The sequence below is a fragment of the Nyctibius grandis genome, chromosome 3, assembly GCF_013368605.1.
Source record: "Nyctibius grandis isolate bNycGra1 chromosome 3, bNycGra1.pri, whole genome shotgun sequence".
Lineage (NCBI taxonomy): Eukaryota > Metazoa > Chordata > Aves > Nyctibiiformes > Nyctibiidae > Nyctibius > Nyctibius grandis.
This window is the reverse complement of record NC_090660.1, coordinates 2,629,914-2,774,092: the sequence shown is the minus strand read 5'-3', so window position 1 is coordinate 2,774,092 and position 144,179 is coordinate 2,629,914. Positions and strand designations below refer to the sequence as shown.

Sequence of the window (144,179 nt, the reverse complement as noted above, 5' to 3'; positions counted from 1 at the left end):
GCCTTCTTTTTATCCTCTGTCTCCAGGACCCCCTTTCCTCTTTGCTATGTTGAAATGTTGCTGTGTGATGTTATGTATGTTTAATATCTTCCTCCCCCCAAAATCCTAGTCTGCCAATTTTTTTTCTTCCAGTTTGTTTTCAAAATGCAAATTTATTTTCTAACCTCTAACTTATTGAAGGAGGACACAAAATAGATTGGTGAATTAATTCTCTTTAAAAAGTTCAAATCTACTTTTTTAGGTCCTTCAAAGTCCATGCTGACAGGTGCCACTCATGAGGAGTCTGACCTACGAGGACCCTTCGAGGGTCTGACCTACAAGGAACGGCTGAGGGAGCTGGGGTTGTTTAGCCTGGAGAAGAGGAGGCTCAGAGGTGACCTTATTACAGTCTACAACTACCTGAAGGGAGGTTGTAGTGAAGTGGGAGTCGGCCTCTTCTCCCGGGCAACTAGCAATAGGACAAGAGGACACAGCCTCAAGCTTCGCCAGGGGAGGTTCAGGTTGGACATTAGGAAGAATTTCTTTTCAGAAAGGGTCATTAGCCATTGGAAGGGGCTGCCCAGGGAGGTGGTGGAGTCACCATCTCTGGAGGTGTTTAAGAAAAGACTGGACATGGCACTTAGTGCCATGGTCTAGTTGACAGGGTGGTGTCAGGGCAATGGTTGGACTCGATGATCCCAGAGGGCTCTTCCAACCTGGTTGATTCTGTGATTCTGTGAAAAGTCAGAATCTGAAAGACTGGAAAGGACTGGCAGCCACAGCTTCGTTTTCAAAATTCAGAGTAAATTAAATGTTCCTTGAAGAAAGTGAAAGAAACATACCCTGAAGTATGTGAAGCTCCATATTATTAAAAGATTTATTCTATCACATGTTCATATAGATATAAATAAAACTACTGGGGAAAGGGAGAGAAACCGGGAAGCATAAGCTTAAATGTTTTGGTTGCAGTAGGCAGAGAAAGATGGAAATTACTTCAGTAACATACTCAGGAAAGTCACAAGTTATTGTAGATTGTGGATTAAAAGAAGGAAAAGGGAAGGTAGTATAGTATGGTTAAGGTAGCTGTTCCTGCAAGAATGCTTCCAAAAATTCAGCTAAAAATGAATACATTCATCTTCTTTTGACAAGAGATAAGGAAATTGAAGAACTGAGGTTGGCAACAGCTGCAAATTGTTTCGTGCAAGAACTTGGGAGAGCTTCTGAACTTCAAAAAATGGTAGAAGATGGAAAGAAAATAAGATGGAGCATTAGCATCCAGTCTTATTATCTTGAAGGCAACCATCCTTCCATGCGTTAGCAATCCCTGATATCACTGTGATAACATACTGTTTCTCAAGTGACTCAAACAATTCTAAAACCAAGTTTTTTTCTTTTCACAATGAGTTATGGCTCTGAACTAATTTTTCAAATTCAAGTTGCAGACTGCGCAGCCTACTTATCTTCTTTGAAAGGATTTTTGCTCCTTTCCTTCTTTTCCTTTTTAGTATATAAATCAGCTGGGCTTAATTAACAAATAAGAAGCATTTGTCTTAAGCTTCTATTTGCATTATCACCCCCCTCTCTCGTTCTTGAATCCTAAAAGCAGGTAGGTAGTTAATTTTCCTGTCCAGTTCTTCACAGATGGGCCTACACACATCATGCAGAGACCCTAATGTGTTATGTACAGCATCAGTGACAGAAAAACACGAAGACTAGTACCAAAGCTATCTCTCTCACTCCACAGATGTTCCTGCACAATATCTGTGGTTTGGATGTTTATCAGTCCCCACCTAGAGATTCAGGATCCAGTGAGTAAAAAGTCAGAGCAAAGTCAGCCTAGAAAGCCAAAGCTTTTTTTTTTTGCTTTGCAACCAAAACTTTAAAACTAATTAAATTCACATGATTTTCTGCAAAGTGGGCCCAAGTTAATTCAAAACATTTGTGAACCCTAACAATGCTTTTCATGAACACAGTTAAATTTGTTAAACGTAAGAGCAGGCAAGTTTCACATGATTTGTTAGCAAAAGTATGGCCTAATCTCAAATACTACATCATGGTTCACATAACAGCAGTGACAGTAAGAGGCATAAACCATCAGGATTTCACTGTAATGTGAAACTCCTCAGAGTTTCCCCATTTTTACAAACAAACTCACACTTACGAGCAAATCTTTAAGTTCTGCTCTTTCCTTGATCTTCAACCACATCTTCTTTTTATCTATCTCCTCGGTTTCAGCACAACAAAAGGTGTTTACTCCTGGAAACCTCACAAGTCTTACTTCTTGAGGTTTCTAGACCAGCCTAAAAATTTTAGCATTTTAGACCATTTAGAGAAGCATCCTTATCAAAACTGAATAGATAGCTGACAGTTCTTGCAAGTTAGCTTTGGTTAATTTGTTTTCCCAGATTTTTTCTTGTTGTTGAATCTGGGAGTATTTCCCAGTCCCGTTTTAGGTACTACTCCAAGGGCGAAGCTTAAAAGTTACCACTAGATCCAGTTGTTCAAAATACACACATGTATCTATTGTGCTACCAAAATGTACTTTTGCATATGCAAGATACATGTAGGTGTTTCGTACAGAAATACTGGCAGGAGTGATTTTAAAAATTAATCTATTACTGTGATTTCTGTACCACACCTTGATAATTTCTCATGGTGGTGTTCAGTGACTGGTGAAGATGCTGTGCAGGGGCAGTTTCTCATGCCTTGAGAACAGCAGGTTGTTTTGCAACCTGAATGTTCTTCATAAATGCACACACATGCACATACTTATACATATATATACATGTATGTATTTGATTTTTTAAAAAATTTCAAAATATGCAGATTTTCCCTAGTTTTATCATAAGGCACTTCTCTGGATTCCTCTGGCGTTTTTTATCTCCAGCTTTGATTCCCATAAACTTTTCTACCAAATGCTTGAGTCATCATCACTCATCATCACTCAGCTCACAGTTCTGATTATCATTCACGCACAAAGCCATGGCAAAAGTCAAAACAAAACGTAACTTTAATCCTTAACTGTTGATAAACAAACGAAAGGGCACAGTATATTACACAACTGCAACTACATGTTCAAAGGGCAAATAAACCATTTTGTTTCTGTTAAGCTGTTTTTACTGTTAAGTGAATACTGACTGTTGTGTGAACAGGAATGAATGACATAGTCCAGCAAGGCCAAACGCTGGGGTGGTGATCACAGCTCGCAAAGCACTAGTGTAATTCAAACAACTCCTCTCACCAGCTCTCCTTGAAAACACTCTACTTCTGAACCCATTTATGGTTTCTTGCATACACCAAATGTCTTCAACGGGAGGTTCATGTTGATTGAGGCCTAAGATACATAAGTATTTCTTTTACAGGAGTTCCTGAATAAATTTCATCTTCCCTATCAGAGTCTGCTTGCTCTTCCCTAATCCCTTCATCTTTCTGGCTGAGCTGTTAGGGTGGCTACATGGTCAATTGTAGAGGCAGCTGATCTAATTGAAGAATAAACTTTCTTTTTTGGTCCCTTCTCCAGTTTACTCATGTTTCCCATATGGCCATACAAGTACCTGTTCCAGCTTACTGAAGGGGACAAGTGAGATGTGAACAGAGAACCAAGAAAGAGGCAGCAGAACAACCTTAGAGTGATCACCAAATGTCTAATCACAGTTCAATGATGCAGATTATCTGAATACTTCTTTTCAAGGAACAATAGTTGTGGAAGTGTGTCAAATGTGGCACACTCAAAAATACAGTAGACTGTAGTTTGCAGCTGGAGGTTGGGTTTTTATAAGAGTTTTTGTATTGCTTACTATGAATAGCTCATGACATTTCCCAAAGATCATTTCTAACCCAAACGGGAAATTTTACAGTCAACTGAGAAAGCTTAGGTCTTGGGAAATGATGCTGTTATTTCTTGAAAAACTGAGTGTTTCTTATAGAGTCAGTTGTCAAAAAAAGTGACTTGAATTAGAAACCTCTTGTCAGTTCTATTTATGGGTCCCAGATGGGTTCCAATGCACTGCAGTAACATTTGATCTGTTCGGATAGAGCTGTTCGGCATTAAGCAGCCTTGTTGTTACAACTTGTAAAGAAACCATCAGGCCTTACTTGGCTTGACAGAACATACCTGATGGGACCTGGAGACTTAACAAACAAAATAGTTGTGGTGGAAAAGCTCTGCAAATGGAGTCTTGGAGACCATGCATGCGGCTTATACAACTCAGCAGCAGCGAAGATAATGGCTCCAGCATTTGAGCTATATACAAATATTTGAGGGGGCAATTACACGTGACTGTAAATTGCTTTAAATCCTTTATCTGGTGTTCAGGATGAGTCTATGCCTTCATGAAGGCACAGAGCGACTTCATAACCTAGAGGCACCATCTAAGGAACGGCCAAAGAAATGTGGAGACTTCACCAGATCCTTGCAAAACGAGTATGTTGCACTTTGAAATGTTCCCACATTTAGTTGTTTAACACAACGTCCAGAAACAACAATGATGTGCTAGGAGATAATTGCTTATGATTAGCCTGGAGAAGAGAAATTCAGTGTTTGCTGGCTTATACATATAGAACTAAGGCACATGAAGTTTTCTTATTCCACATACGCCATTGTCTTTAATGCATCAATATTTTCAAAAAATATCAAACCAAACACATTTCTCTGAATTACGACCAACACTTAAAATTGCACGTGAATCAAAGTGAATTTGATCTTATTGATAGATTAAATCTCATAACAATAATGCTGTTTAGAAGAATTAATGTTGAGTCTTCTTTCAAGCTGTCTTCAACTTAGGTCCCTTAGCTCCTGAATTAGTACCCTAATTTTCAGAAGAATTGATCATTTGAGTCTCTTACTTTGCTGCCCAAATATAGATTTCCATCAAAAAACTTTTAAGCTTTCTTTATAAGTTACAAAGCTAATGAGAAAGCTGAGTATACATAATTCTGACTAGAAATTAAATCTGTCATTTTAAAGATTCCTCAATTTCCTATTTACTTTTGCCAGAGTTATAACAGAAACATTCACAGGAGAATTGTATAGGACTTTAACAGAATTTTTAACATGCTTTGCCACTTTGCTGCAGAGAGAGAGGAGCATGGGGTGGAGGGGGAGGAAGTCAATTCCTACTGCTGATGCAGAGAGGTGATTGAGACCTCATGCCAACCTCGGAGCAGGGGTGAGGTGGGACAAGGGAGCAGGGTTCGGCAGGGCTATACTGAGAGGCACTGTGTGAGAGGAGGCACAAATGCATATTTTTGTAGAGCTTGATCTTTAATGAGGGAAAATTATATACAATAAGCCGCTTTTACTTATAATATGATTTGCCTTGTGTTTCTAGAACTATTCTTAATATCTTATGCAAATATAAAAGCAAAGAATGTTTTAACTTCCTTTTCAAATCCTCAAAGTTATGCAGGATAATAAAAGATTGTGTGTTTAATGGCATGTGCAGTTGATGCCTTTGTCAAGATAGAAGATGTCTTTCTCTCCCACAGATAGAAATTTCAGCACTTGGAACAAGGTTAGTGTTACAGTAGGCTACTCAAAAATACTCAATAAAGAATAAAGCCTTCATCTGTGGCTTTTTTAACTTAGCAGAAGTCATGCGAAGAACAAACCTCTGCATAGAACAGAGACCAAACAATTTGTCACAAAAGAAGTTATTCCTAAACATCTGAACGATATCTTCAGTATCAGCCATCAAAGGATTTGGTATGTTTTTAAAATTCTCAAAGAAATATTGGGTCACCCTGCAGCGTTTTCTTCTGTCTGCCTCAGGGGCTGTTGCTAACAGCTTTTACACAAGGCTGTGTGTTCATTTATTCATTTTCAGTGTTACGTTTCCTCAACGATAATGATATATCATGCTGAAATAATATGAATGGCAGATGTCAAGACCATTGAAAATAGTGATATGATAACGTTCCTGAGAAACAAAAGTGAAGTAGCTGGAGAGTTTGAAATCTAACTATTTTTTATTTCAGTCTAGACCTTTGAATTGAGATCGCTATTCAAAGTAGAAGTCAAAGCAATTTGAGTAAAGACCAGATTTTTTCAGTTATTCAAAACTAAGTGGTACTTTACACCACTGCTAAACCTCACTGATTATGTGGATAGGCGCCTTCAGCACACAGAATCACAGAATCGACCAGGTTGGAAGAGACCTCTGGGATCATCGAGTCCAACCGTTGCCCCGACACCACCATGGCAACTAGACCATGGCACTAAGTGCCATGTCCAGGCTTTTCTTAAACACCTCCAGAGATGGTGACTCCACCACCTCCCTGGGCAGCCCTTTCCCATGTCTAATGACCCTTTCTGAGAAGAAATTCTTCCTAATGTCCAACCTGAACCTCCCCTGGTGAAGCTGAACCTCCCCTGGCGAAGCTAAGAGTGACAGAATCCAAACCTGGTCCTTGAGCAGGTAGCTTCCCACAAGGTTTGTGTGCCAGGTTCACTTACCCAGTCACACAAATAACCCCAAGCTCATGTTAGTATCAGATGCTTTCACAAGGCAATATCCAGTCCCATTGTTTTAATGTAAATATATTCATATAAACAGTGGTATTTAAAATGCATAGCACATTTTTTTTTCCTTTTTCTAAAGTTTAAAGATTAAACAAAGCCAGCGTCTGTTTTATCACGTTCCCAGACTTTGTGCTTTCAGAGATAACATATTGTACACAGTCTTGTCCTTTTGCCAGACAATACAACTCTGTGATAACAACAAAGCTGGGAACTCCGCCAGGCTTTCTGAGCCACAGACGTTGCCCCTCTCTGCTAATACTTGGGATGGTGGTTCCCATAGCCCTGAAATAAAAAATCTGAGAGAAATAGTGCTATTTTTTCCATAAGGATAGACAAAATTAGGAATTAACACAGACTCTGGATCTTGCAAGTGACACAAATAGGGCACTTTTACCATACATGTTTGGGAAAAGAAAAGCTCCAAGGCAAACTGATAATGAAGCTCTCATCTCTGAGCACGATGATCCTCTCTCTTTCTCACTAGCACTGATTACAGGGGTCCACTGCCCCAAACAAGGTGGCAATAGTGGATCATCTGATCACAGAGCATCTCGGGTTGGAAAGGTCTCACATCCATCCTCCTGCCCACAGCAGGCTCATCTCTGAGATCAGATTGGGTTGCTCCAGGCTCTGTCCAGTCATGTCTGGAAAATCTCCAAGGTCAGAGACCATGCAGCCTCTCTGAGCAACTTGCTCCACTGCATGTTTCTCCTCTTGCGGAAAAGTGTTTCCTTATATCCACTCTGAAGCTCTCTCATTGTAGCTTATGCCTGTTGTCTTGCATTCTCCTGCCCTGCACCACTGTGAGGACCCTGGCCCCATCTACTCCGTGACATCCCCACAGGCCCTGGGGAGGCTGCTGTCACATCCCCTGAGGCCATGTCTTCCTCAGGCTGAACCAGTCCTGGTTCCTCAGCCTCTCCTCACAGGGAAAGTCCTCCAGCCCCTTCCATCCTGCAGACCCTTCAGGGTCTTTTCCACAGAGTTGCTCCCCAAGCAGGCAGTCTCCAGCCTGTGACATTGCAAGGGGTTTGTGTATGCCAGGGGTAGGACTTGCCACCTCTCCCTGCTGACTTTCACAAGATTCCTGTCAATCCACTTTCTGGCCTGTCCACATGGTGCAGGGCCATGCTGAGGTGGAGGATGCTCATAACAGAAGGAACAAGAGAAGCCAACACCAATAGAGAGCAGAAGGACCTTCAGGGCAAGCATGACAGCATCCTGCCTAGATGCTGAGCTCCACATCCAGTCCGGCATCTGAGATACAGGAAGGTACAGAATGCTAAAATTTGTCTTGTAGACCCCTCTCAATCAAAGACTGAAACTCAAGATATAAAGCCAAAATACCACTGCTCAGACAGGTGAGATGGCAGCAGGGCTACAGTGTGCCCTGCAGGAGTTGTCAGCGTTGAGCACTGGCCGCATTCAGACCTGGTCAGACCCATTCAGACCCCCAGGAGATAGAGGAGCCAATTGGTGCTGTTCTGCAGGGGATCTGCACGCGCTCTGGGAAGACATAGATAAAATCATGCAACCAGTGCAGATTTAGAGCTCAGTGTATGAGAGAGATCAAAGGGATGCTGGGAACATTCAAAGACCTATGCAAATATCCAAATCTTTAGTTAATTTGAAATATTCACTTGGAGAAAACATCTGGAAACTGACATCAGTGCCCTGTTCCCAATAAATTATTAGCTAGGCAGAAAAAAAAATAAAAATCAGTGGCTATTTTTTGAATGTGTGCAGTAAAAGCACCACTGGCAGGTTCCAGGGAGATATTTTGGAAGAAAGGAGGGGTTCATGACTTGTTCAGAGCCAGAACTTGTGTTAGCACAGCTGTCCTGATTGTGCTTTCCTGTGTATGTGGAGTCTCATCCCTTTCCAGATACAATGATGACTTGTTTGTGCTTTATTTATTTTGTAATCACAGATTTCCAAATACATACCATAAAGATGAGCAAGTCATGTAAACATCCCGCTAGGCTCAAAATTGAAAACATGAAAATAAAACAAATATAGACGATGGGATATAATCCTTCTTGTCTTCAATAACAATTCCAATGTCATCTGTTCATGTCAAGATAAGGCTAATTTGATCTTATCACCAATTGGATCAACGCTTCATGCACCAAAATGTTTGTATGCATATTTATGTTTGTATTTATCTAATTTCCATACTTTGTTCATGGCATTGTACCTAGCTTTATTCAGTAATTAAGTCACTAGTTAGTATTATTAGTCCATTAGCCATTTAGTGAAGGAAATACTTCTCAAAGAGAAAGTTGCTGTGAAAGCTCTGATACATAATTATTTTAATGTAAATTTGTGTTATATAAGTTTTTATGTATAATATTATGTGTATTTATAAATACATTGTATTGCTATAAAATATAATTATTATATACATTCTAATACAGGATAAGCATAAAGCTTTTTTAAGTTAAGTGTTTCTGTACAAATACTACACAAAATTGCTTATTCTTAATTAAAAATTAAACTCTGGACATTCAGATGGATGAGAACATGTAGAGTTAGATTAGCCTGGATTTTTTTCAGAGTTTTGGAAAGGATGTAAAGTAACAAACAACACCCTAAAGACTATGGTCCCGTTACCATATGTAATTTAGCAATCTAGATTTACATTTTCAGAGCCCACCCAGGCATACGTATGCTTTTGAAAATCTGGCTAAACACCTGAATTTCACCAAAAATTTGGACTACTACATCACTTCTATTTTCAAAGCTCTTGCAAGATTCTAAACTATTTATGGGCAGATTTTCAAAAGCCATTTAAATGGTTATGGATGCCCAGGAAGCGTCTAATCAGAGTTTGAGAAGCATTTAAATGGATCATGCACCCAACACCCTTTCAAAACACAACCTTCAAGGGTATTTTTTAAAAAGATACAAAGACAGCTCTGCCTGGGATTGGGCAGAAACTTACCCTGAGCAAGACAGCCTATTTCTGCTGAAGCACCTGGCACCTGGCACAGTGGGATAGGAGGCTCTATGCAGAATTATTACTAGTTTGAGTCAGTAGGTCAAAGGCTGTATTTCTGTCAAGCACGCAGAAGAAAGAGTCTGCAGAAGATCTGCCTGAATTTTTTTAAATGGACCAACAAGAAGCTATGAAGTGCTCTATCTAGTGCGATGATAGCCATGATGGACACTTTACTGTGCCATGCAGACTCTATCTTTGTGACTTTTATTATTACTATTATTGTTATTATTATTATTTCACTGTACTGGCAGAAGTAAGGAATTAAGAGATATAAAAGAAAAGGTAGCAGGAGAGCGCTGGGAGCCTTGCTTCTGCTCCCCATCAATGCACCAAAGCCCAGAAAGGACAGATCACATAAAAGGAACTGCTTTAGGAAGCTCAGAGAGGTGGGCAGTGTGCTCCTTCCCCCATGGGAGACAGATCCTAAACAGCACTAGTTAGCCAGCCCTTAGTAGCTGCTGGCACTACTATCCTGAGCTGCACTCCAAAGGCATTAGTCCTTCTGACTGATGTGAACCTCCCAATGCAATGTCTTGCCCTCAGCATGGTATGAAGTTATTCAAGGGCCTATTCATCTGTTTTCCATTGTTTTCTGTTTATGTAACAACTAATTAATGAACAGCTTGTAAAGGCTCAGATGAGACTTAAAGCTCTTTCCAAGAGGCAGAAGCTTCTCCCAAGAAAAATCCACGTTACTATTTTATAAATTGTTCTGCAGAGATGGCAACTGCTCTCTGAAGGCTGAGCTGTACAGGGCCGACAGCAGAAACACTGAGGGCTCCCTAAAGGTTTTCTAGAGGGGTTTCCACTCTCCCCATCTATCGCATAACATTTATTTATTTTACCATCAGAGCTGGTTACATGCCTTGCAATCCAAGTAGCTTTGGGATTCCCTGTCAGCTGGGATAGGATGGACAGAAACATCCCTTGCACAGAAGCTTCTAGTGGTCACCTGGCCCACCTGAGAAAATCAAAGCAGGACAATTGGGGAAAAATAAGTAACTGCTGCTTTGTCTTATTTCCCAGTCAATCAGGGAGACGAGGAAGATTTCAGGAAATTGCATAACATTTTTACGTAATGCTTTGCAACACCTTTTCCTTGATGTTATATAGATCCTGTCGTACTGTTTGGTCTATTGGATGCTCAAGGCTGAAAATAGCCATGTACCGGAGGATGCTGCCAGATCTGTTGAATAGATCTTAGTATATAACTATGAGAGAATATAGTACAAAATGCCTGCTGTCCCATATTATCGTTCCCCAAGACATGAAAGACTTCATTTTTTTCCAGAAAAAGGACTACTCTGTTTAGGAGAAGGTTGGGAGGGATGATATAAATCATATATTAAGCTAGAAAGTACTTTCATCTTTTTCACAAGAAAATGTTACTTAACAAAGAGCTTTGGTAAGGCCTGAGGGCCCACATGTGTGCTGAAATGGGGCTCCTGGGTCCATCGGCAGAGGGCATGGGTGGATGTCCCAGGTGAGGCTGGTCAGGGCCTTAGGACATGTTAGAGTCCTGATAGTTTTCTCACAGCTTATGGTATTTCCATTTCAAGTTAATAGCTAAGCTCAGCTAAGAAGCTTATAATATAAAGACTTTATCAAACAGTTTGACTGATAATTTCAGTTGTTCCTCACAGAATTCATTGTTTTTATTGCTTTTGATCTTCTCAGTCATTTTGGCAGGTTTTCTCTCTTAGAATAATCAGATCTTCCCCTCACCCCTCAGAGGCCAGCAGCTTATTTTGCACTTTCATTTTCACTTTTCTGTGCTGCAGTTGCCAGAACATCTTATGCCTTGGTACTCTGAGGCAGCAGTGTTGAAAATTATGACTTCAGCTGACACTGCACACAGATTTGAGGTCTGATCTCCATGTTCTCTTGAGAAGAGAGTTGGTGAGCCATATTTTTTTTTATTTTACATAACTGCCTATATGTATATCCCATCTTTTTCAGAAATCTGAAATGAATAAGCACCACTCGGTGGCCAGAGCTTTCCCTGGAGCTGTAAAGACCCCAGCTCAGTCTCCCTCTAACTGATTCAGAGAGCAGAGGACTTCTGTTTTCCACATCCTTGCTTAGCAGTCATAACTCCTCAGCCATTCCAGCTGGAGAGGTCTTTCCAAGCGAACTAACCTGCACATTTCTGCTAACAGTTTCAGGCCAATTAAGTGATTTTCCAAAAGAAAGCCATTTTAGCTGGAAGTGCCAACTATCTGTCATCTCTGTTCGTTTCATTACTAGAATTTTTTAACCATTCAACAGATACAGAATCAGCAATTTATAAAGTCTGTGGAAAGACTCTGGAAAGCAACGTCAGCAAGGCAATGCATAATACACCAATCCATAAGGATGAAATGAAACACGTTAAATTTGAAAAGAACATCCTAGCAGCCATGAAAGGGCAGCTGCGTTTCAAAAGTGCCCTGAAAGATGAAAGGGGCTGAACGAGAGCTAGGAAAATGTAATCAACAGATTCGGCAACGTGGAAGTCCTGTTACATCATTCTCTTTGGCTGTTCACAGTCTGTGACAGATGAGACTTCATGGGAAACTATTAAAAAAGTTAATAAAGTCAACATAAGGAACGTTAACATGATGATCAAACTAATTTTTTAGTTTATTAATGCCATCCCACTGCTATTAATGACAAGTCGTCCAAGTACCTTCAGTCATTTATTTGTGGTTTTATCCTTCCTACAGACAGTTTTTATATCTCCACTTAATCATTACTAAGTCAACGGTATAAACTCATTCCTTTTAATATGCTTCATCAACCAACCTCTCCAATCTTCAGTGACTGCGTGAGACTAGAATGGGGGGAGGAAAACTGTTTTCCTGTCCCAAAGGAATGTGAAAATCTCCCCATCCTAATTTGGAATGGGAAACCAAAATCTCAGCAGAAATACTAATGATGAAATCGCTCTTAATTGTTTTGACGTGTTTCTATTTTGCAAATATAAACAGCAACAATCAATTAGAATGTTTAAACCAAAACTTCAGTTGAAAGTTATCTGCATGGTCTTTTCCTGTATTTGAACATTAAACAAACAGTTGTTGAAACTGACCTTTTCCTACAGGAAATTGAGTTCAACGGATCAGCAGTTCCAAATGAAAAAAATCTTTACTCTGGTCAACATTTACACTCTAAATGAAACCTCCTTTCTTGGAGGTATGCTGATGTAGAGAAGCAGACATAAAATGACATCAGGAAACAGTGTCAGCGTGGCTCCCACTAGTATTGAATGGACTGTGAAGTCTGAGCTGATAATTTTGGCATTCAGGATTAATTGAAATGGGGTTTGTCGCAATATAAACGATGCGACTTTCCTCAAAGACTTTCAGCACAACTTCTAGTTCCTAACAAACCTTGAAAATCATTGTCACTCTAAATACGAAGGCTGTAGAAAGTAATCATAGGAGTCAAATAAAGCCATTGAAATGTGTTTAAAGGTCTGGAGAAAACACAACTCCCTGATTCCTGGAAATGCAGCAAGAAGTTTTGCTACCCAAGACAGAGAAGAGTCGGCCTCTTCTCCCAGGCAACTAGCGATAGGACAAGAGGACACAGCCTCAAGCTTGGCCAGGGGAGGTTCAGGTTGGACATTAGGAAGAATTTCTTCTCAGAAAGGGTCATTAGCCATTGGAAGGGGCTGCCCAGGGAGGTGGTGGAGTCCCCATCTCTGGAGGTGTTTAAGAAAAGACTGGACATGGCACTTAGTGCCATGGTCTAGTTGCCATGGTGGTGTCAGGGCAATGGTTGGACTCGATGATCCCAGAGGTCTCTTCCAACCTGGTTGATTCTGTGATTCTGTGATTCTGTGAAATGTCAGTTGTCCCAAGCTTCACTTGCTTGAAATTTTGAACTGTGTCAGTACCCAGATGAGTGCATGTTAAGTGATTCATGGAGGAGGCAGTCAGTGGTTAGCTTTACTTCGAAAAACTCTCAGATGCATGGGATTAACTAATGTAACACACTGGTTTAATCCAGCTCCACAAATCATACATTCCCATATTTTAACAGCTTGCTCTGATTTATTATTGCAAACAGAGCAAAGTCCAAAATAGTACATACGAACTGTATATGTGAACATGTATTTAAACATATTTCAGGCTTTAAAAGGGCTAGCCACACAAAGCAGGGAACAGCTAGGAGCCATAATAATCAGCAGAGAGAGTTCAAACTTTAAAATGTGAGGAATCACAGAATCAACCAGGTTGGAAGAGACCTCAGGGATCATCGAGTCCAACCGTTGCCCTGACACCACCCTGTCAACTAGACCATGGCACTAAGTGCCATGTCCAGGCTTTTCTTAAACACACCCAGAGATGGTGACTCCACCACCTCCCTGGGCAGCCCCTTCCAATGGCTAATGACCCTTGCTGAGAAGAAATTCTTCCTAATGTCCAACCTGAACCTCCCCTGGCAAAGCTTGAGGCTGTGTCCTCTTGTCCTATCGCTAGTTGCCCGGGAGAAGAGGCCAACTCCCACTTCACTACAACCTCCCTTCAGGTAGTTGTAGACTGCACTAAGGTCACCTCTGAGCCTCCTCTTCTCCAGGCTAAACACCCCCAGCTCCCTCAGCTGTTCCTCATAGGTCAGACCCTCCAGACCCTTCACCAGCTTGGTTGCCCTCCTCTGGACTCGCTCCAACACCTCAACATCTTTCCTGAGGTGCAGGGCCCAGAACTGGACACAGTACTCAAGGTGTGGCCTCACCAGTGTACAGAGTACAAGTCCAAGTACCTTTCATCTAAGACCTTAAAAATGCTGACGAGTTCTCTGAACCTACTGTTGTTGATTTTTCAGTACATCTTGATCGTTGGGGAATGGCAAGAGGCCCGGAGGGAAGTAATATGCTAATATATAAAGGAGCTAAAAAACTAGAAAAGCTGATCTAGTTAAATGAGTGGACAATCTGGTTAGGTGATGTGAGCCACAGTTACCTGTTTCTAGTGGATTCTGGCAAGTGAAAAGATTTTTCTTTTTTAAAAAGGGTACATGAAATGTTATATATGCATAGAAATAAAAAAGGAAATTTGTACTTAGAAGAAGGACTCTGTTAACAGCAATTAATGAAATCGAAGCCATGAATCAGAAAAGGTATTTTGAGGCCATGACTATTGATTATCTGAATACAAGTTCCCAGTGTGATATTGTTGTTAAAAAAGCAAAATGTGATATTTGATACACACGAGGGAAATACTGAGTAGGAACAGACAGCTTCTGATCCCTTTATTACCTCTAAACAAATTTAATTAGTACTGAAAATCATGTTGATTAACTGGAATGGCTCTGAAGAGACACAAGAATGCTCGCAGGTTAAGGAAACCTGCCTCTTAGAGAAAGAATCAAAAGCACTTTGAGTGAAGAAGCAGAGTATACTGAGGAACAGTATGATCAGCCTAAATCAGAGTAAAGTGAGCATAAATTCAATAGTGTGAAGCTCTGCAGCCAAGCACTGACAAAAGCCCTGTGTCTGGAAGCTTGACAAGTTCAGGATTTTTATTTCATTTTTTCCAAGAGTATAATTAACTAGGAGGGCAGTCTACTGTGATCTGTTCTGTGTTGTCCATCACTGAACATTTTTAAATTAATTTTGGGCTTTTTTCTAAAATATATGCCATGGCTAAAAAAAGGAATTAACACTGTGAATCCTATAACCAAAGACAGATGTGTAGAAAAAAAAAACAAAACTGCAAATTAAAACCAACAGAAAAATATGGTAAATAGACACCCTGACTTTTTCCCTTCTTAAAAATCCCACGAGGGTCAAACTTTCTCCACAGAAAACCAGAAACCATATCCTTTGAAGCAAGTCCCCAATATACTCAGGAGGGTCTCTGTCCCAATTGCTGAACGTCTCCTTCACAGAATCACAGAATGTTTAGGGTTGGAAGGGACCTCTGGAGATCATCTAGTCCAACCCCCTGCTAAAGCAGGTTCACCTGGAGCACGTTGCACAGGGTTGCGTCCAGGCGGGTTTTGAATATCTCCAGAGAAGGAGACTCCCCCCGCTCCCTGGGCAGCCTGTTCCAGTGCTCTGCCACCCTCAAAGTAAAGAAGTTCCTCCTCATATTCAGATGGAACTTCCCATGTTTCAGCTTGTGCCCATTGCCCCTTGTCCTCTCACTGCGCACCACTGAGAAGAGTCTGGTCCCCTCCTCTTGACACCCACCCCTAAGGTATTTGTAAGTGTTGATAAGATCCCCTCTCAGTCTTCTCCAAGCTGAACAGACCCAGCTCTCTCAGCCTCTCCTCATAAGAAAGGTGCTCCAGTCCTTTGATCATCTTTGTAGCCTTTTGCTGTACTCTCTCCAGTAATTCCTTATCTTTCTTGAACTGGGGGGCCCAGAACTGGACAGGTCAGCAGATGGGCACCTCAGTGCCCCTCAACAGAGAGTCACCCACCACGAGCACCCGTCGATTCTTTTTATGGTACCCACTGTCTGCTGCTAGTATGTTTACATCTTGTGGATCTTGCTCATGGGTATCTATAGCTGTTAAAGCTTCATAGTAGGCCCCACACTTCAAGAAAGATGTTGAGGTGCTGGAGCGAGTACAGAGGAGGGTGACCAAGCTGGTGAAAGGTCTGGAGGGTCTGACCTACGAGGAACGGCTGAGGGAGCTGGGGCTGTTTAGCCTGGAGAAGAGGAGGCTCAGAGGTGACCTTATTGCAGTCTACAACTACCTGAAGGGAGGTTGTAGTGAAGTGGGAGTCGGCCTCTTCTCCCAGGCAACTAGCAACAGGACAAGAGGACACAGCCTCAAGCTTCACCAGGGGAGGTTCAGGTTGGACATTAGGAAGAATTTCTTCTCAGCAAGGGTCATTAGACATTGGAAGGGGCTGCCCAGGGAGGTGGTAGGGTCACCATCTCTGGATGTGTTTAAGAGTGGACATGGCACTTAGTGCCATGGTCTAGTTGACAGGGTGGTGTCAGGGCAATGGTTGGACTTGATGATCCCAGAGGTCTCTTCCAACCTGGTTGATTCTGTGATTCTGTGATACCTGGTTTTGGTTGTGATACTGGAGGGTGGAGACTGAAGCGGAGTCTTGCTTTTGTGGGTCACCAGGCTCCAAGGAGCCTCTTTCTTAGTGGTGTCTTCTAAGGGGGCATGGTGCTGATACCACCTATCTATCCCTGCCTCAGCTCCTCTAATACTGCACAGCCTTCTAACTGTTTCCTTCAACTCAGCCACAGACCACATCACAGACCACCAACCCATGCACACCTTCAGCAGACACTTACCTTTTCACCGGGGGAAGGGCTGGGGCACCGCCTGTACTGAAGTCTCTTTCCTTATGGGCTCCATTTAGGTGAAAGCATCAGGCTTCCCAGGGGCCTTCTCTGCAGAAACGCTGGGTTTGGCTCTGAGGCGAGTGCACACCGTTGTGGCGGGGGCCTGAAGCGCCTGCCTGGGGTGTGGGCCCAGGGGCAGCCTGCAGGGCCCGCCCTGCCCGCGCGCACCGCCGCGCGCCTGTTTTCCCGCTCGGGCCGCTCGCGCTCCCCAGGGCCCCTCAGATTCCCGCCGTGCCGCCGGCCCCGCGCCTGATTCGCTGACGGGAACTTCCGGGTCCGGGCGGGCCCGAGGCTGCCGCGCGGGGGGGACGGACCCAGCCGGCCTCACCCTCGGCCTCGGCCTCACCCTCACCCTCACCCTCACCCTCACCCTCACCCGGGGCTCCCCTCAGTCGCTGCAGCCGCTTCGTTGACGTGAGCTTCTCAGGTAGCACCACAAATTGCAGTATAAAACACCAACAACAGTCAAATACTGAAAAGTTCGATGAGAAGTTGTGACTTTTGCCCCAACCTGACTGGCTTTTCCGCAGGGCCTTGACAGCACGATCTTGAGAGAAATACACAGATGCACAGAGGGTTGTGTTGGAGCCTCAAAATACCCACCAGGACAGCCCTACTCATCATTTTGTTACTCTTCAAAGACTGTAAGTTTTTGCTGAGGGAAAGATGCCAACTGATGTAAACCAAGTGATATTTCCTGCTTGAAACCCAATAATTTAAAAATAATTGAATTTTAAGAAAACTTATCTATAAATATCGTAGGTTAATGCATTTACTAGCTGAAAGGAACTGCTACCACCATGTCATACAAATTCCTTCGTGACAAGGACCAAAACATTTTATTTCCCGTTCAAGAATCAGTGCAGTCACTTGCATCAAGCCACTTAATACAAAGTACCCAGTTCTGTTGTAATGAGAATATGTTTGTGGGCTATGAGTGACTTTTTTTCATTGTCTCGTGCATATATCTATGGAAAATGTACCCACTGAGGCTGAAGGCACTTATACAAGGATCCTGTTCTCCTTTATACAACATATCTCTGCTTCTTACAAGGTCTTTGTTCTGAATGGCCCCAAATGCTCAGAGCAAAACTCAGGCTGATGCTAATGAAGGAATGCTGATTTCATGTCAGGAGGGCTCTGTACTGCCAGCCACCTTGCAGAGCACAAATTAATACTAAAAGATCCTAAAGCTCCAATTCAGTGAACCTGCAGTTAGATTTCTGAGCCAAGATGCCTAATACCTGCCATTTGCATGTTTCATTAACATCAAACTATTTGTTGAGGAAACATTTTCCTACTGATTGTAGGATCACTGAACAAATGTAGATAGAATAAGGCAGAACCAGCGAAAACCTACCTCAAGTGTTTAGTGAAATGAGGGAAACATGAAGAATATGCCTCTGAGCTCTCTTGCTGTCTTCATTTTAAAACTTTTGCCTCATTCTCTCTGCTTTTTTTGAAACCTAATTAATTTCTATAGCATAATTCTTTCTGATTCATCACCCAATCTCATTTTCCTCTTCTGATTTACAATAGCATGTCAGGGAGATTCATTCTAGCTTCATTTCCAACTTGAAGGCTAGCTATGATTAATTCTAAAATGTCTGTGCCTTTTTTTCCTGAAGTTGTCCAGTTTCCTCATTTGATAAAAGCTGATCTTTTTTTTTCTTTTTAAAAATATCGACTCGTTTGCCTCAAAAGCAGTCAGATGAGCGCTCACAATTAATTGGACTGCCACTTAAGCAACAACAGCAGCCTGAAGTATAAATATATGGTGGCAACACTCAGCTTTGCCAGCATCAGTCAGAAGCTTTGAGCCAAATCTATGGGTGATTAGAACTTCAAGTCTCTGATCTTATTCCTCACTCTGTCATTTATGTTCTTTTATTTTCCTAATCCACTGATTACAAAATTTTTTGCAAGCAAAGTATAAAATAGCTAGTGAAGTTGTTCATATAGCTGGTATCATAAGTGTCATTACAGAAGGCTGAAAGCCATCTGTTAAAGCAAGTGAAAAATCAAAACAAAACAATGGAATCAAGAAAAGACTGCACAGTACTGGTGGGAATTCTTTGGGGGAAAAAATGAGCTCCCATGGCATAACCTCTACCATTAATGCAACTAAAAATAAATCTGTAATTCTGAAAACATTAATTAACAATGTCATATAATTTTACATCTTTCCTCTGTTTCTACATTAACTTGGTCAAAAGAAAACTTTTTTAAAAACTCTAGATTTAGTTTTTATGAATGCTGGTAAGTATATTGCATTATATATACTTATCACTCTCTACACCTACCTGAGAGGAGGTCCTTTCCAACCAAAATGATTCTATGATGATGAGTAGCATTGCTGCAGTTGTACATGTTGCAAGGGCTTGCAGATGTTGTGCTACCATTTGTAAGTGAAGCCGTTTGCTTTCCAAGAACCAGGGAGAGATGTGGGCTCCTCTGGGTATGATCAGATATACTCAAGTGGGCAGCCACACTGAGTTTTTCAGAGTATTAATTAAAAGTCACCACTGCCATGTATGTTGGCTTGCTCTTCCAGAACAGAAGTCTCTGGGATTTAAGTATTTGTTTATCAACATTACATTGTTGCTGTTACCAGGGCTGGAGTGCCTTACCATCCAAGTGCTCCCAGCTAGACAATAATTTTGCAGGGTATTGAATACTGTTTCCTCACAGTGTTCATAGAAACTGAGGTCTAAAGAATTAATTTCAAATTGCACAGGTATCTGTGGTGGTGCAGCAGACATGTTTCTAACGTCATAGGTTAGTGTCACAGCTACTGAAATTTTCCCTCTTCTCCATAATTGCACATTCCATTATTCCTACTCAGATCAGTTCTGCAACCATTGAGCTTTCAGTTTGTGCCTGGATGCATGCTCAGCTGGAAGGTGCATGACAGAATCCTGCTCGACCTTTCTGAATGATGGAAGGGTCATCCAAATAACACCTAGTAGTAGCTAAAATGCTTCTTCTCACTTACAATACAAAGACCACTTACCTACAACTGAAGGAGTAATAGAGAATAATAGTATTCATGCTCCAAAGGCATTGCAAGAAGCTGTAATTTTTTTTCCTCTCATCCCCTCCATGATTTTTTTTTAGTAAGTGCCTAGAAAGGAGGCAGCACTCAGCTAAATTGCAGGCTCCAAAATCTTTCCATACAGTTGCATTACATCTATACAATACCAACAACATTTTTACATGCCAACTGTTAGGAAAGTTTGCAAGTGTCACCCGAAAGCAGTAATTTAAACAAAGATCCTATTTATACTTTCAAGTGCCTTTTCTTTATACTCTCTCTTATTTAATTTTTTGTGCTTTATGATATACTCTTCTGATGAAGCCTGATCCACCCTCAAGCCTGTAGGTTTGGTGAAGCGATTAGGTACTATGCAGAGTTACACTGTTTGGATGTTGTAGTAGGTCTGATTACATGCTCACTGATCTGCAGTGGGACTGACATATAGATGATTCATGTAGATTATTGTTTCATTTCTAGCCCACCTAATAAGTCAGCCTCTGTGGAGACATATGCAAACAGTAAGAAAAATACTCCACATCCTTTTTAAGGGTCCCTGCTGGGAAACAAAGGTTTTCTCTGCTCAAGACAACTCTTGTAACATGAATAAATTCACGCAATCCTAGTGGAAATGTGCAACTAAGAAAAGAGGCCAGCCTGTGCAGGAAATGTTATCAAACTGAAACCAACAGAGTTCACCCTGTCTTTGGTCTTTCCTCATGTTGATTTAAAGGGAACCACAAGTGCAGTGCTTTAATTCCCAGAAGTTTCGAGGGAGCCAGGCAAATGGAAAGGGAAGTGCACAACAGAGCCTTTTGTTTGCTGTTTAACACTCCATTTGTCAGGTGCATCCCAAGAAGCAATAAGCAAAAACAATGGGCTTTCCAGTCCATTGTGAATAACACTTTTTATACAGAATGAATAACAATTTTTGGCCTATATTCTGATCTTAAAAAAGCTAATGCTGTGCTACTCAGTTACCCACAGAAGTAGTTCTCAGCTTCTGTTTTAGAAAGATATTACAGAATTATACTCTATCATACGCTTATTTCAGGAGTGCTACACTTCTCCCTGAGGTGCCTGGTATCAAACAGCCTACTGCAAAGCACATTTACAGTACCTTTCATTCAAAGAGAACAGAACATTTTACAAACATTAGTTCAATCCTACGATTTGGACAGTTACCAACAACATCCAATATTTTAATCCTCCAGAGCCTCTTCCTTGCAAAGCCTGTGACTATTATTAGTGGCTCATCCTCACTTCTCAAAGAAGGAAATAAAATTACAGTTGGCAATGCCACGTGAGCCGGAGATTTTACACTCTCCTGTACAAAGTAAATTATTAATGGCAGCTGAGACATCTTCAAACAGGCGATGCTTTCTTTCCTCCTTTTCAGAACAAGGACTGATAATTGTGTTGGGATTTGGTCCTTTGCCTTGTCCATGGGTAAGTAACATGGCTTTCTAAATAACATGCCTCTCTGCACGTGGAATAAGAATCAGTTCCTGTGCATGGAAACATGTTCAGTAAAGATAGTGATAAATATATTCCCGGAACACAGACAAAACTGGGAAAACTTGTTGCTTCCTACATGGGCTAGGAGGTAGGTACCAAAGAAGCTCATCAACTGGAGGCAAAAGGAAGGATAATCTGGGGAGGTGTGGGGAAAGTACAAAGGGAGGAACAGGCATGTGTTTAAGAAGGAACACAGAGTGATCTGACATCCTAGGAAAGAAAGGAAGAGCAAGCTCAACAGCAATACTCTTTCCCACCCTCATATCTCGCCTTTCCAAACCACACAGTTTTGCTTAACACAGCTTTTTATTTCCTTTTCCTCCTACCTGCTCCTTGCAGTTTGATCCCCAGTACTTCCTATGTATCTTTTCATTCTAGCCCTCTTTTCCATTGCTCACCTGCCTCACTCCATTCCATTTACACATCCAGGCACCCATCTTCACTCAGATGCCAGTCAGCTCTTGTTACACATAAACCTCAGTGAGGCTGGTCTCACCATACTGACCCCATAGGGAGGGAGCCAATGGCTTCGGGACCCTGGGTGTTCATGGCCTCGTTTAAGGTCTTCATAGTATGAAAATGAGATAGACAAGGCTTAGCATGCAATTTAAGTGTACCCTTAAGTCTTGCAACTGTTACTCTACCTACTTTTTCACTGAGCTTTCTGTCACCTCCATAAAACACTTACAAACAGTATTCAAGGACTGGCTGCCTGATTGTTCATCCACTCTTACACAACGAACTTTTTTTACTTCTGTATTAAAAAGGCTTTATCACTTTCCCTTGAAAGGATCTCACCTAAAGGAATTTCACCAGCTTTAAAGAGAGGGTTTTTTAAAAGAAAGGTTCATATGTGACAACAGCCATTCTGTGCTTTAGAAAAGCATTTACAGTATTGTTGACCTCAAGTTTCAGACTATCAATCATATGCAAAACCTTAGAAAATGTGACTCAAAAATAAAATTAATTTGTCATTCTTGCAATCTGTCATTCTCATTTGCCTGCTTCAGAGCTCATAGGCTAGGGTAAGACCAAACAGGTAAGCTTTTTCTTTGGAGCAGCAGCAGCAGAAAGCATTCGAGACTTTTTGTTTCCAGGGACTATTAGGTTCTCATACATTCATATAAGATCAGTAAATCATTAGTTTAGATGTATAAAAAATAACAAGGACTGGGAACTCTGCCCTTTCCTGTTACTGTAATGTTTTTCCTTTCTCCTACTTGTATGTGAAGTACCCAATAAACCAAGAGGTGACTTTCATCAAACTAGGGAAAACATTATCTTAGCTATATTTAGCCATCTTGAATGCACGAGGAACCCCATCACCCCTCAAAGACTGCAGTGTTAGGGTGTTCCTTTTCCTTCTAGTTTTCCTCAAAGCAATCTTACAGCCACCTTAAAATTATAAAAGGCAAACTTTTCATACTTAAGTTTTTCTTTCCAAGCTGATTCCTAATACTTTTCCACTCCTTTCTCCCTTTTATCCCTGTCTGCTCTGCACTGCTTGGGATGGCTTCCTTTCTTCCCAGCATCACAAGTATTTTGCTCCCATACAGGGCACATAGACCTTCACTGTTCACAGAAGGAAAGAAAGAGGCAATATTTTCAGAAGGAGCTTCTTGTGGGTCACCCAAGACTCAGGACTGCAAACACTCTGTGTGCAAAGAGCTTTCCATACACTGCTGAAATCTCAGCCAGGTAGTTCAAGCAATCTGCAGAAATGGTTGTACAAATAATAAATATCTGAAAAGTAGATCACCTGTGTCTTATTCACTGGTTTATGAAAGATGGTTTTTGCTATTAAATAAAGGTTTTTCTAAACAGAATAAAGAAAACAGAGAGCATGAACATAGTGTCAGAATAATCATTCAGGGCACTCAGTCTTTTAATGGCTGTGCTTTGTGCTGGTCCAGCTAAAACAAACAAGCCAGAAGAAGGAAATATGTGGAAATATTCAGTTAAAAATTACTGTAGAGATACCTTCCTACCCAAATATTGATTGGTACATGTAAAATTCTCAATTCACAAATTCTCAGTCTAGTTAAAAAAAAAACATATTATTCACATAAGAATGCCAGAACTTGTTTTCAACCAACTCTTCTACATAGTTATCAAAAAATGGCACCTCAAAAGTGCTAATATGAACTTTTAGAAAGTATAAGTACTGAAACAATATTTTCCTGAATGTTCTTAAGTATGTGTGTACCTTTCTGAAGTTCTTGTATGACGTACCAATCCATTAGGTCATCACACATAGGAGGTAATTTCAAACAGAAAATTCTGCTTAGGATTTCATTTTCATTCTGAACTGGAGCAAAAAAAAAATGAAGAAAAGTTTCAAGAAAAAAGTTATTCAGATTGATTGAATTACTTTGTTCCATTCTCATTTTTCCTTATTTTAAGCAATGTTGTAATCTGTTAAAAAAGTGTGAAGTGAAAGTCAGTTCAGTACAAAAAGAAAAAAAAAAATCTTTTTATATGGTTGGAAGCTGTTTTTTTCCTAAATAAAATGTTATCACACTGATATGGAAAACTTTTTTCAGAGGACCAACAGAATACTTCTGAGCAGAAAAACAGTCGATCAGAAATATTTTGATTGCTGCAGAGCTCCACCAAACCAGCTCACCCCTTAGTCAGCTTCTATGGGAACAGTGAGTTGGGTATCGTGTTGTTTGGCTCTTTTGGAACACAGGATGGAACCACCCATACTTGCTCTAACAATTAAAAACTGGTCCTGATAAGAAAGGCAATACATTTCTCCTGAGAGAAACTGCATAGAACTGAGATAAAATTTCTCAAAGAGAAATAGGAAAAAAAAAAAAAATTTAATAAGAGAAAAGTGCCAATAGCATGGCAGTATAATTAAGGATGAAAGCCTACAGGAAAGAAATGACCTGAAAAAAGAACCAATATGCAAATATTTGTTACTCACATGTCTATCTGGACTGCAAAATTTCTTAGCAAATTACACACCTGATCTTTCAGATATGTACTGCATGGTCTTAATTTTACATGGACGTGCAAATTTTTTTGGAATGATTCAGAAGTGATGCCTGATTTGATTCCATACTTTTTCCAAAAACATCAAGTATTTGGTCATTTAATGTGTGTGTCATCTATCACCTCATCTATATGTATCTTATCCATATGCAGGACACTATCCTCTCTATATAGGTATCAAAGAAATTTAAAACATTTTCTTGATACAATCAATTACAAAAATCAGAGGACTTATCTGATCTGATTTTCCAGTTTGCTAAATACCTACTCTAGTTTTCATCCTCTTTTCTCTAAGATTTTACAAAAAAAATTAAAGTAATCCTTAATTGCTTTCATTATGGTATCTTTCCCGGCCCCAAACTCAAGTTTCAAGCATTATTATTCCTGCAGTAGATTTTTTCTCTAGACTTAGAAGGCATAGGAAGTCTCAGATGAAATCTTAAACAGGCTCCTGTATGTCCAACTACCTGCAACTGCCTATATCTATTTGAAGCAATATTTAGATCTGCCAGAAAAACAATGCTACTAATGAGCCCCCACTGGATTTTTCCTCTATCACCAGCACTGTTGTGACAAAACAACATTACTTTTATAAACCATATCATCTGGCAACAACACCAAGTATTTTATTACTATAACATTGAACATTTTAATACATTCAGACTTTGCTGGTGAAAATGTGATACAGCATACAGCATCTGCAAGAGAAATAGGGATGTTACCAGGAGGCAATAACTTCTTAATCTCTACAGCCAGGTCTGCCAAGGGTACCCTGGAGCACTGCAAGGCACCAAGACAACACCCATACTAGTGAGTTGGTTGGAGCTGCATGTAAAAAGTGTGTCTGATAAGGCAAGGTTTTAGCAACTCATACCAGAGCTGAGGAGTGACAGGGAAGTATTTATTTAATTTACTTCTGTCCTGGGTTGAAGCCAGCCTTAAAGAACTTCTCATGTAACTTGAGACTTCGGCTGCGTCTGCCCAGCTCTAACTAGATGAATCCAGTAGCAGCTAGAAAACAGAAGCAATAGATGAACTTTGCAAAGTCAGCAACAGATATATAACAATTTCCTTATACATTTGAAGTGGGAGACCAGAAGGTGATAGAAACCCCAAGTGACACTGCTGATAGGCCTTTTATATGGAGAAAATCAGAGACATTGTCCTGGAACTATGTAGTTAGTGAGGCAATTTGCAGTTTTCACTTTCCTACCTTTCTAGAGGAAAAAAGGCTAGAGAAGTTCTCCCGTCTGTTCCACCAGCTAGTGCTGCCCAACCATTGCTACCCAGATATGATGGTGTACACACCTCATCTGGGAGGTCAAGGCCCAAGATGACTCACATGTGCTAGGCTGTTACTATTTCCATTTAAACTCGTCATTACTGAGGCTCTGCAGCTTATTGATAAAAATTTTCCCTACTATTAGTAAGGGAACTCAGGAACCATAAATCAGTTTAGAACAGCCTATCTGTTGCTTACACCAGTTTTAGATCTCTTTGTTCAGGTCAATATGTTCCAGTGTTTTATTTTGCATCGTTCAGTTGATTTTGTGACACACGCACACACATACCTCCCCTCAAAAGAAGCAAAAACTATTGGAGGAAAAAGAGGCTTTGTTTCTTTAATTTCATGGGAACCCCCACAGTTTCTAGTTCCCAAAACAAAATGAGAGTGTGACAGCCATTGTTGTGCGTTAGTATTCTTGCTGGAGTGTAAATCCCAAGGGAGTGAATTGCCCTATTCCAGGAGAACCTGGAATAGCAGTGGAAATGGCTGCTTTTTTTCTCACATCTTTCAAAAGCCTGCCCGTACTGTGGTAACTACTGGAAAGGATCTTTTCTACTTTCTTAGTATCTTTCTCTTTGGTATTGCAGTAATAATGGTGAAGCCTTTTCTGTCAGTGTTGAGTACCCTCCCCTATGATGAGGGACATAATATGAATTATGTACACAGTCCTTTACCACCTCAGAAGATAAATCAGTGTTCTCAACCTGTAGCTTTGGTCTTCTCACCTCTGTATCCACAGAAACCCAAGACAAACAAGTAGCTCATGTGGTTGACACCAAAACAATAAATATTGCAGTGGCTTCGTTCCCTGTTGTAACTGGTCCTCACATGATGTTAACATTCAACTTGTGTTGCCAAATTCAAGAAGAGGCTTTTTTAAGCTTGAAGTATTGGCTTATCTGCTCGTAGTCTTTGCGTTGATTTTTGTGGATGACTCAGATGATGCTACTTTAGTGGTGACATCTGCATGCAATTTAAAGGGGTACATGCAGTGATCACTTGACAGAAATTAAGCTGTAATTTGCTCACTTGTAGATCAAAAAGTTTGTAAGTCACTTGACTTGACTTCTAGATAAGAGTGAGTTTCAAGAAGAGAGAGTTTCATTATTAAGAACCTGAAAAGGTCATAATACTAAATCTGTAAAAAACGTAGAAATAGAAATCATGTAATTTCATCAATTGACAATAACAATAGACCATTTAACTCCAATTTAGTTCTCTTCCCCAAATTCTTCAGCATTTAAAAAGAGAAAAAACAACCACAAAGTTACATAGCTCATTCTTAAGGGTCGTGCTAAATGTTTCATTTTCAGGCAATTGAAATAATCATTTATTGTTCTAGAAAACTATTTTTCAGCCTGGGAATGATTGATTGTTTTCTAAACTGGATCACTACTATTATGATTAGTCGAATAACTTCTATCCAAAAATGCAGCAAGTTCACTTTTTCCAATGAGCACATACACTGAGATGATCTTTATACATTTTGAAACAGCTCTATTCAAGCCAGCAGAGTGGTAGCAAAATAAAACTAATGCAAGTCAAAGCCCTCAGACCTTAGCTACCTTACCAAAATTAATGTGGATTTCCCTCTTTCCTCCCCGCTGCAACCTTTTCTTCAGATAGGTACAGTATTAGTCACATGTGAGGCCACTGAGTACCACAGATCTTCCCTCACTACCTGAGTGACTGACACCATACCAACAGTAACTGTTTATAGTTCCTAGCCCCAGACCACCTGCCTTTAGAGAATGCTGGATGTTTTCCATCAGCTTTACCACAGAATCAACCAGGTTGGAAGAGACCTCTGGGATCATCAAGTCCAACCATTGCCCTGACACCACAATGTCAACTAGACCAGGGCACTAAGTGCCATGTCCAGTCTTTTCTTAAACACCTCCAGAGATGGTGACTCCACCACCTCCCTGGGCAGCCCCTTCCAATGTCTAATGACCCTTTCTGAGAAGAAATTCTTCCTAATGTCCAACCTGAACCTCCCCTGGCGAAGCTTAAGGCTGTGTCCTCTTGTCCTATTGCTAGTTGCCCGGGAGAAGAGGCCGACTCCCACTTCACTACAACCTCCCTTCAGGTAGTTGTAGACTGCACATCTAGTTAAACTCTTATTCTCCTTAAGCTGACAACCTGAATTCATTTGCATCACTCATCTTCTAAGTCTTTTTAATCAAAACCTGTTTTGGACATTCCATTATTTCATTTGGAAACCACAACAGTTTTACCTGTCTTTAATTTCTGGGTAGTTCTATGTAGATGCTGAAATAACATTAATTCTAGTTTTCTGGAAATTTCCCAACACTTCAAGAATTCTGTGGATGAGTCCTGTGCACTCACAGAAGCTTTCATAAGCCAACATCAATATAAGTTACAAATCCGATCTTTGGGAATGATCATTCTTTAAGCTTTGTTTCTCTTTTTTCTGGTTTTCAATTTTATTTTAAAATAAGTTTGTGTTATGTTGGGTTTTCTTAAAAGGAACTTAGAGCAATTTTTATCTAGGAAAATGAACTATAACAAGACATTTCTTGTCTAAAGTTATCCATCCAGTTCTAAGGCAGGCAAGTGCTTAAATATAGGAAAGGAAACCAAGTAAGTAAAAGAAAGAACAGAGGAAAATACGAAGGACAACACTATTACATATTTTGAAACCAAAGAAAACACCCATGCTGACAGCAACAAATTAATACAGCTTACATGAGGCTTCTCTAGTTAAGATGAGCACATGAAAAACAAGGCATCTACTGATTGTAAATCAATTTAGAAATTTCTCTTTTTTATTAAGAAACATTTCCCTACAGGTGTGAAAAGACCTGTCAGTTTGTATCAGTGGGACCATAAATAATGACTCATCTACAGTGTCTGACCTTTACAAGTCCCTGCTCCCAGTTCAGTTTACTAAAACCAAAGAAAGCTACATCAGCTGAGGTAATAACACTCAATTCTTTTAGTGCATCATTCTGACCTGGCAAACCATACTCATATAAATAAGATTTACTGAAGAAAACAATCCAACCAGGAAGACCTCCGTGACTATGCCTTACATGATCAGACCCTATAAGGACTCTCTGCTTAGAGTGATTCTGCCTTGGTTTTACAGCCTGCAGTTTAAGCTAATGTCAAGACAAAGTCCTCAGAAAGGATGCCAGGGAGCTGCTAGGCAGCTGATTTTCTCGTATTCAAATGAAACCATTTACAGGAACAGGAAAGAGACACAAAAAAGCCAGCATGGAGGATAAACATGGAGCCAGGTTTTCCAATTGCAAGTTTCTTCTGAATTGCCTGGCACTGAGCCACAGAAGATGAAGTCTTCTAAAGAGTCCTTAAACAGGATCCATCAAACAAATGCAATGCTCAGAAGTACTAGCTACTTTTGAAAATTCTAGGTGTTAATTGCTGCAGTGATGGCCTTGTGATTTCAATTTGTTCCAATGTCCGCTTTGAAGATGTCTTTTCACCACGACAGACTTCTGTTTTTGAATGCCACATTTAATTATTGGGGGACGGGGGTTAATTTCCAATATTCACACTTTAAATTCAATCAAGGTCTTTGGATGTAACATCAAGACTAACACAGACCGTGGTTATCACTAACTGATTTTTTAGTTGGGAATCTGGTCTAAAATCAAAAGGTAGCAAATAGATAGTCAGTATTTATCATTTGAGAGCAAGTAATGCAGTAAACCAAGTATCTGGTATCCTAAATATAGAGAAATCTGCAATCTTAAATTGCAGATTTTATACCAAAGAGAAGCTGTGGAGCAGAATAACTGACACAAAACTGCTCAGCTGTAGAAAAAACAAAATCATTATCTCTTGGCCTTGAGGGATACAGCAGCAGTAAGGTTACCATCTACTCTTCCCTGCAATAAAACACATGCAACTCTTGAAATCATCAGCTACTTGTGTATGTGGCACAGCTATAATTTTTCAGGATTTATGATGGCTTAATTCAGTCATTAATCCTGTAATAATTTTACCATTACTTGTTAATGAAAAAAGTATCTGTCGTGGAAAAATCTGAAGCCTGCATAGAGGAGCCCATAGATTTTTCACCAGTTCGATCCCTTCTTTTCTAAGAAATGACAACATGTCAGAGGTAATCTAGCAGCTCAGTGACTCAGACAGCAGCCCAGAGTACAAACTGTTCTGGTTTGAAGAGTTACATAAAGATTGCAAAGGATATATTTTTTTTCTCTATTCATCCACCTCATCCATCCGCTTCAGTGATTAAAATATAACGTACAGCACAGTGACACGAGAAAACGTGCGAAATTGTAACTCCTTGTTAAAGCCCTGATGAACTTTGCATAGGCAATGAAGAAGCACACACAACTACATCAGCTAAGTCACCACTTGTAGAACTTCTCCCTTTCTGTAAGCCTCTCACAGCTTAATTTCATGGGTTACTGAAAGTCTCATCATCTTGCAAGACTGAACCACAAGATCTAGTTTTTCTTGTTCTGTTTAGTGGAAAAGGGACAGAAAGACAGTTGATTTCCCTCTTTTTCCATTTCAAAGTTTTCTATATATATAATTTTGATTCAATATTATGATGTAAACACAGTCAGCTGAACAAACCAAATCCTTCACATCCCAAACAGCCTACAAACTAGAAACAGGTGAAACACGAGAGGTGTCTGAGACACTGGAGACCCTCTGAGACCCTTGAGACATAATCACTGGCAAATTACTCCTTACAAACATTTCCTCATTATATTAGTGAGACAAAAAAAAAGAAGCCAGCTTGGTTCCCATGTGTGCAATCAATAGGCAGCACATACCCCTCAGATTATTAATTTGTTAACAGCACAGCACTGGTACCCTAATGTGACGCAATTTATTTGCTTAGTGTGTCCATACCATATATCCACTTACCCAACACACGGAGCTCTGAATTACGTTCACTGTACAAGTTGGCCATTGAAGGCAAGGATGTATTTGGATTAAAATATATTGTACTCCAAAGCCATTCTGAAAGAGAAATCTTTAGATTTCAGTAGATATGAGGCAAAATATCATGCTTTGCTTTGGGATTTCCTAGGCTTTACGTCTTAGAGCTTTCATTTTTGTTATATTTTGTGGATCACTGGAAGGTGTATTTCTCTAGCCAGGATTGCAAGTGTTTCAAATTGCATAAAAACACAAATGTAACTTGAGGACTCCAATTGGATGATCTCCAGTTTGGCCCCTCTCTTGTTAAGACTGCAGTTTCCACTTGATAAAAGCATTCTTCAAAATACTTTTCTGTTTTCCACGCTACCAAGCTAAATAAATTTAAGTAAGACTGTTAACACTAGCGGAGAAAGCCACCGGTCCTAAAGCCTATGATAGAGACCTGAGCACATTCAGGCAGAGCACTAGTCAAAACAAGAGCTGTTCAAAACACAGCATTGTTATTTGGGACAGGTCATCAACAGTTGCAAATCATGGCCATCCTTGGAAGTAATTTACATCAACTAAGAGCCTGGTTGGAAGCATTGACCAGTTTGTGTTTAAAACCTTTCCATCTGCCTTTGGGTTATGAAGCAAAGCACAAACTCTAAGCAGCAAAGTACCCTCTTCTCCACATTTTAAGCTTCTGATATCGATGACCTTCACTGGCTTCCATCCAGAAACACAGCTCAGGATGTGTTCATGCAAAACACAGCTCTCATTTGTCAATCACAGTTTCAATGCTCAGGACTATTAACAATAAATGATACCCAGTTTATGGCAGAAAACTGAGAATTTGCAAACAAGATGCGTGTTGAAGGTTAGAAGAGTTAGAAATAAAACCTGGGTACTTTCTGACACAAGATCCTCTTCATCTTGGTGTTCAGTTACTTAACATCTGTAAAGCAATTTGAGATGCTAAGACTGCAAAAAAAAAGCTATTACTATTTTTATCATTACTATTAACTTTGACCTTTTCTTTCATTTTCCTTCTCTGGCTATTTGTGTCCTTTAATTGTCTCTGTCTTTCATGTCTTTGTCTTCTTAGGACTGTAACATCTTCAGGATAGGAACCATTACTTAATGCACTGCAGGTTCATTGCCATATTAAAATCAACTTCTAATGTGGCCATGCTTTTGTTTTGCCAGGCCCCTAAGACAAGTTTCAAGCTGCAAGCAGGAGAGAAATTGTACTTATTTTCATAGCCAGGCTTCTATACTTTCACTCATAGATTTGCTGACAATCAAGCCACCAAGCAATTCTCATCACAGAATCCAAAGGCTAAATTAATCCATTAATCCAGCAGGAAGACAGTGTTTCTAATTTTAAAGACTGGAAATTTGGAACAGTAAACATTAAATGCAATATGTCTGGTCAAATCCTTGAAGAGGAGAGGATATGTAGTTTAGACAGGACATACACTTGGATTCAAATAGAAGGTGCTACTCAGAAAAAGAAGATTCCTCCTATGCCAATTTAATTTCTATACTAATCTTAAGTAGTAATAATCACCTAAGATGAAGATATACAGACAATCTTCCATTCTCTTCAGTGAACAATAAGAAGGCCTCAAAATAGTCTTGCTTTGAGTGTGTCATGTCTTGATACAGACATGACTTCATATACTGCTCGAAGGAGGCTAATCAGGTTTCCACTACAGCACAGAAGCTAAATCAGGTTGGAGCCACTACAGACTCTAAGGATATCGTGGAGCATCCACATTTAGTGTAAATTCAGTCCTCACCTACAACAAAGTAATCACTTTATGGTGTCACAGTTCTACTGGAAGAAGGAAAAAGTGAAAAAGGATTGAAAGTGCAGTCATATGGAATCATGCCACCTAGGAAGAAACATGATGGAAACCTCTAGCTGAAAGTATATGCTTTTTTACTGTAAGAAAGTGAATTGAATGTTTTCTTATACAGTCTGCTCCTCACATAACCCAGAATAGGTCAGCTTGTTCTGAGGTCTGGGCCAAATTCTTAGCATGTAATTTGGTCTTTTGCATAGTCATCTCTGCTGGTCGTCTCCTATAAAATAAACTCAACACAAAGGGAAAACCCTCTTGCCTCCAGTTAGTATTTGCTTTCACTAGTTCTTGCAACACAATTTCACCTTCTATTTTGCAAGGAGCTTCGTTTTGTACTTAAGGAAAAATAGAGACAGAATACATATTTGCATGGTATTGCTTTGCTTACAGCAGTAAAAACTATAATTATAATTCACTATCACACATTACAGCAGGAATATAGTCATTTCATTATTCCATATCAGGTGATGCCCAGTTAAGAATTATTTCACTCAGGCTATGATTTTAAACATGGTTTTAGTTCAGGAGACTTTGTTCTTGTACGCATAGTTGTTGAAACAGAACAACAGCACGACAAATGCTTATCTTTGCAGTATTTGTGCGAGAGAACAATGGTCTTGGAGGTAATGCACTATCTGTCAAACTTGGTTATCCCCCGGGGAGCAATAAAATAAGCAAGCAGTTGTTTGAGTTTGATGAGGGAGATAATGCATTGAAATAGGAGTTGTTTGTTTCCTTACTTCCCTTACTCCATTAGGACATAAACTTCCCCCTTGTAGTAAACTGGCACAGGCACCTGTGGGTAGCCCAACACCAAGTGCAAGTCCGGCTTCTTGAGGAGACCACACTATCAGACATAAGGAAGAACTGAGTATTTCAGATAAAGATTAAATAAAACGGTATGTTGCTATCCTTATCTGTAGGAGAACTATAGTTAAGACCCCGAATAAAGCTGAAGTGATTCATTTTTACCGGAGGTTTAATCCCTTTAGGATTAGATTTCATACTGAGACAGGGGCCTTATTTCTTTTCTTTGTGCTACAAGAAAACAAGTAAGTTTGTTATTAGCCTCTGTAAGTATTGATTTTCTTTTCTTTTTACTTGTTTCCTTACAGCCACAGAGCTGTCCTTTCCATTTTAATGAAACCTGTTGGAAATTTTATTGTGGCAATACCCTGTTGTACCGTTACATATAAGAATTTTTTTGGTGCTTTTGTTCTGAACCTCCTGGGATTTATAGGTCAGCTAGAAACATTCGCTGTGCAATCTCCACATTCCCTAAAGTGACTGAATAACTATGGGATACTGTCTGTGCATGTGCTGGAGGTAAGTGCGTTCAGAAACTCTGGAAGGTTTACAATGGACACATATATGAGCATGTTTCCTTTTTGGAACAAAAATAAAGAACTCGAGTAGACTCAAGTTCAGAGGGATCAGAAATCACCCCTTTTCATCCACATATCCAGAACCATATATTAACCATGCAATAAAGGCTTAAGTATTTTGTTACAAGAAAGTTCTTCAGTCATTTAAAAATACTTTTGTCAGTTAGGTTGGGGGAATCTAAAGCAGAATTTGTCCCATTCAGGATCACAGAGTCATCGTGAGACTTTTGTATAATCTTCCTGCAAGCTACTGAGCCAAGCTCTTACTTCATTTACATTGTAAGCTTCTATAAATGGCAATATTTCCCCTTTCTTCTTTAATATCTGGTTTAGGCCAAACCAGGACAATATCTGTTTCCATTGCTTTTACATTGTTGCCATATGGTCTCATGTTCTCTAATGAGATGGCAGGTACTACGTTCTTTATTGCCTCTATAAGCGAATAGGTTTGATCTGGATTTCTATTGGTGTCCTTAACTCAGGCTGTTTCCATTCCTTTTCTTCTAATCACACAGAATCAACCAGGTTGGAAGAGACCTCTGGGATCATCGAGTCCAACCATTGCCCTGACACCACCATGTCAACTAGACCAGGGCACTAAGTGCCATGTCCAGTCTTTTCTTAAACCCCTCCAGAGATGGTGACTCCACCACCTCCCTGGGCAGCCCCTTCCAATGTCTAATAACCCTTTCTGAAAAGAAATTCTTCCTAATGTCTGACATTAGGAACATCTGACAATGTTCTTTGAATGTATATTTACTATATTAATGTCATCTCTTAGAACCATACACTTGCAAAAACCCTGTGATTTTTAATGGCTGATACAATCAGATGTTTTTCATTCCTACAATGTCTTGAAGGTACTAATGCTTTAGATCTTTTTCCAAGCTTCACCCTGTACAATGCTGAGTGTGTTTTAATAGATGCTAAATAACAGAATGTTATTAAAGTAAGATGGATGTGAGATAACTCATCACTTCACAGAACTGACATTTAAGATGGATCTTACTCTAAACTGATAATATGATTCCTGCATTCAGCCTTTGACCGTGAATTCTAAAATGAAATTAACCCAGTGTACAAATAAAGATATTTTTTCCTGTTTCTGGAAACTCAGCATGAGATTTGTAAATAAGAATGCAATATTTCCTCTCCCCATGTGAGTGCTAAGAACTATGAATATACTCAGGCTCTCCAGTTCCACGTAAAATGAACAGAACGCAAAGCCATACATCGTGCTTGGATCCATGTACTCACCAGCCACTCAAAAGCTCTCCAGAACATAATACTTAAAGGCATGTGTTGCTCTTTGCAGACTCTGTGACACAATTACAGTTGATCTTTACAGCAGTTTTGCTGTCCCCACGGAGCAGTCTGAGTACAGGATTTAAAGCTCAGCTTTACAGCTACTTCCGCTCGACTACGAACTGAAAAATAAGACAGATGTTCTGTAGCGTTTTCCAAAAGAGAATGGGTTCCAAAACAAAGATACTATAAACTCCCTGAGAACAGTGAAATACAGTCAAATTACATTTGGATCCAGATTTTCCATTACAAATCCCATAGGAAATTAGTTTGCAGATGGGAAGTAAATGTCTCAATGAGATGTGATCTAAGTGGTCCAGCGAGAGGTTCTTATGAAAAAAAATAACAAATATTTTATTGCTTTTCTCTTCATTCCTATGTTTCTCTCTCGCATACATTCAAAGACATACTCTAATTCATCAAGCAACCACTACTTTACAGGGATGTTTTCATTACTATTGCACAGAACAAATGCCATATTTTTTTATTAACATGATACCTTCTGCACACACCAAATAATTTGTTAATCATTTAATGAACCAAAATCCAGATACAAAAAAGATTTCATTTCAAAGATCACTCCATTGCTGCCTTCACAGATTCAGAGAAATCATCTTTTGTCATAGAAGTCACCGTGCACACTCATTCATAGTAGTCAGCCAAGTCATATGCTAGAACCCCTAGTATCAAGAACCTGCCAGTTGCATCAGGATTATTGTAAGTGGAAGACCTCAGACCGCTGCAAAGAACTACTTTATTAAGTAGTGTCTTTTAACAGCTCTTGCTCATGAATACTCTAACTTACTTTGGTTTGATATCACCAGTGATACGAGTGGCAACACCTTCTCTTTTCTCAACTGTAGTCTTCAAGTTTCTAATTTCTCAAACCAGAAGCTCAGCTTCAGTAGTCAACCCTTGTATTACATCTCCAAACTTTGCAAACAAGGACTCCAACCCCACGATCTGTCTCCACTCTCCTACCATACACAGCATTTCAAAAGGGCTGAATATCAACCCATTACGTAGGCCACCGATGGCATGTATCACCCTACCATCTGCATAAGAAAAGCCATCCTGCTAGGGGATGGGGTAGGACGCTGTTTCCCTTGAAGTCAATAACTGTGCATGAGGATTACATAAGATAAACACTGTTGATCAGGCCAAAGGTCCATCTGCTGATCCCTCACAGGACCCATAAAGTCCTAAGGAAAGTAGAAGAAATAAAGTAAGTGTAGAGCATAGTCCTACAAGCTCGTCCCAGATTCCGGCAATCACTGTCTTGGTGACAATCAGACGCTTTGCATCAGACTAGAGTATTTAATAATCTTTTATGAACCTGCCTTCTATAAATTTGTCTATTTGCCTCTCTGATTTTCATTTTTTCTGAGTAGTGGTAACAGATTGAAGCCATGAGGTTATTATGACATGTAGCAACTCAGAGCTAGCAAATTGAAGTGGCTAATCCGAGGTTACTCAGTTTTTCATCAGATGAGCTACTGATTGGTCTTCTGACATCTCTGCTAAATCAACATTTCAACAAGTTGTTAAACTACTGCCCAGTCTTTCTTCATCACTTAGCTTCTCTTGACTATTGCAGCAATTTCTTACAGACTAAATATGCACAGGAGAGTATTTGGTGCATATTCATTTTTGGCAGGATAGAGCAAGCATATGTTTTTCCATGTAATTATAATTCAAGCACCATCCTAGGGATGAAACAAAGATATATTCATGACCTTTCCAAGGAAAAAAGTGAGGTCAAGCAGATACCGATAAAGAATGCATCTCAGAAGCTATGTAAGACCTGACACATCCTTACTGGAGAAAAACCATTGCCTTGTTTTAATGCAAGAGGAAGAGAGCATGTGGGAGACTATAACAGGGACTAATCCATCTGTAAATAGCTTACTATACTCACAATCCCCTACACAGGATTTGTCTGACGCAGGAAAAAGTCATACTCTGTGTCAAGCGAAATAGATTTTTCCAAAGTCCAAATAAAATTTGGATTATATGTCTTTCGTGATGTAGAAGCTGACAACGTCGTTGCACTTGTCAGGAAAAGGCTTGCATCCTGAAACTCTTCCTTAAAGTTCTTAGACTTAAAAGTTCTGCAGCAGATCCCAAACTGTGAATACCAGAATTCTGGACCACACACAGGTATAAAGTGCTGAAGATGGATTTCTCAACGGTCTACTAATATGCTGTGAAGAACTGGCACACGAACAAACAGAATCACAGAATGTTAGGGATTGGAAGGGACCTCGAAAGATCATCTAGTCCAATCCCAAACCTACAAAATTCTTCGGCATGCATCAGAAAGGGGCATATTTTAGCCTAAAGCCTAATGGAAAACCAGGATGTATGCCCTGTAAGATTTCCATTTTAATTTTTGACAGAAGTGACTAATATTTTTTCCCTGTATCAGTTTGCAACATAAACGTGGATATTAGCAGTTGCATGTACAGCAGTGCAAAATATCCATTAAGGTGCCCATCACAGTCATTGTAACTGTTGTTGTCTGTACATAACACTTATCATTAGTTAGTTATTAGCTTGACTTAAGTTGTCATACCTTTACTGATTCCCAGAAGAGCACATTGGCAAAGACACATATCACAGGGTTCTTATACGTTGGAAAGAAGCAAATGTTTCATTAAAACCGTCATTCGGTCCTACTTAAATATTACCATTTTTTTTAAATTATGAAGTTTGTATCACTGATTGTGAACAGTCCAAGGGATGTTTTATGTTCCTTACATAACTGTCTGAATCTATACAGCCACCTAGTAAAATACAACTGGTCTCACTTGGTGGACCACCTCAGTAGACAGGCCTACCAAAATCACAGTGTGGTCTTTGGGTAAGCGGAGCAGAAGCCAGATGAGTGCCGCAGTTATTAGAAACATAAAGTCAGCAAGACTAAATTGCCTGGAGTTTATATGCAAAATTAAAAACTAATTAACAAGAGGAAGTGTAACTAGAACATAAAGAACGCGTCTGTATTCAAGATGGAATGAAAGCATTGGAAGGAGTAGAACAGGGGAAGGATTTGCAAAGTGGAAAGATTAGTTGGAATATGCAATAAACACTCAAGGGAAGGTGATCCTGGGAACAGGGCACCAGAGCTGGGCTCAGGAGGCTGGATTCCACCATTAGCCTTAAAGGACCCTAGTTTGAGGAAGCACAGAGTGTCCCAACTCTGCGAAGCTGGCCAATTTAATAGAAAATCACAGACCACAGGGGTTGATTCTGGAAGGTCCCTCTTTGGTTATGGGAACAAAATATACCCAAGTTACAGTTCTGAATTAATTTAATTAGAATCGCTTCCTAGCTCTGCTTCATGTGCCTCTTTCCCAAGAGATATATTCATTTATTTCCAAAGGGGTCCTGAGAGAAGCAACAACGTCAACAGCAGGACTGCAAAGCAAATAATTCACTGAGCTATCCAATCCAACCCTCTACAGTCTAATACTTTTCTTTTAACTACTGCCAAGTTTGCATCTTTAATATTCAGGAGGAGTTTTTTCCCCCATAGCTACTCTGTGAGGAACAAACATTATTTACTATATAACTTTTACATTCAGAAAAAAAAAACAAAGGCATATTTCATCACCACTAAGCTTTACTTCAGGTTGCTCAGTTGAATCGGTAGAATTACAGCAGAATAAAACTGGACTATCTTGATGATGAATCAGACTCCCAGTTTCTGGAAATTTCAGGTTACTTGTGGCCTGTGAAATGGCAGCCGCTTACAAAATCACTGTAGCAATCAATTTTTTGATCTTGGTTTTGATGGTGATCTTGATCACCATTTACAGCATGAAGAGGTTTATAAGAAAGTTCACAAGGAAATTTAGGAAAGTTTAAGATTAATGAGAAATGAGGATCACGTAGATTAGGTTATGTAAGCAAGCCTGTGACTAGTCAATAAAGAATTGATTCTCACAATCCATGACCAAAAAAATCAGGTTTTTTACTGAGAACTTTTGAAAATGGTGAAGAAAAAGCTCAAAAGGAAAGTCAATATCTGATCCACAGTCATACAGGGTTGTGTTTCTGTAAAGTAGTAAGGATGTTACCTTTCTAAACATTGCTTCACTTACCAGAACATCAGCATAAATATCTTGGTGAATTTGGGGATCTGTTTAAGCCAACACACTCCAGCAACATAAATATTAAATCATCAAAACCTTTCATCAACAAAAATATGTATTTTTTTTAAATTGAAAAAAATTAAGCCAGAAAAGTCATAGAAACTTGGCAGAGACGTAGAGAGCACGCAGCATTTCCTCACTAGTCCTTACCAATGCACCAAGGGATGTTTTGCTTACTTTGAGGTTGTCCTCTTGGGAAGAAGCCCCAAATTGTTTTCTCTTCTTGCCCGCCTTTGACCTTGCACTTCAGCAGCTCTTTTCCTCCTGTGGCCTTCACCCATGATATCCTTCTTGAATATGATGGCAGCCCTCTCAGCCTTTGTCTTGCTCCTCGTCGTTGTCTTCTGTCAACTCTTTTCTGAACCTCTTATATCTCATGGAAATATAGTTTCCCAGTTGTTCCTGCATGCAAATAAACCCACAACTTAAAGTAATTAAGCAATGTCAAGTAGCTGCTTAGCAAGCCTGTCACTTCTTTTCTGGGCTAAGAATTGCCTGGAATCAACCACTGTTCCAATTCTAGGAAAGATTTTGAACCAGTTATTTTCTTTCCGTTTGAATCTCTGCCTGTTTTCTTCTGAGACTCTGTTGTAAGATAGAATTAATTTGCAATTACAAAACGAGCCAGATTCTTGGTCCCAGATGTCATTTTCTTAGCGATGGAAAGAGGCTTTGGGGGAAAGGTAGCAAGCTCCACGTAGCAGAAAATAACCACTAACTCTCACTATATTGAGTTAGGCTGGCTGATATCTCTCAGATGTGTTGATCAGGTGGACAGAGTTTCAAATGAGCCAGAACTGGTCAAGAATTTGCACCACATATGGCGAATAGATTGAAATGAACATGTTTTTGAAAAAGTCAAATTTTTTTCTATGTGGTTTCCAAACTAAAGTTTTGAAACTTGATTTGAAGCTTGTTAAAGTTGAAAGTAAAATGAGGATTAAAATGAAACTCCTTGCAGAAAATAAAACTATTTGATTTTGGCCACACAAAACACATAACCAAACAAGCTTTGGATGAAATGAATGGGTTGGGTTTTTTTACTTCACCACTAGTTTTGGTCAAGCAAAACATTTTAATGCAGAAAATAATAATTAAGTAGAAAACGAAACGAACATCCTTAGTACATATGTCATTCTTCTTTTACAGAGAGCAATTTTCAGCTGGCAGCTAGAATGAAAAGAAAGGTTTACAACACAAATATAGCAGTTGTTTTATTTTGAGCATATGATCTTTATTTAAACTGTTACATAGGAATAGCTTTATAGAATAAGATTTCTGAGTAGAATTTTTTCACTTTCCTCCTATGTCTGTTGCAAGCTTTGATGTTCATCCTTTAGTTCCCGCACTCTTTATGGGACGAAGAATTATTAATGTACAAAATTATACTCTGAAAGGCACCTCACTCAACATGACACCTTTATATTTATTTGTAGGATATCACTTGCACAAACTGAAGTGAGAGCGGGGAGTATACAGTGAACACAAGTCATCAAGAATAAGAATTATAAAAGAGGAAAAATAAAGAGTCTGGCATATGAAAGTTTCTTCCTTACTCCTTGGTGTATTTATAATCAACCAATTTCCTCTTGCATTTTCCAGCCCTGTAAAATAAGACCCAGAGTTTGTTTGTAAGCCATACAATCCCAAGTAGCCATACTTAAAGGCATTTTATAAACTATTTTATAAAGTGGCATGATAATTTCTCCGTGGGGATAGTCACTGGACACATGAATTGTTCCTTTGCAGGACAATACTTCCAGTTCTTGATAATGATGGTTTTGACCAGCTTCCAGGAAAAGCTGCCACTTGGTCACATGCATGTTCAGTTCCTTTGCCAGTGATCTTCATCCAAGTCACAGGGTTCACAGATGAATGTCCTCGAATGTCCTGCACAAAAACTCAAGAGATACCATCATGGTACATACACTTACAGTTTTGCAAAACTTAAGTTTACCAACCAGCTTTACCCATGGGAAAGTAACTTTACCCCTTTTGCAGCTAAGGGGTCCGTTTGCCCAGGGACTCTCCTGTTTCTGGAAGCTGCCTGTGAATGCCATGATGATGAGGCCTGATGGAAGTAGAGAGCTTTGCACCAGCAACACCAATGGCCAAGCTCAGCAGTGACTTTCAGCAGCAGCAGCAGGCATCTCTTTGTTCACAGAGGCATTGCCTCTGTCTCAGTATCTCACAGGTTCCATTTCAGCAGATCTGAAATCTTTACGTTCGAGTTTCTCTTTGTCCTCCTCAGTTTTTTTGGAAGAAGGAAATGGAGAAAAAGAAAGCCCAGAGGAACAACTTACACCAGGATATCACTTCTCTTGCTGCACCATACTACCAGTGTTATCATGGCACATGTCAACGTGACTGGGATCAAGATCAGAGTTATGAGAATTTCATCTGGTGGATCTTCCCAGTGAACCTTTTCTGAAGTACAGTTTGAAAAGAATTGTTTATGAATTCCAGTGATAAAGCCCTCTGCGAGGGGGTTTGGCCAAAAGCAACTCGCGTTGTTGGCTTCACGTTCTGTGCACTGGGTAAAGTTGTCGTAATACCTACGAGAAGAGGAAAGTGAAGAGTTTAAACAGAACGCTTAGAGAAATCTACATAAGGTGCCATATAGAGTCTAGAAGAGTGAGTCTATCACATAGATATTCTGCTGAAGGACCTTTAATGGAAGCTGTGGGTACCAAATACTACACAGCGAGCCAGAAGGAGAACTAACTCACACATACTCACACAACTGAGGAATTTCATGTGAAATCCTGAGATTCTGGATGGACAGTGGCCAAAATCTTTGGGTTTTTGGGTGCTGTTACTACAGCCAGAACCTCCAAATGCCACTTAAATAGAATTAGAAGCCCCTCGCTGGAGACACCTATAGTATCTTAAAAACCACAGACACCAATGTCCAAAGAACAGGACATTTTGAGCAAAATGTGGATAATTCATGCCTCATCTGTCATTGGACATGATGTTGGGGTGACAATGATGATGTGATGCTGGGACCGAGCCACAACATTACTGTGCAACAATTTCAGGTCTGTTGCACCCTCAGGCAGTAAGAAGATACTGGGAAAATAAACAAACAGTAAGTTAGCTTTTGACAATCTTTATCTTTTTCCCAACTCCAGCAAATGCGCAGCAGGAAAACAAAAATCATTCCTAATTACACATATTGACAATGCTCATGAAAGATTGGGAACCCCTTGTAATGCCTAACAGTCGATTTCAACACAGCCATGTGCTGAAATTTACCTGTCCAGGGATAACTTAGGAGAATTGGCTACGCCTTAGGGAAAAAAAAAGGAAACAATAAACCTAAATGAGTAATCGGATGGGTTTTGTGGTGTTATCAAGTTCAGGAAGCCAGTGGAGTACAGGGGAGGAGACTGGAAATTAAGAAGATTTAGAGTATCTGGTCAGTACGTGAATAGGGAAAGAAATAAGGAAGCTGAATTATTGTCTGTTGCGTTTTAAAATATTTCTTTCAGTCCTGAGTGACTCAATAAACTCACTTCAAAGGGAAATTAAAAATAGAAAGGAGAGAGCAAGAAGCCACATGACGCCTCAAGGGACAGCACTCTGCACTATCATCTGAAGGCCCTACCCTCCCTTTCAGTACGTATAAATACGGTAACTCCTGATGAATGACTCGTTCTGAGACCTGGGGGTGCTGATCGACAGCCGGTAAACGTGAGCCAGCAGTGTGCCCAGGTGGCCAAGAAGGCCAATGGCATCCTGGCCTCTATTAGGAATAGTGTAGCCAGCCGGTCTAGGGAAGTGATCGTCCCTCTGTACTCGGCACCGGTGAGGCCGCACCTTGAATCCTGTGTCCAGTTCTGGGCCCCGCACTTCAAGAAAGATGTTGAGGTGTTGGAGCGAGTCCAGAGGAGGGCGACCAAACTGGTGAAGGGTCTGGAGGGTCTGACCTACGAGGAACGGCTGAGGGAGCTGGGGGTGTTTAGCCTGGAGAAGAGGAGGCTCAGAGGTGACCTTATTGCAGTCTACAACTACCTGAAGGGAGGTTGTAGTAAAGTGGGAGTCGGCCTCTTCTCCCAGGCAACTAGCGATAGGACAAGAGGACACAGCCTCAAGCTTCACCAGGGGAGGTTCAGGTTGGACATTAGGAAGCATTTCTTCTCAGCAAGGGTCATTAGCCATTGGAAGGGGCTGCCCAGGGAGGTGGTGGAGTCACCATCTCTGGATGTGTTTAAGAAAAGACTGGACATGGCACTTAGTGCCATGGTCTAGTTGACAGGGTGGTGTCAGGGCAAAGGTTGGACTTGATGATCCCAGAGGTCTCTTCCAACCTGATTGATTCTGTAATTCTGTGATTCTGTGATCTGACAAGTCCACACCCAGATGCTCTGGCATGCAGATGCATGTATGCACAATGTATGTATATTTTAAGCAAAGCAACTAGAAAGGAAGCTTTTGTGACAACGTCAGCAGCCACAAGGAAACAACAGGAAATAAGCTAAAAATAAAATACAAATATTAGCTGTTTTGTTATTTTAATAGTGTCATTCTTCCATGCGACCTGGTAGCATCCATTCTTTATGTCCTTGGACTAAATTAGGAAGCTGAAGATGTCTAGCTGAATATGGGAGAGACAGTCCCAGAGGACCTGAAGAATAATACATCTAAAGGCAAGGACTACAATGCACAGACAGCGGAGCGAGCATCCAGCTGCCCAGACAGGTCAGTGCTCTGTCTAGCACAGACACCAGGCAGGGCTCCAGAAAGCGTCAGGCTCTGGGCCAGCCCTGCTCTGGGCCATGCTCTGGTGAGCAAGCTTGTCCCATCAACGGCTGCTTCAGCTCCCCACTGCCACAGCCACCTCAGTTCGCCCATCTGTTCATGCAGAGTAACAAAAACAACAGTAAACCCTGGTGACCTGAGCAGACTTCACATAAAAGCACCCTAAACTGACAGGTTTCATGATATAAAACCTTTTTTTTTTTCTTCTGGGTGTAAAATCCTACAGAAAGTTCACTGTTCTTCCAAGAATTCTGTAGATTGTTTTCAAAAATATTACATGGTGCAACCAAGAACATTTCCCACTTATTTTGCATTTCAAGTACAATATGGCTAGAAAAGTCTGGCTAAATGTTGCCAAAAGGCTAGATAAAAATAGTTAGGGAGTTATATTGTATTTGAAAGACTGAATGCCTAAGAGCCAAAATAGAATAAAAATGTTATCGTACTAGTTTGAATTCCTTACAATTTCCCCTTAATACCCTCTGTCCAAACAAGCTACCTGCACTATAACTGTTTTTTCACACAATTATGAGAAAGTAGATAAGAAAAAATCTCAGCTATTTGAGAATTACATGTCTGCCAGCAAAGCTCAATTCACTTAAATATTTAGGTAATTTAGTGTTTATGCATTGCAACAGAAAGTGCACATTAAAAAGAAATCCTCTGCATGGAGATATTTCATTCCAATTCGATTCTCCTATGCTTAATTCTCTTATGCCTTATATAATTCTCTTTATTCAAAGGGTAGAATAGGAAACCTTTTCATTCTGTGCAATAAAATGACTGTCATCACAAAGACACCCTGGCCTCTGACTGGAGGTACTTCAACACAAATGCATAAAAATTTACACCTTGTGAAAGGAAAGAATGAGAAATGACATTTTCTACTTATTCATGGAACAAGTGGTTGGACAGTAGTGCAGTAGCACAAGCTCCTTCACCTCTCAGGTTATAAGGAGGTGTGGGCAGGTTGTTATTCTCTGTGCTGAGTCACATTTTCATCTCTTTCAGGCTAGCCACAAGGACCCTACTTAGTTAACACTCAGAAAAGGTATATTCACTGGGAGCCAGCTCACAAGCTTTGTGATCAGTGGGCTGTAAAATTAATGTCTCTGTGAGTTTCAACTCAGTTCAGTAGCCAGTAACAAAACCCAAAAACTAAGCATAGTCCGAGCACCAAAATTCATATAAAGATATGCTTTCCCCTGACACGCTCAGGAGAATCATTCTAAGCTTTACTGAGGAACCAACTACTTGGTCATACTGTGTATTATTGAAAATACTTTCAGAGAACATGAAAAATACTTAATTCCTCTTTGGAGCAATCTCTGAGCTGTAACACGTTCATCTTGAAAGACAATTTCCAATATTCTAGAACAATACTTCATTTTCAGAGCACAAACACTTTTTCTCTTTTACTTTATGTTTCCACTAAAATAGATAATAACAACTGTGTGGTTAGTTTTTATAAAAACTGTGGAAAATTTTATTTTGTTGAGTTTTTTTCCCCATGAGAAAATGTCGGTTTATATATTTACCTACAACCAAGAACATGAGTACCAAGAGTACATCCATTAAGAGTTCATTTTTGTTATTTTGAGTCCACTAAGTATTCAGAAAATATGGGGAAAATTCTGTTTAGCATAAACGAATCTTGATGTAAATCAGGTAATAGATACTAGAGGGTCACTCACTCCTCTTACTCTACAATCCTGGCCAGGACCCTAGAGGCACTGTTCCAGGATACTACAAGTTATAGGGTGTATTTTAATAAAGATGTTTTAAAACTCTTTTTCTTTTTTCCCAGATGGTTCAACCAAGAAATTTCTTTATACATAGTCATATATTAAATTACAATTCAAAGTGAATGATCATCCCTGCAACCTCCACCCAGTCCGGAATGAGAAATGCTGAAATCATAATAATTATAAATATCATATGATGAGAAAGGCTCTTCTTACAGCATTTCCAGATGAAGTGGAGGCAGGAAGTACCAAAAAACCTCACAAAAAAAAAAAGAAAGAAAAAAAAAGCCTATTCTTGTGTGATATGCAGCCAGATTTTATAGAATTTAAGGGTGTAACAGTCTGGATGAACTTCAAATGAGGATCCAAACCTTGAGATTATTATCTCCTGAGGTTTCACCACCACGTTAAAAGGAAAGCTTTAGTTTTATAACCAGCTATGAACCTAAAAATACAGTGGAATATTGCTGAGCTTTTTTCATTCAACATCTCTCCAAAGAGATTTGTGGCTGTACCTCACCATTCCTTTAATCACGTACCTTCTGCCAAGACTGTTATTCTCACAGACACACTTCCACCTCCCTAATCAGATCAGATCTGCTGTTGTGCATCTCCAATATAGAATTCAACCAGAAGAAAATAATGCATTACAAAACATAAGGAAAGAAATGAAGAGGGGTGGGGGTGAAGGCAAAAAAAACCCTTCCTGGTTTAATGACAACATTATGAAGTACAGTTTACTCTCATGCCATTAAATAATGGGCATTGTGACAGATTTACTCACTTGGGTTGAAAATAATAAATACATTCTGGTGTCCTTTGAAATAATTACAGACCTCCACCCTTGGCTTCACATCAACAGCTGTCTGGAAAATGAAAAATGGTTGAATAAACCTAACTGAAAACCCTAAAATGCACAACTATGACTAAATTGTTGTTAATTTCTTAAAGATACAGGAAGAAAATGTAAATAAAAAGGGTAATTGTAGATGTAAGCTGTAGTTTATATACCTAATACCCATCTCCAATGAGCAGCAGAAACTACTACATTAAGCAAATGTAGAACAAGGAGGGAAATGTAGCGTGACACCAGGTACTGTGTTATAAAGATCAAAAATTTCGTAGCACTGGAATTTTACCAAGCCAAAGCTTCTACTAGCAAGTGGGCTTTGCCTTCCACTCAGATCTGTCAGCACCTCACAATTCCCACCTCTCCAGCCGAGAGAGAAACAGAGACAGGGGGAACGCACCGTGGAGGGCACAGGGAAATGCAGAGTCCAAGAGCAGCACATGGAGCTGGCATCCTGCAATCCAAACACTGACGTGCTCTGCAATGTCTGGCTTGAAAAGGTTCATTCACGTATTGTATCTTCCAGATAAAAGTTTGTTTGGCTCCTTAGAGATGATTACAACATCGCCGTGTCTCTCTGCTCGGTGCAGTGATCTGGCTCAAGAGCTGTGGCTTTTATATAGTTTGTCCAAACCATTATTTACTGTGTATTGCATGAACAATGAATGATGTCAGGACACGTTACTTAATCATGAACTCATCAGGGACAAAGACTACAATAAAGAAGGCTGAACTTCTCCAAAGAAATCCTTCTTGATTTGAAGAAATACGTGCTATTTTAGTGGTGAACATGAATTCTCCTGGAAGTTGCCAAGTTGAGGTGAATCCCTTCACCAGTCTGACACAACAGGTATTAGGCTGCTGTGTTAATTAACACACACATCAGCCACTTTGCATTTCTGCCTTAAAATGGTACATTTTTTCATCGTTAAGAGTAGGGTCACCTGTGACTCGCTGCTTTTAAATCACCACTGCTCAGTTTCTAAAGTTGACTTGAATTACAGCTTTGATGGCAGAGCAGCTGATAGAGACCACAGTCACCACCGCAGCTCCTGAGACACAGCAAAGTTGCTCGTTAACAAGTTCCTTGGTAAACAGATGTCCCCGGGTCTGCAGTGCAAACAGGACTGAGAATTTGGTACTATTTAGGAAGTCTGATGCCTGCTCCCTGCCCTGTTTCAACATCAGCAGCTATTGTAGCAACGCTGACATTTGATGGAAAACAGAGAGGATGGCAAGGGGGGAAGAAGGGACATTTGTTATTCACTGAAAGATGAAAGAAATCAGAGTGATTTTTAAAACAGACTTTCATGCTGTGAGCTGAAAAAGACACCTCCAATTCCCAAACCTTGAGAAAGCTTAACCACAAAAAGGTATTTGTAAAGAGAATGAGACTGTACGTGGAGGAGAAAGAGGATTAATTAAAATTGTACCTTTTTACTATATTGTAACTTTCATTTTAGAAAAATATGATATTACAGCTAAAGAAGATAACAGTAATTCTGATGTATTTTCTCACTTTTCCTCTTTCTTCTGTCTTGTGTGAAGGGTCGTTTGGGACATATTTGTTTGTTTAATATTTTCTGCTTGATTTTATTTTATGAGTAGAGCTTAAGTGTGTAGTGTGAGTCTGGAGGAGTCCGTAGGAGATCTACAGCATTTCTTTAGAGACAGATTTTTAAAACTAGTGAAATCCCTAAAGACAGTCACTAAAAGCCCTTGAAATCACATGTGTTATTTGTAATTTCAGCTACAATCATTCCAAAAGTATTTGGCAATTCAGGTCATATAACCAAAAAGCAAGGTGGTTGGGAGGGTCTGACCTACGAGGAATGGCTGAGGGAGCTGGGGGTGTTCAGCCTGGAGAAGAGGAGGCTCAGAGGTGACCTTAGTGCAGTCTACAACTACCTGAAGGGAGGTCGTAGTGAAGTGGGAGTCGGCCTCTTCTCCCGGGCAACTAGCGATAGGACAAGAGGACACAGCCTCAAGCTTCGCCAGGGGAGGTTCAGGTTGGACATTAGGAAGAATTTCTTCTCAGCAAGGGTCATTAGACATTGGAAGGGGCTGCCCAGGGTGGTGGTGGAGTCACCATCTCTTGATGTGTTTAAGAAAAGACTGGCCATGGCACTTAGTGCCATAGTCTAGTTGACATGGTGGTGTCAGGGCAACGGTTGGACTCGATGATCCCAGAGGTCTCTTCCAACCTGATTGATTCTGTGATTCTGTTTAACTTGGCACAGATGACAAGGTTTCTGCACTCTGCTGTATTACTCCTCCTCCAGCACCACGATGTGCACTCTTCATGAATCGGTTTCTGACCCATCATGCTGTACAGCATGACGCTGGAGCACCAGAAGGAACTGTGGCAGTTTGCCCTGCAGATGCTCATGAAGAAGAGGTGTTGCCAACCCCATCTGCATGTGCTCATCAGTTACGACATCTCTGTTCCTTATTTGTCCCTCTGTAAAATGAGGCTGAAGTAGCATTGTCCAACCTCACAAAAATACTGTATAATAAAAGACAATACAGTCTCTGATAACTACCTTAACAGGGGCCACATGTCATATACAAATAGTTGGCACCCAGATTAGATGTCCAAAAACTTCCCAAGTATATAATAACCCCTGTACTATTTGATTGATTACCTTATAAGTGTTAAAATTAAGCCCACAGTAGCTGTATCTGTTTCTCCTTCTCAAACCTCTTTCACAGAATCACAGAATCACAGAATCAACCAGGTTGGAAGAGACCTCAGGGATCATCGAGTCCAACCATTGCCCTGACACCACCCTGTCAACTAGACCATGGCACTAAGTGCCATGTCCAGGCTTTTCTTAAACACATCCAGAGATGGTGACTCCACCACCTCCCTGGGCAGCCCCTTCCAATGGCTAATGACCCTTTCTGAGAAGAAATTCTTCCTTATGTCCAACCTGAACCTCCCCGGGCGAAGCTTGAGGCTGCGTCCTCTTGTCCTATCGCTAGTTGCCTGGGAGAAGAGGCCGACTCCCACTTCACTACAACCTCCCTTCAGGTAGTTGTAGACTGCACTAAGGTCACCTCTGAGCCTCCTCTTCTCCAGGCTAAACACCCCCAGCTCCCTCAGCCCTTCCTCGTAGGTCAGACCCTCCAGACCCTTCACCAGCTTGGTCGCCCTCTTCTGGACTCGCTCCAACACCTCAACATCTTTCTTGAAGTGCGGGGCCCAGAACTGGACTAGCCCTACTATTAAACCAAACGTACCAATCCTACTATTATCAATGCATTTCAAAATGTAGATTAAAAACTAGATGAATATGGATATTAACTGCTTTACTGGCAAACTAATGTGGGAGTGGTTACTGCGAAGCTGCAGCAATGTTTGCTAAACTTAGGTCTAATGAAACGTAGAGTTCCCGTAGGAACAGAGTTCCTCCTCCAGCCAAATCCCTGAACACACTGAAAAATCCTAACCCTCAAATTCAGCAATAGGAAAAACAAAATTACAGCTAAACCACAGACCTAGAATGGAATTCCTCAACAGCAATGTTTTATTGCTATTTAAATCATCACTTCCAGACCCAGAGAAAGGAGGTGGTGTTCTAGCAGGAATGGCAGTAAAACAGTCTCCCTGTAAACAGCCCACATAATGTTGTCAAAAACCTCCTACCTTCAATACCAATCAAGTGGCAAGGGACTGAACTGTATTAATCTGGCCAAGCAGCAAGATAATCATTTCTCACTAATTATTCCCTGGAAAGAACTTAGGTAACTCTAACACGGCAGCTTTCCTGGTAACTATAATTACACAACATGAGTCCATAACCTTTTTTCCTATGGCAAATAAATCACAAATAAAAAGATGCTTTTTCAGTCTGTAGATCAGTAAACCAATGCAGTGCAACACAATTATACCACAGTAACTTTCAATTAGCCAGCCTGAATATTAGCAACATGCACCTCAGAACAAGCCCATGTATCTCACACAGAATCACAGAATCAACCAGGTTGGAAGAGACCTCTGGGATCATCGAGTCCAACCATTGCCCTGACACCACCCTGTCAACTAGACCAGGGCACTAAGTGCCATGTCCAGGCTTTTCTTAAACACATCCAGAGATGGTGACTCCACCACCTCCCTGGGCAGCCCCATCTCATTTTTGCAGCCAGCTTTGCTCAGCTCCATTCTCCCGTGGAGTGGACTGGTACGGTTCCCAGTCTAACTCAGTTTAAAGGAAGGCAGTTCAGCTGACATTATGCTGCAGCTGGTGCTGGAGCTTTTGTGTGGACACGGCCACTGCAAGACTCCTTTTCTTCCAAAACTCAAAGCACAGGTCCCTACTCAACTCCAAAAGCAATAACTCATATGAGTGAGAAGAAAACTTGTTTGCTCTCATTTGAAGAACGGGGATCTCATTTGCAGAACTGCAGCCAACAGTGAACATCACAACTTATCAGTAAATGTATTTTCATGCTTCTGCAAAGTGAGTTACGTTTTCAGCACTATTTGGAAATGAAGACTAGCAAGACCCACGTCATCTAGACAAATGGTAAGTGCCCTTGTTGATCAAGTCCTATCCCATTCATATTCAAACCAATATCACTGAAAGTCTCAGGAATGCCATAGCAACATTTGTACAGGATTACTGAGCTTCCTTGTTCCAAGATTTCTGTTGCCCCTCCAGCTTCTTTCAAGAAAACAAAGCTGAATGTAAATGAATCCAACAACCCAGGAAAGGGGACTTGACGTGTTCCTTGATATCTTCAAGTAAGCAGAGGCAGAAATAACAAAATTAAAGGACCCTGAACAATGCCCGTGAAGGCTAAACTTTGAGTTCTTATTGTTACAAAATAGTCGTTTTCCTTCCTGGAGTATTCTGACTGCACAAAGCACTATCTGTGTGTAGAAAACCTCAGTTGTGTCAAGTTCACAAACTGGCTGGTGACACTGCATCCTCAAATACCACCCCCCAATCACAACTGAACTCTTACATTTGTCACTTATCCCCTGCTCAGCGTTGCTCTTTACCTCCCAGTTCAACTGCCATAACAGGTGCCTGTGGACTTTCCATGCAAACACAGGTATTTGCTTGCACACAGTCAGTAGAAAAAAAAAAACACAACCTAACAGAGGGTTGAAAGGAGAAATTGTAGAAAAGCACAAGAGAGCTCGGCAGTTCGGAGAATTTAATTGTATTAAACATCCCAAATGAGGACAGTTACCTTGATACAAGGGCATTATACTGAACAATTCAATACTGGTCAGCAGTGATTCTTCTTTGAGAAAAACAAGCAAAAAACACACTTCCCCCCCAAATCAGCCTAATTAATTCATACTAGAGTATTACTTTGAAGCAGAATGGGTCTGAATGCTACATTTTGTAAAAGCACTAAGTACTTCCAAACCTGTGTGACATAACATTGTTTTGAGGAAAAGAAATATTTCATAAGGACAGTTCTCTCAAAAAAATAACGTTCTAGCTGTATTTTGCTGTCCCTATAATGGGAAAATTTTATCAGTAGAAAATATCTTCAGTGCATGCAAGCAATAAATTTTCAGTTTAGCAGCAAGGACATTACACAGAATCGTAATTTTATTTGAGGTATCACATGCTGCAATTTTGTTAGACACATCTCTAATGAAGCCAATACATAGAACAAGTTACAGGGAACAATTGTGCTATGGATCAAATTTCAAGCTTTCTGTCAAGTTTCTAAACTAGTGAAACCCACAGAATCACAGAATCAATCAGGTTGGAAGAGACCTCTGGGATCATCGAGTCCAACCGTTGCCCTGACACCACCATGGCAACTAGACCATGGCACTAAGTGCCATGTCCAGTCTTTTCTTAAACACCTCCAGAGATGGTGACTCCACCACCTCCCTGGGCAGCCCCTTCCAATGGCTAATGACCCTTGCTGAGAAGAAATTCTTCCTAATGTCCAACCTGAACCTCCCCTGGCGAAGCTTGAGGCTGTCTCCTCTTGTCCTATCCCTTCATCTTCTTGGGCTTCTCATGATAGGAGACAGTATGTTTCTGGGGCAAGAATTCAAACACATCACATGTTTTTGTGTCACTATACTCATTTGTATTCAAAAATTTAATCTAAAATTTTAATCTTTGTACTAGAACACATGAAGGGAAGCAGGAAGTACTCCAAAATTCAGATCTAAATGATCAGACCATCTTTTGATTTCTAGTAAATACTTCTCAGTGCTGAAAAGTTCTTCACAGATGCATGATCTCTGCTGCCTCATCTGCTTTTTCTCTATGACAATCAGCTATTTCTCTATCCACTTCAGATTATCTCACAATATGTCAAGGTGAAGACAAAACCAGACTAAGATCTGTTATATATTCTTTCCCACCAGCTTTGTCTCTGCCTTCAGTTTCATTAGGAAAACTATTGGCATTTTCTAGCGCACATTCTACAAAAAAAGCAAGCTAGTCAAGAATTACACTCAAATATGCCACTGTCAGCGATGGAGAAACATGCAACCAATATGCTATTCTTGTATCTACCCAAGCTCAGCTCCTTCCCAAAAGTATTACCAACAGTCACCACTGGTTTGCACAATCTTCCCTCCAGTCAGCCCAAGTGCAAATGCACTTTGTGCATGCAAATATTCAGGTTATTCACTAGCATCAGTCATCTGTTGACGCAAGTCTGCTTTCTCCCAAACATATGGCCTATGAGGAACGGCTGAGGGAGGTGGGGTTGTTTAGCCTGGAGAAGAGGAGGCTCAGAGGTGACCTTAGTGCAGTCTACAACTACCTGAAGGGAGGCTGTAGTGGAGTGGGAGTCGGCCTCTTCTCCCGGGCAACTAGCGATAGGACAAGAGGACACAGCCTCAAGCTTCGCCAGGGGAGGTTCAGGTTGGACATTAGGAAGAATTTCTTCTCAGCAAGGGTCATTAGACATTGGAAGGGGCTGCCCAGGGAGGTGGTGGAGTCACCATCCCTGGATGTGTTTAAGAAAAGAGTGGACATTGCCCTTAGTGCCATGGTCTAGTTGACAGGGTGGTGTCAGGACAACGGTTGGACTCGATGATCCCAGAGGTCTGTTCCAACCTGGTTGATTCTGTGATTCTATATCAGATGCTTTGTTCATTCACCTTGTAAAGTTCGCTATGAACAACAGTTTGACACCACTTTTCTGAAAATATTCCAACTCCATGCTAAAACCATTATTCCACCACTGCTTCCAAAATTAAATGCTCACACAGCTTCAGTCCCATCCTCCAACACTTGGGGAGGAGCCAGAGTCAGGACGGAAGAGCCAGTCCCCAGCCCAGAGCTGCTCTGAGTTAGTAATTTGGAGCTCACTCTGTATCATCTCAGCAGCTCAAGGCTTTTATTTCCATCTAGATGAACCAACCTGACACGCAAGCAGAGAAGGGAAAGAAATCACAGAAGAGCTCTCCTCATTCATTCCAGCTTACATCTACAAACAACTCCTTCGGATTCCATTTTTAAAGGGATATTGAAGTGTCATCTACTGAGTGAAAGCTGCTATTAGATTCCACTTAGTCCAAAGTAGCACAAGCCTTTTATAACACGACAGCATCATTTCTTAAAGTGGAAACAGGGAGAAGAATATCTGATGATATCCAGCTGTGAAACAGAAATCACACGTCAACCAGGCTCACACTTTGAGAACCACCCACTGCAGCATGTGCACAGAGAGAAAAATAAATAAAATAAAAAACAATTAATCTGCTTCTAAGTTGAACTTTCCATCACAATTTCCATACCCCTTCTTAGTTAATTTTTATGAGCACACCAAGAACGTAGATTTTTTTCTGATTATTTATGGAAAATGAGTTTTATATGCGCTGATAAAATTCCCGTAGTTACAAAATCCATTTGCTTTGGGAGGAGAGTGGCAGTTGTTTTCTGCTCCAAGCAGAACACAAATAATGAGAGTCAAAAATCAGGCAACTACTTACAGATCTGAAACTTCAGATCGTGTCAACTACTAGTTAACAAACAAGTTTTGCAGTTTTGAATAATACCAAACATACTCTTTAAAATTGCAATCTGTCCACGGACAGTTCACAAACTGAAAGCTGTTATGGGGTCATTAATTTTTAAGCACTGTGACTAGCCAAGGAGCGGTTTTACTTTTTGAGCCTTTATCTAATTACTCTTTGGATGATGAAAACACTGCCTTATTTTCACACTGACGGTAAAAAAACTATGTTTTTCTGTGCACAGCAACAGTCAAAAGCAGAAACAATCTTACATTTTTGTACCTACTTTTTCATAAGTAGTAACACTAATACCTTATACCTGTATATTACATGTCAGCCTAGATATGTTTTAGGTATATATACACTCCTCAGCAATATGATGCAAAAATCCATGATACATTACAGTGCAATGTAATAAATTATATATAACATAGACCATCTTAAGATCATTCTGATTCTTAAGCTACCTTCCTGTAGATAAAAATCAGACTCGGGTCCTCAGGTGACTGACGTCTTTAAGAGTGCAGAACATGCATTTGTTGTCTCGGATATACTTTCCAACACTGAATTATATACTGTTTTGCAAGGGTAAACAAACAGCAATGCCAGAGCCCTGTCAATTAACCATGTAAACTACTTTTTTTAAAGTATCATTATATAATAAATTTCTGTAATTGAAACAAGACCCTGAACACAGAACAAATGGGTAGTATTAATTCATACCTCGTCGTGCTGTCAACAGTTAACCACATGACTAATACCATATGTATCTTGAAGCAAGAAAATCTATTTTTTGTCTCTGCTGAGTTAATCTGGGTTATTATATGTCCGTGGTTGATTTTTGTTTAGAAAACAAGAATGTAGAAACTGTCTTGCAAACCAAAACAGAAGAACCGCAAAAGTTTTTATTAAGTATTCATTTTCATAACACATTTATCTTCTTTTGCATTTTCACCACCTCTAAAAATATCCTGTCTGTGATATTTGCATTGCATAATTGATACCAGTTTATTAGGATTATCATATTCTTATATCTTCAACTATTGGTTGTTTAACTGGGTAAAGTAAGCACTGACCCACTGATCCCACCTTGTGGGTGCAAGCTACCAGCCATTAGCCCAATGCATCTGCTGTGGTACACATCAACCTGACTCACAGCACCCTTGCTAAAATATTGTAACTGGTGTCTTCTGGTGACCTTAACTTCACCAGTGTCAAAAACTCTTCCAGAACTTTAAGAAGCAATTAGAGATATTTACATTGGTGACCTTTTAGCAAATGCCAGATTTCACTCTTTTTTTGAAAACGACGACTCATGACAAATAAATGTAACAGATGTCAAAACTTGTTGAAAAAAGCAGTTGAAAAACTGAAATCTGATGTTAAAAATCGAAGAGCTTTCAGCTACTGGTAATAAAAAGGTCATTTTTTTTTCCTACTTAGTAGCAGGCTCAGAAAATCCCTCTCTTTTCTCACACTGGTAAGAACTTTCCTAAAGATTTGCAAAATCATCTGTAAATTGAATAACAGGAAGGTTTGAGCTCTTAAAAACCTTGAAGTGATAGAGAATGGGCTGCAAAAGCACACTATTTTGGTGTGATACAGTCATCACCATGTCCTCAATGGCAGCCCTACAGTCTCCAGTGGTTTAATAAGAAAGAAACAGTTATCCTTGATTAAGAACAAACTCCAGTCGTCTTCTCTTCTCCCCATTCCTCAGCAATGGTATCCCTGAGTCGAGGTTTTTGTAGACTGCAGTTACAAGATGTGTTGTAAAAAACAAACAAAATTGTTTTGTTTCACCAAATCTGAGCTCTTGGAAGTTGGTGTATTTAATCCAACAGCCTCCCAAAAGATTGGCCCATTTCTCCTTATCCTGTTCACTCAACCCATTTACGAGTTTCAAGGAAGCTCTTCAAAGCAAGGTTTTCTTTGTAAAAAGAAAGATTTTTCAGTGTCTAAAACAAAACCCCAAGAAATCTCATCAGATGAAAAGCTGATAAGGCTTTGCTAGTTTGTAGCATAGCTATTTCTACAATATGCTGCAGAATAAAGTGATGGCTTTGCATTTATAAGCAAAATGGTCTGCGGGTCTTCACATAACTCATAAATGCCAGTGTCCTTAATACATCGTTAAAATTCAGAAGTCATACTTAGAATAATTGATTAAAAATTCAATGTTCATTAATGTTTTTCACCACCTTTCTGTATCGGGTAAGGTGGCCACAGCAGACACAGATTTAGGAACTGCATTCAGTTATAATTATTAGATAATATTATTATATTTCAGCCTCTGCATCTATCAGGAGGAAAGCAATTATGCAGTAATGGTGTATTCTTGTCTCGTGTGGAATCCTGGTCTCCGAATTCAAACTAACCACTTTATTCACATTTATCAGGACATACTCTTATCTACACAATATAAACCAAAGCTAATATATTTCATATGAAAGTAATGAAGATTCACCTGAAATGCTGTTCCTCTTAACAATATTCTAATATAGCCTCGTTCAGGGACAAGCTGTGTCTTTGCATTAACTTCTCAGCAGCTTCATGGCTAGAACTGCTGATCCCAAACACCAGGTGAACGTACACATTTTCAACACAGCCCTGAATCTGGCAACCTAGTCAGATTTTATAAACTGTAGGGTTCTTTTCCTTTCCAATTTTTTAAATAATAGATGTCAAACATTATTATTTCTGCAATGAAAAATTACTATTGTCAGCTACCAGCATGATGGCAACACAACTACTCAAACGTGACATTCTTTACTTGCTCACATCTAACTGATTTATAAGCTGCTTTTCTTTACTTTTGAAAAGAAAGGCATGAGTCACAGAAGGAAAATAATAGATTCTTGGGGGTAATTAGTACCAGCCTGGTTTTGCCACCACTGCCATGACCTCTAGGAGTTTTTAGAAGGATTTTTAAATACAAAATTATTGTAAGTTCTGATATTCGAAGAGATGAAAGAAATGCACAGGTACAAAGGATGAAATATCAGTGTTCTCTGCGTTTCACTGAGAGTTTAAAAAGCAGCAGCAACTGTATCTGTATGGAAAGCCCAAAGGAAGAGCACCCTATTAAAGAAGTCAAAAATGCTAGCATCTACCATAGCAATCTCCGGTTTTATTTCTACGAAATCTGGGCTGACAAAACTGGGAGGGGTTACACCAGGCTAAATAAGGAATTTTGGTTCCCTTCCCAGTAAATATTCAGAGAAAAAAGAGAATTGCTCTTCAGACACATACAGAACGTTACTTAAAAACATTACAGAATATAATTTGGAGAGCAGGCAACAACACACTGAGCTTTTCTTGTCATTTGCAGCACTTTACCATGACTTTGTCCAAGATAAAGATTGCCAAAGTACTAGTCTGTCTACCAGGCTATAAATCTTAACACAAATATAGACACACACCCCCCTACACGGCACAGCTGAGGAAGAGTGGGACTCCCTTTAATCAGTATTATTCTGGATCTGAAATCACATGTGTGCTGGCCACTCAAAGGTTCAGTTTCAGGCAGCCCCAGTTTGTCTTTTGTGCAAGAAAATCACATGCAAAAATCCACAATTGAGGCTTTTCTGATAATGTTGAAAAAAAATAAGCCAAATGTGTCTGCTTTCTAATTATGAGACATGTTACTGGGGGAAAGAATTAGCTCACATGAACCAGTGCCTCACCTTAGCTGCAAAACAAACCCAGTGGTTTCCCTGAGATTTTTCACAGTACATTCCTCTTCTACAGATGTTTTGACATTAGCAGCTGGATGCAATCACTGCTCAGCATCTAGAGCAGACTTCCTGCAGCAGTCAATGGGGAAAGATGAAAAAAACTTACACAACTGACCAAGAAAATGGTCGGTTTGGAAGACTCTTACATACACACTCAGCCAGCAGAAGTTATTTGGTCCAAGCTTTATGAATTGAGGGCATATAATTTCACCTTGGATTGCACATGTTCCTTCCACAGCTATTTTCCCATTGATCTTAATGTCATCTGGCTTTCTTTTCTTAAATATTTTACTATGTTTCTTTGAAAACCAGGCACTTTTATGATTAGTTTAGGTTAGTTGGGCCAAATTGTAACAGGCAAAACTCCCACTGACTTTAAAATTGAGCAACAGCTCTAGGATTATTTTTCCAGAAGATTAGATCAAATTTGGCTCTAGTCATGCACATCTTTTTTCCTTCATTCCGTTTTCAAATCTTCAACATCTGTACAGAACATGGGTGGACCTCCTTCATCATTTTCAATGAGATGGAAGCCTAGTGCTTCTGTTTATAGGATTCATTTTTGATGTAAAGGTTTCTGGGAAAACTACACCAAGGCTGTACAGAAAATAAAATGATTGTTCAGCTTGGGGACAGACCTTGGACCATGCTCACAGCGAATTCCACCAGGTACATACACACAGATGCAACGAATCACCTTCAGACATAGAGTAAAGACAACTTTTGCCCTCTCCTATTCTGCTAAGGACTCAAATTTACAACTTTGGAAAAATCAGAATTGCTACTCTGCTAGAACTCTCTTCCAAAACACAAATTGCTATTTCACCCTCAGCCTCTCGATCCACAGTTACTCCTTGGCTGGCAAACACAGAATGATTGGCTGGGAGCTACCACGGTAGCAGGTATGTGACTTTATACACTTGTGAGATGACTGTTGCAACAGTAATATTGGCTTGAATTAGCAGCATGGCTCACGTTGAAATAGATGACACCTGACTAAATCAAATATAACAATCAAATCCTACAAGTGTGCAGCAACAGAGGTGTATAAAACATGTAGGTATCAATTTCTCTTCGGTGAAAGGAATATCTTTGAAGGCAGATCACTTTCTGGGCTCATTGGTGAGCTCTACCCAAGAGACAGAAGGATGCTCTCCACACTGGATGTTTCACTGTCCAGAATAATGCAGTCTCCTGCCCTCATTTTGATTTCCTGATACACTTGCCTGAGTGACAGAGCAACAGGGTCGTATTCTTTAGTGGCATCTGCTGCCCAGTGCCCCTGACACACAACGTGCATCTTCTGCCCAAAACAGGATCCTTCTGGCAGCCGAATAAATTAAGCATCAACTCTTAACATTTCAATCAAAGCAAGGAGATGGCCTATGACTAAGTATCTATGTTATGGTCAACTTTGCTCTTCCAGTAGCGATCCCTTGATTATTTCTCTTATTCTTACAACCTAAGAATTTTTATTGCAGAAAAACTGCAAGACCAAATCAATGATAAGGAGATCCACATACTTCTAAACAAAGGAGGCTCTTGGTAGTATGCCAACAAAAAGAGTACGTGAATATCAGAGAGCAATGTCGTTACGCCTATTGCTACCACTGAAAATACTTAATTTCTAGATATAATGATGTAATAAAATCAGGAAAGCTGACTGGCTTGTGCTACAGTATAGTTCAGTTCAGACAAGTTTTTTTTTAAGTGCTGCCTTTGAATGGAATTACTGGATGCTCTTGTGAAAAAAAAAGTAGTGTGACTCTTTGTCTATAAGGAATGCAACAGAGGATTAACCAATAACAAAGATTAAAGTTAGAATCATAGAATGTCCTGAGTTGGAAGGGACGCACACGGATCATCGAGTCCAACTCCTGTCCCAGCATAGGACAGCCCCAGAATTCATACCAGGTGTCTGAGGGCATTGTCCAAATGCTTCTTGAATGCTGTCAGGCTTGGTGCCATGACTGCTTCCCTGGGGAGCCGGTTCCAGTGCTCCACCACCCTCTGGGTGAAGAACCTTTTCCTAATATCCAACCTAAACCTCCCCTGGCATATCTTCCTGCCATTCCCTCGAGTTCTGTCACTGGTCACCAGGGTGAAGAGGCCAGCGCCTACTCCTCCACTTCCCCTTGGGAGGAAGCTGTAGACCACCATGAGGTCTCCCCTCAGTCTTCTCTTCTCCAGGCTGTACAGACCTTGTGACTTCAGCTGCTCCTCGTACGGCTTCCCCCCTAAACCCTTCACCATCTTTGTGGCTCTCTTCTGGACACTCTCCAGTATCTTCACATCCTTCTTATACTGTGGCGCCCAAAACCGCACACAGTACTCAAGGTGAGGCCGCACCAGTGCAGAGTAGAGCGGGACAATCACCTCCCTCGACCAGCTAGCAATACTGTGCTTGATGCACCCCAGGACACGGTGAATCTAACGAGACTTGATATCATATACTAAGTAAAACTTTCTCATTAATCAAAGCTCTTTCCATATGTCTCTTTTTTGGTACACATTGGTACTAAAGCTTTTTGCACTGACATGCCATATAGATCTGTATTTCTTACCTCTATAGTGTTTGCTCTCATAGTAGTCAATCAACCAGAAATGCATACATGGAGTCCAAAACACATTCTTATGGATTCTTCAAATTAATCTTTTGGGACTTTTGTGTGAGCAGATACCACATGCTTCCTTATAATCACTATATTTCATTCATTGATGTTTAATGACTGAATGTTTTATCAAACTTTGTTTAAAACATTTTGATGAAAAAAAAAATTAAAAATCATGGTAGCCCTTGTGTTAAAAACAAATGGAACTTGAAAACTAACTATAAAAAAGTAACTGCCATTCACAGAGGGCAGTTGCAAAAGTTTTGGCCCAGTATCTTAATCAACCAAGTGAGGCAAACAAATAACTTTTGCTTAAGTATGCAAATAGCATAGTAAATGGTGAAGCAGTAGTAGAAGCTGTAGGTGTAGTTACAGAGACTGATTTGGATGACTTACAAATGTGGTCTTATCTAAATCATATGCATTTTAATACTGGTGAATGCAAAATGAGAGATCCAGAAACAAATAATGTATGTCACACAAGTCACTCTGAGAAGGACTTAAAATGCTTGTAGCGCATGTCCTCCTGGAATTACTAGGTAGCTAGGAGTGTTAATGCAATACACAAATATTTTGGCAGAATATAAATGCTGAATACCCAGTAGGATTAGTGAAAAAAATAGAAAGTGTGTATATAATGCTACAAAAACTCCTGCTGGGTGAAACATTCAATTCCAGAGTGGAATCTACTCTTCAAAAGCTGCCAAAACTTGTAAAGAGGTCAAGGAGTCTGAAATACATGCATTGTCATGACAGGCTTTAAAAGATGGAACTTAATTCATCAAAAAAAAAAAAGGAAAAAAAAAAAAGGAGATTGAGAGGTGACTTAAAAGCGACTTGCTTGTATTTAATTGGGAAAAAAAGATTTTTGACAACAGAATGAATTTTACTGTATCAAGGAAATATGTAAGTAAGCATAATCACTGGGAACTGGAGTCAGCCAAACTGAGGAGAAATAAGACATATTTTCCTCTGACTGTGAACACTGAACCCTTTGGAACAACCTGTGTACAGATGTAAAGGATTAATACTAATTTGATATATTTTAAATGAAGAGTTGATGCCTTCCCATAAGATACTCACTCCTACAGGATTTAAAATAATGACTACTGGACAGATTGGAACGGGCTGGCCAGGGAGGTGGTGGAGTCACCATCTCTGGAGGTGTTTAAGAAAAGCCTGGACATGGCACTTAGTGCCATGGTCTAGTTGACAGGGTGGTGTCAGTGCAACGGTTGGACTCGGTGATCCCAGAGGTCTCTTCCAACCTGATTGATTCTGTGATTCTGTGATTGTGTGGCCTGTATTATTCAACAGTGCAGACCAGATGGCCATAGTCATCAGTCTGGCCTCAAAATTACTGAAATGCTAGTAAATACCCTCAGAAATGTTTGGAAAATGGGGACGCAGAAGAGAGAGGTGATACCAGGAGCAGGCCAAAAGCTTAACGAGCCACTGAGAACCAGCACCAGCACGTTTTGGCTCCATATTTCCATAGGGGTTAGGGCTGGGAGAGACTTGGAGATTTGTTTAGAGATTGTTTATTCTAGCTAAATTGTTTCCAGGATCTAGTTAGAAGTATTTGGAAAACCCTTTCATTAGCTAAGAATAGAAAGTGATCTACGCAACTACAATAAGCAACATTTTTTCAGTCATGTCATGTAAGACAGCTCGGGGTACTCCCATCTTCATCTGGTCTCTTGCTTAAGGGATTAGTCATACCTGGCCTCTCGACTACAGTCCCATTGTAACCAGACCAGGATTTATCACAGCACAGTGAAAAAAATCTGACTGTTAATAAAGGGTTCAGGTTTGTCGACAGTAGTAGATTTTACATATTTAGCTGCTGTTGCTAAATGTTAAGAATATAATACAGAAATCTAAGTTATTATATATATTACACACATAAAATACGAAATTATATAATTTATATATAAAAGTGTGCATATATATATATAAAAAATAACAGAAATATTACACATTAAGAGTAAAAAGCTTTCTGTAATTTCCAGTCTTCTGGCAAACAAAGAGTCCATTTGCTTTTGTGAACTCCCCACATAGCTTTCACCCACACTTCAGTCTCCGCTTGTTCACTTGCCATGGACCATAATTTCCTGTCATTTAAACCACCCAGTCACATTTTCATCTTCAGGGCTCCCTCTGAACAGCCTAAAAGCATCAGCAAAACTGTGAACAGCTGATCCCCCCCTCTTCTGTCAATGAATGTCTCCAGCTGTTTTCTGTAGGTTTTACCTTTCTTGTAAGGTATTTCTGGTTGTCCTTCATATTCCAGTGTCCAAGCAGGAACCACTGAAACCCATGGTGTCTAAATGACTTAAAATATCTTAAAATCCCACTTCTTGGATCCCTCATCATATTTAAGCTTTCAAATACCTTAGGACAATCTGACCCAGACTATTTGTATCCTAACTTCTGTATGAATCCTCACAGAAAAATGAGAAAACTGATAGGGAAATTTTCTCCTGATAGTGCTTTTGTAAAACTTTACCTGATATTTTACGGTTTATATGTGATCTTTACACATTTCCAGCAAGATCAAGATCAGCTGTGGAGGCTAAAACTCTTCTATTGGTTTCCAATACCAGCTGCCACACTGAAGAGCCTCATCTGTTTCAGAAAAGGCTGCCTTTTAAAGAACACCAGTTTGTTAAGAATAAAGTTAAGAAATAAGTAACAGAGCTGTCAGAAAATCTTACAGTATAATTAAGTTACAGCAAACTGAAGTCACTGAAATCTCTCCCACAACTGTTTGGCCAAAGAGTGAAGCAATGAAGATAATTACTATTTACAATCCCATAATGAAGGCCAGCCATTTACCACGAACAGTTAAAGCTCCTCCATAGACAGAATTTGGAAAAGAAGCAGATTTCCATACATGGTTACATTTTGATACAAGATACAAAGCCAAATTTTGCAAGATCTTTGTAAGTGAAAAGCACTGTGCAGAAATTACTGTGTAAAGAAGCAGTTTCCTTCATACCAAACTCACAGTTTTAACCCACTGTCTGATCCAGGTTGACCAATTTTTACTGCTGGAGGCTAGATGTAAAACTGGGGTAAACTAATACTACCAGGTGTAAATATCTGAATTTTGAGTGACTATGGCTAGAATTACCTGTTCTTTTCACAGAATCACAGAATCAACCAGGTTGGAAGAGACCTCTGGGATCATGGAGTCCAACCGTTGCCCTGACACCACCCTGTCAACTAGACCATGGCACTAAGGGCCATGTCCAGTCTTTTCTTAAACACATCCAGAGATGGTGACTCCACCACCTCCCTGGGCAGCCCCTTCCAATGGCTAATGACCCTTGCTGAGAAGAAATGCTTCCTAATGTCCAACCTGAACCTCCCCTGGCGAAGCTTGAGGCTGTGTCCTCTTGTCCTATCACTAGTTGCCTGGGAGAAGAGGCCGACTCCCACTTCACTACACCCTCCCTTCAGGTAGTTGTAGACTGCACTAAGGTCACCTCTGAGCCTCCTCTTCTCCAGGCTAAACACCCCCAGCTCCCTCAGCCGTTCCTCATAGGTCAGACCCTCCAGACCCTTCACCAGCGTGGTCGCCCTCCTCTGGACTTGCTCTAACACCTCAACATCTTTCTTGAAGTGCGGGGCCCAGAACTGGACACAGAAATTTTTCATTAATTTGTCAGAATACTCCAAATAAAGAAGTGTTTCAGTCCCATCCATCAGAGTTCCTTCAATGAGCTGGAAGAAATCAGCCTATATGCTTCTTATATAAAGCACGATGTCAAACCACAATGTCTGTTCTCCAAAGAGTAAAATTCTTAAAGGCAGATGTAAATGTGCTGTTTCTTCAGTGCAAAGAACCCTTAAGACAACTTTGTAATCAGACTGATAATGCTTGATTAATACTTGATTCAGGAAATAAATTCTGAAACAAATTGCTCCCTCTGCTCTCTCCTAAGCTAGAACTTGAAATATAAGTGATAGAAAGAAGTTTTTAAAAAACTGTATATTATGTAAAAATGTAAAAGATTTTTCTTTGGAAGAAGCTGGAATTCTTCTGGTACTGCATAGGGGGAAAAATAAGTAAAGCCTCAGACTGACCAATTTCTTCAGACAAAACCATCTCCATAGATAGGCAGGAATTTCTTTGTACAGGTAATGAAAATGACCCCAAAGGAGAAGCACAATCAGAAAGGATAAAAGCAAGGTAGATTCTTAACTCTAATTGAAGGTCAGGAGAACTCAGAGACTTCGGTCACCTCCAAACCTTGGAAAAACCTTGCACAAAAATGTTTAAACTCTTGAAGAAATTTTAGTGCAAGGCTTGCAAAAAGCTGCCTGCTTCTTCACCTGCATTAACAAAGGCGGAGTCTAATATTTTGACTCCTGTAGGTACCTTTCTCTACTGCAAATACTCCTATTAGCTGAGGACGCTTACCAATATGAACAAGATATTAGCAAAGAACTCAGTTTTGTAATTATAATACAACTGTAACGACGATCAAATGGAGCAAAATTACAGTGCTTCCTTCAAAATAAGGAGAACTTGTACCTAAATGAGTTGAAAAATTAAAACTATTGCCCCATAACACACAGATATTTGTTAAATAAATTTATCAGTACCTGTATCGCAAGGATTTTCTTTTCCTCTGCATATGCACATTTCTTTGTCAGATTTGAATGCAACTTCTGCAAGCTGGATCAGAAAGGCTTACTTCCTCTTGCTCTTCCCCATGGTTGGAGAGAGCTGCGTGAACACATCTTTCACTCCAGAGCCATCAGTTTTAAGAATCTACCTTTTAAAAGATTGTAAGATTGTAAAGTCATCTAGATGATCTAGACGTAGGGATTGAGTGCCGTAAATTTGCAGATGACACCAAGCTGGGTGGGAGTGTCCATCTGCTGGAAGGTAGGAAGGCCCTACAGAGGGATCTGGACAGCTTAGATAGATGGGCTGAGACCAACGGCATGAGGTTCAACAAGAACAAGTGCCGGGTCTTACACTTGGGCCACACCAACCCCCTGCAGCGCTACAGGCTGGGGGAAGAGTGGTTAGAAAGCGGCCCGGTGGAAAGAGACCTGGGGGTGCTGATCGACAGCCGGCGAAACATGAGCCAGCAGTGTGCCCAGGTGGCCAAGAAGGCCAATGGCATCCTGGCCTCTATTAGGAATAGTGTAGCCAGCCGGTCTGGGGAAGTGATTGTCCCTCTGTACTCGGCACTGGTGAGGCCGCACCTTGAATCCTGTGTCCAATTCTGGGCCCCGCACTTCAAGAAAGATGTTGAGGTGTTGGAGCGAGTCCAGAGGAGGGCGACCAAGCTGGTGAAGGGTCTGGAGGGTCTGACCTACGAGGTACGGCTGAGGGAGCTGGGGGTGTTTAGCCTGGAGAAGAGGAGGCTCAGAGGTGACCTTAGTGCAGTCTACAACTACCTGAAGGGAGGTTGTAGTGAAGTGGGAGTCGGCCTCTTCTCCCAGGCAACTAGTGATAGGACAAGAGGACACAGCCTCAAGCTTTGCCAGGGGAGGTTCAGGTTGGACATTAGGAAGCATTTCTTCTCAGAAAGGGTCATTAGCCATTGGAAGGGGCTGCCCAGGGAGGTGGTGAAGTCCCCATCTCTGGAGGTGTTTAAGAAAAGACTGGACATGGCACTTAGTGCCATGGTCTAGTTGACAGGGTGGTGTCAGGGCAATGGTTGGACTCGATGATCTCAGAGGGCTCTTCCAACCTGGTTGATTCTGTGATTCTGTGATTCAGGGCGTGCAAATAAAAGTGCTAAGAAGGAACAGCATCTAAGTTGTTAATATGCTGTCAGATTAGGAAACATTATCAAGAGGTGGGACATCTCAACACAAGTGTCAGCACTAAGAGAAACATGGGGAACTGCTTCAATAGAACAGCAGTCCAATATTTTGTCATCTCTCATGTCTATTGGTGATCAGCCAGTTAACATCTTGCATAAGGTGATTGCAAAATCTTGCATCACATGAAGTGACACTAAACAGGAGACAAGACCAAAGATCACATGAGACAAGAACATATCTGGGGCTAAATGATGCTGTAACAGATGTGGTGACAGCTAGCTTGTGGCTACCCTGCCTCGTGAGCAGCCCCCAGAACAGCACCAGCGCAGTTTCCAATCCAGGAAGATGTTCTGCTTCAGGCTGGCTCGTACCACACCAGAGCTAATTCTCTCGAGTCTCGTTTTCTGAAGTGCCGAACACCTGCAGTTTCCTCTGATTTCAGTCGGTGTAGAGGGCACTCAGCGCTTCCGAAAACCAAGCATTATGCATGAGCAGACACGCTCTGAAGAAGCAGATGCTCCAGAAAGCCGAAAATGCCACCAATTACACAAGCCCTGTTAAGTTTCCTTCAGAGCACATTGCTTTAGTGGTTTCACAGGGAGAAAAAGCCTGATTTAAGTAACATTTGCCTAAAATGTACAGAAATATAGATTAAATATAAACACAAGTGTCTGAGGTAAAAGCAATAGCAGCTAGTATTGATTAGCCTACTCGTTATGTTTTATTAAAGTGCTCTACTTTGCGCACTCTTCAAGAGCTGGGTCTCTCTACGTGCACGTGGCCATATTGCAGGGACTTAGGAGCTACAGCTTAGCCCTTTGCAACTGGCAACCAGTTACAGGAGGATTTCAATTTATCTGGAACACAAACATTTTACACGTACTAGGGATGAAGGTATTACAGCATTCTTGGAATTTGAGGTGATAGTTTTTTAAAAGGACAAACACCATTATAAGGTGAGAACTATCAAAACCAAAATCACTCTTACATGATAAATTCTGTCAGGTTGCACCATTTTTTGGAGTCTACTTTCTTCATCATCTCTTCAAAGGATTTTCCACAGGCAGGCAACTTTTCTAACATGAGCGATTCGTTGCAGAGATTAGTGTGTTGACGTGCACCTAGGCAAAACCAGAAAGCACCTTAAATCTCAAGCGTTGAAACAGAAGCATGAACACATCACTCACAAACTCCTTCACGTATTCTGCTTGCCACATACACTGTTGTAAACCTAACATTCAACTTTCTAAACAATTTTAGAAAATAGATAAAATATATCTTTATGTAAATTTATTAAAAACATAACTTAGCACAAAATACTCCAGGTTACCATAGATAGTATTATCTTTTAGACCTAGCACAGAGGAACCCACCTAGTCACTTTTCTAACGTTACTTAGCTTCTATTACTACTAAATTACTACTGCCCATTTCCATTTTGAGTTAAAAGCTACCTGGAGTTACTGATCAGATACTTCAGTGTAGAAAACACTTCTCAGGCTCACACAGCAAGAAAGAGATAACCTTGACTTGAGCAAGCCTAGATCTTTTGCAACCTGTAATGGCAACTCCACAATATTTAGAGTCAAAGTCAAACTGGAATACAAAGATAGTATTTTGCTATTTCTAACAAAACTAAAGTTCTGAAAAAATTCTATTCAAACTAACTAAATAATTTGATTTTGATAAGGCTGAAACATTTTGTTTTGATTAAGTAGTTAAATGTCTTGCTTTACCTTTATAAATGGCACTATTTTGATTGTTCTTCTATAGACAAAATGCATACATTAAAAATTACTGTAAGTACGTGTATATCAACATATTTAATACAAAGGCCTAAATTAAATTAGTCAGAAAAAAACCAGTATTATTTCTTCTCTTTATAGCAGCACAAACCTGAGAAAAGGATCTACCTGAACAAACCTGCAGCCCTAACAAACCCATGTGTCAGGCAAGCCTCCGGGGAACTCTGACTTTATTTTTAAGAATAAAGCCAAGAAGAACAGACAACTTTGTCCTTTTTTAATCATAGAAAAAAGAAGTCTAAATGGAATCAGGTCTTGCACCTTTTTCTTCTGCACCTGCATTTTCACTGAGACCCTATTTACACGAGGGAGAGGAGGTTTTTCTTTTCCTTCTGTTAGTTCCTTTGAGAGCAGGATCCCATCGTTGCTGAAAAGAGCCAGTGGTTCTTATTTTGTGTGATATTTGGTGACAGCCAAACCCACTGCCAGGTGAAGTGAGGGCAAAGGCACGTAAGCCTTCGCTTGATATGAAGTCAGGTGCAGCCCTCACTCTTGACAGGGCACTGTCCTTACTACTTAGTCCTAAAAAAAAAACTAAGGCAAGATGACTGGTTTCAGGCTTCATATCATGACCCAGCCATCCATCAGAACCTGAGCCCCTAAGCCTGCTATTTCACACAGACCACAAACCTCACCAGGTGTACGGCTGGCTCACTGGGACCTGCCCCTACCTCCTTTGTCATGTCTGATTGTCAGAGCTCTTAGAGCTGACACTAAGCCTTCATCCATGTCAGAAAAAAAATCAATTAATCACCAGTGATAGAAATGGTTATGAGCCACAGGCAGCATAGTTTTGTCCTTGGGAAGTTAACATGACAGCATGGACCCCGCCTGTTTAAGTGTTCCCACCAATTCATCTGGCAGCTGCAGCAGTCATAAGTTATACTTTCCACAGAGCTGCAGATGAACACTAAAGCTGGGCAGAATTCAAAACCAGATATGAAAATTGCATAGCTGGCAACTTAAATCCTGCATTGATGCTTTGACAAAACTTAAGCAAAGCTGCCTTCCCTGGCAGGGTATTCTAAACAGTCAGCTAACACTTGATTTATAACCCTATAAATCCAACAGAATACAAGTTTCTCCTCCATTATGGCATGTGCACCGACAATTTACTCCAGCCCCTTCCCAGCAGGGTGTTTAAATGGATTTTAAACATGTTAACATGGCCTTCCCATGGCTCTCTTAGAACTTCAATATTTTGCAGGGTTGTAGAAAAAGCTCTGATAGAGTCATTTGACAGGAACAACCTGACAATATAAGTTTCTGTCTAAACCCCTGGCCAAAGGGGTTCAAAATTATTAATAATTCTACAATTTTACCATCACTATTGAGACTGACCTTTACAAAATACTACAACACTCTCTGTTCATACAGCCGATGGACAAGACTAGTTGTGAGAAATGCATGAGTTGACTAATTGAAACACGACAGGATGGAAGCTCTCAACGGCTGCCATTAACAAAACAGAAACAGAACTCTGAATTTTAGAAGTAAAGCTCACCTGCAAATCCAAGCGTCATTAGACCATTAACTAGGGGGGAAAAAAAGAGAGAGAGGAGTTAGATACCTCCATACTATTATATAAAAGAATTAGTGCACATAGATGCAAACTTGAGCATCATTTAGGTTTCAACAGAATACTCAAAATGTTCACTCAAACATTAGTTTCAGTTTTATTAAGGAGTGTGTCTGAATGGAAAAATTCACATTTAGAGAACATTATGGTTTTAAATTCCTTTTTATCTATCTTTTAAATGTCTGAGTCATGCAGACTTGTTATGGGTCTGTCTACACCACTCTCTCCTGTAGCTTGTGTAATCACAGAATCAACCAGGTTGGAAGAGACCTCTGGGATCATCGAGTCCAACCGTTGCCCTGACACCACCCTGTCAACTAGACCAGGGCACTAAGTGCCATGTCCAGGCTTTTCTTAAACACCTCCAGAGATGGTGACTCCACCACCTCCCTGGGCAGCCCCTTCCAATGGCTAATGACCCTTTCTGAAGAGAAATTCTTCCTAATGTCCAACCTGAACCTCCCCTGGCGAAGCTTGAGGCTGTGTCCTCTTGTCCTATCGCTAGTTGCCCGGGAGAAGAGGCCGATTCCCACTTCACTACAACCTCCCTTCAGGTAGTTGTAGACTGCAATAAGGTCACCTCTGAGCCTCCTCTTCTCCAGGCTAAACACCCCCAGCTCCCTCAGCCGTTCCTCATAGGTCAGACCCTCCAGACCCTTCACCAGCTTGGTCGCCCTCCTCTGGACTCGCTCCAACACCTCAACATCTTTCTTGAAGTGCGGGGCCCAGAACTGGACACAGGATTCAAGGTGCGGCCTCACCAGTGCCGAGTACAGAGGGACCTGTAATGTTCACCTTTCGCACGGTGAAGTCACACATTTTGAAGAACATTACGTTTAAAACCCATGAGCTTCTCACACGGATGTTACGCTAACACAGGTACATCAGAAGAGCATCCCAATGGAAACATAGACTATGCCAACAGCAGGAATCTTCTGATCAGCGACCTGCAGTACATCCAGATGGATTAAATTAACAGCAGCCCACTGTGCTCGCACAGCTCCAGCCACACTTAGGATTTTGCAAATATACCTAAGAGGGATGTGGCTTCAATTATTTTTGATGTAGGCACTGAAAAAAAAAATCAGTGACAAATCTTTATAGTGTTAGCCTTGCATCAGAAATGAAATGAGCAATTTCACACATATGGGTGCCTCCTGCTCCTTGTTTATACCCTATGTGTCACTCCAGTCAAATGAATCAAGATATACGTAGCAGAATGTCAGCCGCAATAATATTGATCTAGACTGCATTCGCTGAGATACGCCAAGCTCTCGACCGAGTTAACTGCAAATTGTAGCGTACATATATCTGAGAAGAATTTAGATCCTTCTAAGGAACATATTTTTCTTCCAGACAAGCATTAATCTCTGTCTTAGCTACTAATGAGCCAGAATATACTGAAACTGTGAAGAGCAGGAATCCATGTATAGAAAATTCTGTTGCATCCAAGCTCACAGAGCTGAAACTCCATTATACACACTGATGGCTGGATCTTTTTCACAAATAGAGCATTTTTCTTTCCAGGCTATTAGCTGTTATACTAGTAAATATACTCGAATCCCTGGGTAGGTTTTTCTTTAATCCTCACTTGAAAATGTGCCTTATCAACCACAGAAAACTGAAGATCAAACTAAAAGCACACACTTCATGATGAAGCCAAACCCACTCACTCTGAGGAAACAATCTAGATGTACAGAGGTGCCCTAGATGCTCGCCTTGAGGACCACAGACTGCACCTCCAATCCTCATCCTATCAATTCCTGCCACCAACCTCTAGATCCTTCATAGTTATTGCTGCAGTAGTCCTCACAAGACCACGGTGAGGCAAATAAAACAGGATTTACAACAACAGAGAAGTGGTAAGAGAAAACGTGTCCATGTTTTACAGACGAGAAGGTGAGTGACTACCCCTGTGTCAGGCAGGGAAGCTGTGATAAACCAAATAAAAGCTCACAGGTTCGTGGTCACAAATCCCCTTGCTCCCAGGAAAACATGCTTTTTACATTTTCTGATCTGCTCATAACAAAGTAACACAGGATGTTTTGCACCTATCCTCAACCAAGAGTCAGATACCTTCAGAGAAGGGTAAAACAACAATCCACACCACCACATGCTGTCATGCCCACCCCTCTTTGTTTTCTTTACTCCCAGATATGCAACTCCTAACAAAGATTTAATCAGGAGACTACAGCTTGTTGGCTGTGATAGTTTACACAAAAAGTACGACCTTTCCAGCAGCTCTTTTAAGAAGGGGCAAATTCAGCTGATGCTGATGCCATCACATCTCATTAGAAGATACACAAAGTGGGTCACAGTGTTGGAAGATGTTGCCATGATCCCAAAATAAACAGGTGCTATATACTCCTACCTGAACCAACATCTAAGGGAGGGAAAAAGAGGTTCAATTTAACTGTACCAGTTGCCTGCCAGTTAAATTATGTTAATGGACCACAGCAATGGCCTTTAACTTTTATTTTCTCCATACACTGCTGCAGCATTAATGGAATCAGATGCGAAGGGACCAACCAGCTTGAAGCCAGAGGAAGAGGTGAAGGAAAGCACCATCAAATGAAAGACAGGGAAAAATAGGTTTGAAGAGCCTTTGGAAAGAAAAAGAAATGATACGCAAAATAGGATAAAGTAATGGAAAACAAGAAAACCAAGAAAAAAACAAGTTTTTATTAACAACATACTTCAAAATCTTGTATATGAAAAAAAAGAAAATCTAATCCTAGACGTTCACTGCAGCTTCTTATTATCTACTCTCCACTCTCCTTTTGTAAACAGACATTCTTCTGACATTAAAAAGGGAATTCAGAATGGGATTCACAGCAGTATGTAAATTCACACTTGGGATACATGAGAAGGTAACTGTCCTATAATTTTTCAAGTACATAAACTTCTGGTTTTCTGTGAAATGGATAAACATTTCTCAATGTTTATTTTTCTGCTATATTGTTGTTATTCACTGGTATTTTTTCCCAGAGGCTTAAAAGTAGCACTGAAAGTCTTTGTTTCTTCAAGATGCTGCAATTACTGACAGGACAGCAAGATTTTTGTGCGGCTCCAATACTTTCTCACAACACAGATATCAAATCAATCTTGTTTTACCTGACCACTGTAGGCAGTTTTTCACCAGCAATTACAGCAGCATAATCCTATGCACATTCTTTGAAATTTATGATGTCTGATTCAAAACCACATTTTTATCAATCATAATTTTCATAAGAAGAAAAGAATATATTTGAATGTATTTGAATGTTACACAGTTACTTGTTCCATAGGTGGTATGAAAGATCATGTTAAACTCACCAATCTTTTATGTAAACCCCAAGTTATACCATTACAGGTTTTCTGGCAGGAATGCACAGACACTTCAGGGTATCTAATGCGTAAGAAAATCCCATGGAAATAACTTCACCTGTGCTCTGACACAATGTCAAGAGGCATCCTACTGCATCAGAAGAACTCTGGTTACAGTTGGGGTAGGGTTCCTTTATTATCCATTTTCCTGGGCATTTATGAGCTCGAGAGCCTCATTTCACCACAGTCTGTATGAAATCAGAAGGGAAAGGTGAGCTAACACAGGCATCACGTGGCTGCCTTCCCAAGACTTCTCTACAAGCCCTCTATGGGGGCCGAGTCAAACGTGTAAGGCCAAGACACCTCAGACTGAAGAGACTGAGCAATCCTGAAACTTGATGGGAAAGCCTACAAAGACCCCATGAAGGTCTGAGCCCTCCTGCTTTGAATAACAGGACTGTAAGACAAAACAGTTTCTTCAAATGTATTTCACCAAACTCACTTTTTTTCCCTGCCTAATCTCTATATCTTCAGCCAAATACAGTCCATAAGCATTTCTTAAAGGCACGTGAAGGTACATCTCTCTGTTCCAATTTTGCATCACGTCAGGGCACAGTTTTGTATTGACAGCTTAAGCACAGTGCTGGCAGGAGGGGCAGAGGTGGACCAAGGATATGGCCACGGAGCTGGGAGTGCAGAAACTGGTTCCAACAATAAGAGAAATGGGTGAAAAAACTTACCATTTCTGTCCTTTCAGATAAAAGCCAAGGTTTGCTACACCAGCGGCTGGGAGAAAAGTGGCTGATCCTTAGCTAGCATATAGCTTCCTACAGGGCTGTGGAAGCTTGAAGCAACGTGTTCCTCAACAGCCACACAAGACACCTTGCTCAAGTGCCATGGGGAGCTGGCTGGTCCCCCCCTGCTGCAGCCTGTGCTGAAGGATCTAAGCTTTTATCCCTACTGCCCTTCGTACCTGCACAAACTGCAGCTCCGGGTTCTTTTTTAAATGATAAATTGCTTCTCTGAGCCCAATTCTTATTCCAGCTAATCACACCAGGATGTAAACCCTCAACAGAGATAACAAAGTAATAATTTAGCATGAAATTGCTATATAGACAGGCAAAGCATAAACTTCTGCTATGAAAAAGTCTGAAACACACTGAGGAAAAAAAAAATTAGTGATGACTGACGATGAGCCAGGGTGACCCCGGCACCATCCCCCTGGGCAGGCAGAGCCACAGCCAGAAAACAGGCTCCACTGACAGCTCCAACATGGCAGGGGATGAACCAGGGAGTGCAGACAGCAGCAGCAGGAGAGAGGACCAGAGGCGGGATGGGAGACAAGGTGACCCAGTGTGTAGGTCCAGAACACATACAGGAAAACAGCCAGTAAGCCAGGACCACTTATGTGGTAGCTCAGGGCACGGTGGGGGACCCAGACCCATACATGGGGGCGAGTGGAGACCCAGTGGGCTGTTCAGGGCACTGTTAATGCACTGAGAGTCCTGACATATTTATGGGGAAAATGAAACATATCTTCTCAGGTCGCCCACCCTCAGAGAGAAAGCTAATATGAATGACCACATTGTTTCAAGTCTAGGGGCTGTTGCTAAAATCCAGAAAGGAAAAATAACGCTGTTGGTACAAAAACTAGAGCCCCACCTGCCCATCTTTAAATAACCTTCGCTACAATATATATGGCTCAGAAGGTCACCTTTTGTTCTCAGCTACTAACTGTCCCTTTGACACTTTTCTTTATAAGAGAAGCGGGATGGGGAGGGGGGGACAGGGACAGGATGCAAGAACGTCATCACCTAGTGTGAAAGCAGACAAGGAAATGAGGCAACTGAAGTTCACGGAGCCTGGCAATGACAGGAACCCAACACAAAGGAAGGATGCCAGGAATAAACAGCAGCTTGCAATAAATATAACACTTGAAAGAAGTGTTACACTTGCATTCGAAATTGGCCCAGAAAAACCATGCCTCAGCACACAGAGAGGCAGGAGCAGGGTAAACCTGTTGGCAGGGTGGATTAATCTATCCCTAGGTCCAAGAAATTATCTAGAGAGCTCGAGTAACACAGAAGTCAGCTTTGCATTATCCTGCTGAATCCTTTTTAATACTTTTTTTTTTTCCCTTGTGTCAACTGTACAGCAGATATGCATTAGCCATGGAAATTAAATGTTCACAACCAAAAGCGCGGTTCAGTGCTGTACTTTATCACAGTTTGAGGCATTACGTTATTGCTTCTGAATTAGTAAGGTAATTTCAGACAGTTAACAATTTTGGACATCAGAGTCCTCCTCCTGGAGAGTAAGGAAAGCATGAAAGGAAGCAATTTAAGCTTTTTCATTTCATCAGTGCAAATCAACAGGGAGCATTACTGAGGTCATCAACTGTACAGTCTCATGGTGGTGCAGAGTTCCCCGGCTTTCCAGTGACTGCAAAGAAATGTGACAATCACTCTGAACTCATACTTCAATTGGGAATTTTTCAGAGCAGGAATACAAATGATTGTCCTTTACATTCCTTTGTGAAGTTCTTAAATCACTGCTGGCAGCATAGAAATAATACTTGACAATTTCTGAACAGCCTGTGTCTACTTCCAGAGGTGCTAGATGGGTTTTCTGCTGCTTTGTCTGAAACCATTATGTTTTATTTAAAGAAATGTATAACCAGTATGTTCTACTTAAATATTTATTTACTTATTATATGTTTATTATTTACTTATTAAATAAATATTTATTGGTATAAATGTGCTCCTTGACAGAAGACTCAAGATCCTTCCAGAGAGTAAAACTGAAGAAGAGTAAGAGAAGTTCCTTTGTTTCTAGAGTAGAAAGAAATTTGTGGCATTAGCAACTGTTTAAAGATGACAACAGCAACGCAGGGACCATGATCTGATTTAAAGTGGCTGGAAGACAGTTCCAGAAGACTCGGCTCCTCAGGAGGTGCTACAGCCTACAGCCAGCAGAGATGAGCAGAACAGCTTCCCTAACAAATCCAAACCATCTCTGGCTGAATTCACTTCTATGCATGTCCCCCAGGACATTAGGAAAAGATTGTTATTTAGAATGTATCTACAGGCGCTCCAAAGGCTTCATGCTCCTCACTGTCATCTAACTTCTGTCTGTGAGACTTGGTCTTCTGGGTCTTGGGATACAGTGGTTGTCACACAGATGTATAATCTCTAAACCAAACAGATCATAGCTTGTAATAATTTATGATTACAGATAAATATGCTTCTAGCAAGAATCACAGAATCACAGAATCAGTCAGGTTGGAAGAGACCTCTGGGATCATCAAGTCCAACCATTGCCCTGACACCACCATGTCAACTAGACCATGGCACTAAGTGCCATGTCCAGTCTTTTCTTAAACACCTCCAGAGATGGTGACTCCACCACCTCCCTGGGCAGCCCCTTCCAATGGCTAATGACCCTTGCTGAAAAGAAATTCTTCCTAATGTCCAATCTGAACCTCCCCTGGCGAAGCTTGAGGCTGTGTCCTCTTGTCCTATCACTAGTTGCCCAGGAGAAGAGGCCGACTCCCACTTCACTACAACCTCCCTTCAGGTAGTTGTAGACTGCAATAAGGTCACCTCTGAGCCTCCTCTTCTCCAGGCTAAACACCCCCAGTTCCCTCAGCCGTTCCTCGTAGGTCAGACCCTCCAGACCCTTCACCAGCTTGGTCGCCCTCCTCTGGATTCGCTCCAACACCTCAACGTCTGAACATCCTTTTTTCGGCCCCTAAACATCTGCACTTCCTCAGGTTCATTATAACCTAGTGACGTACCGCTACTGCAGTCTCCATTTTACATCAACTGCAGAAACAATGACAGAACTAGTTAGAAATCTGTCTAAGGTCACAAGCAGGAACCAGCATCACACCGAGTACAGTGTGACCCCAATAGTGGTCCTGTGCCAGGACCTCTGTCTCACCACTACCACCTCCTCTCAGAAACCATTACCAAAGCAACTGAAGAACATGACAATCTCTCTCTGCCTAAAAGATAATTGTGAAATGTGTCTGCTGTGTAAGTCATGGGAAAGGTACATCAACAAATTAGGCAGCATAGTTCAGATTTATTCTCCTCAAAAGGCCAGAGAGCTTGTGGAGAGACACACGCCCCAAGTTCACATGCAAACTGTGACAGCCACTGAAGCTGGTCAGCCACATCCAAGACCTCAGTCTGACACTGTACCACCTGATCACCTGGAAGCACATATTTGATCTACTGGGTGCTCATTACTGTAACCCAGCTGCCTGTCATTAGTTGAAAAGGCAGGAACACACAAAAGAAAATGTGATGTGACATCAGGTTTCCCTATAATAAGGAAACATAAGGTCAGCACAATATTGACTTTAGTCTACACCTATCCACCTGTGCATGAGTGTAAAAAAAACAGGCCCTCAAGGCAAATAAGGACTCTAATCTGCTCCTGTGGAGTAGCCTGAGAGAGAAGCCAAGCAACTTTTATTTTAAATAACCTTGGGAAGGGGAAATGACCCATGGAGGTTTCACAGACAAGGGTCACGGCACACTCCCTCCTGAGGAAGTGTTTAAAACCATGGGATACTTGAAGACATTAAAAGTTTCTTCTTCCCTTGACAGGCAGAACATTTAAATCGACATACTCTCATCATAGAAGGCCTGGAAAAATGTTTGGGTTTTTTTTCCTTTTCTGACCAGACAACAAAAATCCCCACCCTGCACATCCACCTCCTCTTGATGCTACGTGTACTGCTCTTGCAGACTCCTAATGCTGTCACATACTGTGTTCACAGAATCACAGAGTCAACCAGGTTGGAAGAGACCTCGGGGATCATCAAGTCCAACCGTTGCCCTCACACCACCCTGTCAACTAGACCAGGGCACTAAGTGCCATGTCCAGGCTTTTCTTAAACCCCTCCAGAGATGGTGACTCCACCACCTCCCTGGGCAGCCCCTTCCAATGTCTAATAACCCTTTCTGAAAAGAAATTCTTCCTAATGTCCAACCTGAACCTCCCCTGGCCAAGCTTGAGGCTGTGTCCTCTTGTCCTATCGCTAGTTGCCTGGGAGAAGAGGCTGACTCCCACTTCACTAAAACCTCCCTTCAGGTAGTTGTAGACTGCAATAAGGTCACCTCTGAGCCTCCTCTTCTCCAGGCTAAACAACCCCAGCTCCCTCAGCCTTTCCTCATAGGTCAGACCCTCCAGACCCTTCACCAGCTTCATTACATCAACATAATTTCAGCGGGGTCAGGCTTTCAGTGAACTCTACATCTACCTTGAAATAATAAGTTGGCCTGACCGTTCAAATGTAGGTTGTTTTTCTTCAGTAGCCCAGCTGCCTACCAGTGCTCCAGAGCTCTGGATACTCAACTACATGATCACAGAATATTTTAAGTGACATATTGCCATGAAGAACTCACGAGAGCAATAAAACACTAATAAAAGTCTCAGAGCTTCACATATCTACTTGTACTGCTATATATATATGTACCTGCTCTTGCAGTCTACAACTACCTGAAGGGAGGTTGTAGTGAAGTGGGAGTCGGCCTCTTCTCCCGGGCAACTAGCGATAGGACAAGAGGACACAGCCTCAAGCTTCGCCAGGGGAGGTTCAGGTTGGACATTAGGAAGAATTTCTTCTCAGAAAGGGTCATTAGCCATTGGAATGGGCTGCCCAGGGAGGTGGTGGAGTCACCATCTCTGGATGTGTTTAAGAAAAGACTGGACATGGCACTTAGTGCCATGGTCTAGTTGACATGGTGGTGTCAGGGCAACGGTTGGACTCGATGATCCCAGAGGTCTCTTCCAACCTGGTGGATTCTGTGATTCTGTGCTCATAGTAGGCCTGCGTGGCTCTTCATAATAGCATCCTTGATCCAAGGAATAAACACTGAAAACAGATCCTTGCCCACCTGGCACGGCAGCATGATCCCTGCACACCGTAACCTTCCCTGGATGGATATGCACATACGAAAGTTTGCACAGCAGCAGACTGGCATAGGAAATTACTCAGGCCAATCCTGGAGTAAATCATTACTTTTGGTGGATCTGAGGAGTAGAACTGAACCCCAGAGGAGCACAAATTCCCAGGTGTCCCCTCTCAAGGCACGCTGCCCAGACAGCAAGGCAGGGCACAACTGGCTGCTCGTGCAGAACCCAGTGCTTCTCAGTGGGCACTTTCTGTGTTTTCTTTCATTTCACATTTCTTAAGACAGTTCTGCTTTGTTTTTCAAATAGCGTACGCCACTAAAGGAGTAAGAGGATATGACAGCGAAAGGTTTAAACATCTCTTTCTTCTTTCCACCATGTACAATCTTCATTCATTAACACAGTACTGAAAGTTGATTACAATTACTCCTAATAGAAACAAAGCATTTACTAGTAAGTGTTCCATCAAAAAACTTACAGTAACAAAGTTATACATAAAGTAACAAGACAGTAAAACCTTTAAATTAAAGTTTTCTTTACAGCCATTAATAATCTCTGTCCTGTTTTTCTTTCATGTCAGTATCTTATTAGGAAAATTTAAAAAGTGTATTTCTGGCCTTGTTTTCTCAACCAGCCCAAGACCAAAAGACATTTCAGCAACAGATCAGCAGAGCTTACATTGATAGGGGAAAACGAAGCCTGTGCTAGGAATATGCCAGTCAACAAGTATGGAAAACCAAAAGAAGTAAACACTGCACAGAAAAATGTTAAACCATATTTCTTCTTGAGCTAAGAGAATGGCTAGGGAGTGCAGAAGAAATAATTCATCGCTGTTTGTGGAGCCAGGCTGAAACAGTGAACGTGACCAACCCTGAAGAGCGCGCTCCTAAGATCACAGAATCAACGAGGTTGGAAGGGCCCTCTGGGATCATCAAGTCCAACCGTTGCCCTCACACCACCCTGTCAACTAGACCATGGCACTAAGTGCCATGTCCAGTCTTTTCTTAAACACCTCCAGAGATGGTGACTCCACCACCTCCCTGGGCAGCCCCTTCCAATGGCTAATAACCCTTGCTGAGAAGAAATTCTTCCTGAACCTCCCCTGGCGAAGCTTGAGGCTGTGTCCTCTTGTTGTCCGGGAGAAGAGGCCGACTCCCACTTCACTACAACCTCCCTTCAGGTAGTTGTAGACTGCACTAAGGTCACCTCTGAGCCTCCTCTTCTCCAGGCTAAACAACCCCAGATCTTCAGATCTGCACGTTTTGAGCTCTGGGATCGTTATGCGCAGCCCCGAGTCCGCTGCTGCCCAGCCACCCTATTGTGGTCACTATCCAAACCTTCTTCACAGAGTTTTTTTCTCAAGCTTTCACCCTATAAATAATAAAAATTCCTTCAATAGCTTGAGAATAAAGTGAAAGCTCCTTTTGATGGTTACACAAATAAACATCTGCATAAAGCCTGCTGCAAAAAAATTTATGCCCCGCTTTTTTATTCAAAAAAAACATGAGAGCTAACTGTGTTATTGTGTGACTGTCTCCTCAGCTAACACTTCTCTTTTGTAACCAGGACTTTAATTAATTAAATTAATTTAATTTAATTTTAAGAGCTGGCTGCTTAGTTTTGCATAAAACCAACGTCTCTGCACTGCTATGGGAGCCTTTTTATAACTCTTCGCTGATGCCCTAAGGAGTAAGTGATGTGCTTTAACTCACCATGGCTTAAAGAAAAGAGCACTCCATACACCTCCAGCTACTTCGTTGTGTATTCAGAACTTTCAGCCCAAAAACCAGGAATTAAACTGCAAGTGTGGACATAATCTGATCAATATTGGTTATTATCTATAGAATATAAGGGTTTGTTTAACTCAAACACCATTAGTGAAGCTGCAAAACTGTTTATCTAAACCTGACTGCTTTCACAGTCTCGGAGATGTTCTTCTTGGGCTGAAATTTTCCATGATTTTGCTCCCATCCTGGGGTGAACTTTTTATCACCCTGAAGTCTGAGGAAAATCCTCCTCAGGATCTTTGAGTCATGCAAGACATCAGCAGAAGGGGGAGTAGGAAAGAATGAGGACTTCCTTCCCTCTCGTTTTGCAGATGTGTCAACAACTCTTTTCCTCACAAGCGTAGAAATATCTTTATTTTAAAACCCTGTGGAGTGATACACTCCAGAAGGAATCCCTCGGATCATCCAGATCTACCCTTTTTGTAACTCAAGGTAAAGAAAGTCTTCCAATCATTTCTGCACCAAATCTGTAATGTCTACTTAAATGACAGGATATTCTTCATAGAATCACAGAATCACAGAATCAACCAGGTTGGAAGAGACCTCTGGGATCATCGAGTCCAACCGTTGCCCTGACACCACCCTGTCAATTACACCATGGCACTAAGTGCCATGTCCAGGCTTTTCTTAAACACCTCCAGAGATGGTGACTCCACCACCTCCCTGGGCAGCCCCTTCCAATGGCTAACAACCCTTTCTGAGAAGAAATTCTTCCTAATGTCCAACCTGAACCTCCCCTGGCCAAGCTTGAGGCTGTGTCCTCTTGTCCTATCGCTAGTTGCCCGGGAGAAGAGGCCGACTCCCACTTCACTACAACCTCCCTTCAGGTAGTTGTAGACTGCAATAAGGTCACCTCTGAGCCTCCTCTTCCTCAGGCTAAACACCCCCAGCTCCCTCAGCCGTTCCTCGTAGGTCAGACCCTCCAGACCCTTCACCAGCTTGGTCGCCCTCCTCTGGACTTGCTCCAACACCTCAACATCTTTCTTGAAGTGCGGGGCCCAGAAATCATAAACATTTCCAGCGTAGATTTTGAGACTGCAAGTGATGTAGAATCCCCCACTTCCTACAGAAGGTGTTTATTTGGGATTATTTCTGTCAACACTTTTCATTTCTTTGACAAGTTTTTTTATAATTCATTGCCTGATAAAGTATGAAGTAGCTGGGAGCAAAAGAAAACCCAGATATGTCTAAGGCATACGCAGCATGCAACAGCCAAAACCTTCAGCAGACCAGCACAGGATCAAACATCCTTATGGTGTTGTAATGCATATTCTATCTGTTCTGTACTGCCCCACCAGAAAGGTAAGAAAAAGAGGAGCTGGAACCTACTTTAATTAAAACTCACTAAAAATACCAGGCTCAAAATGTTATGTTACTACACAGAGTGAGATTTTCCCTCTCATTACTAAAAATATTTAATTAAATGCAAGAAAAGAACGTTAACATTTCTTTCCAAAAATCTTAAAATGCATAAAGACAAGAAAATGCAAATATTTTGAGGAGCTTAATTTTCCAAAATTAAAGCCAAATCAAATTTATTTTTCCTATTTCACTTCAACATGTAAGCTTAATGCTGTATCATAGTAAGTGCACATCACACATTGCTAAACACATTTAAAGAAATCTCTTTTAATATTAAATTGGACAAGTTATTTTCTTGATAGATGGAGATCCTTGAGGAGTAAAGCTCATGAACTCAAGGGGCATGGAAGAATGGCGTAACGCTTGCAGCCACTCGCCAAAAACAAATGTGAAGATAAAAACCTGTTCCACAGCCCCATGTGGCTACCAGGCAGCAAAGTTCTGATGCCAAAGCTGAGATACCCTTTGAGCAAAGGGCTCCCTCCACTCGAAAGCTGCAGGATGTGTTTGAGTACCCCAGAGACAGCCAAGTCCCTGCAGACAATGAAACACAGAATCAACCACAGAATCACAGAATCAACCAGGTTGGAAGAGACCTCTGGGATCAACGAGCCTGACAGCAAGCACTCGCGTGGCCTTCGCACCGCCACATCAGGAGGACATCTTCCTCACAGCCTTGCAGATACTCTTCTATGCGCAGAGGGCGAGTGTCACAGTTTAAAGCTGGGCCAGCTATTAAATCACTGAAAGGAAAATTGGCCTGGTTTAGGCCAAACCAGGACAGTGAGCAAGAGAGAGGACTGGAGACCAAAGCTAAAGTCCAAGAGCTTAAGCCTTGGAAGAAACCTGGACTTTGTGTCCTATTGATGAGTACTTGAATGACTTCTACAAGATGCTACTTCTGTCCCAGTGTCTCCCAGTCTCTTCACAATACCTTGTGGCTGTGAATTCTCTTTTCCTTTCTACTGAAGGCCAAAGGGCCACACAGACTGAGACCAGCACACCCTGTCAACTCCTGAACTATGTAGCTTGAGATAACAAAATGCAAGAACACTTTCTAAAGATACGAGTCTTTAGCATCAATCTCTCTGCACACAAAGGGATGCAAAAGAAATCTGTCACTTCCAACATTTGGAAACAAAATTCTGAATTCCCGTAAGAAGTGACAGTCAAGCCTGAAAACTTGTGGAAAAGGAGGCTTTCCCCTATTCTGTTTTCTTTCTCCTTTCTTTCTGCATACCCACACATCTTCCTCCCAATGACCCAAAAGTTCATCAGGCAGCTTTTTAGGTTATTCTACACGTACAGTCACATTAAAATAATGTCATTTTTTTTAATTTATATTTTTCAGTTTATCTCAATGCAAGCCTGGCTGTGAAGAGACTCTTATTTTAGGAAAAAATGCACAGGCTATTTTCATAAAACACAAAATAATACACTTCTACACTTCTATTCTGAAATAAGATGGTTCATGAGACAGTTTTCGCTAAAATAAAAAGGTGTGAATTAAAACAGGCTTCATTATGCTTGTGAAAATTAATCTCTTTACAAGCCCTAAATGAGAACGCAGTTTGCTTTCTTCATACCTCTCTCTCAAGCACTAATTTCAATAGCAAAGACACAGATGGCAGCAAATGTTGTTTTGTAAAGGATCCCCTCACTGTATTTCTTTCCTTTGTAGGAAAAAAACAGAATTTCATTCATTTGCCTCCAATCCAAGCCATGAACTTAAAGGGTCAAAACCTCCCCGAGTTCTCCTTGAGGTGATTCAGTCGTGCTCAAGACCCTTTCCTTAAAATCTCGTGGTTTGCACCTATCTGTACCTACAGCAGTACCTGTCTATCTATCTCAGTATATATTTCTAGCTTCAGTTTGCAGCCTCTGACAGTTTGCTTCGTGGGTTTGGCTAAAACAAACCTAAAAGCTGAGGCCTCAGACCTCAAAGGTATTTAAAAACTTAACTATGTATGTAGGGAAATCTTACTAATTAAAGAGCAAGAGTTTACCAGCTAAATGGTTTCCAGGACTGGATGTCATTGGTGTAAATCGGATTGAGAAAGCCCATTTTCTTCCTTCCCACCTTCAATCTGGAGTTGACTGAGTGTCATTCCTCCTGGCTGCTGTGGCCAAGCCAGCTGGAGATGGCATTTCATGCTCTGTGCTACCACCTTCAGTCCACTTGCAGTCACCACAGAAAAATGAATGGAAAATACAGCAGTTTGCCCTGTCAAGTACACACAGTATGAACCTGTCTCCTGTTGTCCTTGCAGACCTCAGGGAAAGAGCAAGACCTTCCCGAGAAAGGGATCAGGAGATGCAGAAAGGGTGAAGGTTGGTAGGAAGGACGTCTGGGTCCAACAGCAAGTTGGAACAGAGGTTGCATCTACACTTGGCGCTTTGCTTTCAAGATGGATGTTGATGGGCTCTGCTGACTGTCTTCCTGTGTGTTGAAAATCATGTCTTTTGAAAATGAAGCACCCTTTTGGTAGAGAAGTGTTTTTGTTAAAACTCTCTGGTCTGTCTCAAAATCAGATGTTCTGCCCTCCAAAGGTTTATTTGGTTTACACACACACCCGCCTGGGTCTATTAAATTCAGGACTCCCACAATGGTTTTCCCTTTCTTCGTTCCACCCTTTGCAGCTGCAGAACAGCATGATACATTCATAAGAAAATAAGAGAAAAAAACTTTGATTTAGCTTTCAAACTTTAACCCAATAATATTGTTTTCCATTTGTTTTCTTTCCTCATTAGAGTCCAAACTCCCCAGGAGTTACAGATGCCGTGTTCCACCAAGGGGAGCCTGGGACCTTATAGAATCCAGCCTTTAATATATAGCTTTTTCATGATTGTTTGGATGAGATATGGTCTTTAAAATAGAAAGTAGGACCAGGAGCCTGGATCCAGGCTCTGTTCGGAGCTTTCCAACTGTCTGGTTGCTCACCTCTGGCCAAAATGCTAAGCTCCTCTAACTGCTGTGAAACAGGATTATGAAATGCAAACAACTACAGACAGTCTTTGAAATCTGCACAGGAAAACTGCTCCGGGTAAGAATCATACCATCTCTCTCCCTATGGATATACATACCTACACTGAGAAAGATTCCTCTGGAATTTAAAAAAATATCCAGCTTTACTCTGGAGCATCTTTCAACTCATATACAAAAACCACCACTGAAATGCAGGCATTACGTAAAGGATGAGGATGTAAATGTTTGTCCAGGGATGCAGAAACAGCAACTACTTCTGTAAAAAACCTACTTGGTCTGTTAAAAGTCTTGGTCAAGCCTTTAAGTTTCTCCTTGCCTCAGTTTCCATACACAGAAGTGGAATAAAAGAATCTGGTATTAGGGTAAATATATCATTATTTCTGAGGTGCTCAGATCCTGCAGTAAGTAGATATCTTCTAAGTATCTACAGCTCTGCTAAGCAAAGTACAGAGGATTTCACTTGGCAGCTGGCGTTTCCAGCTCTGCATCTCGCCCCGTTCTGGATGTTATCAGCTCTTCATAGGGGAAACAGCACCGATGACGTGCCTGTGCACCAGGTACCTCAGTTCACAAGTCCTTCACCCCCCCCACCTCAATACACACACGCTCCCCCCAGCAAATCCAACTTCTCCTACAATCACTGAGCTTCCAGCAAGTGAACACACGGCCTTTTTTGCCATCCTTCTACATAGTGACAATGTTTCAAGAGCCCTGGGCAGGACCAGATGCAGAAAGCAGTGGTCTGGGGTTCCAAAGTACAGTCCCGGTCCCACCCAGACTGGCTTCACACTGAATTCAGTACATGGAGGAATCCCGGCAAGTTTTACCTTAATGAGAGAGGTCAGGGGTCTATGGTTAATGAAAAGAAGCCATTAGGAAAAAGGGAGGAAAGCACATTCAATTCAAGTAAAAATCCTGCTGAAATAACTGATATTAAAAGTGTGTATTCCTCAAAAAAGAGCTTTAGTTTTCCACCACTTAAGGCTCTCCTTATTAAAAAGCTCGATTTCACATAAAACTTCCAGGGCTTTTCTACTAGGAAATCAGTCTCATTTCATTAATTCTTGATTATATCTGTCCTGTTCAATTTCAAGCAAAAGTAATGCAGTTAACAGATATCCTTAAAATCATTTCTTGCTGTTATTCTATCAAGAAAGCAACTAGCACAGTCAAAAATGTCTAGCACAATTGATTCACCTGTGTCTCTGGTGACAAATTTCTTTCTCTAGCATTCTGAGCTACAGGGACATTGTCCCTCACTCCACTCATTCGCTGAAAATAAATCTCCAGTGAGCAATTTTGCTTTGTAGAAGTCACAGTAACATCAGGATGTCTGCCCATACAAAAAGATTACTGCCTGCTTCTCTAAGTTCAAGACTGCATAAATCTTTCACATGTCAAGACAGGTGTTGGCCATTTTTCTATTCCTTTTCAGCTGGGAAATAACAAAAAATGTGATTAGGGTAAGATTTTAGCAGTCCTCAAGCCACAGAGAATCAGAAAATCCATTTGACATGTCATTCTTTTGACAGACCAGGTCAAGACAATGCTACTGAACACTGTCAATACAATTATCTATTTATTTGCGGGTCTTTTCATAGAAAGATGTCCAGTGTTTACCAGCTTTGTACTTTATAAGGGGCATAAAGTTAGCAAACAAAGTCATAAACTCCTCAGATAAACCTTCTAAACGTACGAGGCCTGATTTTCTTCTCCCCTATCTGTGAATCATGGAGAATTAACTATATCTCTGGGTTTACTGTTGAGTGAAGATCAGAACTGAATTCTCCCAGCAACTTTTAACCTGACTGCAACATATTAAACCTGGCAGTCCTAAAACAAGCTACCTGACAAGTTAAAAACCGTAAGTTTTTCCAGAAGTAGAGTTATTCCTATATTAAGTGAAAGTTCTGAAGGATATCTGCACTTTTACAACCGCCTCTTTGTAACCCAACCACTCTAATGGGAACCAACCCTTCGCCTGCGGCAGAAAACCTTCCCCCACGGCCAAACCTGCCGCGAAGGCGGGGACGGAGAGCCCCGGGGGAAAGCAGCCCCCCCCCCACCCCGGAGAAAACCCCCCTCCCCGAGGGATGCTCTTGCAGAGGGAGCGGGGAGCTCCCACCTCTCCCGAACCTCACCCCCCACACCCCGCCGGGATGCTCGGCCGGTCCCCGGCACCGCCCGCGAGCGGCCGCCGGCGTCCCGGGGCGGTAGCGGCGAGCCCCGCCGCACGCCGCCGGGCCAGCCCCGGCCAACCCGCCGCCACTTACCCCACAGCAGCAGGACGGGGAGCTGCCGCCGGCGGCAGCCGGGCGCCTCCATCCCGGTGCGGGCGGCAGCGAAGGGCCGCGGGGGACGGAGCCCGCATGGGGCGGCCGGTCCGCAGCCGCGCACGGCCCGGGGAGGCTCCTCTTCATGCCTCGGCGGCCGGCCCTGGGCGGCGGTGGGGGGCGGGCGCGGAGGGGAGCAGCTTCCCCCGCCCCCGGGGTGCTCCCAGCACCGGGCGGGGCGCGGAGGGGGCGGGCGCGGAGGGGAGGGGGCTGCCGCGGAGAGGGGGGGGGGTTACGCGCGGGCGGTGTGTGTGCGCGCACGCGTGTGCACCCGTGTGCGCAAGTGTGAGGAAGATTCTGGTGCCAAGTGTCCGAGGGTCTCAGGGACCCCTCACCCCTGCCCTGGGAGCCAGAGCAGCCTCTCCCCCCCTGCCACAACACCCTGGCAGCAGGAGCGGGGGCATGAGGGGCTGGAGGGCCCCCCGCGTTAGCCCACCGGCTGCCCTTTCCCTTTGGCACCACGTTGGCACGCTGTAGTATTTACAGCTGAACAGGGGCAGCGAGCTGGCCTAAGCCCACACGGCGCCAGAGCAGAGCCGCCAGGAGCTCTAAGAAAACGCTTAATGTATTTTGATGTTGCCATTTCATCTCCGCGTGGCTCTGTTCAGAGAACAGTACAGCTTCTCGTTTTCATCAATATTTAAAGGTTGTGCTCCTGGAGCTCTCTCTAGGAAATCACCATCTCCAGCAAGAAACACCAGACTGAGAGGCTGCTGAAGAAGCCTTTTCTTAGCTAAAAATAATCGTACTGCTTAGTAATAAAGAGACAGAGCGTGTTTCTAGGTACACGGCACCTCAGTAACTGCATTTCAGTAGAACATTAAATCACTGCCATTGTTAAAGGTCAAATGTACCCAAAAACTTTAAATTTCAAAAATATTTCCGTGCCGTACACAAGAACAAAGGGTATTTTTATGTATCAGTTGGGTTGTTCCCATTGACTTTGTCCACTGGCATAGCACGGTGCTTTCAAACACTTCTGGACAGTGGGAGCCCCGACACAGTAGCAGAGTTACGCATTGCACGTGCCTCCAAGAGTAAACTACTCAACACACAAACTCTGATCTATGGTGTTATCTAGGCTGGAGGAAACGGAAAACTGAGGAAACCACAGCGAAGGCTGAGAATCCACAGTGTTGAAACAGCTCCACAGGCATCCAAGTGTGTCAGTGAACCTCCTATCATTTGTGTGCCACTTTTTCCTCTTAGCTGAAAGCAAATTTTGTTAAATACCATCACCCATAAATCAACCATAGCTGAGGGGTATCATCCTTCAGCAGAGCAACTTCTGCTCTGCACGGAGCGTTTGCAAGCTGCCCCTGCCAGAAGGAAACACAGCGAAGTGACAAGTGTGAAGGCACGTACACCACGGACTTGCTACAGCATCCTTACTAACCATAAGACCCCAATTTCCCTTGTAAAATCTGTCACTCTGAAGTTACAATTAGTATTTTCAAGAATTTGGACTGATCTTCAGGAGGGTTAGGACGTGTTGTGCTTTTATATGAAATATTATACATTAATATACAATATATTAAACAATATACAGTATACAAGCAACATTTTTGTCACATAGGATACGGAGATAATGCTGACAATTTTCATTTTCATCTTTTGCATTTGTTTTCTTCTCTGTTTCAGAGAGAAACCGGCACATTTTGTAAATGAATATTACTGCTTTCAACTAGCAAGATTCAGCAAGCACTTCCCATTTTATGCTTGCAGCAGATAGGATGAAGGTGCAAATAGTTATCTTTGAGGTAGAACAATAGGTAAAATTTATAGGCAAATGCACTAATTGAGAGGGTTTTATTGAATTACAAGCCAATTATGCTAGCTAGTATCTTCAGCAACGTGATGTAAGATGAGTGTCTGACTCACAGGTGTATCTGAACAAAACTGTCAGCGTTAGAACCAGCAGCAAGAGACAACTTGGGCTGTTTGAAGGTTTCCGTTGAGGCTGCCTCTCCCCCTCCGTTGCAGTATGGCAACAAATTTGCTTCACAAAGGCTGCAAACCTTTTTATTCTGCAAATCTGCTTTAGTAGCATCATGCCTCTACATCAGTTGTAGAAATCAGATTCACCTTCAGATAAGAAATGCTATAAATTCCCTTTGCTGTGCAGAGCTCTGAATCCTATCTCTGACAACATGCTGTATCGATAACCTCAAAACCAGAGTCTGTTGTAATTTCCAAACGTGCAACCTTCCGACGTCACACAAACCCCTTTTCAGGTACCCTGCAGCCAGTGCTGCAATCACAGATTCACAGAATCACAGAATTCAACCAGGTTGGAAGAGACCTCTGGGATCATCGAGTCCAACCGTTGCCCTGACACCACCATGTCAACTAGACCATGGCACTAAGTGCCATGTCCAGTCTTTTCTTAAACACCTCCAGAGATGGTGACTCCACCACCTCCCTGGGCAGCCCCTTCCAATGTCTAATAACCCTTTCTGAAAAGAAATTCTTCCTAATGTCCAACCTGACCCTCCCCTGGCGAAGCTTGAGGCTGTGTCCTCTTGTCCTATCGCTAGTTGCCTGGGAGAAGAGGCCAACTCCCACTTCACTACAACCTCCCTTCAGGTAGTTGTAGACTGCACTAAGGTCACCTCTGAGCCTCCTCTTCTCCAGCCTAAACACCCCCAGCTCCCTCAGCCGTTCCTCATAGGTCAGACCCTCCAGACCCTTCACCAGCTTGGTCGCCCTCCTCTGGACTCGCTCCAACACCTCAACATCTTTCTTGAAGTGCGGGGCCCAGAACTGGACACAGGATTCAAGGGGCGGCCATCTTTCCCATCCAGTGCTCCTAGGAGCATGCCTTTCCTGCTCCAGAAATGTAAAAAGCTAAAAGGCATATTCAGGTCATTAAAATAATTTCCTCCTTTATATTCTGCTTGCGTAATTCCACACAAATCTTTTCTGCTGTCTTTTTACTGTCAATATAGGAAATGTACAAACATGCTAAAAAAAAATCATTAAAAAAATGACTTCCTCGTGTGACTCAAAGGCCACACTGTGATATATTGACTGCACAGTAAAAGACAAATTGATTTTAAGTCAGTCAAATTTGATGAGCTGAAACTCTTTATGCCTGTATTACCTGAACTGAAGGGGGAGAAAAAAAAAAAAGGACATTTTTGTATGTAAAGATCTTCATTTCTTTACGTAAGAGCAGACACAGATGAGGGAAGTGCACAAACATTTTGCCAGGCTTCTCAAACTTCGGTTTTTAAGCCGTGTGTGAATGTGCTCTGTGATTTCAGCAGGGTTCCCGTGCTCAGAGCAAAGCATCTAAGCAGTCTGTACATGTTTCAAACTGCACTCTGTTTCAGAGGTGCCAAGGTGTGAGTACTCAGCAGCTCTAAGACCATTTTATTTTACACACCTAGCTATGACATGACAGCCTTCTCACCAGCACAGCATGTGGGCTTTGTTTGAAGGAACCAGAGCATTCGATTACTTTTGTTTCTATACTAGTTTCTAGTGCAGTAAATTGTCTTGATGCAAAAAAAAAATCAAGCTACTTGTATATCCTGCACCATCAACACCAATACCCATGACTAATAAAAATGGTTCCACAAGTGTCGCGATGGAGATCAAGAGAAAGCAGAAGATTTTATGGGAGAATGGTAAACGCTGTCTCAGAATCACAGAATCAACCAGGTTGGAAGAGACCTCTGGGATCATCGAGTCCAACCGTTGCCCTGACACCACCCTGTCAACTAGACCATGGCACTAAGTGCCATGTCCAGTCTTTTCTTAAACACATCCAGAGATGGTGACTCCACCACCTCCCTGGGCAGCCCCTTCCAATGTCTAATAACCCTTTCTCCCCTTTCTCTGCTGGAGGGAAGCTCCCCAGTCAAGGGTCCTCCACCAAGACACCCACCTCTTGTTTCACAGCCAGCAGTACAAAAGGCTCTGATCAAAGGACCCAAGCACGAGTCCGTAAGAGCTGAGATGTCTCGCTGATTCCCAGCTGTTCTTTTATCAAAAGGAGCATCCCAAGGCTGCTGGTGGCTGTATGTCGTACAGGCAGTGATCTTCTCTTCCTGTTGTGCACGGCTGTTCTTCTTTTTCCACAACAGACAGAAGCTTTAGCATAACAGAAAGTCTTTGTAATTTGGCTCAGGCATGGGAAACAAATCATGCCTTCGCTTTTAATGTAAACGTTAGCAAAATGCACACAATGCTCTATTCCTTCTAGACTAAAAAAAAACAAAATTAATTTATGGGTTTTCAAACACTTCACTGTCAGTTATGTTCTAGAGGCCCTGAATTTTTACTCAGAAAATGCATTTGTTTTTTCATGACAGGCTGTCTGAGCAGTTTGGGAAATGCCGCCAAGGGAGTATGTAGACTGACTCCATACATGGCTGTGTCTCTGAGAAGTAACTCAGCTTGGAAAATCAGGGAGAAAGGCACAAGAAGAGAGATGGAAACACACACCTGTGTTTTTTTCTTTTTTGGAAATAACAACACTGTTGCAATTTCTCTTCATACAAAATCTTACAGAGCTGAAGTCTGAAATCTTACAGGATTGAGTCACAGAATCACAGAATCAACCAGGTTGGAAAAGACCTCAGGGATCATCGAGTCCAACTGTTGCCCTGACACCACCCTGTCAACTAGACCACGGCACTAAGTGCCATGTCCAGTCTTTTCTTAAACACATCCAGGGATGGTGACTCCACCACCTCCCTGGGCAGCCCCTTCCAATGGCTAATGACCCTTGCTGAGAAGAAATGCTTCCTGATGTCCAACATGAACCTCCCCTGGCGAAGCTTGAGGCTGTGTCCTCTTGTCCTCTGTGTCTCTGATTCACTGAGAATTAACCTATAGTTTAAGAAAAATCCAGCTATTATTAAGAAAAGTGTATGTTTATGGATCATTTAACATGAAATAATATCTATCCTCAAATAAAAGTATAAAATATAGAAGAAAGGAAATTAAAAAAAAAGGTTTTATTCTTCATAAAGTTCCCTTTAACAGAATATCTAGCCCTTCGTATTTAATTGATTTGCTGTATAAATCTCTCCTGTTTTTAACTCTAGTAGTACAATGTTCTGCATCTCATGGAAGTATTAGTGAAATCTTACACGGGATCTCTTCTTACCATCGCTCCTTTTTGTTTTCAACTTAGAAAAGATCAGAAACAACAAAATGAGGCAGCAGTAGTCCCCATAACGAGTTAAATTTACCAGACACCAAACTGTTCCATGGAAAGGAAGTGAACAACTAATATAGATGATAAATAACTTAGATTAACCGAGATGATAGGGAGCTATTTTGTCGGTAGATACAAATGTAAAATATGCCAAAGGCGAGCTCTCTGTACCACTGTCTCCTGAGATTTCTAAATCAGAGGAAGGATGTAAGTGGATGACAGGTAGAGCAGGTGGTGTACCACCAGCACTCATGCACACTCACCATCTCCACCTACTACATTAATTAGTTGCAGCTCAATGATTTCAGGTGGAATTTACTGCTGATGTTGGCGAGGGTAACAGGAATACTTGAGGCAAAGCCCAGTGTAAAAAGTCCAGTGCTGCATTAGGGAAGTGAGAGGTATCAGAAAGTATGAAATGTGCCCCTGCCCAAAAGCCAAACCAAGACTTAAAGTTCACAGTAAAGTCAAACAATCATTCATCAGAGCTTCAAATAAATGTGAGTTTCAAAAACAACTCCAAACAGAACAACCCTAAACAAAAATATAATTATACTTCCCCAAAAGTGCTTGAAGTGCATGTTGAGGGAAAAAAAAAAAGCATAAATATTTAACCAAAAACATACACCTTTGCACACCATAAATTAGGCAGCTACTTTTAAAACACAGTATTATTCCAAGTATTTTTAACTTGCTCTGTCTTCTGTACATGTCCCAAATGTTCCTCTCTGTTTATTTCTTGTCTACTTTTCAGAACATTGCTATTCTGATTCTGAATAAAATAAATGTCTACAACTGAGGTTGTGAAGAAAGCTGTGTCCATGGGTTGAGACAGCAATTCCATATCTTAAAGGAATATATTTAACAGATTTCTTGTAACATTTCTTCCTTTCCTGGAAGAAATGAATAAAAAGATCAAAAAGATTATAATTTCCTGAACAACATTGCTTTCATTTGTCTATTTTGCTGAGTATGAAATCAGCATTTTGGGTAGTGTTGTGACGGTTTGGGAGATGGGCTCAGAAAGCCTGAGCGTGAGGCTGTTCCTCAGGTAAACTCTTCCATGGATTTACATTAGAGAAGTCTGTGTAAGAGATGGGCACGGATGTTTCCTGCAATAATAATACACAGATTTACTTCTCTCAATTAATTTGTTCTGGAATCTAACAAATATTAATTAATTGATAGAAGGGCTTGCATTAAAATAAACTTCAAAAGATGTTGGTCTTCCTTAATGAACTATAGAAAAATGTGCTGTCCAAAGAGTAACTCATCAGACTCAAGCAAAGAAGCATTAATATTGTCTAGAGATCATATTAATGGATTTACTTAATCAAAGAAATCTTTTGAAGGGAATTATCTTGACCAAGTAAGGGAAAGTAATTATCAGCCCAGAGATGATATGGGTCATAACGGGATGCCAAACTCTACCAGTGAGAGACACCGTGTGGTAACAGCCTGAACTGTCACTCTTGCAGTGGCCAGCAAAGAAATAGCAGAATGAATCATTTATGATGATTAAATAATAGATTATAAAGCCATCTCTTTTAATAATACATGTAACAACAGCACAGATCTGATGTAAAAGTGGCAATTTCTGTTCCGAAATGCTGCTCACAAATTTAAGCTCATCTTAAAGCTCACAAATCAGTGTTGATCTTTTTCATGTCTTCCTCTCCCCTTGCCTGGTGTAACTGTCCATGCAGCTAGAGCTCTTGTTCTATCACATCCTCTATTAATTCAATTCACAATAACCACTTTTGCTGTCAGTTTATGTGCTCCCACCAGCTCATCACATTAAGAAAATCCTACTGCTTAAATTCATTTTTTCAGACTTCTTGTCTTCATTTACAAGACCCTTCAAAGCCCTCCCCTCCTCTGCCTTTTGCTGACATCTTTGTAGGCTTACATTACCCCTAGACCTCTGTAATCTACAAACAAATAAAGGATATGAAGGAAAATGAGGCTCCCCCCAACTGTAAGAGCCACAAGAACTCACACCAATGGAGGTCACCATGGCTTTGGTCAGATGTGGCATCATGATGTGCCCAAGCTGTGTGATGAGGTCTCCTCACCTCCTGTGCCCTCTGCTCTACTCTGCTGCTCCCACCCAGGGGAGGCCATTCAGCAGACGTGCCTCAAAAGGTGGCAAGTTAAGGTGGCCCCTCTCTGCAATAAGGAAAGCAGGTGGACCCTAGTTGAATTGCTCGAAAGAATTTCTGCCCTCAGCAGAGCAGAGAAGCCACCCCATGCTCCTTTGCACATGTTCAGAGATGCCTCCAAAATGGCAGGATCAGGTAGAGCTGCTGCCAGGTAGGTCACCCCTGGAGTCTAGAGAGTTTCCTCCCCCCGGATGCGGGGCACGAGGGTCACCTGCGTGGAGTTATGCTATTCTGTTCTATTTTCTATTGACAGAGCACTAGAACAGGCTGCCCAGGGACGTTATGGAGTCTCCTTCTCTAGAGATATTCAAAACCCATCTGGACGCAACCCTGTGCAACCTGCTCTAGGTGAACCTACTTTGGCAGTGGTTTGGACTAGATGATCTCCAGAGGTCCCTTCCAACTCTAACCTTTCTGTGATTCTATGATTCTATGATTCTATTCTATTCTATTCTTTTCTGTTCTAATGTATTTTTCTTTTAAAAGTGTTATTGTGCTGATGAACAAATAAGAAACGTGGAGGAGTTAGGAGCAGAATTAACGTCCTGCTGCAACAAGTTACGTTTCCAAATGGAGACTGCCCCGCAGAGAAACAAGCATTTCAGTATCCCTGTTTGTTAATAAATATGAATTACATCATTGCTTTAGAAGTGAAAAGGCAAAACATCAATTCATTAAAATGCAAGGACTGTGCAGAGAGCATTTAAAAGCCAGGAAAGCTAACCATTTACCTAGGGAAGAAAACAAGAGTGTCATGAATGTCTCTCTCTTCAGTTTTTTAAATTTAAATGTGTTCATACCTATGATGAAATCACAGGGAGAAATATGGCAACATGGAGATACCAAAGCAGGCAGCAGTTGAAAATTCCCAACCGTAAACAGCATTAAAATGGAAGAAACTTACGGAGCAGACTTAAAGCTCTTTGAGACACAGTAAGTCATTAGCAATGACAGGGACAACCCTAATGATGAAAGATTTTTAAATAGCCAAATTCATTCCCAGAGCCTCCGAAGTTTCTTTTTCCTTTCATTCCTGTTCCAGCTCATGTGGGGTCCATCAGGTACTCTTTTTGAATTGACGTGAGTACAGAGGGTTGGTGAAGAAAAATCCAGAACTGCAAGCTGATCTGACATAAACTTACTCCTCCTTCAACATGTCTACACCACTAGTCCTGTAGCACTCCCACATCCCCCAGCAGATAACCTGCTCTCCTCCTGCTCTGCCCCCACAATGGGTATTTTCCCTTGAACTCCAGAGAGGTTCACCAGACTCTCCAGTGCTCTCAGATCCATCTATCTAAAGACTTTTTGTCACCCCCAGCTCTCTCCCTCTGAGAGCCCCCAACACTTTTGCGACTTCTACCTTTTCAATGTGCCTGCAGAAGAAGGAGGGAGCATTCCTGGTGTTTGCAGTAGCATCAAAGCATCCTGTCCAATTTAAGCCTCCCTGTCTCTTGTGCTCTCCTGACAGAGACATAGGTTTCAAAGCCTGTTCTTTGAGGCAACAACTACCACAAAATTCAGTGTCTTCATCCAGTTCAGCAGAACTTGGCAATGGAAGGGGGCTCATGGCTTATGTGTCCCACCTGTCCTGAAGTTCTCTGAAGTTCACAAAAGAAAAATCAGAAAAATCTTTCTCTTTTTTTCTGCTGTGTCATCCCCCACATTGGATGCAGATATCTCCACTTGTACAAGGCAGGGACTTTATCCAATAGAAGGGTGCACAAATCCCCAGAGAGAACCACCTCTTATGCTGTGACAGGCTGCTCTTCAGGCACATCCCAAGACAGCTGTTGGCCAAAGTATCTTCCAAGGTAAGTCCTGCCAGGTTCATAAATTCTGGAGACAAAGAATAGAGAGGAAACTGCACATGGAGTGGGGACCTACTGAAGGTACTTCTCCCTCCTGGGGTCTTGGTTCTCCCACAGAAATGGATCATTATCTTACTCTGCACTTCCCCATTCTCTTGCAGATTGTTGAAGATCTCAAAACACAGCGCAGGTACTATTTTTTTGTTCCCATTGTGGGAATTGTCAATTTAATTTGATGATCACTTACTATGACCTGCAATCCAATCTCCTCCACGGAGACCGGCGGGACTGCTAAGTAAAAAGTGTTCATCTTCAGTACCATACAGGTAAAGATATTAGAGACAATAATGAAATTTGCAGTGGAAGAGAATTATTCAAATCCAACACAATTAACAAAGACAAAGTTTTAAACGGAGCCAGAAAAAAAGACTAATATCCTAGTAACAGAAAGAGACCACAGAGATTTAAAAAATATTAGTAGTAAGAGGCAGACATGAAATCACAGCTATAGGGTAAAGGTCAAGAAAGAACATTTTTAAACTCATTGGAAAAGAAGGGGATTCTTGCAGGGCTTACAAATTTAGAAGGACAATATGCAAATAGCATAATGAGAAAAAATCACAGAATCACAGAATCACAGAATGGTTGGGGTTGGAAGGGACCTCTGGAGAGCATCTAGTCCAACCCCCTGCCAAAGGAGATTCACCTACAGCATGTTGCACAGGATCGCATCCAGGTGGGTTTTTAATATCTCCAGAGAAGGAGACTCCACAACCTCCCTGGGCAGCCTGTTCCTGTGCTCTGTCACCCTCAAAGTAAAGACATTTTTCCTCATATTCAGATGGAACTTCCCATGTTTCAGTTTGTGCCCATTGCCCCTTGTCCTGTCACTGGGCACCATCCTCTTGACACCCACCCTTTATAAGCATAAGATCCCCTCTCAGTTGTCTTTTCTCCAGGCTAAACAGACCCAGCTCCCTCAGCCTTTCCTCATAAGAGAGATGCTCCAGTCCTCTGATCATCTCTGTAGCCCTCTGCTGGACCCTCTCCAGTGGCTGAGTGTGAAGAAGATAAGCTCGGGAGCTATCAAGCTACTGTATAATTTTCTAATACAAATAACTAACACCTTTGTAGCTTTTGATATTAAAAAATAGATGAAGTATTGAAAAATACTAAGTAGGGAACAAAGCCACAATAGTCTGAGAGAACTGGACTGGGTGACTTCCATTTTTCTTTTATGATATGCACTTTAACAAAAGCCAAGATGACTCTCTGAACAAAGAGTCTGACAGGAAGAATATAAAAGATACTGAAGATGAAAGCCAAGAGGTTCAGAGCTTGAAGAAAGGCTCTGCTTAGATTAAGGAAAAAAAATCATGCAACTTGTAGAAGAAAGAAATGGTATTATAAGGAGAAAAGGGAGGGGAAAGCTATTATATGTGGTTTATAAATCAATATAACAGAGACAAGAGATTTAATGTAAAATTGATCCATTTTCAAAACTAAACCAAGGTTAGCCCAGTGATAATCAACTAAATGAAAAAAGACGAAAACCAAAGAAATGAGGAAAACCACAATAATTTTGGACTAAGTGTCTCTGGGAGTTGTGGGGTTTTAGTCACTGACTCAAACTGATCTGTCAGTAACTTCTATGTTAAGCACAAGTTTTAGCATTTCAATGCTAGAAAAATTATAAGAAAAATATTTTCTTTCATTTTTATTTTTTATTTTTTAACTGCTGTGTATATTGGTGAAGGTGCACATTTGGAAAAACGTGTATCTTAGGACTTAGTTTTCAAACGGAGTTTTGATTTCAGTGAAAACAGTTTTTCCAACAAGGAGTGCTGCACACAGAGAATAAATAATGATAATTAACCAATGACATGAACTGGGAGCAACGATCATGTAGCTCACAAATTGCAAAGAAGCAAAAGTGCTTCTGTTCCTGAACGGGTCATTCCATGTGTGATCTTCTTACTTCATCCTAGACAGTAACGTTCACTCAGCACATGTTTCTTTTTAACTGATGTTCACAGGCCTTGTGCCTACGCAGCAGAACAGGTGGCTGAGAAAAGTATGCAGGGAAGAGAACCTAAAAGAGGATAGTGAAAGTAGGAATTAGGAGGGGGGGGAAGAGAGGAAAGTATCTGTCACACAAAAAACCACAGTGATCAGCGAAAAGTTTGAAAGAGTTCAGAAAGGGGAGAAGTAAACATAACCTATTAGCAAATCTAATAGAAAGAAACAAACCAAACAGAATTATAAAGGATTTAAGAAACAGGAAATTCACTTAGACTGCATGACAGAAAAAGAAATAATCATATCACAGAAAACAAATATCACTGTTCCCTGTGATGAGCTTGGAGGTCCAAGAAATACTTAATTAGACTAACCAAAGAATAGCTGTCAAGGCGATGAATGCCAGAACCATTCAGTACCACTCAGTGGCTAAACCAGGAAGGTACTCAATTTTTCTCAGATCTGTTTCAAACTCTGAAAGAATGCTAGGAAGAAATGAAGTAATCAGTCTGTAGAGCATCAGAAAACAAAATTGTAAGGATTCGGTCCCTGAACCCTGTACCCTGGGGTACAGGGGTCCCTGTACCCTGAAATAGTACATTCAGAGATGACCAGAAAGCTTGAGAGCTAAAAATCTGATGGAATTCCAGGTCTGGAAAGAATACGTTGAGGGAAGAATAAAAAATGAATGAAATTGCGGCATGGATACAAAATATTTAAGTTTTCTGCTCTGAAAATTTCTGTTACAGTCAGGGCTACAATTCCCTTAAAAAAGAAGAAAAAGAAAAAAGAAAACAGGTCTATAATCTAAAGATACAGAAGAAATCTTGCAAGTGTTTTATAATGGCATTTACATGTAGATTCCAGGTCCTTCAAAAGACTTTAAATAAATATAGCACCTGAACTTCAAATTAATATTATATTCTTACAATTTAGTATTACATCCTTTATGCTGGCAGAGAAACTAACCAGAAAGTCACACAACTAGCCTTGAGTCATGTAGCAAATCATTTACAAGTGAAGATGCAAAAAGCCTTCCTTCTCAGCCTGTTCTGGATCCCAGAGTGCGTTTCCCAGAGTAATCTCTACTTTTAGAGCAAAAACATGATCAGTGCAGGGCCAACAACAACTGAGTTTTCGACTCAACACGGCCATCTTACAGTCTTCCTCAGTAAACTCTTCCCTGCCTCCCTCAGTTAAAAATAAAACAATGCATTTTCTTCTTTTTTCACTTGGGAACCAAAAGATTTTATGTCCCTGTGGGACACTGATGTTCTAAAAAATTCACTTCTCTGGTATTTGAATTACCACAAAGTTGTCTAAGCTATGGCTTCCCGTTGGGAGCCAGCATCAATCTTGGAGCATTCGGCCACGCTTCCTCAACTTTGGCCATCTTACCCAACCGCTTTGGCCTGCCCTCTCAAGACCCCAGCGTCACATTTGCATTGGTGCTATGGTGGGAGAAATGGAGAATGAAACACGTGGCTCAATGGAACTAGGAATATTTTTTATTAAACACTAGGGAAAGGTTTAAAGCAGAGACTGTTAGCAATACCACCTTAATATACACACCCAATAAACGTTTGCTACACCCAAGCATGGTATGGAAAAGGTGCTCTAGGTCAACATCTCAGAAGTCCTTTTGCTCTTGATGGAAAATCCTTGCTGTGATAGCTCTGAAAACATGGGTTACAACAGAGCCTGACTGAAGAGCTGCTTCATTGCTACAGAGCTGGGCCTCAGTCTACAGCGTGAACATCATTAAGAACCAAATAAATAAGCTCAGCAGGCAGAAGAAAAGCATAATGCTTAACCAAGAGATTTCTAGGCTTTCCCCTCCAGGAAGGAAAGGGCACTAGCACTTCAGTAACTCACTCAAGGTTTGCAAGTAGAAACACCTGAGTGCAGCTTTACCTGTTCATTCTAAATGAGCAAGATTTGTTCACTTATTATGAACAAACAGATAACAAGATACTCTCAGATCTTTCCATGATTCCAAATAGAAATTGATGTACCTACTAATATTAATAAGTAATTATTAGACTCACCTGTAGGGTCTGATTCAAACAGCTTTACCATCACATTTTACAAAGAGGGAACTTACCCTCCCCTTCTTCCTCTGCTTTACTCTCACCATAGATATCAAATATATTTGATAACAGATTTCAGACTTGCCATTGATAATGTGTAAAGTAAACCTTGGCATAAGACAAATCAAAGAAAGTAGTCAGTATTTCACCCTTCACAATTATTAGTTCCCTTGTGATGGCAGATAAGCAGGTAGAGCACATTCTTTTTTCATTACCTGGGAAGAGTTCAGACTTCCCCCTTGAGGTGAGAACTGCTGCAGAGTTTTGTTATGACACAGGTATGTCCAGGTCAAAACACAGAGGAAGAACTCATCTCTGATCAGGTGACAAATACTGCTGCATCCCAAAGAACTGGTCATATTGACCTCTTCAAACATTGGTTTAAAACGCCCGTGCTGACCAGTATGACAGTCTTACCTCATACATCTTTCTGACGTATTTCTTGAAAATGACTTGCTTAAACACAGTCTGGCTGCCGGTATGAACAGGGCACATTACCAGACTCATACTCACCATTCATAGTATTAACCTATTTCTAATGAACACTGTCTTGTCTCCTTCTTTCTTCCCTCTGTAAACTACTGTAACTGCTTAAAAAGAAAAGGGAAAAAAAAACCCCACAAGACAGAAGTTTTCTTCCTAAAATACAATAAAATCACAGTGCTGCAATCCAGAGGCGATTTAATTCTCTCTCTGGTACCCAAAGGCAGGAACCACAACATTTATAGCACATTTGTACCAATCACAGAATCAACCAGGTTGGAAGAGACCTCAGGGATCATCGAGTCCAACCGTTGCCCTGACACCACCATGTCAACTAGACCATGGCACTAAGTGCCATGTCCAGGCTTTTCTTAAACACATCCAGAGATGGTGACTCCACCACCTCCCTGGGCAGCCCATTCCAATGGCTAATGACCCTTTCTGAAAAGAAATTCTTCTGAATGTCCAACCTGAACCTCCCCTGGCCAAGCTTGAGGCTGTGTCCTCTTGTCCTATCGCTAGTTGCCCAGAAGAGGCCAACTCCCACTTCACTACAACCTCCCAAAAATGAAGGCTTCAAAACCTTCTCGATCTCTTTCAATTCTTCAATAACTTTTATTACCAAAGCTGGTTTTGCCCAAATCCAACCTGAATTTCCTTGTGTTGCAATCTACGTTCATTACTTCCTGTGCTGTCCATTGTTGATCAGGGGAACAGGCTGGAAAACAGCCAGAAGATGTAGCTACATCTAGTGCTAAGAGTCTGTTAACAGACCTTATAAAGAGCTCACTAATATTTTACAGAAAGCTAAATGCTACTATGTCAATATGTCAGCTCTGAAAACTATACCTAATCCACTATTGAGGTGATACATATTGGACATAATAGCAGTGTCAGATGGTTTGGGGTACTGGTCATGAACAATATTTCAAGAGATGGAGGAGATAACACCTTAAGTGTGGAAAGAAGCTGACAAAGACGACAATAGGAGAAGCAAAAAGCCTTAGTTACAATACATGATTTTATACAGTACTTTTTTAGAAATGGAGCTGCACACTCAAGTCTGGGTTGGAAGCTAAAACTCATAAAAATGCGGAAGAAATTGGTTCCAGGTCCTGTTTTTCTGGGAAATTTGATCCAATATGTAGATCTCCACGCAGGGAAAGCCTATGCAGTCTCTTGCAGCCAGACATGAGTTTGCTCTGCCCATGTTCCAAGGCAATCAGGAAGCTGCGTGACTATGGTAAGGGTGGCATTTAGTCCATATCTGCTTAAAACCATGATCTACATAAACACAAAATCAAGGGCAGTGAACTGGCTTGGAGAATCTGTAGTCCCTTGGCTTCCTCTTCTAAACAGCGTCAGAACACAAAATATATGGGGTCAAGCATTACAGAAGTGTTGGCTGAGGAAGTACTAAAGTTACTGGAAAAAATTTTGATGAGAATGCAGAAATTACATAGCCTGGAGATTTTGCAGTAAAGAATAAGTTTGCCTTAAGACATAAATGAAACACACACACTAAGAACCCATGAAAGTATAATAGAAATTGAGATGCAGTTGCTCAGTTAGTAGCATAATCAGTTTTCTCTATTATTTATGGTTTTAATAGCAAAGTGGCATGATGACATCCATCTGCACACCATTAGCTGTGGTAAAGGATGGGTTTATTACAAGATAAGTAATAAAAATACTTTAAACAACAAAAAATTCTTTTCATTGTATAAGTGTTACAGTGCAGCGCAAGTTACTAGGTGTGTGTCAGGCAATCTTAACAACAGATGGTATTGATCTGTGAACTGGGTTGCTAAACATAGTATATTATGATACCTATGCAAAATTATAAGGCATCATTTTCAAAACAAAAGCATACCAGATTCTGTATATGAACAGTATAGACTCATAGGCATGAGTATATCTATGAATATATATATCTAGAGTTTATATAAACCAGATTTTTACCAGAATAGTAGGATGGAAAGACTAAAGAGGGGAGTTAAAAGGAAAAAAAAAAGAAGTAACTCTGGGAGAGGAATTATTTTGGATGGAGTAATGTATTAAACACTACACTCCCTTCAGGCACCTGCCCCACAGGAAAGCCCACTAGATTTTCTCCCTCATGGGCTCCTCTCTGCTTTCACAGTCCCCTCAACACACCCGTAGACCCTTGCAGACCTAGTGCTTCTCCCTCCTGTTACGGTTTCCAATCTCTACTGGCATCTCCTCAGCCCTGACCCCAGGTTTTACCTTCGTGGGTTTCTCCTTTCCCCTCTTTTACACAAATTCTGCTCATCAATCTCTTTCAATATCCTGCCTTTTAACCCTATTTTCACTAGAAAACAGGTTGTACATGCCAGAAAAGGTGCAAGCTTTTGATATTACCTCTAGGAAAGGTAATAATTCCTAAAGCCACTCAGCTTTTTGTTACCTCTCATCTTCAGTGCTAGAAGGTGGTGCTCTTGTTACTCAAGGAGGTTTTTTGTTAGTTTTACTGTGGCTTTGATATTGTTGCGGAAAACCATATTGCTCTGAACTTGGTCTATTAAAGTATTAATAATAAATAATAAAGTATTCTGTATGCTCATGTATTCACCTGCATTCATAGGTGAATACACAGCAATGTGATTTTCAATAAAAAGCCTCAGAGCATCTCTAATTCCTGAAACTCAGTCAAATGTGATTATTCCTGACCGACTTTTATGAGTACAAGAGTAAATAATGTGCACCTGTTTACTGTCAAGAGGGACAAAATTAAAATTATTTAATCTTTTGAGAGCACAAGGGCACAAGCCTGACAGAAGACTGAAATGCTACTGCAAAAATATGTTGCTGAAAATATTCACCGTAAGAAACAGGTGTGTAGAGGAAGAAAAGTCACGTTAGCTGAGACTGTAGACGTTTTCCATGGACTCCATCACCATTCCTACCTCTTGGCACACTATGGATTAAAACTGTTCATAGAATGTTTCCTGATTCAAATATAGCACAAAAACTTCCTGTGGGAAAACCGAGTGCAAGACAATTTGCTGTAATCTGTTACCACCACGGACGGGTGGAAGCTGCTTTAGAACAGCATGGCACTTCCAATGATTTTTCAGCAAATGCATAGAAAAAGTTGTTGCTACCTTGAAAGGGCTCTTGCAATCAAAGTTTTTTAGGTTTCTTAAGGAAGAGTGAAATCTCTTTGTCTGGACACTGGAATTTCTAGATTTAAAAATGATGCTTATAAAACTGAACAGTAGGAAACAAATGCTTATAACCCAGGTCCTCCAGCATTTCCCTAAAGTTAAGAGATGTGGACCTGCAGAGATAACCTCTTCTTGTATTCTACAGAGCTAAAAGAAATCTTTTTCATAAAACAAGAGCAAAGAAGGAAAACAGAGGCACAGGCTTACTAAAGGGCATTTGGCTCTGAAAAGAAGCTTTGAAAGAGGTTTTTTTGGACATAACTTATTATCTGGGGGCACAAGGAATTAAAAGACTCGACTTTTACCCTGGGGTTCAGGATTTGGCACATTCCTTTTAAAAGGCCATGGTTGCACTTTACATTTTCAAACTCAAACAACTAGATTTTATCCTTAACTCCTTGTTTACCTGCAAGACCATACAATTGTGTCCATAGATATTCCTAAGATCATATTTTAGAGCAACAAAACAGGCTACAGGTCTCATTGTCAAACATCCCGATACTTTCAAATGTCTCCAACTTTAGATGGATAAATGGTGTCATTGAAATCAAACAGTGCAGGGAGCTACTCTGTTTATATACAGCATTGAACTGCTCAAATGTGTTATACCTCAGCAGGAAAAACGTTTTAAAATTTCCACCCACACACTCTTAATTTAACCCATATAAGTCAATAGTAGTTTCTAGCATGGGTTTTAGCATTAATTGGATGTGCAGAGTGAGCTCAGAAGAGGCTGGCAAATTGATATAATTTATTCAGTTACATGATTCTTAATGATTAGCCTAATATGCTCCTAATTCAAGCTACACGGGACCCCTTGGTATATTCAGTTACGACTCTGACTGGCATTAGGTTTATACATATGTCTCCTTCAAGTAGTATAATCTTACACATTTATTTAGTGACTGCACAGACTAGCAGAAAATTTTAAAAAATACCAACAGTAAATGACTCAGTAGTATTTTTAGTTCAGCTGATGTGTCTGGAGTAATCCTCATGTAATAAAGAACAGAGCTCCAGCAGCAGCTCACCATGAGTCCGAAAGAGTACAAGCATTCAGATTTCAGCAGTGATGCTGGCTGCAAAAAGCCCTCTCATTGACACACAGTCCCCTTTGGCACTCAAAGGCAGAGTTTTTGAGGTGAAGGAGGCATATATATGACCTCTCTCATGACTTTTGCCTTAGATTTGGCTAGAGGAAGTTAAGAACATGGGATGAAAATAAACACACTGTGCACCACACTTAATAAACAATGGTCTTCTCTCTTCTCACCCCACACGGAAACGCAAAAAAGAAAAACAAATTATTTGTATCAAAGTATGAACAGACAAATGCAAGGATAACTAAACTCAATGCACATACAGAAGCATCTCTAAGGTCACCATTTTCACCCTTCTTAAAATAACTCTTTCTTAAGGATAGCGCAGTGTAAGGATTCTGAGCAAGCACACAGGTAATAACAACAAAATATTACCCTTGTGCCCCACTTTCAAAAATAGGCCCAGCCCCAACTCCGGATCAGCTGCAACATGTTTCCTTCTTAAATTGCATTACAAATAAACACTTGCTTTCTTCTACTTTAAAGCAGACAGATCAGGTGCTCTGGTCCAAAAACTACCAACAACCCCATCAACACATGTGACAGTGGGGTAGGATTTAGTACACCTGAGGAGCAAGCTCCTGAGACGTGTCTTATTTTCACTGGCATTTGAGTATCTCAAGCAGAGGAGTTGTGCTACCAACAGCAGGGAGGAAAGGCTTTCTGCTACATAAAAGCAGAACACCCTGGAGAACAAAGCCTCCCCAGTCACCTCCATGTGAACACCAGAAGGTGAAATCAGACACTGAGATTGGTGTCTAGTTCTTACCACTAAAATAGTTGGCTTATGCTGACCATGATGATGGAAAAAGTAGACATAATAGCAATAGCAATTCCCAGTACAAGGAGAAAATAAACCTTCCAATACCTGATGGTTCTCTAAAACTAATTTTGTATTCTTTCATATGTCTCTCTTCTTATTTTTATTTCTGGTATTTGGGATATCTAAGCATGTTTATGGACAGCTTTTTCTGCCTGTCCTGACTCTGAGGCCTGACAAAAATAATAAAAACATACTTAAAAATGTAATAAGATCACTAGTTTAAAAATCTTAAATCCAAAGCAGAAGAGACCTAAAGCTGTACAGGACAAGAAAACACAGCAATGGAAAAAAGTATTAACTATGTTCTTCATGGTTGTGTTCATTGTCTTCTATGTTGTGTCTTACATGGAGCAGTCAGCCAATATTTAGAGACATTCATGTGAAAATAAGTGAATTTTAAATGCTAATGTCATTGACAACTAATGTACAAAAAGTCCTGCTTCTCCAAACACATGAAGAAAGCAGATTATTCCTTTGCTTAGAAACCCTAAAGTTTAACACTTAAACCCAGCTCCCTATATGAGTGTCTGTAAACTTAATGCAATGTTTACATGCAAGAATAACAAACTGCTCTTGTAAAGAACCTAGGCTACAAATCATAGAGAGCTTCTTCTAAAGAGTAGAGTTTGAGTTTTATTAAGTGAAACCTACAAGTGATTAGATATTGAGGTTTACAAATTAAATAGAAATAAATGTCAAGGCCTATTGCTGTTCTCTAAAGAGCATGATTAAAATAAAATATCTGAAATAGATATTTTGAATTTAAACTAGCTTTAAGAGTCAATCTCATGGATATGAGTATCTCATACATAGCTGAGACACTGTTTTCATTGCTTTACTAATAATATTCCTTGTATAGGAGAATACCCACTGTTGAAAAATTATGAAAATAAAAGTGTTTTATTACTGCATAACATACACACACACACAGATGGTATGTTCTTAGGAAAAACAGCAGAATACTGCACCCAGCTTAGAAACATTATCAGCTTGCAAGAAGGGTGGTGTTGAGAAAGGTCTGAGACCCCTACAACTCCTAAACAAGGTTGCAGGAAAGAAATCACTACACGTGAAAAAAAATTGCTTTGCCATCCTTTAAATAAAAACAACAATGTGTATTTCCTTTGCCCAAGAAGCTTCTCTGGCTAGTTAGCGAGTAAAACCTCCTATCTGCACTGAACCTTGCTAGCTCAAGTCGTGACTCTGGCTTAGAGGAGCTAAACTCATATCCTAGCCACAGCACATCTGCCTGTATGGTTCAGAGCACCATGCCTTGATGGCCTCCTCACGAACACAAAGGAAAGAGGAGGGCATCTAAAATATTATTCACACCATAAAAGAACCAAGAAAAGCCTGAGTCTCCCTTCAAAGCGTTACAGATTTAAAATACACCAGAAAGACTCTTTGCAAATTCTGGATTAAATAACATTCTCTCCACTCCCCCAAGCCTCAAACCTGTACATTATTGATAAAATGATGACTTAAGAAAAAGAAAAATCATATAAACAAGGACAACCCTTTGGAATCCTTTCCTCCTGCCTGAAGGCAGTTATAGGACCAGCTGTTTAAAGTCAACTATAGTTTGTTGAACAGTACCATCTACTGGTGATTTTATATCACACAAACACACTGAAACTTTCTTTGGCCTTTAATGTCAGCGCACAGAATCACCAAAACTGAATTTTGCATTATGATACCACCCTATATAAAACACTTTCACTCAAAACAAAGTAGTACATTATCCTTTGTTCTTACCTTTGTTGACATATCAGCTCATGAGTCACTGGAAAGGCGTGATATTCCTGAAGAGAAATGAGAAGTCCGCAACCTCGTTGCTGAGTTTAGCTCATTTTCAGGATTGAAAATCCAGGTAGCAAAGCAGTAGGTGATAACCAAAAGTAGGTGGTGTAGCCCCTGGTTACTCCAAGCCTGTGGACCCTGCAAAAGGACAGAACATCTGGCATTGTGTTCATCTACACAGCCTGAGGATTCAACCCAAATGCTCAGTCTTGTATGTCAGGTGGCCCTGGCTAACGTTATTAAATACTCCTGTAGGAACGTCAAGACCCATATCGACTTAAGGAAGGAACAAAAGCCAGGTCAAACAGAAATAATGGTCACTCTTAAAGAATATAATTTAAACTTGCACTTAAGTCCCTGATGTCAAGGTTAGAATTCAGGTAAAGGATTCTCAGGCAGACTGAAAACAGGAACAGTTCGCACACCAGCAGTGGATTTAGTCTTGGTGGTTTGTGGGGAATAGGAAGGAGAGCAGATAGAATCATTTTGGTTGGAAAGGACCTTTAAGATCATCGAGTCCAACCATTAACCTAACGCTACCAAGTCCACCACTAAACAGTATCTCTAAGCACCACATCTACTCATATGCAACATATACAATCAGCTTAATGGAATTCTGAGTTTATTTCAGTTTTTACAATAGTGGGTCAAATACAATTACTTCCTCTATATGTTGTAGAGATATTTTGGAAACCTAAAGTATATACGCTTTCTCAGACAGTTCTTTTGGAGGTTAAGTTATAATCACATGGTGTCAAATTGGACAGAATTATTCCTTATTGTTTCACATGTGAATTACTTCCAATTATTTCTTAAGTGTACTGTTGTTTGCACGAATTAGAATCGTGCTGGCTATTTTAAAAGGATAAATATTCAACCCTTGTAAATGTTAAAAAAACCCAAACAAGAATGTAAAAGTGGAGGATAAACCATTTTCTTAAAACATTTGTGTCATTTCAGCTGCTTCAGATGGATAAAGTGGGGAAATGAACGCCAGAAATTTGAATGATAAAAATACCCAAGAGTGAAATTCACTCTACAGAGGTAAATAGATATGATTAATTTAATGATTACAATTAATTTCAATAGGACAATCACAAAAAATCTTACTTCCTTGGTTTGGTACGAGATGAAGTATATCTGCATTTTCTAGCCTCAATATTTTCTAGCCTAAATTTCATATGCTACTTTCCTCTGTTACAGATTTGCATTGTTAATATGCAAAGTAACACTGCACAGAAAGAAAAATGTGATAAACTTCCCAATATCTATAAATGGAAAATTACTGATTTCGCTACAGCCTGCATATGTATGCAGCTCTGCATTCTTCTCTGTGCTGATATTGCACTGCGTCCCACATTTGGAAAAGATGTACCTGCTTGAGATGCTAATACGGTTTGATCTCAGTGGGTGTTCTGGAATTTAAAAGCAGCAAAGCCTCAAAATGTCAGTCAAGTCCATGCAGGGTCCTGTTCAGATGGGGCATGGCATAGCCTGGAGGTTTTCAAGGACAATGCTACCGCAGATGATTGACTCTGCCTCTGTTCCTGGCTCATCCACCAAAACAATGAGCTCCTCCCGGAGAAGCAGGGTGAGGTGAGGTCGGCGCTTCCTGACAGGAGGAGGCAGGCAGGACTTGAAGAACGAACTGTTTTTAACCTCGGTCAGAGGGTTAGCAGGCAAAAAGAAAGGAGAGGATGCACCTTCTTGCTTTTCAAACTGTAAACACCTATGACTTCCAAGCCTACATGTGACTGCATTTCAGACACGCTCTCCTTAATTCTTGCTCTCCTACCGCAACCCACCTGAGAAGAGTAACCACAAATTGGCAGAAGTTGGCACCCATTGAATGAGGTGACAGAGTAACATGTTTTCTTATGGGAAAATTTCTAGGCATAAAAATGGTTTCGCCACCTGGATTTACATACAGGCAAACTGTGTCTGAAATCTGTACAATTACAGAGGGTCACCCTTACTGTACTGCACTGGCAAGGGGCTCTGAAAAGGGAGAACTGAAAATCATGGGAGCAACACTCACATAAATGTAGTGTATGATTAGCACAGAATCACAGAATCAATCAGGTTGGAAGAGAGCTCTGGGATCATCGAGTCCAATCATTTCCTATGGAAACCATCTAACTATTAAAGATCCTGAGAACTTTTATAAAAAATAAAGAAACTATGTAGCAGTCAACTCAGTTGTTTAGGGACAGATAATCTCAGCTCCAAAATTGATACAAAAAAAGCAAGCGTAACTCTAAAGCAGTTACACTGTTTCTAGAGAAAACTCATCTGCCAAAGCGCAGAACGACTTCCATGCAGAACCTGACCTACCCTTGCCAGATCCCCCCTGGCATCACACTAAGGAGAGAAACCTTGCCATAACTCCCTGTACCCTCTTTGCGGGAGAGGGAACACTGGGAAATGTGGTGAGACATCCCATGGGATTCTAGTGTCAACCTGGTACAGCCACAGACAGTCTCATTCCAGACTGGGCAATCACCCGGATGCTGTGGCAAGCAAGGAGATGCACATGCCACACTTATCTCAGAATGGTTTGGGTTGGAAGGGACCTTAAAGATCATCTAGTTCCAACCCCCTGCCATGGGCAGGGACACCTTCCACTAGACCAGGTTGCTCAGAGCCTCATCCAACCTGGCCTTAAACACTGCCAGGGAGGGAGCAGCCACAACTTCTCTGGGCAACCTGGGCCAGGGTCTCACCACCCTCACAGGAAAGAATTTTTTCTTAAGATCTAATCTAAATCTCCCCTCTCTCAGTTTAAAACCGTTCCCCCTCGTCCTATCACTAGTTGCCCTTGTAAAAAGTCCCTCTCCTGCTTTCCTGTAGGCTCCCTTCAGGTACTGGAAGGCTGCTAGAAGGTCTCCCCAGAGCCTTCTCTTCTCCAGGCTGAACAGCCCCAACTCTCTCAGCCTGTCTTCATAGGAGAGGTGCTCCAGCCCTCTCATCATCTTCATGGCCCTCCTCTGGACTCGCTCCAACAGCTCCATGTCCTTCTTATGTTGGGGGCCCCAGAGCTGGACGCAGTACTCCAGGTGGGGTCTCACGAGAGCGGAGTAAAGGGGCAGAATCCCCTCCCTCAACCTGCTGGCCACGCTGCTTTTGATGCAGCCCAGGATGCGGTTGGCCTTCTGGGCTGCAAGCTCACACTGCCGGCTCATGTTGAGCTTCCCATCAACCATCACCCCCAAGTCCTTCTCCTCAGGGCTGCTCTCAATTATTGAAAGATATTTTAAAATAAGCATCATAATGCATGAATCAACCACTGATCAAAAAATGACAATGAGTTCTACACGTGTTTTCTCATTCTCTCTAAATTGTTTCTAGATTGAGATGAAATGCAAAACAGGATGGATATTTTAAGCATTGTTCTGAGAGTCACTGAAGTGATTTACATGAAGATTATGTGCGAGGCAACTCAGCATCAATTGCTGTGAAAGCTTTGCTGTTATGCAAAAAAGGTAACTGAGGTTCACAAGAAAACTACCAGAAAATCATTCAAAACAGCCGTGTGACACTGTGCCAGTTTAAAACTGGCAGATCACATAAAAGAAAGGGTTTGCAACTGGAAGGTTTTTTTTTAGAAGGCAAGTTTTGAGAGCATTCCCCCAAAACTATTCAGAACTGCGCACATGCTGCAATGTCGAGTGTGTCTTAATTAGCTATTAAAAAAAAATCATAGAAAGACCAAGTGGTCTATCACATAGTCCTACTGAAAATGCTGTGCATCACGGTCCAACACCTTAGTTAACTGGCATGGTGCTGTGGCTGCACACATCCTACTAAAATGAATTTCCAATCCTTTAAGCACCATCAGCAACTTACTACAGCACACAGACACAAAATTCATATTTAAAAATAGGAAATTAATTTGTTGCACCTCTATTCAGACAATATCAGTCAGCATCTAGTCAGTATCACAGAATCACAGAATCAGCCAGGTTGGAAGAGCCCTCTGGGATCATGGAGTCCAACCGTTGCCCTGACACCACCATGTCAACTAGACCAGGGCACTAAGTGCCATGTCCAGGCTTTTCTTAAACACCTCCAGAGACCTGTGAGACTTTAAGGTAGGCATTGACAACTTAAACCAATAGGAAAGACACTTACTGAATGTTCCTGAGGAAAAGTGTATTTAAGGAGTATGATTCCTGAGGGTACAAATTGGCCAACAGTGACACTAGCAGCTTGTAAGGATATGAAAACACAGTACGCAGAAAACATAATCCATTTTCAAATAACCTAAGCGTGCCAGCACCTGGATTTCTCTGCAGCATAGCAGACACTATCAGACAGAAATGCCTTTTACCCAGAAACTGCTCCATAAATGCTCTGTGAGGTCTCATACTTTCAGTGCTTGTTTGCTCTCTAGTGTGCATGCCGCAGAAGTGACTTGTAAGTATGGCCAATTCCTCACATCACACGTGCTGCAAGGGACCTACGCCACTCACTCTTCCATGCATCTAACCTACAGATGACCCTATACTTAGTTATCTGCTCTAGGCTCTGCTCCACCTGCCTTCTGCCTAGAGAGCCTCCTGGTAAAGAGGAGGGTTTTCATGTTACTAACTCATGTAAAGAATGAGTCCTTGGCAAAAGGCAGCAGTGCTCTTACCAGCAGTACTGAGTTCAGAGGGTTTTCAGCTTCATACAGTCATCCTCACATGTAAGCAGGAAGGAATCTCCCAGAAAAGCTGCACAGCTAGCACAGCCTTCCCAGTGCCCAGTGTATTTCACAGTTGCACTGAGCTTACGCCCCAGCTGGTCTATAGTGTGTAATTTATGACTCACTGTGCTACCCTGTGTAACCCCAAACTCAGAAGACAGGCACAGCCCCGTTGGTTTGAAGAGATCAGACTATGGTCCTTTGCCAAGGCTCTGTTTGTCTAGTGGGACGTGCCTAAGATCCGGGCTACCAATGCTGTTAATTAATTACCCACACAATCAACCTACAATTTAGCAAGTCTCTCAGTCAGAGATGATCAGACTGTCCTTGGCTGAACAGGGATTACAGGGGTTCTGTCTTGCAGGCTTTCCTCCTGCAGTTCAAACAAACAAACAAAAAAAAACCTGGATTTTTACTATTTGCATTTCCTTTTCACTGTCCAGCTCTATGTTGGTGCTTGACACCTTTGCCTAGCAAATCTACTGATCTCATTTTTCAACTTGGTTAACATAAATCACAATAACCATAAAACTTAACCAACACAAAAAAAAACCCCACAATAACCATAAAACTTAGCCACCACAAAAGAAAAACTATTTAATCCTGTATTTCACATTCTGACAGACAAAAGCAATACTCACACCACCTCCCCATTTTACATGCCTATTTTTTCTGCAAGCTTTTTTAATCTGTTTTCCAATGGCCTAGACAATGTCAGTCATGAAGTACTGGGCCTCACAGAACTCCTCTACCTTGACAGGTCACTGTCAGGTGGATAATCTCCAACCTAAATCAGAATAAAATGGATTACAATAGCCACTGTTTCTCTTATAAACTCTGATGAGGAAGGCAGTAAATATTTCACACACCAACACAATATTCAAATCAAGGGTTGTGTTAACCAAACAGTGAACAGGCTCTAAATAAAAACCGTTCATACTCTTAATTTTTCCCATGTGCAATCTGATTACGTGCTATCATCACATTACTAAATACCTATGTTAATCAAACTAATCATCAAAACAAATTCTGGGGTTTGTTGGTTTGGGTTTTTTTTTAATACTGGTGCCAAAACCAGACAGCATCAAGACAGCTTTAACCTGGTTCAGATCAGGTCTCACAGAAGATCCCACTTGATTGTAGTGGTACATAGGTACGTAGAAAAATTATAAAATTGATACTGTATCAACCACTGTATATTCAAAATAAAAATAACTTGTTTGGCAGCTGAGCTGAGGGAAGGCACTGACTCCCATTCTATAACTTAGCAATGTAGAATAAGGCAGGTTTTTAATGCCTTTTTCCAACCTGTTTGCTACAGACCCCTGACAAATGCCAGATGGCAATCTAGATGCATCAACAGTCTTTCAGAGCAACACAACGTGTTCTCAGTCCCCTAAAACCGTGGGTTTCATATTTTAAGTTTGCACTCCAAGGTCTTGAAGATATTTGCTTATCACAAGCTACTGCTACCACTTTAGAGTATGAATACTGCGCACTGAATTTAACAGTGCTTTATGCTTACAAACTACCTATTCAAGGGTCAGAAGTTTTCTTAAAAACAAAGTAATTGTTTCATGGACCTATGAAGAGCTGTGGTCTGTCCAAGTGTGTGGCCAAACTGGCAATTTGAGCACCAAAAGCCCAGTTTTTAGCCCTGTCTTGTTAGATTTTAGATGTTCGCCAGGTATGTGAATAATCATTGCTAGAAACTATACTGATATAGCTCTGCACAGTCGCCACCAGTAAGCAAAAGAGAGAAATGCAATTATTACCAAAAAAAAGAGGTGCCATAGCTATGCCAAGAAGGGGAAGAACCAACCATGCCAAGGCGTGTTTGTTTGTGGGTTTGTTGACGAGTAGGAGGTCGATACTCTTGAAAAAACCTGGCTCACGGAATTACCGCTCTCCTACAACCTCGATAAACGACTCCAGTTTCACCACAGGTTTTTGGGAACACAAAATTTAAGCGTAAGACACTGAGGCAAGCGCACGCCCTCGCTCTGCGCAAGGCCTGTAACGCCTTTACTTACAGTCGTTAATTACGGCGTTACAGATGGACTTGCTGAACCTGAGCCCTACGGGAGCGCTGCGGGAGCCCCCAGGCGCAACGGCACCGGCAAACACTTCAGGTAAATGGCAATAAGTTCCTTAAACAACCGGTACAGCTTCAGGGCCTCCGCCACCGCCGTCAGCTCCAACGACGGCGGCCGGCGGTCACGCGCCCCCTCACCCGCGCGCCTGAGGGCAGCGCCCCCGCCCCCAGCAGGCGCCCGGCGCACGCGACGCGCCCGCGCGGCAGAAGCCCCGCCCCGCGCACGCGGCGCGTCCTCACAGGCTGCCGCCTCCCGATGGCCCCGCCCCTCCCCGCCTTCTTCCCGCCCCCCTGGCGGCAGCCCGCCAATCCCGAAGGGCGATGTGGCCTATCGCCCTTGGGGGCGGGAACGCCACCTCCCCTCCGCTCCCAGGGCGGCTGCGCCTCACCCGCGTGGCAGCCGGCGGTTGGTGGCCCCGGCGCAGCCAATGGGGCGGAGGCACCTCAGAGCAGGCGTCTGATTTTACACGCGGAGTCGCCCGCGCCGCCCCGCTCCGCTCGCCCGCCCGCGCTCGCCTCCCGCCGCGGCGGAGCGGCTGCTGCCGGGGCGCCGGGATCTCCGCGCTACAGCCCTCCACGCGACGCGCGCGCGGGCCTTGCGCGGCGGAGCCGCTTCGCGAGGGGCGCGCGAGGCGATTGGCGGCCGCGCCGCGGGGCGGCAGCCAATCAGGGGGCGCGGCGGCCCGCCGGGGGGGCCGGAGCGGAGCGAGGTTGGAGCGGCCCGGGCTGAGGAGCGGCGGCGGCGGCGGGATGAGGCCGAGGGGGCTGTGGGTGCTGGTGCTGTTGCTGGTGCACATCGCCCTCCTGGCGCGGGGCGCGGCGGCTGAGGAGGACGACGACGACGGAGGTGAGCGAGAGGGGGCGGGGGGTGAGCACGGGCTGCGTGCGGGTGAGGTGGGGAACGGGCTGGCGGCGGCCACCGCACGGCGGGTGGGTGACGCGGCCGCCGGTGCGTGGCCTGGGCCTCCCCCGCCCCCGCGGGACGTGGGTGCGTGGCCCCGGCGCCGGGAGCCCGGGCCCTGTGAGGCGCCGCGGCCGGCTGCTCCCCGCAGGCCTCGGGGCTGAGCCGGCGGAGGCAGGGTGCTGACCCCCCTCCGTGGAGGCGCCGAGGCCTCGGGGGGGGCCTGCTTGTAGCAGCGCTGTTCGTTTCTCCTTCGCTGTGCGGCAGCTCTGCCTCGCCTCTTCTGAAATTAAAAGCCAGCAATTAGCCATGTGGGCAATTAGTGGCTTTTAAATTACCAGTAAATTTGCAGTTTCGTTATCCGACGGAGCGCTCTTTTCCTCACCCCTTAGTTCAGGGGGTTTGTGCATTCTGGGTGTTTCAAACCGATTGTTTTTTCCCAGAAGGAAGGCCGTGTGTTGCGAGTTTCTTGGTGTCTCTTCCCATTGTCTTTGAATTTCACTGATGTGTGTCTTCTCCTTTCCAAAATTAGCTGAAACAAAGCTGCTCTGACTTAAGTTTAGCGCCTGCACGTAGGAGACGGGCATTTAAAGGTGCTTCTTTTTTTGGCTTTAAGCATCTTTCACGTGGATTTGGAGAAATCCGACATCTTTCACATTTCCTATGTTAACAGTGCTGTATGTTAAGTATTAGAGGGCGTTCAGGGAGACCGGATTATGAATGACCTCCTGAACTCCTGTCCTGCAAATTCATGCTCAGTGAACAGGCACTGCAACTTGGAGAAATGCATTTATGTCAGGTACCTTATCTGTATGATCTGTGGGATAATTAAGAGATTTTTTTTTTATAGGGCATAGCATCTGCAGTGAAGAGATACATATATTTCAGCTGAGAATTAAAAAATCTTCACAGGAAGATTCTGTATTATGTCCATTTCTCTGCTTTTAGCTAGAACACTTGGTTATCATCGCTTCGTAGCGTGTGATAAAGCCCAGTACTGATTTCCCCTGTTAGTTTCAAATGATGAAGTAACATGTGTGATCTTACAGCAAAACCTGGGTCCTGTGGCTGACAGCAGTATCTCAGCTTCTTGTGGGACAGGCTCTCACCAGCGTTTCTCATGTGTGCTATTATGTGAGTTCTTGGGATCAAAGATGCACAGTGATGAAAGTATTTCCTCCTGGGTGCAGGTTAAACGCTAATCCATTGCACAGCTTGAATAATTTTCCTATTTCTTTTGCGTGTCTCAGAACTGTATATAAATCATGAACTAGGCTTTACCACGCCTTTGCTTTAAAAATGTACATAGTTAGACATTTCCACTTTTGCCCTTGAAATGCAGACCTGTAGGAAGTTGAGCAAATTTACTTTGCAACAAGCAGCTAACCTGTTGTAAATTGATTATTCAGGAGAAGAAAAATTCAGATGAAACCAAGCTTGTTGCACTGTGTGGTTTTGGAATGAAGTTTGACTAGGGCAGCGAGGCAAATATGCTCACAGCGAGATTAGCCTAGGTCATGACCGTTACACCCTTTGCATCCTGAAGAAGGAAAAGGAGGGATCGTGTAGAGGATCCACTACAGAAAAGACTGAGGAAGATGCTTTCATAAAAAGGCTTCTGAATACCCTGGCAACAGATTACAAGTCGTGACTTCTGTGTTTCTGAAAACTGAGCTCATACAATTGAGAAACAGACACTGCAGTGCCCTCCTCAAAAGGAAACTTTCAGGCAGAATCTAGAAGTCGTTGATGTCTGGATGTGGCTTTTCCATGCAGGATTCGCCCTCCTGAAGAAAAAGGAGGCCAGACTTCCAATAAATGCTGAAAGTTCAGTGAAGTTACTGTAAGAATTACAGCATCGTGTACCTGAAGTCTTAAAATGAGTGTCATCTTCATCATATTTTATGACTTGTGTGATAATGCATTAAAATTTGTGGAAATGCTTTGTTGGAGTAAAAGGGAGTGGTGCATATTTTACTGGAGGGCAGGTTTTAGCCACAGCTGTCACTTGTTGGTTTGTCTGCCTGCTTTGCAAGTAGCTTTAAGAAACAAAGACACTTAGTTTGGGTGCAGCTATTTTATTTTCATGAGCTGTATTATGCAAATATTTATTAGCTACTTCTGCCATTTCAGGTGTCACAGTTAGACTCATTCTATGTCTGTTCTCTTCAAATTGTAAATCATTAATGCAGAGGAAAGTTTCTTGCTCTTAATGAAAAAAGTCCTGCTTACTTCTCCCATATTTGCTCAAGTCCTTGAAGCAGGTCTTTCAGTCCCAACACTAAAGGGGGTGTTAGAGGTGGCTATGGTAGCCCTAGGTATCTGTGAACTGGAGACTACAGAGGGTGAGTCCTGCTGTTAGGTGCTACTATCCTGCCTCCATCTCCAAGGAGGAGGAAGTGGGTGTGTGTAATGCCTGTGACTGTCAAGGAAGTAACGTATCACTGCCAAGGAAGTTTTCTGTTGGCAGGCTACGCAGACACCAGCAGTGAAAGACACAGAATAATTTCAGTGATGGATGTTAGATCTAGTGGTTTAACATTTTCCACTTGTGCAGGGTGTTTTTGTAGGTGATAGCTTTGTTCTTGTTTTTCTAAACCATGAGCCTGTGCCACAGTAGTTGCAGTGGTCTTTTTCTCTCTCTCTTGGGGGCCAGTAGTTAGCATAGTAAGTAGGAATGAGAGTCACAGCCTGGTGGTTAGTTTCGGAGGTGCATGAGCAGAACTGGCTGGCTAGTTTTCCTCAAATTCCTTTGTGACAGGAAATATCAAGTCCAAAGTGATTTGCTTGGAAAAGCAACGGGCACTGAGCAACTCGCTGGGAATTCAGGCACAGACCAACCACAAAACACTGTGGTGAAACATCACCCTCAAAACTGCTGGGCGTGCATGTAAGCAGAAGTTTTGACTGCTGAAACCCCCTGAAAGCTAGCTTTTTCACCAGTGCAGCGATAGGACAAGAGGACACAGCCTCAAGCTTGGCCAGGGGAGGTTCAGGTTGGACATTAGGAAGAATTTCTTCTCAGCAAGGGTCATTAGCCATTGGAAGGGGCTGCCCAGGGAGGTGGTGGAGTCACCATCTCTGGATGTGTTTAAGAAAAGACTGGACATGGCACTTAGTGCCCTGGTCTAGTTGATATGGTGGTGTCAGGGCAACGGTTGGACTCGATGATCCCTGAGGTCTCTTCCAACCTGGTTGATTCTGTGACTGCCGAGATTCACTTCAAGGCTGTTTGACAGTTCAGCCCTTTCACTGTAAGTGCTCAGAGGCAGTGACACAGGAGGCATTATCCGCTTGCAAATAGTGCTTTTAGCTGCTTTGTGACCAGATGAAACAGTAGCAGTTGTTAAAGAAACTTAATCCAGGTGACTACTGTTGTGTGATAAATGATCTCCTGGGATCTCTTCCCTCATCAGAAGCTTTAATATTTTGGCGGTGTATAAAGTTGGGTTCTAATTAAAATTAATGCATTTTCTCCAAGGGCACATATTGTTTTCTGGGAGCATGTAGGCTTATTTTTTTAATACCTTCTTCTAACAGAAAAATGGCTATTGCAATTTAACAGCATAATTTTGTCCACAGTGAGCTTGTTCCTATGGTCTGCCATTGGTCTGAGAATAGTGGGGCTTGTTTTTATCACTTTTTCATACCTGGATGCTACATATTTATCATTCTTAACTTTCAAATTCCAGGTGAAATCAGAATATTTTCAGAATTCTTGTCCTGAATAAGTAACTTACACTTACATGATTTGCTGTCCTACTGCAGTAACTCATGTCAGCTTAGTCAGAAGCCAATTAAAGTTAAGGAGAGAATAGTTTTGGACAAGAAACCTTAATATTTTTTTTTTTTAATCCTGTAATGTCTAGTGGTTAAAAGGGCCTTAGCTTCATTGTTGCACAGTTTTCATTTGGGATGAGGTATTTTCATTACTTGTTCTGTCACTAAAATTTCTTTAAAGTCATTCAGGAAGGTCTGCTTGCCTCAAATTGATAGCAGTTAAAAAAAAAAAAGTTTAAAGGAACATGTGAAAGATGAAATATTAAAGAAATCATCTTAAATTCCAAGCCAACAAGGATTGAACCAGTTGAAATGTCCTGGCTTCAGATTTCATGAAACATCGCTGTAACTGAAAGCAAGATATATTGAGGTGGCAGGAGGGGGATTGAGTGGTCAGGAACAGAAGCATAAATTTGAAATGCTGCCTCTAACCCACCTTGGTAGTAGTGAAATGATAGCGTTTGAGTTCATAGCAAGCCTGTCTGTTTATTAGACCTTCAGACAGGCAGGGCAGAGCAGTTGTGGTGTTACAGATGTAGTGAGTAAGGGTACAAGGGAAGCATTGGGGGCAGATAATAGCTGCTTTTTTGGTACAAGATACCTAATTTTTCCAACCACAAGTTGCTGCGCTTGAAGGACAGCTGTTTTGCTGCATGATGGAGGGCTTCTGTTTGAATTTAGGTATCATCTGTGTGCCCTTCTTGCCCAACAAAACACATCTGGTGACTCGCTTCCCATATTTCGATGGAGTTGTTTGGCCTGGAGAAGAGGAGGCTCAGAGGTGACCTTGTTGCAGTCTACAGCTACCTGAAGGGAGGTTGTAGTGAAGTGGGAGTTGGCCTCTTCTCCCAGGCAACCAGCGATAGGACAAGAGGACACAGCCTCAAGCTTCGCCAGGGGAGGTTCAGGTTGGACATTAGGAAGAATTTCTTTTCAGAAAGGGTCATTAGCCATTGGAAGGGGCTGCCCAGGGAGGTGGTGGAGTCACCATCTCTGGATGTGTTTAAGAAAAGCCTGGACATGGCACTTAGTGCCCTGGTCTAGTTGACATGGTGGTGTCAGGGCAATGGTTGGACTCGATGATCCCTGAGGTCTCTTCCAACCTGATTGATTCTGTGATTCTGTGACGAGTTACCCAACGGAGCTTGGTAGCAATTGTCACAGAGGTCTGTGCGTTAATTCTTGTTGTGTCCATTTTGTTTGCCCTGAAGAGTGAAATACATGTTGACACTTTACTGAAATTTTGATACTGTTAGCTGGTGTAGTGTGGACAGAAATGAAACTGGACTGGTCAAACATCAGAGTCCAAGCTCTTTGCAACCTGAGGTAGCTGTTGTGTGTGGAGCAGGAACTAACCTGTGTTGATACTTTTTTTTTTAACCACAGGATATACTTAATCCACCTTTAACCTGGTAGTGTTATTTTAATGTTAGTCTTGACACTATCTAATCTATATTGCATTTTTACTTTCACTTTTCCAGAATCCGTTACTAAAGAAGCTGAAGATGACGGTGATGATGATTATGAAGATGACGAAGATGATGATGATGATGATGATGATTCTGAAGTTAAAGAAGAAAATGGCGTATTAGTCTTGAATGATGCAAACTTTGATACCTTTACTGCAGACAAGGACACTGTGCTGCTGGAGTTTTATGCACCATGGTGGGTTCACAGCCTGCGGTACCTCCTTAGGTGCAGGATGGGGTGGCTGTTGCAGGCTTCTCTGACAAGACACACTCCTCAAAAGCGATCTTGGGTTCCAATTTTAAAGATGATGTAGGAGTAGCTTGTCTGCAGGAGAAGCAGTAGACTGCCATAGTCCAGGGTAGGAGACGATTCTGGTGGTGTGGAGGTACCCTTTTCCCTGCTCCTTTTACCATGTGACAGACAATAGCCTGCTCTTTCTCCACAGATGTGGGTCATGCTGAAGGATCCCATGCCAAGGCAAGCACAGCCCTGGTTCCATCCCTGCTCTGTGGCTGTCAGGGAACAGAGATCATCCCAGTGAGCCCCAGAAAAGTTTTGCAGTGTGGTCTTGCAGCCTGCTATCGTGTCCTTATGCTGGCCTACTGAGAACTCGTGCATTTGCTCATTTAGATGGAGGAATGGAGAAGACTTCCCTAGCAGGGGAATTGCTAGAAGGTTTTCAAATCCCTGCCCTTGCCAGCAGGGTGTGGTGGTGTCAGTAAGGACATAGCTTGCTTGTTTTATCAATTTAAACAGTGCCTCATACATCTACCTAACGATGATAATTCTGCTGGCGTACCAGGGTACACAGAGTAACACCAGTGTGCTCAGGGGAGCTACACTGGATTTACATGCAGACAACTGAGACAAAGAATTTAGGCCAGAATGTATCTTCTCTTACATTCTTGCGGACAAAAATAATAGGGATGGTTAGCAGGGAAAAAACAGGAGTAGAATGTATTTGCAGTCAAGTTGCTGAGTTAGTGTTGCAGCCAGAACCTCTCTTCCTTTGTGGCTTGGTGATGTAAAGACAACTTACTCATTTATCCTTTCCTAGTCTTTGAATAGAGGGGAGAATATCATCTTGCTTGAGGTGGAGTTGCATTTTTACTAATGCCACTCTCATTACAGAGAATCCCACCTCTGCAGCTGTAGTTTGCCTGCATGAAAACTGAACATGAAGCTTAATTTATCCAAGCAGAGAGACATGTGGTCATCAGACTAAACACCTCTTCTTTTTTCTGTTTCCCCTCCTACCAGTCGAGAGGCTGAGGAGTACAGGCTGTCTGCTACACATGACTTTCCCTCGTTTTTTCTTCATTTTCCTGGTTTTGTCTTCAGCTCGTCAAGCTATATTGAGCTTTTCTTATGCTGGTATCCTCTGTTGTGCCAGCTTTTGCAGCAGGAGCCTCTGCTCTTCCCAAAGAGTTCTGGTGTGGCCAGAGAGAGAGCAGGTGCTGTGATACCGTGGTGGGTGTGAGGCTTCATTAGGCCAACTTAACTAGTGGTTCATTTTTTCCTTTAGTTCAATTTAGGGTGCTGAGTAGAGAAGATGAACCTTGATTAGGGAGAAAATGAAGTCTGAATGAGACCATATTTGGGGGGCCAGGGAGGAAGGAGAAGGATGGTACAAGGTTTGCAATTTTGTTTTAAAAGGATGTTATGGTTATTTACAACGACTTTATAAAACATTTATGGAAATGTGTTGCTTTTTGAATGAAAAAAAAAGTTGGTATTTGAACAAACAGCACATTAGCTACAGTTTATCTTTCCATGATCTGAAAACATAGCAAGGTAATCACTCTTATGTTGATGTTGTGAACATCCTGGAAATGCAGAACAGCAAAATACCCCTGCAGGTCTGTCGTACATTTATGTATCTACTCGTGTCTTCCTCTGACAGGTGCGGGCATTGCAAGCAGTTTGCTCCTGAATATGAAAAGATAGCCCAAACTCTGAAGGAAAACGACCCTCCTATTCCAGTTGCCAAAATAGATGCTACTGCAGCCACGTCACTAGCAAGTCGTTTTGATGTTAGTGGCTACCCAACCATCAAAATCCTGAAAAAAGGCCAGCCTGTTGACTACGACGGTTCTCGGACAGAAGATGGTAAGCAGCAGCCCTTTGCAATTCTCTGTAAAAAAAGCAAAGTAGTATATGGTCTTGCTTCTTAATGTGACTATTTTGAAGGACTTTGATCTCGAGTTACTTTATCTTAAGCAGAATAATATCATGAAGGCTGACATTTTGCCTGTCTTCTCAATTGGCGGTGTGCTAGAGGACAAATCCGCAGGTAGTGGGTAGTGCTGTTACTGATGGAAGGTTTCTAGAAATGCCTTGACTAGAAGAGGAGGTAGTGTCCTGCTTGGTGAAGGATCAGCTAATAAGAAACATCTGGTCTGTACGTTGGCTGTATATAAAACCTGTTCTTGTTTCTTGCTTAATGAATGTGTCCAGCTTCAGAGGGGAAAAACTACATTTTCTGTCTGTTTTGAGATGGAATTCACATGCTACAGTGCTGCAAAGTACAGATCTGTGCTCTGCATAAGTAAGATGCTCTGTGGGATGAAGAGAAGACCTTCTTGGCCATACTAACAATGAAGTAAAACATAAAGGAGCTTGATTGAGAAAGTGTTCTGTATGCTTGACATGTAAGCTTTGGTCCAAGACCATGCTTGCCACTCTGCTTTTAAATTCTTGATACCAACTCTTGCATTCCATATGCTACTGGTATGATAATGCAGACTTGCTAATTGAGCTGTTGAACTGTATTTCAGCAATTGTCGCCAAAGTCAAGGAGGTTTCTGACCCCAATTGGACCCCTCCACCAGAAGCTACCCTGGTATTGACCCAGGATAATTTTGATGAAGTTGTGAATGGTGCTGACATAATCCTGGTGGAATTCTATGCTCCATGGTAAGCAAGAAGGCTGTCACCTGTACTTTTCCTAGCGCAACTGACCTGAACAGGCTTGGTGAACCTGTTTTCTGTTGTTATGCCTCCTTTAAAGAGGCTTGCCTTGTGCAGGTATGTGTAGCTCTGGTGTACCTTAGTTCCAATCTGGACCTAGGATCGCGTTACAGATCACTTGAAGACTAGACTGGATCTGTTGCTCAGCAAGGGGTGGTCTCCAAAACTTCACTGAAGATTCTCCTTATTTACTGATTTGGGAACACATTGAGAGATACTGAAAACCAAAGGGAGTCAGTCCTTAGTTTAAAAATGGCCTTTAAAAATGAAACTACCAATAGTAATGTGGGGCCAGATGTAGAGGCTGGCTTCATGCTGGAGAGACAAGTCTTCCTAGACTGAAGTGTCCTGTAGATTGAATAACACCATTTCTAATTTCTCCGTTCTGGAAGACTTAACTCTCCCAATTCAGAGGTAGAAGGTACCTAGTAGGACTCATGGCTTATAAAAACTGCCCTCCTCTCTCCTTCCCTAGGTGTGGACACTGCAAAAAGCTTGCTCCAGAATATGAGAAGGCTGCCAAGGAGCTCAGCAAGCACACACCTCCTATTCCCCTGGCTAAAGTCGATGCTACTGCTGAAACTGAGCTTGCAAAGAAGTTTGATGTTACTGGCTACCCAACTCTGAAAATCTTCCGCAAGGGCAAACCTTATGACTACAGTGGTCCACGGGAAAAATATGGTACTGCAACTTCTTCTTTTTCTTGTTTTCTGAGGACTTGACCACAAATGTTTTGATGTATCTGTAGGACTTGCAGTCTGGTTAACATCATAGCAGTGGTAGTTGTGGAAACCTGAAAAACTGTGCTGTCGTGCCTGCACAGGCCAACAGTATAAATATGGCTCTAATCTTTTTAATGTCTTACAGTGCTACTATATCTCCTTTTAATATAAACTAAATTAAATACACATGGTGAAGCAGTGGCAGTATGAGCAAATGGCAGCCTTTAATTGCACTGGAATGTGCCATAAGGGCTGGCAAAGTGCTCAATATTAGGTTTTTAATTAGAGGGAAGACTTAAGACTATCCAAGTATGACTTTGGCTCATAGCAGGGTCAGGAAAGAGTGAAGGGTGTAGAATTTAAGGAGGGTTACTTGAAAGATCAGCTGATATCTGTGGAACTCATGCTTGGCCACCTCTTCCAAAACCAACCTGAAAGAGAACATTCAGAACTTCAGCCTTAAAAACTTGGACTGTGGTCTTGCTCATTTGATCTTTTAGTTACTGTGGGAGGGCTGCATAGAAAGAAGGGTGTGCATGAGTGTCCTGGTTTCACTGGGATTTTGTTTCAGTTTGTGGCCAGCCATGGTGATCAGGGTCATTAGCAGCTAAACCCAGGGCAGCTGACCCAGGCTGGCCCACAGGTGTGTTCTATAGCATTAACATCAAGTTCACTATAAAAGGGAGGACTTTCTGGGGAGAGGTGGGGCTGGTTTTGCTCTCCCCTCTGCTGGCCTCCCTTTTTTCTTGTTGCCAATGATTGGTATTCCTGGAACAACCTGCTGCAACTCTGTAGCTAAGTATACTTTTGTGTTTTGTGTTGTCATTTATATTGGTTTCTTTCTTTTATTAAATCTGTTCAATTTTAACCCACGAGTCTCCCTCTTTTTCCCAATTTCCTTCCTCAGTTGGGGGAGGGACATTGGGTGAGAGAAAAACTCTTTATTGTTTAGCCCCAGGTGTGGGCTAAACGAAGACAATGGGAAATGTGGTATTAAACAAGGTTGTAGAGGGAATGCCTGAACCTTTCAGTTCAATAAATGTTCTAAACAACTTTTTGGGGACGGGCTTGTCTCACAGGTATTGTCGACTACATGATTGAACAGGCTGGTCCTCCATCCAAACAGATTCAGGCTACCAAGCAGGTACAGGAATTTCTGAGGGATGGGGATGATGTCATCATCATTGGTGTCTTCAGTGAAGAGAATGACAAAGCCTATCAGCTCTATCAGGAAGCAGGTAAAGAATGTTTTAAAATATTAATCTATGTTTTGTTGAGATTCTGTCCAGGACTCTGGGCATGGAGAGATCCTTTATTTCTGGTCTTAGTTCAGTGGAGGAGGTTGGAGAGGAATAAGAGGAGGAAGATTGAAGGGTGATCTTCCACTTGTACTCAAGAAAAAAGCTTACACGAGGTTTTGAGGCTATAACTAAAGTATCAGCCAGTCACAAGAGATACCTCCTCTTGGTACTGTGTCCCTAAAAGCATGCAAACTAGAGAGGAGGGAAAATTCATAGCTGAGGAACAAATTGCAACTTCTTGGCTTAAAGCCTTGCTAGCTTTGCCATCTGCTATTGTCTGTTTCATATCTGACAGTTCCAGAGGCTGGGCTCCCCCAAACTTGTTTGGGCTGGGGGGCCTGGAGAAAGAATGATCGTCCACTTCTGGGTTGGTTTAGCCAGACCATTCCCTGCAACATTTATTCTTAAAAACTCTGATGTGGCACACTGACAGTCACATTGACAATATTTGCTACCACACAGAAAAGGCTAAGCAGAAGGCTCAGTGCCTTTAATCAATCCCTGTGTCTCACGTGATCAGACTACTCGCAGCTACTCTTGGTTTCTGCCAGAGCATTGAGAGCAGTATGGGCAATTCTTCTCTCGTTGGCTATGCCTGCTTCTGGGGCTGCCATCATTTATAGTTGGATTAGGAGCTGTTTTGGTTGCTCCTGCATGATAAGATACAGAACTGTTTCCCAGGCTGCCCCAAAGTAAATAAATCGACTAGGTGACCTTGTGAGTCCCTCTCCAGCTCTACTTTCTGTTATTTGGAGGGAAGCCAAGAGGTAGGAGACTGATAAACAAATAGCTGTTCCACTGTATATGTTTTGGAAGTTGTTCAAGGTTTTTGAATATGTAGAATAACTCACCAAGTAGATGGGTTGTTGAACAGCATTCAAATAGTGCTACTCAAATTGTATGTGTTTTCACATGCTTCTCACCCCCGAATGAGAGCTGCTGTCCAAGACTCTCCATTGTTCTGTGTCCCATTGAGAAAGGGAAGAGAGTTTCCTTGCAGTGCAGTCTCAAGATGTCAGTCCGAGGCTGTCAGTTCACTTCTTGATGATTTTTCCTTCTCCCTAACCTTAATTTTTCAGCTAACGGTTTAAGAGAAGATTACAAGTTCCACCACACCTTCAGCAACGAGATTGCAAAACTATTGAAAGCATCTCCAGGAAAACTGGTTGTCATGCAGCCTGAAAAATTTCACTCAAAGCATGAGCCCAAGATGCATGTTTTGGATCTTAAAGTGAGTAGCTGGTCCAAAGCTAGAAAGTTTGGGCGTGGATTGAAGGTTCTCTTTCTTTGTGTATATGAGCAGTTGGCATCTTCATGTTGGAAGTACTCCTAGATATTTGAGGCAACCTGTTTGTCCCCTGAAATTGTATTGCTTTGTTCAAGAAAGCTTTATAAAGTAAACCCAGAGCAGATGTATTCAAATAATAGTTTACTGTTACAATATTCAGTTTAAGGGTAGAATGCTAAATTATTTTTAGTGCTCAAGGATTTAAAGAATATGGTGACAGCGTTGTGTATAACATGCCCTTCTTTCTTATTCATGCATGCATCAATATTAGTTTTCAGTAGTATGTAACAGAAATGCTACTTAAATCCATTTTTCTGAACTTTTTTCCCAATTTTTTTAAGCAGGACTCTACAGATGGTTCAGAGATTAAAGAGCACGTGCTAAAACATGCTTTGCCTCTAGTTGGTCATCGCAAGCCTTCCAATGATGCTAAAAGATATGCTAAGCGTCCTCTGGTGGTTGTCTATTATTCTGTAGACTTCAGTTTCGACTATCGTGTTGGTAAGTTAGCCAAGATCACCGTTCCTCCACCATTACTTACAAGCAGTAAGTAACTAGAAATTACTAATCTCGTTGTGTTCTGGTTTTTCAGCTACCCAGTACTGGAGAGGCAAAGTCCTGGAAGTAGCCAAAGACTTCCCTGAATATGTGTTTGCTGTTTCTGATGAGGAAGATTATTCTTCTGAAATAAAAGATTTGGGCCTGCTTGAGAGTGGAGAGGATGTCAATGTTGCTGTTCTGGATGAAGGTGGCAAGAAATACGCCATGGAGCCAGAAGAGTTTGACTCTGATGTACTCAGGCAATTTGTGCTGGCATTCAAAAAAGGTACAGTGTCTGAAATGGGGTTCTCTAAGCCATTTGCTTTGTTTTTTCCTGAGGCAATGGCTACAATAGTCATACACATAATAAACCTTACAGTTCTGTGGCTTAAAGCTTTTGGATGTTTCTTGCCTTTTTTATATCTCAGTTCATTACCTTTGCTTGGACTATGCCGTGGCATCTAGCTATATTCTAACACTGAGCTTGTTTGGCAAGCCCAAAATGTTCTTGCAGCTCTGAAGTGTGAGCTGATCATATTTGGGACTAGTGTAATAAGTCACTGCCCAATACATTGTGGACAGACAGCCATAAAAAGAGGGAGAAAGATTCTAGGGAATTGTGAAACAAATTGTGCCCACATTTCACAAGGTTATTGTGCTAAAACATCACCAGCAAACTAGCCTCTGTTTCACGCAGAGGTGAGTTCACTTACTGGTGCAATGCTTTTCCCTGGCAGGAGGATGTACTCCTGCCCTTTCTTCTTGGGAGAGATGGTAAGGAAGAATAATAATAATACTCTTACTGTATTCTAACAATGGTGTGTGTTTTGTTTCCTTCTAGGAAAACTGAAGCCTATTGTGAAGTCCCAGCCAGTGCCAAAAAATAACAAAGGGCCTGTGAAAGTGGTAGTGGGTAAAACTTTTGATACCATAGTGATGGATCCCAAGAATGATGTTCTCATAGAGTTCTATGCCCCGTGGTGTGGACACTGCAAGAAACTAGAACCGGTGTACACCGAGCTAGGCAAAAAATACAAGAATGAGAAAAATTTAGTCATAGCCAAGATGGATGCTACTGCCAACGATGTGACGAGTGACCGTTACAAGGTGGAGGGATTCCCCACTATCTACTTTGCTCCAAGGGACAAGAAGAACAACCCTATTAAATTTGAAGGCGGGGACAGAGATTTAGAGCATTTGAGCAAATTTATAGAGGAGCATGCGACAAAACTCTCCAGAACAAAAGAAGAGCTTTAGATAAGATGAGGGAAAATTCTCCAGAACAAAAGAAGAGCTTTAGATAAGATGAGGGAAAATTCTCCAGAACAAAAGAAGAGCTTTAGATAAGATGAGGGAAAATTCTCCAGAACAAAAGAAGAGCTTTAGATAAGATGGGGGTGGTGAAGAAAAATTGTTTGTACGTTGTAGTTAAAATCAAGTTACAGACAAATCTTCATGAGAGGAGAATTAAGCAGTTTGAGCAAGGAAATTCTTGAGCAGTAAAGCAATTGCAGTATCTTTTTTTTATATGGCAGAAAAGTTTTTTCTGGACACTGAACTTCTCTGATATGAATGTCTTGCATTAGTTATGGTTTTGATCTTTGGAGAAAAATACATCCTTTATTTTTTGTGACTATCCTGAGCTTGATTATTTGACTCCAATGCAACTGTTTTTTAAGTTAAAAGATCTTACTAAAAAGAGAGAACCAGATCCCTCTGCCAAACAGATTGATTTGTCTTATTTGTTGGTATGGTGTTACTGGGGGGAGCAGTGTTTTGAGCCAGTCTCTCTTCTGTTGTGTTTCTGTATACCTGTTCATCTGACTATATCACACTATTCATTGCTGAGGGTAAGAATGGGAGTTTTTCTAAAGTGTGGATGAATTCTTTGGTCCTGCTGAGATAAGACACAGTGAGTTGCTAACTAAATGTGCTCCAGAACGGTCTGCTTTTGCTTTGTGCCCCTCTGTAAGAGGGTGATGCTAAAATAGCAAGTTTTTCTAATTTACTTCTCTTTACTAGTCCATATTGACCTGTTTATATCTTAGTCTTCCCAGGTATGTCTTAGAGTAATTGGAGTGTGGCAGAAAGAGCATCTAGTGGGTAGTAACGCTTAGATTCTGGTCTCAGGTCTGTGTTACCATTTCCTTTCTTTTTGCAGAGGGGAAAGTGTTTGATAGTGATTCTTCTTTGGGGAAGCAGACTGAGACCTCCTGATGGACTTCATTCCTGTGGCAGTTACTGCATGTACAAAGGATGATCATGTCCACTCTCTGCTCCACTTGGCAGTGTGTGTGTTTAAAAGTGGATTTTGATCTTGAATGTCCCAGTTGAGGTATGTCCATAAACTGGACCCATGTCCAGGAGGTGGCTGTTAAGGTATAGTCTGAGGACCCAAAAGGGCCTGCAAGGGGGTACATAATCCTTATCCATTCCTACTGCACTTCTCATCACTGTTGAAGGGACATGTCTCCCCACTGACTGTGAACCTACATAACAAAGTGTTGCTATTAAATTGCTCTTAGAGGCGTATGAGACTGCATGAAGGCTTTCTTTTAATTAACAATTTATCTGAAGCTAATGAACAAAGCTCACCAGGAGATTATGAATGAAGGGGACGGTATCAAATCTCCACAGAGTGCTGGGGTGTGCTTGAATACTATTCAGCTGCTGTTGTTTATCAGCAAAAGCTAGGAAGTGCTAAGCAACTACCCAGGATCAGATCTCAATTGCTGCTTTGTGTTAAAGCAGTATAATAATTTACTTCAGGCCCTGGCATTGTCAGTCTCATCTTTTCACGATAGAGGGCTTTTTCTCTGGTGTCCTTAGATGTATAGATACGTGTTAAGCTTAGGCAATATTTCACCTACGAAACACTTAACAAGTGCGTTATCTTCGCATCACTTGCAGTTTCTGTTTGCAGCTTTTCTGTAGAGCCTTCAAAGGCCGTGATCTGTGATAAATGTCTGTGCAGGCAACAGAACGGAGATCAGACTTAGCTGAGCACCAGCTTACATTAGAGGTTACTTTTTTTCAGCTTTAGAAAGTATACATAAGCCAAGTAGCAAGCTCTGTCCTGCCTGCAAGGTGAGATCAACTCAGTTCTTCAAAGAAGTAGACACAGACTTCTTAAATCAGTTCTTAAACAGAGTTTAGTTTCTATCCCTAAGCAAATACCTCACTTAATACTGCAGGGAACGAAATTGCTCCTGATTATTAGTTGCAGGCTTGTAGGAATTTCTTCCAAAACAGAAGAAATCTGTCATCTAACCAACAGGAGGACACAGATAAATATAGAACATGCAGAAGGGAGGGTAAAAAGTCCCTTATTGGTGGAGGGGACTACAGTCAGGGCTAAAGCTCCATTCTTTTTGGGACAGTAAGTGTCAAAGTTGAGCATAAGAGTTTCTCACCTCTCTTCTTGCAGGTGCTAACTTACTAACATTGCCAATGCTGTACTGTTTCTGTAGACTTCTTCCTCTCAGCAGGAGCTGACACCACTCTGGGTTGAAAACAACGTCTCCAGCCTGCTGGGAGCCCTTGTGGCAATAAAAGGCCCAAGGCCCAGGGGAGTATCCAAGGTGTGCTTGCATGGTGCTCCTGCTGTCTTTCTCTTCCTTGCCTCCACAAGTGGAGGCAGCCTGGTACACAGTTACTTCAGGGCTGTGCTCAGAGACCTGAATTTTGTTCTGGAGCAGCAGTACTTAAGTCAGAGCAGAATAAGGAAGAGCAATATACTAGTTGCAGTATTGCTAACTTAGTTTCTTGACAACTGTGAGTTGCGAGGGCAGGCAGTGTTACCCCAGGAGGTTGTGGGTTTGGGTTGTGAGCAGTAGAGGGAATGAGGATTTGATCCATCCTTCCACTAGTGTCTGCTTTTCTTTTCCTTGTGCATTAGGATGCTTTCCTTAGCAACCTAAACTCCATTAAAGTAATGCCTAAGTGCTGCTGATTAGCCTTGGTGTTCCCTTCTTACAGAAGAAAAAAGAAAAATGCATGCAGTGCAGAAGAACAAGGAAGCTCTCCTCACTTGCTCTTACCCACAACTGCCTGAGCATATGCCATCAGTTCTGATTATAGTTCCAAGTGGAAGAAAGCCCACAGTTTATGCTTCAGCACAGGACTGATTTGTGTAGTAACAACAGTTCCTGGGTAGGCTCCAAGGAGCCTGGCCTGGTGTAAATATCTCCCACACATTCATCCTCTAGAAAACAAAATCTTTTCTGTAAACTGTAGCACATCTTTATGTAGTCAGACTTGAGACTTCTTCAGGGCTCCTTCCTTTCCCTGAAAGGTTGAGGACTATGGTAAGCAGCAATTCTAGCACAGCCAGCGCTCCTCAAGGGGTGAGTTTGTACTGTGTCTGTGGGACATTCAAGGTGACAGTAAATGCTGGCCTGGGATCTTGATACTGCAGTAAGTGCTGGCTGTTTTGGTACTGGAAGAGATTGTGAACAGTAGAGGGCCATGTCTCTTTGCAATTGAGGTTATTACTTTGTTTCTACTTTAAACAATTTTATGCTTAAAAACTATTAATTATGGTGATGCCTGGGTACAGCCCAAGATTTGGCTGGTAGCAAGCAAGCCACTGCAGAGCTGAAGATTACTCCACAAAGTATTTGTCTTCTTGTACACGAGGCTATGTGTTGAGGTTTCTGGAAAGTGGAACATGAATAAGAATATATGATACAGGTTCAAGGCTTTTCAGAAAGTAGCATTGACTGTAGTGGTCAGACTTGGGTCCGTCCTTTTGTGGTGGGCAAGAGAAGCCACTGCAAGCTGTCCATGCTCCAAAAGGCTTTTTGCTCACAGCCTGCATTGGAAGTGGACAAGGATTAGAGGACCGAGTATTGCAGTCTGTACATCAAGCCCTGTGCAAGTAAGTATGTAATCTGCTTAGTCAAATTGGTGCAGAGCCTTGTATTTGTTAAGCAATTTGGCTTTTGTTTGCAGTGCTTAAGTGTCAAACTCCATTTTTCAGCGCAGAGCAGGCATCTGTGAGGAACCCTAGCCGAAGGCACTGAAATGCTGTAGCATCTTGCCTCAATTGCCAGGCACTTCTGGGAATTCAGTGCCATGAACAGCTGGTTTTATATGAAGCCACTGTGCTGGTATCTGACCCTTTGCAGCATTGCTGTCTGCGCCATTCCTGAATGTCTGGACAAGCTCTGTACACGCCATGAAATCTAAATGATCATGTCTTTGCAGAGGCTGGGTGAGACTGCTTGCATCTGGAAGGACTTGGGCCTGGGAGGACATGGCCATTCTCCAGTTTTATTTCTGCATATAGAGAGGAAGAGATCTGCTCTGTGAATTAGCCATGAAACCCTTACATTAGAAAGGTGGAAGTTTCAGTTTCAGAAATGGTGTTTGTTTGAATCCCAAGCTGTGTGGGGCTTGATTAACAAAAAGGTCAAGGAGATAAAGCTGGATTTAATCCAGTCATGCAAAGAAAACCCTTATCATGATCAGTAACCCAGCCATCTGATGGGTTTCCATCTGCTGGGGTTTTGAACAGCCAGTTGTTTCTTCATAGTGGAAGCTGATGCTTGATGCTCTTGATTAATGCCCTCCTACTTGCTCTCTAAGTTACAGTAGCCTTCCTGAAATTCAGTATGTTTTGCCTTTGCAACAGGGGAGAATTGCTCTGCAATACAGCCTGGTAAATTGCTGTTCAGAATGACAGAAGCGGAGTAAAAGAAAATACAGCAGAAGGTGGGCTCAGAAAAAAGCAAATGATAACTCAAATTTCCATAAAGTCAGAGAAATTGAGGCTAGACAGGACCATTTGCTCACCTATTCTGATTGCTTTATGTGTCAGGCCACGAGTTTTCAGCTGTTTGCTTTCCATATTCAGCCTAGTAACTTGCATTTAACCTATGCAACTGTTAAAATATGCAACACAACCAAAGTGCCACAACTCTGCTAAGTTCTGGTACTACTCTAATGATTTCTGAACCACAGAATGCATTCAGGAAATGGAAAGTGCCTCTTGAAAGTGGTACTGCTTTGAGTAAGGAAGGCAGTTTTGCATTCGCTTGCCACGTGAAATATTTCATGTTACTTCTGCTAATGCCTTTGGACAGGAGATTTTAGTCGTGCATTTTAATGTGGGCTTTGGCTCTTCTGTGCTTTGACTTCTTGTACAGTCTCAAGATGATCCAACAACTGAAGGATAGCCAGTAAAACTCCACTCGCCTCATTAAGCTGTAGCTCTTCACAACCAGCAGATGTTCACAGAGGGCCTAGTGAGAGGTGCTTTGAGCTTTGTTCAAGATCCTTTCAACAAGCCTGAAGGAGCAGTAACAGCACATAACTACAGCAGATGGAAATCAAGAGAGGTGTTTATCGGTGTATTAACCACTCCATTGAAATGTAAGTGGCTTTACTAACCTGCCAGCCTCTATTTTTCTGAGACATCACCCTTCATGTTCACTTTGGACAAACCAGCCAATCTTTAAATAGAGAAGTCACATTTTAAATAAAAAAGAAAGGTCACGGTGGGCTTTTGTTTTTCATTCTTTCACTTCTAAGATGCACCACAAGTATTAATGAGATCCTTGAAGCATGCTGTTCTCTGTAGCAGCACAGCAGTGGGTGTAAGGGTGGCACTTCCTCGTACTGGAAGCTGTCCAAAAGAATGAGTAAGGATCAAAAAGTCTTTCTTTGATCACAGTGATGTGACAAGAGCTTCAGTGGTGCAAGCAATTCAGTGGTTGGTTGGTTTTGGTTTTTTTTTTTCCTAACAGTAGGAATGGTCAACCTTCATCAGACATAGAGTACTTAAAGGCTTCAGCCTGTGAGGATCCTGTTGAACTATGGCTATGTGAGGAACAAGTCATTCTTGTGGCTGTGAAACACTGCGCTTTGAAGGACCAGACCTAACTCGTTGATGGAAAACATACTGCTTGGAAAGGAAAGAGGAAAAGAGGATGATGTGTTAAAATCACTACACATACATAACCATGAATAACGGACAGCACCAGGCACTACAGCTCATCACCCATATACACCACTAGCAAACACAGAGCAATAACTATGTGAGTGCAAGAAAATCTGGGAAAACATTTAGTCTGAGAATGCATCAGCTCAGGCATAGAATAAGTAGAACAGTATGAAGATGTTCCAGTGGGAATTATAGACCTTGTGTTACTGTTGGGGGGGAACCCAACCCACAGAACTGGTTTGGTTTGAATTCTTCCCTCGTTTTCATCTGATCACTAGCTGAAATCAGTAACCAGTTTAGACCACGCATTTTTAATGGTGATAAAAGAATGAATGAGCATTGCCTGACTTTGAGAGGTGCTCCTCTAACAGGTGAAGAAACTAACAGCTAAATTTAGTTGCTGTGTAGATTTTGACTTCGGAGAGTCTGTCAAATACATTCAAAAATATACCACTAGACTCATTTTTTTTCCACCAGAAAGAAGTGGTTATTATGTGGTTCTCTGCTGTCTACTACATTTCCTTTCTCCGGAGTCAAGTTTGCTTTCTTCTCTTATTAAACTGAATCCGGTGTTAACCTTTCAGAATAAGAAAGATACATCTAGCATTATGGTGGCAACAAAGTTTTCCTCATCCCAAGTCACAATTTACTAAATCCAGTAAAAGACTCAGTACCTAAAAAAGAGGTGACTGATCCCTGCAGTGGAATGTAAAATCTGAAGTTTGGTATCTGGGATGCACCTACACGGGAAAAGTCCTCGTGGAATTAAGCACCTCAAACAAGATCCAAAACAAAGAGGGTGGTGAGTATGGAGCAGTCAAGCTCCAGCCAGCAGGAGATGCTGAGGAAAGTGCCTGAACACCACCTCTCTTTCAGGCTTAGGCAGGCGTCTTGAGGTCATGGGAATGTGCTTGCAATCTGTTGTGATCCTCAGCATAAAACTCCCCCTGGAAAGCAGATGACTGACATGCTCCATCAAATAATTTCTCTTTAAGCAGGAGGTGTGACCCTCCATGTTTTTATAACAGTGGTTATAGCACCTGCCCAAGGCCAAGCAGACATCATCCCCTTTTCTTCCTAAAAATGCTCAGATGTGCATCTCTTGAGGCGATGCTCTAGGTTTCTGCCCATCAGAGACAGCTAGGCTGTCCCTCCTGCTGCATCTGTTTAGAGAAATGAAAGTTTGGTGGGTTAGAAAAAGAAAACAAAACTTTATTGGATAGCTGATGAAGAGGAGCAGCTTACGGATATTGTTCACAGGGCAGGCAGGTCCTTCTCACCCAGTACTTAGATCTGACCTGTATTATGCTGGAACAAGGCTGCCCTAAGAGGGTGCATCTCCTTCCTCTGCATCCCTGCACGTGCAGCCTCACAGGTGGGAGAAAGGGTGGGTTGAGAGTTACCTCTCTGTGCTACTCGCTTTGGGAGAAAGACTTCTGATGGTAAAGGGCTTTAGAAGAAAGAGTTGGGGGTGAGACAAGGAAGCATGGAGATGAGGGCAAAGAAAAGAGAGGAGAGGAGAGAAGAGAGGAGAGGAGAGAGAGAGAGGAGAAAGAAAAGAGGAGAGGAGAGAGGAGAAAGAAAAGAGAGGAGAGGAGAGAGGAGAAAGAAAAGAGAGGAGAGGAGAGAGGAGAAAGAAAAGAGAGGAGAGGAGAGAGGAGAAAGAAAAGAGGAGAGAGGAGAGAGGAGAAAGAAAAGAGGAGAGAGGAGAAAGGAGAGAGGAGAAAGAAGAGGAGAGAGGAGAGAGGAGAAAGAAGAGGAGAGAGGAGAGAGGAGAAAGAAGAGGAGAGAGGAGAGAGGAGAAAGAAGAGGAGAGAGGAGAAAGAAGAGGAGAGAGGAGAGAGGAGAAAGAAGAGGAGAGAGGAGAGAGGAGAAAGAAGAGGAGAGAGGAGAAAAAAGAGGAGAGAGGAGAGAGGAGAAAAAAGAGGAGAGAGGAGAGAGGAGAAAAAAGAGGAGAGAGGAGAGAGGAGAAAAAAGAGGAGAGAGGAGAGAGGAGAAAAAAGAGGAGAGAGGAGAGAGGAGAAAAAAGAGGAGAGAGGAGAGAGGAGAAAAAAGAGGAGAGAGGAGAGAGGAGAAAGAAAAGAGAGAGGAGAGAGGAGAAAAAAGAGAGAGGAGAGAGGAGAAAGAAAAGAGGAGAGAGGAGAGAGGAGAAAGAAGAGGAGAGAGGAGAAAAAAAAAGGAGAGAGGAGAGGAGAGAGGAGAAAAAAGAGGAGAGAGGAGAGAGGAGAAAAAAGAGGAGAGAGGAGAGAGGAGAAAAAAAAGGAGAGAGGAGAGAGGAGAAAAAAGAGGAGAGGAGAGAGGAGAAAAAGGAGAGAGGAGAGAGGAGAAAAAAGAGGAGAGAGGAGAGAGGAGAAAAAAAAGGAGAGAGGAGAGAGGAGAAAAAAGAGGAGAGAGGAGAGAGGAGAAAAAAGAGAGAGGAGAGAGGAGAAAGAAAAGAGGAGAGAGGAGAGAGGAGAAAGAAAAGAGGAGAGAGGAGAAAGGAGAGAGGAGAAAGGAGAGAGGAGAAAGAAAAGAGGAGAGAGGAGAGAGGAGAAAGAAAAGAGGAGAGAGGAGAAAGGAGAGAGGAGAGAGGAGAGAGGAGAAAGAAAAGAGGAGAGAGGAGAGAGGAGAAAGAAGAGAGAGGAGAGAGAAGAGAGAGAAAAGAGGAGAAAGAAGAGAAAAGAGAGAAGAGGATGGAAAACAACAAAGCACAAGCGAGAAGGGAAGCGTAGGGAAGGATGGAGAAACCAAGAGGTAGGAAGAACGAAGATAGTGTTGTAATGCAGTACTTAAAACTGTCACTTCTTTCTTTAACTTCCAAAGACAAGATTTTTTTCCCCAAAAGAATGAAATGTCGTTGTCTGTTCTGTTTTTTTTTTTTCCTGTGTAAACCTACATTATTTCTTTATCTGCATTAAAACATTCACGAGTTCACTCTTCATGTAGTAGTTTTGAACCCTGTTGGCACATCCTTCTTTTCTCCTTATATGCTAAAAATATTAATACCTTTAATTTCCACCCCCTGATGATTTGAGATACACCAAAAGATGAAATGTACCTTCTGATGTGCCTCAAACTCCCTTTATCTGACCAGGTGTACATTCAGAAGTGAGGTTCTTACACTGCTTCACAAAAATACTGAGCAGACTGGGAAGGGGTGGGTGAAAAACGCGCTGTGGGGTTTTCTCGGGGTGCAAAAGACTAGTCAAGTGCAGTAGTGGGAAGGGGGGAAAGAGAGAACGAGGAGATCAATCTGTAACTGACTGTGAACAATCAATTGAGATACCCCACTGCCTTCGGACCAGCCGACAGCAACTCGCTCACCCACAGCTATTTATACCTCCCGATTTGGGTGCTTTTGTGGTCATTGCAAGGTGTGGGCGGCGCTCCTAGTTTTCCTCTCATAACGCATTCCCATCTCTAATCCCCACAGCGCGATGACACCCACGATTGCGAAGAAACGCCTCTAACTACAGCGGCAAAAAGCCGTCCCTGTCCCGCTGGGCGGCCCCGCTGCATTCTGGGAAGGCGGTATGCAAATCAAGAGGACCGGCTCCTGCCGGGCGGTGCCGCGCGGCCTCCCTGGCCCCGCCCCGGGGGTGGCCCGGGCTGCTCGGCCCCCACCAGGCCCCTCCAGAGCTCTCCTCCTTTTTTTTGTTCTTTTTTCCCCCCCCTGTTACCGGAAAATAGTACCCGAGAAAACTCTCTGCACCAAATGATAGTTTAGAAAGCTGACATTGGTTTGTTACAGCTGGGTGCACGGGGGATCTCTCCTCCTAGCATGCACACCTAAGAACAAAAGCTTGCTCCTTATATACATAATTCCAAGAAAAGCCCACCCATTCCAAAAAAAAAACTTATACATAATACGTTATGTAACATAATGTCTTTACGCATGCATACTAAATTGGGGAAGGGGTCTTGGGTGGTCTCTGGGGGTCTCTGGTGGTCACAATCCCCCTTAAATCGTGCTTGTGCGCAAGCGTGGTCGAGGCCTTCTTGTTTACAAGTACATGTGTTCTCAAGAAGAAGATATCGTTTGGGACTTATCTCTCCTCTGACACAAGAGTTTATGAATCAAGTTAATTTAGACATCACAAAGTTGTTCTTTACAGTTTTGTTTTGTCTTTTGGCCCTTTTATAATTAGCAGAGACCTTTGTTTTTCTAAGACTAAGCGTAAACAGCATGAATCTTTGTCTACTAGAACCTAGTTATCAATCCCATGAACAGACTCTACAAAACCTGTAGTTTGCTTCAGAACCTATTGTTATTCTCTATTATTCTAGCTAAAAGGAAAATTACTGACAGGAAAGCTTGTTCTGTGTAAAGGTAACACAGAGCAGGCCTTTTAGAGCCTACTCTGAGGCCTACTCTTGCTAAACCGTTTTTAACCTGAGGCCTACTCTTGCTAAACCGTTGCTGAACTGAACCGTCTGGTGTCATCCCCATTGTTAAGTCTGGCAAATTTTTTTTCTCACGAGCCTTGTAAGAGCTGGCATTTTTTTCCACGTATTTTTACCGTGTTTTCTTAAGCAAATTAAGCTTCTATCGCACGTGTGTATACACACAATCGCCACTTGCTTGCGTCTCCTTCCATCAGCTTGTTTTAATGGCATATGTTAGATGGAATTGCAAAAATAACTCCATTCCTACCAGCTAAGTGAAAAGAAAATTTGTATTAGCTCACCGAGAAACTTGATGAGCACCAGGTTAGGTCAAGGCGAGCAGCAGGAGCACACAGTTAGGTCAAGGCAGATATGGGACGCCCTCACTTGCCAGAAGCAAGCTGTTAGATCTGCTTGGCTTCGTGTCTGAGAGCCTCCCTTCAGCGTATTTTTCAGCTTCTTCTGCATGTCACGAAGATACCAATAAGCACTGATTCACATAACTTGTTTTCCCCTGGGCTTCCCTCCCCTTTCTCAAGAGGGCTGCTTTTGCTGTGGGAATACAGCCCATCTCTTCTGCCTGGGGGAACCCTGGGCCAGCCACAGCTCTGTTCTCTCCTTCCATAAATGGAAGCAACCAGTAGTTAATCTCATTAATTGCTACCTTTTTCCTTCCACAAAGGCCTGTGATTATTGAAGGAAGATGGGTTTTCCTGGACTTTGAGGGCTCCTCTTGGATTTTTCTCTAAAGGGCTGTGGGTACTGTCTCCATTGGCCATTAGGTCTGGCGCAATTCTTCATTGGCAGTGTTTCTATAATTGACTTCACAGAATGCTTCCCAGCCAAGGCTCTCTTCAAACTCTTGGAAGTTTCCCCAGGTGCCAGTACACGTTCTGGGTGAAATCTCTCCTGATTAAAGGATGGGCAGGGGAACATCCAGTTTTATCCCCGTGGTCCTACTCTGGTAGGTGTATAGTAAGTTGTAACATGCCCAAGCTGCATGTGACTTTAGTGCTCACTGCAGAAAAGATGCAAGTATTTGGTTCTTAGGGAGGTGGTGGAGTCACCATCTCTGGATGTGTTTAAGAAAAGACTGGACATGGCACTTAGTGCCATGGTCTAGTTGACATGGTGGTGTCAGGGCAATGGTTGGACTCGATGATCCCAGAGGTCTCTTCCAACCTGATTGATTCTGTGATTCTGTGATTCTTTAAGCTCCCAGTACATACACAGGAGGAGACTTGACTACCTATCCCTCACCCATTGCTATGTTTTCATAACATCTCTTCCTTGTCCCTTCCCAGAACCACGGCAGTAGGTGCTTTTTTCCTACTGTAGCCTCGTAAACTGCCACTGCCATTGCGATTGCACGACCCATTGAGAGGAGCCCCAGTGAGAGTATGGAAGTCTGATGAAGTAAATTGCAAAAAAAAAAAAGTAGTGACTCCCTTGGATCTGGAGTGACTCGGCAGCAGTAAAACCTGAAACACAGAAGATGGTAAAGCAGAGAGAAATCCTTCAAGGGCTACGCTTGCTGTACTTGGTTTGGAATCACACGATAAACGTTTCCTGCATTTTCCCTGGAATGTTCATTTTTTGTAATGCTGAAAACACCCATGTGTAGAGAGGATACGTAGCAAAAGTGTGGGGATTAGCAAAGGATGGGTGCTTAATCGTTTGGGTGGATTACTGGTAGCAATTCTTCGACTTTTTGTTGTGGAGCAGGAGCTGCAGCACTGTTAGCTATCCAAAACTAAAACCTTCGTATCTGATATTTATCTTGCATTTTCGGAGCATGGGCTGCAACTAAATGTAGTCACAGATAATCACTGAGATGCTAAGCTCCTGCACTTTGATATCAGTTTATTCTTTCTTCTTTTCTTCTATGAAAGCTTTATCATATACCATTACTACAAATTGAATAAGTTCTGGTCTGTTTGATTTAGTTTGGGTTTCTTTTTTGCTTGCTTATAGAAGATCACAGACTCAGATCCTTATCTGACCAGCTTTCTCTTCTGGAATCAATTACAGGAACACAAATCAGGTCTCACTCGTTGCCTAGTCCTCCTGCTTACCGTGAGAGCTCTCTACAACAGCAGAAGGTATTGGAGACTATTTGGAGTCCATGGTGCCACTCATTGTGGCTAGAGAAATTTTCATTAAAAAAGAATTGTTTGCAAATTGATATATTTTATCCACACTGTTTTGCTTCTCTGAAACTTGTTTGTTTTTCAAGGGAATGTTTACTGTACTGTAGCTGTTTTATTCCAGTAGCATGTGCAATAGGATTCCATTTCATCTTATTTTTATACTTGCTGGTAATTAGGTCCATACCTTCTGTAAGTGTAAACCAACATTGTTTTATTAACGTCAATTACTGTTAGCTGTTATTTTCCTCGGAAAAGCACCCACATGCCTCAACAAAACCAGCACCCCTCTGACAGACAACAGTACAAACAACAGGCAAGAGACACTTGCCTGCAAGCTCCTCAAGGCAGAGATTTAATGCGTTCCGATTTACATCAGCTGCGGTCCTTGGAGTATTCACAGGGCTAGGACGGTGACAGGGAATGATACACACCTACCACGGAGCGCTCTTAAAACGTGTCTCCTTTAGGTGTCTAACCTGCCATTGTTTTAAATTGGCGTGGCACGACTTCTTAAATTATAGATCTGTATTTTCAAGACAACAGAGAAAAGTATTTCATGTGACATTGTTAGCAGCACTTCCTTCGGAGGCCATGTGAGACCTGGTTTTTCCCTACTCAGGGTTTCAGTCCTAAGAGAGGTAACCTGTATCACTGTGAAAACATTTCATGTTTTCTGGGTAGAAAAAAAAAACTGCGAAGTATCTGGAATTGCACAACACGTCTTTTTTTTCTTGCATAGCTTCCATACAATTTAGAGATTGGGAAGACTCTCTCCCCATTGGGAATTAATTAAAATTACTTTATTTAATCTCTGCTGACTATAGGTGTTTGTATATTCAGTGTCTTCTAACACCTTTCCCTAGGGAACGGTTTCTGAAGAAATAGCTCAGGTTTTTCAGCCGGGGTAATGATGTTGCATATTTGCAATTATTATTTCTTACACTAAGCACCTAAGTTAATACTTCCAGAATTCAGTTTGAACAACAAAACAAACTTCTAGTGAAAGGATAACTTTGCCTAGAGAGAAGGTACTATGCCTAACTGTACTTTGAGCTACGTTCTGTTCAAAATGTTTGTTTTGCCTTAATGAGATAATTTTGTAATCCGTTAGCCTTACACTACTTCCCTATCACTCAGCTAAAAGAAATTGAGTAAATTTCACGAGAAACTTGGTCGTATCAGGAGGTAGATTATTTTTAGGTATTTTTGTTTACTACATGTGACTCTTGCAGGTTTATGGTGTAGATGTTGTGGCCAAGACGGTTGTGGGGGCTAGGAAGGCAACAGCTTTCCTTTTGCAGCTTATTTTGGGGACAATCCTCTTCCCTCCTGGGCAGACGCAGATAACCCTTTGGCAGAAAAACAGCAATGTTTCTGTGGCACAAAGACAGACTGTCCTGCAGGCACCACACCTGTGTAGAGGGGCAGGGATGCACTGAAAGCATCAGCTGTAATATTTCCTTCTCTCCAGGGATAAGGAGCTCTCTAGCATCTGCCTCTGGGACTCGGACTAACGGCTGATGACTGGATTTTGTCTCTCAGGTGGAAATTTCAGTGGTCTCAATTAAGTTACCTTAACGTTTTCTTCTTGGTCTGCTGAACTCCGTTGGTCCGAGATGGAGAAAACCAGTGGCTCTGTACATAAGCTACTCTGATCCTAAAAAGAGCCATGAGTCTGGGAGAAGTGATTAAAAATTCCTAATGAAATTTCCACTTGGGTGATCAAACTAAGAGCACATTATTGCATGTGCCCATACCTCTTTCACTATCACTGACGTTTATATCGCATTCATTTGTGTGAGCCTCAGCTGCTGCAGTTTGTATCACATAGTAATAAAAAGTTCACTAGCTTTTGTTTTACAATATTTTAGTAATGAATAGTCTAATAATCAATAGTCTGAGCAATTAATAAAATCAGTCTATAAAATTTCATTTGAAACCTAGCAACTGGATACAAATTTCACAGGTGTAAAATGTTATGAAGAGAAGGCATTTTCTAGAAAAATAACCATCACACAAATATAAGACACTTCGTGGCATTCTTACCTCCAAATACAGTGTAAAGACTTGCTGTCCAAAATCTACATTGAGCTGACAGTCATATTTAGTAGGAACTGATCTACTGATCTAGTGACTGTGAAGCCAGCCATGAGATGTAACCAGCAGAGCTGGCTGCTACATTCTCAGTGGAATCCCAAACACTAATGTTTAAAATTTAAAAGTTTAAATTTTAAATCCCACCTCAATTCACAACAGCGTATTTTTTGAAGGAAATGCTTTGAAGCTGACCTTTTCCTACATTTGTTGTAACAACGTACGTGCAGCCTTTTCTGTTTACAGTGATTGCCTCATCTTCCGCTCAAAATTTTTGACCTCCAGGACATTTTTGGGAAACAACAGGGTGAACTCGACATTTAGGGCATACGTACTACCCCAAGATTTGTACAGACCTCCTAGACGGGGATGAAACTTGGTCATTGCTTGTGTTTGAAAGGAAGGCAGGTTGTTGAGGCTTTTTAAAACAATGTT

General features: G+C 41.7%; 2 protein-coding genes across 4 annotated transcripts; one reads left to right on the top strand and one right to left on the bottom strand.

The window, feature by feature from the left end:
• Positions 1-40,658: 40,658 nt before the first annotated feature.
• Positions 40,659-115,267, bottom strand: RAMP3 (receptor activity modifying protein 3). Of its 2 annotated transcripts, XM_068396934.1 has the most exons (5): positions 115,156-115,267; positions 108,391-108,573; positions 70,016-70,045; positions 67,696-67,828; positions 40,659-41,807 (listed from the first exon to the last, which is right to left on the bottom strand). In XM_068396934.1, the coding sequence occupies exons 3-5, from the start codon at positions 70,032-70,034 to the stop codon at positions 41,552-41,554; spliced, it is 408 nt and encodes a 135-aa protein (XP_068253035.1). In that variant the 5' UTR covers positions 70,035-70,045; positions 108,391-108,573; positions 115,156-115,267; the 3' UTR covers positions 40,659-41,551. The 2 variants fall into 2 exon arrangements, with proteins under 2 accessions (XP_068253035.1, XP_068253034.1); XM_068396933.1 differs by lacking the exons at positions 108,391-108,573; positions 115,156-115,267 and adding an exon at positions 87,730-87,833.
• Positions 115,268-115,829: 562 nt separating this feature from the next.
• PDIA4 (protein disulfide isomerase family A member 4) lies at positions 115,830-129,825 on the top strand. Of its 2 annotated transcripts, none has more exons than XM_068396730.1 (10): positions 115,830-116,064; positions 121,380-121,563; positions 123,272-123,477; positions 124,146-124,284; positions 124,814-125,019; positions 126,140-126,298; positions 127,441-127,592; positions 127,991-128,150; positions 128,242-128,475; positions 129,031-129,825. In XM_068396730.1, the coding sequence occupies exons 1-10, from the start codon at positions 115,968-115,970 to the stop codon at positions 129,444-129,446; spliced, it is 1,953 nt and encodes a 650-aa protein (XP_068252831.1). In that variant the 5' UTR covers positions 115,830-115,967; the 3' UTR covers positions 129,447-129,825. The 2 variants fall into 2 exon arrangements, with proteins under 2 accessions (XP_068252831.1, XP_068252832.1); XM_068396731.1 differs by having other exon boundaries at positions 115,832-116,064; positions 127,994-128,150.
• The last annotated feature ends 14,354 nt before the right edge of the window (positions 129,826-144,179 follow it).

Excerpts from the sequence above, each read along its gene's own strand:
- RAMP3 (XM_068396933.1), bottom strand. The coding sequence starts at position 87,781 with ATGGAGGCGCCCGGCTGCCGCCGGCGGCAGCTCCCCGTCCTGCTGCTG. Across the intron at positions 67,829-70,015 it reads AATGACGCTTGGATTTGCAG|GTGCACGTCAACACACTAAT; the intron begins GTGAGCTTTACT and ends GGTTTTGCCTAG. Across the intron at positions 41,808-67,695 it reads AACCTGACAGAATTTATCAT|GTATTACGACAACTTTACCC; the intron begins GTAAGAGTGATT and ends CTCTTCTCGTAG.
- PDIA4 (XM_068396730.1), top strand. The coding sequence starts at position 115,968 with ATGAGGCCGAGGGGGCTGTGGGTGCTGGTGCTGTTGCTGGTGCACATC. Across the intron at positions 121,564-123,271 it reads CTGGAGTTTTATGCACCATG|GTGCGGGCATTGCAAGCAGT; the intron begins GTGGGTTCACAG and ends TTCCTCTGACAG. Across the intron at positions 123,478-124,145 it reads CGGTTCTCGGACAGAAGATG|CAATTGTCGCCAAAGTCAAG; the intron begins GTAAGCAGCAGC and ends ACTGTATTTCAG.